Source organism: Macrosteles quadrilineatus, unplaced genomic scaffold (genome assembly GCF_028750875.1).
Source record: "Macrosteles quadrilineatus isolate MER2022 unplaced genomic scaffold, UCM_ALF_1.0 Scaffold_2__2_contigs__length_208266976, whole genome shotgun sequence".
NCBI lineage: Eukaryota > Metazoa > Arthropoda > Insecta > Hemiptera > Cicadellidae > Macrosteles > Macrosteles quadrilineatus.
Window position 1 is genome coordinate 29,254,526 of NW_026542595.1, and position 122,073 is coordinate 29,376,598.

Sequence of the window (122,073 nt, forward strand, 5' to 3'; positions counted from 1 at the left end):
AACTATGATATTGTTTCTCTCTACCACAATCTTTAATACCTTAAATCATAGGTCTAATAACAATAATTATCTTATAATAAGTTCAATTAGTATGCCTAGTCTCTTTCAAACATTCCAACAAGAATAAAACCCTTGATTAAATAGTCTAGTATTGACACAGTAAATCAAATTAAAATGCGATTATTCTACAAAAAACAATCGCATAATTGGGTGCTAATACAAATACATTGACAACAAATACATAACCTCTAATTCGCAAGAGTATGTTTTATCTATGATTAAAGCAATAACAAAACAATATGGCGTCGTCTCAAAAAGAGTAATTTTTTGCCGAAAGAGAGGAAGAAGAAAGTGCAGTCAACCTCCACTCAACAGCTCGATAGGTGTTGAGTAGGGTGCCGTGTTTCCCCCGGACGTGCGTGAGGCGGACAGTGCGTGAGGCGGACAAAACTGGTTCGGGTGGGTAATTGAGCGGACGTCTCCCTGCATCTACCCGGCTCGCGGGGAATATCCCCGTTCCGTTACCGAATCGTCCGAGGAATTATCGCGTTTTGCCTCCCAGCACCCAGTTCTTTCAACCACACCTAAACTACCGAAGCAATATATAGCTCTGATTGTGTAGGTTAATAGCTAAGAGACTATGTTTTATCTATAATTTCTAATAACCCAATTACAGGACCTAACACGTAGGCCTAGTCACCTCTGGTTACTCCCCGTGGACGTCCAAATTTTTAATGTTAACATTTTAGAAGGGTTAGACAAATCTTTAAACTCTAAAATGCTGTGGAATCTTCAATTTAAATTTAAGACTTGAATAGGTCTATGTGTTAATTTAGGATTTGTTGATTTATATGTTCAGGATTTGGCGTTACCGTACTCATCTAAAATGTCGACACGTTTAACACGTGCCGCGGTCATTGCCACAGACCGATCAAGTATACATTTGAATCACACATAGACCGGCTGTCACTTGGATAACAGTACACACAGACCACGGGCAAAACCCTGTAAAACAGTGATCATTTACATTGTAATACGCTACAATTGTGTTTGTGAATAATTTATTCTTGGCTGTTTCTTTGTTTGTACTTTTTATAACCTTACACCTAAACCTTTTTATGTATAAACCTTTTTATACAGAAATTGAGATAGCACGCGTTTTGGCTTTCCTATCGTAATACGCGTTCCATACGATGAAACTAACCGAAACATTTATGATTCTAAGCAGTGTACAGACAAAACTCTAATTTTAGCGATTTTCCCATATAGGGACTAAGCAAAAATTCACCGTAGGTCTCATGGTAAGACACATGTAACACATGGTAAGACTAGACCCGGAACCGATTTACGTGATCGTTTTGAGGATAACTAGAGCAAAAATGATCAGATTTTTATGACATTTTGGCACAAACGTGTAAACCTACGTTTATTCGAACGAGTTTGCTAACCAGTTTTATGGGGTGAAAATTTATTTTCCTACTTTTGACCCCAAAACACAATTTTTTTTAGTTTCTCTCCAAACCATATTGTAGAGCTTAAAAAATAAATAATTTTGTACTCGTATATTGAAGAGTTGTTGTATGCCCAACGGTTTGGAGATAATTTTAAAAACTGTAAATTTAACATTCCCATGTTATTCTTATGGAGGATAAATAAACTGTTGTAGTTTGGTTGTTTATGGATATATTTTAATCAAATTTGGCAATATTGTTTATTTCATACTAAGCTATCAACATAGCTATTAACATTTCAATAAAAATCACACCTCAATATCTTTCCCGTAGCAGCAAACCTAAGTACTCACTAAAATTAATGTTATTTAGAAATAGGAAATAAATCTGACAATTTTGTGGGAATATTTTAGTAAAAATCTAACGAACCGGGTAAATGGAAATTCGCTTAGACTGCAGGCTTGCTGCGGCGGGGGTATTATTTACATAGATTTTTTTGTTCTTGTGTCACTGAATTGTATTCGCAGCATTTGTCAGCAACATCAATTTCTGTGTTTTCAAAATATACTGAACTAATAAGTAAACAATTGAAACATAATTCAAAGATTTGAATATAGTCGAGTAAATCCGTAAGACAACCCTAAGAAATTGCTTTAAATTGTTTAATTGGTTATTTTGACTAAGAATTGTGTGCATTTACTAGTGAAACGGTATAAAGAAACCGGAGTCTCGGAAGTCCAAAATTAAAGATGGCGTAAACGATTTTGGCAAATACTTGTATACTATTCATTCAAAAATTTGTTTTTTATTTATGAGCATTTTTGCTTGAAACAATCATTGTGGGGGGGGGGAGTGTATTTAATTCATCTGCTGTGTGTCTTTATATTTATGTTTTTATAAGATAGTTACGTTTCTAAATTTCAAATATTGTCAAACATCTAGAGTTGTTTACGATCGCATAAACCACTCATTCGTTCTGCTAGGGCAAGTCGGCTTCTTAACAAAGCAGTTGAGACCGTCCTTCTGCGTAAAGAACTAATACGGTCACATAAACTCCCTTTCTATTTGTCTTTAGAATTGCTATCTAGGACCGAGGGTTAAGGGTGGTCTGTGGTCAATATGATTAGTAGGGTCTAGCCTAGAGATTGTCGTGTTCGGCCGAGTAACATTGCTTTCTTTCAGCTTCATAATATTCTTAAATTCACATTTAGTTTACAACCAAATCAGTTTCGATATAGAAATTAATTTATTGTAGTTTCACTATACAGCCCACTGATACAATTTGTTCATATTTACATCAATAAAATCATAGTTCAGTTAAAAGTGTTAGTTTTTATTATTACGAAAATATTGGCGCATCACGCGTGCCGCAGCAATTATTAATTGATCTGAAAATAAAGAACATAAGCTAAAGTTCAACATACCTATTTTATTTACTTAAATAAATATCACTAGTGGCTTGTAAGGACATGAGTCCCTAAAAAGCTGAATAATTGACAAATTATTTTAATATTTAAACAATCTCATAAATATGTTATCAATGTGTCAGAATAGATATCCCCGTACACCATATCTTTTGTGTAAAAAAACATTTTGGTGTTTTGCCTTTGTTTGCTTTTGTTGATGTTATACGGTGTTGTGAGTCATGAAAATATATTTATTATCAATAAATAATTTGAATCACTCCATAAGTTTAACTCTGCTAAAGGCAGCAAACATATAATTCATTCATTTATTTAGAAAAAATAAACATTACATATACTTTTTACATTAAATAATCTGAAATTAGGTCCCTGCGAAGCAGAGCTTCAGTGCAGGGACCGAGTCGCAAACATCTTCCACCATGCCCATAAACCATATACTTAAAATGTTCGTAATGACGAGAAACCTTGCGCAAAACTATCCATTATTTCATAAATTGCCCTTTAAGGTCGTAATTCTTTTCTAAAGGAAACTTTCCATTTACCTAATGTTAAAATACCTCAGCTGTACTTATTTGTTTGTATTACTTTATTCTGTTTTGTTTATTTCAGCCCAACCTAACCAATCAATAATGCTATTAATACTTATGAACTCAAACGGGGCGAAGCCCGTGGGTAACAGCTAGTTATTGAGCGAAGCTCACTTTCCCTCACTTTGTAACTTCTTTGTAAGAGCATCAGAATGTAAAGGCTTGACCAATTGACATGAAATTTGGTCAACAGCTAAAAAATACTGAGCACAATGTTTAGGTAAAAAATATTTGCAAATTTCCTTCTGGATTTTATTTTACGGGTCACGCAATTTTGCTTGTTATTTTAATGTAAGTTGAAAGTAAAATGATATTGGGGTTATGACATATGGGTTTATCTCGTTTCATTTAAATAAGATAAACATATGTTAATTGTTTGTAACGGTTTTGTTTACATTTCAATGTTTACTTTCATCCTAGGTTATATTGGAATGTAACAGTTTATCAATGGAAGTAACAGTTTTGCTATATTTGTTTTGAGCATGCTCAAAGGCCACGTCGTAATATTGGTCGTCGCACCAATAATGCAAATATTGTAAGAGAGTGGCGTCGTGAACAAGAAGAACCAGATGAAGCAGTGGCGGAAGAAGCTGATAATGATAGGCAGTTAGCTAATCAATTCCAACATGAATTAGATGCACTAAAATTTTACACTTGCACTAACTGTCATCGCCAACAACTAACATCAGCTTCAAACCAATCACCGATTTGTTCGCGTTGTCGTTCAAATGCAACTAAATTCACGGCGTTAAATAATATGGATGTGTCAAGTGTCCCGAACGAATTAACTGACCTGACGATTGTAGAACAAATGTTGATTGCACGAGTACATCCCGCTATGCGCATTTACAAAGTACAAGCAAATGGTCAGGCTTTTATCAATTCTTATTCTTAACTAAATAAATGAACTATCAGATAAATTTGTCATTCTTTAGAACTTAAATAATATCGGGCAAACAAATGGTGAATCTGTTGAGTGTTGAAGGGAACATATTGTAGGTTGTTAGCTGCTTTAGCCATTGACAATCTTTAAATAATGGTTCGCTCATTTGTGCGTCTAAAGTGTAATGGCAGACCACCCTAGTTATAAAGAACATTTAACGTTATATCTAGTTTTCTTGTAACTTTATGGAAATTCTGCTATTTTTCCTGACTCCTTGGGGTCAAGACCTTTAATTTAAGACCTCTCCCACGTTTCTGCGACTTACCAGACGTTCACAATTTTAGGGTAAAAATGTTGTCTTACAGAATTATATATAAGGATATTTATGACGGCAACCTTATCCTAACCTACATTAATTTTGTATTTAAAATAACGGCCTTATAGTCTAGTCAAGTGGGTTTTTAAAGGGCTTGAAGTGGAAAGTTCATAGGTAATTGTTTTTTTAAGGCTTACTTTATATTTTTGGAGGTTCTGAACACGAACCTGAAGTTGTCCAACAAAATGTCTTTCGGCAAATAGAAGAAAATTAAAAAATGTGTAAAAATATAAAGGAAAGCAGTCGATTTACTTCATACTGTAATTCAACTACTTAACAAACTACCTATGAGTAAATGTATTGAAAATAGGAAAACTGATTGGTGTGATTAGGTTAGGTCCAGGCTAGAAGGATTTGTTTACCTTGTTATACTAGGTTTTTGAAACAACCCATTCAATCACCCAATACGTGTGCAGGTCGTGGTAGACCAGTTAACGATTTATTAAAAGAATCATTCATAAAAGTTTGCGATTTCATTGAGGAAAATGATGATTGCCAGCATAGTATTCCTAACCTTTTGCAATTGATGAAAAATATGTCAGGCCAGGTGAAATGTTTATGTACCAGGTTTATGAAACGAAGTACTTCAAAACATTATTTTTTAATCACTTAGTGAAAGACTTCTTATTAGACTACGAACATAAAAATAAATCCTCCATAGTTTGTTTAAGAGATAGGGTGGGCAAGATTTTCTCTGAAACTTTGTACTCTTAAAATAAAAGGCATAACGGTGATAAGATTAAGGGAATCGTTTCTACAGCTGCGGCTTTGATAAGATAAGAAATTAAAAACCGAGTGTATGATGACTCGTCTTACCCCAGTGTTGAAAATATTAGGGGGGAAGGGAAAAATTGCAATTCGATGTATGAGTAATTCTTAACTTTAAATCATGATAGTGCAATTATTTCGTTCAAAAATAACATCCAATACAATTATTACGTACATATAAAATTTATTTCATGCTTTTTAAATACACAGGATAGAAATAAATTTTATTAACTGTACATGGGTTTTGTTTCGGTTGTATTTTTAGCAAATCCCTTATATAGGGAATAAGCTATTACCGTAGGTCTCATTGTAAGACCTAGACCCGGGCCCGATTTACTTTTTCGTTTTGAGGCCCTCAGAGGCCGAAAACACCCTCCGCCGTTCAAATTCATAAATAAAATGTAAAATTTAAAATCATATATATATATGAGTCTGTTAGCGACTCAAGCAAAAATGATCCGATTTTGATGAAATTGGGTACAAACGTATCAATTTACGTTTATTCGAACGAGTTTGCGAACCAGCAAGATCGGACTATGGGAATAGGGGTTTATGGGAGTTTTTATGGGGTAAAAGTTGGTTATTCCTTTTTCCCCCTAAAACCCCTTAATATTACAATTTCTTTCCAAACCATTTTGTAGAGCTTAAAAAATAAATATTTTTGTAAATTGGAGCAACGTTGTACGCCTAACGGTTATGGAGATAATTCATAAAAATTAATATTTAAAACCCCCATTTTATTCTTTAAAAAACTGTTGCACTTTGCTTGTTCATAGATATATGTTAAAGAAATTTATTTATTTCATAAAAAGCTATCGATATTTCAATAAAAGAACACTCTTCAATACCTTGGCTGTAGCAGCAAACCTAAGTGTTCATTAAAATAATCTGATCAAGAAATAATTCTGACGATTTTAAGGGAATGTTTTAGTAAATATCGAGCCAGGTAAATTAAAATTTGCGTAGTCGCAGGTTTGCTGCGGTGGGATATGGAGATAATGCAATAGTGTACCTTAAGTAAAAAAAAAACAAAAAAAAAACACTCCATATTACAACAATGATAGTATTGCAACGCCGCGCCAGCCCCACTTAGCTCACTGATTGAGTATGCATACTGCATTACATTGCCTAAATCTCGCAGGATTTTTATTAAAGTAAGTACTATTATACATAATTTTAAAGCTAATGAAAGCAGCTACAACTTTTGTTCCAAACATATTTTCATAAAACGTCAGCGAAAAAAGTTAAGGCGACAAAATTAAAATTATATGTTCAAAAACATATAAATCTTTACATTTTTATACAAATAACTAACAAACGGTAAGAGCTACGACGAAAGTCAACTGAACAGGATTGTAGGAAATTTGATAACAAAGACAATAAAACTAATTGCAATTCAATATTTGTCGTTTAACAATCGAAACAAACGTGATTTACGAAACCCTTACACTTTATATGTTTAGGGGGGCACAGGGGGGAAAGCAAGAGGGGTGGGGGCGGGGACTTTTGGCTGAACACTTGTCTAAATGGTAATAGTCGATGGGCAAAAAAATCAGCCTTTCACTAATTACTTCCGACACAATCCCTTTATTGACTGGGCTATAAAGGCAGCAAACATATACTTGTTTGTGAATAAATACGGTACTGTCAAGGTAGATTTAGTTTCGTGATTAACTTGCATAAAAAAGGATTCCCTGATTTGAATGTTAGACATTGCCTTCGTGAAATATAAAAAGGCAAATAAAGGCAAAGAAGGTGTGTTGAGGTATGCTTAGTTCTTGGCCAAAACAGCTAAATCAAAATAATAGTTTATACTCCTTTTGTAAAAGGTTAAACAAAATTAGTGTGAAGTAAAGGTATCCCATTGGCCAAACCTAACCTGATCAACATAAAAAACTACAATTATTAGCCTAGTGTAAGATTATTAGGTGGTATTCCTCGTAAAGGTGCGACTGACTTGACACCACCAAATAAAGTTTGACACCACCATAAAATAAGTCTAATCATCAGCTGATTCCTAACTCATTTGCGATTGGACTGGTTTCATTACCCAGTTATCGAAACCAATTACGAAAATACTTTTCATCAGCATTTACATGCATTTTTTTGTTTGTTTAAAAAACGTAAAGAAACAGAAACTACATCTAGGTTTTACTGTTATATATGGATGTTATATACTATACCATACTTGCTAGGCTATATTATTTTAACCTTTTTTGCTTGGAACGTAAAGACAGTACCTGTTTCAAATCTCCAAACAATATTGTTTTTCCGCCCATGATTGGAACTTGTCATAGTACTCACTTAGTTAAGAAATTTATTTCCTGATCAAACCTATTTCATCTTTATTCCCAGGTTATTTTGTAAGAGTAGCCGTTGAGGTTATTTCACTTCATACCAAATATTGATATACAATAAATAAAAATTATATTATATACAATTATATACAAAAATTGATATATAAAATAAATCTCGAAATTTAAAATGTTAGTTAATTTACAAAGAAGGTGTAAATTGAATAAATCTAGAACATGTGTTTTGAAATATAAACAAAGCAGAAGTTTTCCATCTTGAATCGTTAATTATTTAGTCAACGTGGTTATTTCATGTTAAACGTTAAAAATACACAAATTTGAAAAGTTTCACAGTAAAATAATTTACTTCAACATTCTATAACCCTAAAAAGTCTTAGTTAATATAGGTAACCTTAACCCTGGTTTTATATAGAATACAGTATGTTGCAGAATTGACTGGCAAATGGAGTAATCCAAATGTCATTTTGCATACTGGCTTGAAGATAAATCACGACCAAAAAAGTTTTGGAATTTCACTACCGTTATTTTTTCCGCCGTTACGGGATCGAGACCTTTAATTTGAGCCCTCTCCGGTCGTTCTACAACTTCCCAGTTGCCCACAATTTTGACGCAAAGAATCGGCTTACGTCATTAATATATAGTTGTGTCATAATTTAAAAAATCCGGTACAGCAGTAAAGCAGTATAAAAAATTCAGGCTAAGAATCATGAAACAGTCTTGTTCCCCGTCCGTGGGGCAGGACTAAAATTGAAGTTTAAATTTTGATTTTAAAATAGCCACCTAAGTAATCATTCTCTAATTGTTATGGAATATGCTCAGGTTCATTGTTAATAAGTATGTGCAATATTTGATATAATACTAAAATTTGAAGGCTTACTTTCAATGTCCTTTATTTTATTGTTATATTTAAAAGTTATTGCTAAAACTAGGCCTAATATTTGTAATTGTAATTTATAACATTATAGATTCCGTGCTTGCAATTATACAGGTAGTAATAACGTTTAGTTTTTGAAATCCGAATAGAATTAATAATAAATAAAAATAACAGTATTTTCTACCACTTGTAGCTACGGGCCACCAGTTCTGGATACGATAATAATAATTCCCTGTGTTGGGAGGGAAACGCCACCGAGCGTCCTTACTCGATATAATGGGGGCGAAAAGCGACGAATTACCCACCCAGCCGTGGCGCGGGGATTTCTGAAGCGTCCGTCCGGGTGAAACACCATTTTGAGGGTGTCCGCGTCAAACACGTCCGGGCTAAACACGGAGCCGTTGAGTAGTTTTGGTTGTATAAGTCCACCGTCAACCGTTTCAAAAATACGAAACGATTGGAAATAGAATGACTCGACACTCAACTCAACAGTCAACCATTTCAAAAATAGGGCCCCTGATGTGTGTGAATCGACCTTTAGGTAACTCAAACCCAAACAGATCAGACCATACCAAATTTCTGGATATAGAAATAGACGAAAACTTAAAATGGGAACACCATATTAATTCACTGCAACAAAAACTATCTACATCAATCTATGCAATGAGAAGGATAACTAACCTAACCGACTTTACTACAGCTAAAATTGCCTACCATGCCCTCATAGAATCACACCTCCGCTTTGGAATTGTTGCCTGGGGCGCAGCAAGTACAGACCTTTTTCAATCAATTTTCATATTACAAAAAGAAGCAATATGAACCCTAAATAATAAGGGAGTATGTTTTATCTATGATAATACCCACTATCAAGAACATTGCAAACCATTTTTTATAAAAAACAAAATTCTCAAATTAACATCCTTATACTTGATTGAAGTGATAACCCAAACAATGAAACTGAATCCCACTAAACGATCAGAAACACATAACTACAACACCAGGGAAAAAAACGATCTGAATCTACCGCAACATAGACTAGAAAAAACAGCAAAAACCCCAACATATAGAGGGATGAAACTTAACAATTTACTACCACATCGTCTAAAAGCTATTACAGACCCGAAAAAATTTGCTAACCAACTGAAAAACTATCTCCTCGAACGACCCTACTACAGTTTGAATGAATTCCTGGATGACCATACTTACTTTTAACAGAAGACAATAAAAAACCAAGCAATAACTAAGAACATAAAGAAAAAGATGACGCCTCCCCCAATCTTGATGACTGCGGAGGAGAAGAACAGCAGTAAGCAGTATGGTAAGCAGTAACAGAACTATTTTTTTCGATTAGTAAACCTTCATACGATTTTTTCATCATCAGAAAGTTTAGTTAGGTTATAACAGTTTTATTTTATAATTAAGTAAAACCATGTTTTATCAATGGTAAAACTTATGACGTCGTGAATCTACAGACCCTTGATGATGTCACGGATGGCTCCCGTGAGCCTGTCCGGAACGCGCCCCCGTGATGCTGATAATTCGATGTTCGATTTCGCCACCATTAATTTCGATGACGATGTGTGATGATGGATGATGGATGAATCATCTCAATCAGCTGATCAGCTACAAGCTAACCGAGACCGAGACTGGCTGAGCCTCGACTCGCTAGCAATTGATAGCAAAAATAGCAAACAAAACAAATAACTAGTCCTCCTGCGTGTGGAGTGGTTGCACTGTACCAACTTATTAGTTGATTATTTAGTTTTAAAATTTATTGTGATTCGTTTTACATTTTGATCCGTTAGTGTTTTTTTTTTTTATATATTAATGTCATTTCATCTTTTGTGATGTGATGTATACAACTCTGAAAACGTTATTACTTACTGACGGATTTTAATGTTGTATTAGATTTAGATTCAAAACAATCAGGTTTGCACATAACGATAACATAACAAGAGACCTTGACTTTGACTGAGTGCTAGGCTACAGTTAAACTGTTGAAGTTAGTGTTATCGCACAGTAGCCTAGGATATATTTCTCATTAAAAAGGACATCTCTAGAACAATATGTCAAAAGCAGAAAACACAGTATCATCTAGCGCCGTTCTTAGTCCGGAGGAGAGATTGAAAAGACAAGTTGCTGACTTTGCTTCTGTTGAGGTTGATCCCAATGTTCCTCCTAAAAGGTAAATAGGCCTAACTTAATTAAGTTATAGTGACCAGGCCCTACCTCTCATAAAAGTTAGTAGAACCTTGATTAACCGAACCGCCAGCCTTTTAACCGCCTTAGACAGATATTTCCAAGTAGGCCTACTGTCTTGACATAAGTCAAATCAAAATCAAATCAAATTGTTTATTGCCAAAACAAATAATACATTGTATAGCAATGTCAAGGGCTGCACTTTACTTGACACTCATTCAATTGTTTTTTTTTCTTTTTCGATTCGATATTTTCATTTGATTGTTTCATTTGATTGTTTCATTCGATATATTGTTTGGTTAAGTGCAGCCATGTCAAGGTAAAAGTTTCAAAACTTTTAGGAACTTAAGTTGATGATCTAAAAATTCATCAACATTGTAGGCCTACTTAACTTAAGTTTATACAGCCAAACTACATTTAACATTGCTACTATGGTGTTCTTGAAAGACTTAGAATTCAGACATTTTATATTACTCGGCAACAAGTTAAAAGCTCTTTTCAAACTCACAAAAATTTACAATTGTAGACTTAAAATTACACTGATTTATTCTGAGAAAAGAGTGCTGCCTGGTGTCGTGTACCTACAGATTCATTTGTAGGGAAATCATCCGGAAGTTATTTCTGATATAGGTATACATTAAACAATCCAATATATACAAAGACACAACAGTTAATATTTTATGTTTCCTAAACAAAGGCTGACAAAGAGTCCTAGAACTAACATTAAGCCGCGTTTACACCGGAGTTTGAAACACGAGTTGCAAACAGAAATTGCAAACATTTTTAAAAACGCACATTTTTAGACGAAACATTTCGCTGTTGCAAACAGTTTTTCAGTGTTTGCAACAGAAATTTTTGTTTCCACTTGAAGTCGGTAAAGATCAAAGGGAGTTGCAAACTCTTTGTTTGCAACACTAGTTTCGGTCACTATGAGCCGTTGAAACACGAAACAGAAACATTTCTCCGCCATCCCCTACGCTGCCACATCCACTCTCACTCACGTGATCACTGCGACCCTGTGTCTCGACTCAGTGTTAAATTATTCGGAAAAATGCTGTTTGACTGTCAATGAATTAACACTAATCTCAAATGACAAGGTCGTCTAATTTAAATATAACAATAACGTCTCATGTGAATTAAAAGGGTTATAATTAAGTCCTTGTAATCTTTAAAAATTAAAAATAATTTTAATTTGATGATTTATACTTAATCACCGATGTTCACCCAGCATCGTCTCGGCCTACGTTGCTTTGACAACACGACACACGCCGCCGCGGCTAAAATAACATCCTCAGAAGGACTGATCCAAGGAACCAGAACGAGGCAAGTCATAATCAAGGTCAAAATTATTTCAAACAATTTCATGAAACATGGAAACAAATCATTAAATAAAAATTGCAAACATTTATTTGAAACTACTGTTTGCAACTGCAGTTTGCAATAAAAGTTTGCAACTTTTTGTTTGAAACTCCGGTGTAAACGCGGCTTTAAGCATCACTCTGACTGCTCTTTTCTGCAAGATTAGGAGTTTTTTTTTATTACTAGCGAGTGACCCCAAACTATAATACAATATTTAAGATAACTCTGAATATGGGCAAAGTACACAGCCTTTAAAACTGCTAACTTACACTAGCAATATATGTTAAGTCTACACTTTTTATGTTAAGTCTTCTTAACATAAAAACACCCCTTGCCACTTTAATACTTAACCCTCCGAGCGTCACTTGTCGAAAAATCGACTCACGACACACTTTGTGTAGTGTCACTTGTCGATTTTTCGACAAACGAACATCGTTTACGGCGAAGGCTCTATGACTGACTGAATCGGATTGAACTGGATCGAGTTAGGTATCGTTCTTTTTGTTAGATTCAGAGCTTTCTCTGGAGGTCTGTCTCTAAGCGCTATTCATTTTAGTTCCGAAAATATTGTAGCAGACTGCTGACATGCGTATTTGTAAACAGCTTTGTTAACCTCGGACCGATGACTGATGTGTTTTAACTTATTACGTTTATCATTGTTTTAGTGTTAAAAATCAAAAGTAGTGATATACGTGGTGCATTATAAGAAGATTTAAAAGTGATTTTGAAGGGCTGGTTGATGATCCTGAAGAAGTAGGTAGGCCTAGTGATATTGATGTAAATTATCAGCCAGATTCCTAGCTATGGTTTAGGCTATGCATTCTTAGCTAAACACTATTTACTGAAATCTGTTTTTTGCCCATAACTTATTTATTTACAAATCTACTTCCTTATATTATTATTTTATTTGTAATCCTCATAAAATTTAGAACAAAGTGGCTATTTTCAAATATTTATAGGCCTTACTTATAATTTATACAATTTCATTGAGCACGAACTAATTTATTTTTTAAATTTTTCAAAATATTTTTTTTTTACCTAAAATTTTTTTTGAAACAAATGTTCCTTATGTTTTATGTATAATATTGAAGCCCATGATTTTCCAAACAAAATGGTATATAGAACAGTAGAATTAACATTGTTTTAAGCTTCTCAGATCCGTTTTAATAAAACCTTGCAAATGCTCCAACAATAGGCGGACATTAAGGCCTAAACTATGGACACTCGGAGGGTTAACCCTCCCAGTGTTACTTGACGAAAATTCGGCAAGCACCACACTTTGTATAGTGTTACTTGCCGATTTTTCGACAAGCAGACATCGTTTACGGCGAAGGCTCTATAACTGACTGAATCGGATTGAACTGGATCGAGTTAGGTATCGTTCTTTCCGTTACATTCTAAGCTGTCTCCAGATGTCTGTCTCTAAGCGCTATTCATTTTAGTTCCGAAAATATTGTAGCAGACAGCTGACGTGCGTGTATTTGTAAACAGCTAGGTTCCCCCGGACCGATGACTGATGTGTTTTATTACGTTTATCATTGTTTTAGTGTTAAAAATCAAAAGTAGTGATATACGTGGTGCATTATAAGAAGATTTAAGTGGTTTTGAAGTGCTGGTTGATGATCCTGAAGAAGTAGGTAGTGATATTGATGTAAATTATCAGCCAGATTCCTAGCTATGGTTAGGCTATGCATTCTTAGCTAAACGCTATGTACTGAAATCAGTTTTTTGCCCATAACTTATTTATTTGCAAATATACTTCCTTATATTATTATATATTTGTAATCCTCATAAAATTTAGAACAAAGTGGCTATTTTCAAATATTTATAGGCCTATAATTTATACAATTTTATTAGGCGCGAACTTATTTTTTTTTTGAAAATTTTTGAAATTATATTTTTTTTACCTAAAAAATTTTTTTTTTGAAAAAATGTTCCTTATGTTTTATATTTAATATTGAAGCCCATGATTTTCCAAACAAAATGGTATATAGAACATTAGAATTAACATTGTTTTAAGCTTCTCAGATCCGTTTTAATAAAACCTTGCAAATGCGCCAAAAATAGGTGGACATTAAGGCCTAAACTATGGACACTTGGAGGGTTAAGCCAGATCAATGTGTGAGTTCCATTTGATGTTTGATTGAACACTTAATCCTAAAAATTTTACTACACATTATAATTAAGTTAGGCTAATAGGCCTACATTTATAACTAAATTCCAGATTCTCAGTTTTATTCTCATTCAGGCACAAAGAATTGGCAGTAGTCCAATCCATTATTATGGAATTGGCCTCAGCATAGGACTGTTGCACTAAGGTAGCATCACTGGAAATTATTTGCAAAGCCAAGTCATCAGCATACATGTAGGCACTTACCGGTACATTATAAACAGTTTTAAATATAAAATGAAACTAACATTAAACTTATGTTACTTAGTTTTTACTTCCATTTCAAAATCATAAACAACACAAAACAAAAACAATTAAGTCAGCTGAAACTATTTAAATTAATATATCTGTTTTAACACAGTAGGTACAAACTCTTCCCCCATGAAATAATTCAAAGGATACTGTAAATCCTATATCTTTCGAAGTTGATTTATGTGCCGTCTCCATAGGATGTCATCAACAGCAACGGAGTACACCACTCTTCCAATTCTTTTCTTTATTTCACCTTTTCTTTCAAACAATTTTGCCATTTTTCACCATTTATCTTACCAAAACATGTTCACCTTCTTTGAACTCTCTTATGGTTGTTCCTTTGAAAGATGTACATCCTTGTTGGGCTGTGCGAAAGGTAGGTTTCAACGTTGACTCTAGTGAAGGTCTCAACACATCTAGGCCTAACGAGTTCCGCAGTTATCTTCCAAACATAAACTCCACTGAACTTTTTGTTGTTGTCGATGTCGGTGTTCGTCGGTGAGATGAAAGAATTTTAAGAAGTTTTTCTTTTAGCAGGTTTCCCTTTGTGTCCACTTATTTTCTTAAGTACCTTTTCACTTCTTGAACATAGCGTTCTGCTTGACCATTGCTCTGCGGATTATAGGGTGCAATGGTTCTGTGAATAATACCATTCTGTTTTAAGTAATTAGGCTACTAAACTCTTCTGATTTAAATATCGAAGCATTGTCACTCACCAATGTACAAGGTAGATATCTTCCAAAAACTCTATTGTTTTCTTTGATGTTGCTTCTGTCATGGGACAGGCTTCGAACCATTTAGAGAATGAATCTACAACCAGTATAACGTATTGATTTGAGACAGTTCCTAAGAAATCAACATGTATTCTTTTCCACGGTGCATTTTCTGGATCCCATGGATGCCACACCAGTGGCGTTGCTTGGTTAAATTCCAGGGAGGGGAGAAGCCTCAAATTTCCCAACTCCTTAACATAGATTTCCCAACTATTTTTATTTCAAGGAATCAATTTCTGTACTATTTTAAAAAATCTACAAATTATTATACTACACTGCAGTCACACTCAATTCAGTATTTATTAACTTGTATTAACAAAACATAGCTAGTTTTACATATATACAAAATTACTCAATTCAAAAAACATCCAAAACTTCTACCAATTCATAATGCAATTTCATGACTTCAAAAAACTTAAATAAGTAGCCTATCGTTTCAAATCCAAAAAAACTTTACAAACCATTGTGGTAGCAGACGTAGCAGTGTAAAATTTTAGGGATATAAAATAAGCCTAGTACAAATTAGTATGGACAAAAATATTTTATTACAAAATAATGAAATTAAAATACTTTTAGAAGCTTATATTAAGATCAACATGTTAACTTTCATAAAACTTACAACTAACTTAGGCCTAAACAAGTTTTTAATTATGAAATATTAATATTAATGTTGTGAATAATATTATTCTAGTCTAGAAAAGAATAAACCTAAAATAAGACTCGTATAAAATAAAAGCGTACAAATTGATTAATAATAAAACATACAATAACAAATTGTAACCTTCATCGGCTTCATCAAACTAGAACAATCAAACTTAGACGTGAAAGTCAAACTTACATAAAATTTTAGGTTATGTTTTGTCCACGTAGATCTGTTTCAGAGTGATTAGTTGATTCATTTGTGTAAATTCTTAATTAGGAATAATAAATAACTTTTGTAGATTTTTTAAATATTTTCAGAAAATAAATATTTCATTTAGGTTATTGAAAAATAAGAGTTTTAACTTAAAGGTAATACCAATACACAAAACCTATTTTTAATGTTATTTTAATCTACGTATTAGCAAGTACCCTACTGTACTCCGGTCAGTTAGCCTGCTCCAAATACTACAAAAAAGGTATAAAATATAGTTTATGTGACTGACATGAAAAATATTTTTGAATTTCTTTTAAACACTAACAAACAACATCATTCAACTGAAGAGCTACATCGCTTGCATTTTCAAAATTCAAACTCGCAGTCTCGCAGACGAATCATTCAGAATCATCAACACAGGACAGGATCAAGGTAGCCAACATACGTCCAATAAGGAACAACATTTTTCGTAAACGAAATTCCAACAAACTATACTGCTAATTGATTATTGATTTCTTAAAATAAGTCATGTTTAGCCATGGTTTAGCCTAGTTTAATCAAAGTTAAATGAAATCAAAGAAACATCAAGTTTATTCGTCTAAGTCAAACAACATTTTTATCTTTGATGGATTTTCGCAAATATTTAAATTTTATTTAGTTTGAAAATATATTTTTTTGGGGTCTCTGACTTCCCAACTGTCCCAACTTGTGGCAAGGAAATTCGTAACTTTTCTCTTTTCCAGATTCCCCCCCCCCCAAGTCGACCCTGTAGCCACACTTTAGCAGGATTCTTCTGATTTCTTTGGCAGGGTGTACAATGTTTTACAAATTGTTCTATATTGAGATCCATGTCTGGCCACCAGACATAACTTCTTGCAAGGGCCTTCATCCTAACAATTCCTGTATGAGAGGAATGTAGATCATTCAACACGTTTTCTCAGAGTGCGTGGTATAATAACTCGATCGCTTCTCATTATACAACCGTCCACTATACTTAATTCATCCAAGTGTTTTTTATACTCCTTATGACTCAATGGTTTGACCTCTTGGTAAGCAATCGTAAATATCTTTCATTACAATGTCCTTCTGAGTTTCCTCTTGAATTTCGTCCAGCTTTACAGGCAATACATAATTGAATTGCCTAATTTGGTATAAACACGCTCTGTTTATGTCATCCATGAAATTTTCATCCTCTTTTCCTTTTATCGGTGCTCTCGAAAGGGCATCAGACGAGGCATTCTCCTCAGAAGTTATATGTTGAACCTCGTAGTCAAAACCTTGCAGGAATATGGAATTTCTTAGAAGTCTTTGTGCAGTCATTTGTGGTAATTCCTTTGCGGGGTTGAAGATAGAAACAAGCGGTTTATTATCTGTTCTTAAAATAAACCTTTTGGAAAACACATATTGAAAAAATTTATTTACACCCCAAAAGATTGCTGTAGCTTCTTTATCGATTTGAGAATATGACCGTTCCGTGAGCGTAAGAGTGCGAGAAGCGAAACATATTGGTCTATACGCAGAGGATACACGTCTGGTAACCGGACGTGGATTAGTCGTCCGGCAGTTACTGTCATAACCTAACTTTAACCAACCAAACTTGCTGATAGTGAAAAAATCGAATGAAGGTTAAATTCTGTTCATAAAATAAAACTATACAGTAATGCCAAAAATTCTAACAAAAGATTTACAGTTAAGAAGAAATGGCATTCAAAGCAAAATCTGTGAAAAGTTAAAGTTACCGATGGGATTCGAACCAGGGACCTCTGGCATATCAGCCTCTATTGCACTCTATCCACTACACTACGAACACCGATGGCTGTACATCATATCATATCGTATATGTATCGTATCGTATTTGTGGTAATGGCGTTCCGGGCCCCCACAACCCGGTGACGTCACTGCTGTACGCCTAATCCACGCCCGGTTACCGGACGCAAATCGCCTGTGAATTTTAAAACATAGTTTTCAAGAAAAGCACTTTTTTAAGATGATTTTATTTTTTTCAAAACTTGATTAGCCTATTTTTTTTTTATTTCATTGACATTTGAAAATTCATAAAATCTCCATGGTATGGTAACGCAATATCTTTGGTGGGTTTTTATAAATCCAGCATCTTTAATGGATAAAAACTGTTAAAAATATTAAATACAGACAAGACAAAAATTAATAGGACTTGACAAAGATGTGTATTTATTTTGATACTGTTTACAAAAAATCATAATAATTGATAAAACATATGTTAGTTAAACTGTATATGAAAGAAGGCAGGCATAGATTAGGCATAGATTATTACATTCTCTCCCCCCCCCTTTTCTTCAACATTGACTCGACTATAAACTCTGGACGTCCAAAACGCATTTGTAAAGTTTTCATTACTGTACTCAAATTTTTACCTGATATAAATAGAGGTTTTACCATTTTAAAGGCATCTCCCTCCAGACAATTTCTTATTCTGTCAAGGTTTTCATGGTCATTAAAAAGGTGTTTAGTCTTATTGTAACAGGAATAGAACATGGGCCATTCGTCTGGTTTCCCGCTGAAGGATGGAAGACGCTGTCGGCAAGAGACAGGTTGGTTGGGGTTAGATAAATTGATAGCTTTTGAAAAGGAGTCTGCTAGTTTATCAATAGCCGTGGACACGATGGATGACGATGTCAAAGGAACTGACGGTTCCTCATTCAGCCACCTATTGACTTTGACATTAGAGTCCTCCTCAACAGTAGCAATATTGAAGCTTACCTTGTCAGGGTCTTCATTATCTTCCAATTCCAAATGACGACTGCCCAAGACTGAGGCGGACTGACTAGGCCTACTTCCCAAGACCGAAGCAGACTCAAGTTCGGTCCTTACTCTCAGCAAACGCTTCTATCGTTCTAATTCTCTTGCTTCAGCTTGACGTAGTCGTTCCATTTCCCTCTCCTCTCTTTGCCTTAGTTGTTGTTGACGCTCCATCTCTTTTTCTTCAAATTCTTTCAGCCGTTGCAACTCCCTTTCTTCGTGTATTTTCTTCTCTAGTCTGTTTATTTCTTCAATTTCTTCCAGTTGTAATTGAAGTAACCGGCGCTTGCTGGAAGTTGAAGATGTGGTTTTTGACTTGGAAGGTGGTTTTAGAGATTGACTATCTCCTTCTATGGGTTCATCATTCTTGTCATTTGCATTTTCTGGGGAATATCTATTTGGAGGGTGTTTCTCTCTCCCTGACTTTCGGATTGACATATTTTTTGACATGATTTATAAGTCGGGTTTCGGCACCAATGTTAAAAATATTAAATACAGACAAGACAAAAATTAATAGGACTTGACAAAGATGTGTATTTATTTTGACACTGTTTACAAAAAATCATAATAATTAATAAAACATATGTTAGTTAAACTGTATATGAAAGAAGGCAGGCATAGATTATTACAAAAACAAAATTCTGTCACGACCATAACGGACATAAAAATGAATATTAAAAATAGTTAATGCTATTTTTATAATATGTTTTGCTGTAAATAGCCTACATTTAGTTTTAGGGCCATTTTGCAATAAGCAGCGGACTAAGCTTTTGGTACGGTAACTTATATTTGGTCTAATAAAAAAAAAATTGAAGAGACAAAAACACTGAAAAGAAGCTTAAAAAATCTATTTACGTTTGTATAACTCTGAACAAACTTTCCCGATACAGTAGAGTCCCGCAAACTCGGCACTCGATAACCCGGCAGTCTGGATAACTCGGCCATCATCTGGCTCAGAAAATTAGTGAATTTTTGAGTCCGAGTTAAACATGGACTCAAGCCAGCTCAAGTCAAATCATTCTCAGCTCGTACAAATGATTTGTTTTACTATATCTGATGACTTAATACTGACTTGTAATATAAATATAAATAAAAGAGGTAGTTAATTAGCTTACCAATTGTATTGTTCTTATTTTTAACCCTAGTTCCCGATAACCCGGCATTTCACAAACTCGGCACCCTTCCAGTCCACATTACGCTGAGTTTGCGGGACTCTACTGTATATGAAAAACCTTTGTTTTTAAAGAGGCGTCCTTCTTATGTGTACCCAAAACATTGGAATATGAAAATTTTTGAATTGTTTATGATCCAAATCATGAACGTTATGGTCAGGGACAAGTGTTACGGTCTGGAATTGGCGATTAACGAGTTTAATATTTTTTGGGACGGGATGTGTTTATTTAGCTTTTCATTCCATTACTCTTATTGAGCGGAGCGAAGCGAAGCGAGCGAAGCTCTTATACTACACTCCTACTTTTGTTTTACAAATACTCCTCCTGAACGGCTGAAGCGATCTGCACCAAATTTAGCACAACCATAGTAACCGACCATGGGAAGGTATAAATCTGAAATGGTACAAATCGGACCACAGGGCTTTTCTCTACGTGAATTCAAACTTTTGGAAATTTAACATGGGCCTTATGGGTTAATTGGTTGCCATGACATTATTTGCGAGACTACAATAAAAAGGTAAACAAGAGTCGCAACATATGTTAGTCAACGAATCATCCAAATAGCATATTACAAATACCGTACAGAGAAAAAGGGAAGAAAAATCGGATTAATATCATTGAGTATAATTTACTACAAAATTAAATACCAATAATTATGGTCGGCGGAATAAGGCTGATGCACCATAATCCAAATAGCCATTCCATTTATGTGAACCAAATCTAGGCCTACATACAATTGAGTTTGGATACTGCAAGTAGACATTCCATTGACGTGAACCAGGCGTACCATTGACATTGGATACTGCAAATAGACACTCCATTTATGTGAATCAAATGAACCACTGCTTTGGATCCTGCAAGTAGACAATTCATTTACAAGAACCAAATGCAACATTGAGTTTGGATACTCCAAGTAAACAATTCGTTTACGTGAACCCGACGTATCATTGACTTTGGATACTGCAAGTAAACAATTCGTATCATTAACTTGGAATACTGCAAATAGACATTCCATTTATGTAAACCGTCAATGCGTACCATTGACTTTGGATAGTGCAAAGAGGCATTTTATTTATCCGAACCAAATGTATCATTGGCATTGCATACTGTAATTAGACATTTACTATATGAGAACCAGATGAAACATAAACTTTGGTTCCTGCAAGTAGACAATTCATTTGCGTGAACCAGACTTATAATTGACTTAGACTTAGAATACTGCAAATAGACATTCCATTTAAGTGAACCAAATATACCATTGACATTGGATCTGCAAGTATCTCATTTGCGAGGAACAGATGTAAAATTGACTTTAGAAAAGTATTGGATTAATATGCTAGCTCCGCTCAATATTGCAAGCATACAACTGCATTGCACACCTAGTTCTTATAATATTCCACAAGACTTGATAAACCATAATTTATTTTTAAACGTAATAGTTTTATATAGCCTATAACTCTATACAATATAAGTGTTTACCTTATATAAGGCAATAAAAATACCTGTAAAAAAATAGTTGTTCAAAATCTATTTTTTTTTTAATTCAATTAATTGTAGGCCTTCTTACCTACCTGTTGTAAGAAAAAATTGTGTTGCAAATAAACTAGCCTAAGTTAAACTGTGCAATTTAAATTAGGCCCTTACTTAATACCGGTATTTAAATTTATTTTCACAACCATAACACAGTACAATTTATAAGACTATTTTGGTCGTGAAAAACCTGTGATGTTCGTGATACCATGGTCGTGAAATCACGTATTATTAGGCTCTTTTCTGGTGGCAACCCTCATCCTCATGTTTAAGGAGGCAAAGTGGAATTCTAGGTTAATGTAGGCTATCAATTAAAATAAAATATCAACAAAAATTAACATCATGTCTACTTCATCAAATGACTACGTATGGTCGTGGAAACATCAAAATTACAAAAACCACAAATTTAAATTTATTTATCTTGTAGGTACTTCTTTTTTTTACTGCAAAACAGCCGACACAACAAAACTAACGCACATCCCGAACCAGTCTTTATAACCAACTGACGCACATAGGCCAGGCTTGCCACTGTCGTGTTCCAAAGTTGCAAATTTGGCATTATGGTCTGGACGTCAAATCGAGGGACGGACTTAAGTATTTTGTAATGGTGGTAGTCATGTCGCAAGGAAAATAAAATTATTATATGCTCCTTTTTTGTAAGTTTAATAACTATTGATGATAAAAATATGGTATCATATATTTTGGCATGAATAATTAGTCTAAAAATAGCGTGAAAGTTGAAAAATGTACCCTAGGAGCACGTGATGGTCGTGAATTTTGAAACTTCAAAAATACAAGAAAAATACTTAGAACTTATTTAAAACAAACAAAAAATGTTTGTAACATGTTGCCCCTGTCCCAAAAATTATTAAAACACATAATAATATACTGCAAATACATTATTACAAAGTAAAAGGCCAGGGACATTAAAACGTAGGCTATGATTTTCACATATGATAGGTACGGTACCTTTTTCTTCAAGATGAATTTCTAAAATGATATGTGATTGCTTTAAATTTAAAATGCATAATCTCCTGAACTGAACTGAACCCTAAATTATACATTTTGACCGCCTTATAACATTTTACATGTGTTCAAATCTTAGTCAATAATTAATTAGTTAAATCGATTACCAGACTACATAAAATTTGCTGTTGAGTGGTGAAATAAAATAAATGGGCTCTAAGTTAAACCAAGTCCAAAACTAATTTAAAGTTAGAACTTGAACTTTTTCAAGTTCTAGATACCTATGTTATACATTTTAACCATTAGGTATGAAAATCGTTGAAACGTTTTTTCAAAGCCTTTACCAAATATAGTTTATTTCAATCAATCATTTCACGGTTACAGATATTACAGATCTGGATTAGAAATGGTGCGAATGGCCAATGTATATTTTGAAGAAGGTCAACTAGAAAATGCTTATATTCTCTACATGAAATTTATGACGTAAGTATACATTTATAGTCCTAAATAAGCCTATATTAACTATTTGTTACAAGGTTAAGTTATTTTTCCTACCACTAAGGAAATTGTCACATTGCCACTCCTGAAAACATTACGCAAAATAGCTCATTTCTGCTTGCTAAATCAGCTGATTTCACAGTTGTCATTTCTATACCAGCCACAGCCACGTAGCTGGTATGTTAACAACTGGTAAGCAAATAACATAACCTAAAACAAACAAAACCTAAATAACATTTGATATCAAAAGTTAATCTTTGTGTTATGAAGAGTTAGTTATGGTGGCAGGAAAAATCTTATGTGTATTACAAGCACAAACAGTCATTGTCGCTCTCGAAATGTATGACCGCACAAAGCTTTTTGAGGGTAATGAGGTACTTTACACTCTTAATACATAAACAGCTATAAACTGCTAAATTGTTATACAGAAAATCCTTGATAAGTTATTTTATAAATTTATATAAAATTTAAATAAACTACATACCCTAAGAGCATTTTATAGCCTATATTTACATCTGTACTGTAAACATTTAAAACCTTTCAAGGTGGTAAATTAAATATATAGGGGCCTATAAAAGTTATTAGTTATTACAATGACAATTTCGATCAGTCAGACGGGTCAACAATTCATTGGAGACTACATTGACTTTCATAAGAATCTCCGACTAGCCAGACCTGTTATAGTGTTGAAAACTTACTTTATTTATTTATTCCTAAAATAGTACCAACTTGTAAGTTAAAATACTATTTAAGAAGTTATTTTTAAATTTGTACAAGGTACCCATGTGATTGTAGAGTTCACTGAAATAAATTAGAACCCCTTAAGTCCAACAGACACCACTCTTCTGACTTTTGACTGACGGATGTCTGCACGTCCAGTGTGGACGGATGATACTCGTGCCTATTTGCAGTTCTCCTTATCACGAGCTACCGAGTAGTCTTGGCTGGTATATCTCGGTGCCACACAGCCACCGATTACATTTTAAAATATAACAAATCATTGCCTTTAGAAAATGGTTATGCATTACAATAGAAAATGTTATGCATGGATATTTTTACAAATTTTAAGCAACAAGTATATTTTTAAACATATATTTTACTTGCTATAATTGTTAAATTTATAACTTAACTTACTCTTCATTCCCAGTCTGTTTGCCACCTCATCTCAGGCTTTTTCCTATGCAACAATAAGAGAGGGGTACATTCGAACACACGTTCATGCTGAATACGAATGCTTGCCAACCGACAGACACCTTGTGCGTTAACTCATTTAACATGCTGGATAGCGATAACTTTGTCGGCACGCAAGCGTCGGGCAAAAAAACCCAAAGCTCCACCAATCAATTTAATATATACTAGCATTCATACCGGTGCTTCGCAACGGGAAGAGAACGCTAAAGAGAATAATTATGTTCCATAGATTTGCTGTATGAAGATAAACTTTTAGTGATCCACTAAAAGTATTAACTGAAGTGGATATAAAAGTATAAAAGTACTCAGTTTCCCAAGCATTATTTTTGGGGAAGTAAACCATACAAACACAATAGATTTTTGTTAACAAATTGGAAAAAAAATCAATAAGAACTATGCACTTAAAAATTAAAACGCCTTATTTCCACAATATACAAATTTATTTATTAAATTAAAAACATAAACATGACTCTGAAAAAATCCTACTTTGACAATTCCCATTTTGTATCACAGCTTTTTGTTGCTGCGTTCAAATTAGCTGTTTGTCATCAATTGAACAATTAATAGTGCTGCACCCTGTTGGTAAACCTTATAACTTTTCAATGCTATTGTACATTACAGAATCAAATTGTTTAGTTGAAACAGCTGTTAAGATTCTTTAATTCCATTTAAATATGAGTACTCATAAGGTTAACATGGGAAACTTCTGAGCCACTGGGGCGGAGCCCTTTTGATGGATCTGCACCAAACTTCACACAAACCATCCTTGAAGAAAGCTTAATAATTCCTGAAAGTTTCATTGCAATCTGTCTAGTGGTTTCGGAGTCCATAACGTTCAAATATATATATATACAAACTTCCTCTTTTATAAATATAGATTTTGATAAAACAGTGTTTAAAGTTTAGCACATTTTTTATTACTTATGTGAAGCATTACACTTGATTATCATTTTCATAATGCTATCTATGTGTGTGTTGTTCCAGATTATTCTTAGAAAAAATCCGAACACATCCCCAGCTGAACACTGTATCTTCAACAGAAAAGGTAGTTAATCAACAGAAGCTGCGAGAAGTGCTGCCCAAAGCAGAGCAGTTGAAACACCAACTCCTCAAGAAATATGAGGAAGAGTATGAGCGATATCTCAGAGATCAGGTTAGTGGCCCAAACTGTTGAAGTTTTATTCAATTTAAAATTTATTTATAGCCTACAAATAGAAATACTTAATAATATACCCTAAAAATTAACCTGGATGTTTCCTCTAATATCAAGGTACAAACTTATAACATGCAAAGGCAAACATTAGAACAATGTATTCAATTGAACAATTTTCTATAAAAATTATTAAAGTTCCCCTTTAATATAAGAGTTTATCTTTAAAAAAGGTTTTAGGAGGCCCTTTTTTACAGATAAACTACAGTATTCATTGTAAAAAAATTCAAAAATTATTGCAGTCTATAGAGTTGTGGCAAACGGTAGGCATGAATAGTTTTTCAAATGATTAATTATTCAAAAAAAATATTTTAACACGAAAATGAATTAAATGAAATGAACCCACGACCTGTTTGCCCCACATATTGGCTTGGACAATCTTGGCATTTAATTTTTTAAACCCCTGTCATTTCAATTTTGTCTCTTGATCAGTCAGTCATTTCGCTGCCTACGAAGCTCTTTGGATAGGCAATTTCGTAGCGAGTGGAAATATTCAACACAAACGTTCTTCTTACGCTCGTCCATTTGTTTGACCTTACCATTGTGGTGTTTGGTTATAAGTTTGTCTACGAGCCCGCTGTTGTAGCCGTTGGATATGGCTATATGCTTAATAATATTGTATTTTTTGTTGTAATTTGTAGGACTTAGAGGGACCGTTAAAAGTCTATGTACCATTGAGTTGAATGCTGTAATTTTTTGTGAGTGTGGATGATATGAGGTCGCATGACGCAGGCGACCTCATATAACTTCCAGGCCACTGCTTTTATAATTTCCTTTCCTGCCGATTTTACTGTTGCGTTCGAGTTTGCTGGGAAAGGTTTGTAATCAGTGAACCAACTCAGATTTGACATAATGTGCCGCGTAGCACCATTGTCGATCCACCACTGGTCGTTTGTGGTCACGATATTCATGTCACTGCACTTCGGTTGTCAGTAACGTCAACTTGTGAGCCCTTCGCTCTCTTCTGATCAGTGTCACTCGTTTTTGAGCTAGTGCAAATGCCGTTAGCACGAGCTGGATACTCAAGCTTGCCGTCAGCTTTCCATTTAGAACACTGGCGAATCCAAACCTTTCCTACCTTTCCTTAAACCTTATTACCTTTCCCCAAACAGTATTTGCACGAAGTGTCACCTTTTGGTTTCATATTCCTCTGACCACCGTTGTTTGTGTCACTAAGAATGTCAATGTCACCAGCTTTTGACGTAGGAGCAACATTACGTTCATGAAGGATCAATGCAGATGAAACATCTTCAAGTTTCTTGTTCTCGTTTGCCTTCATAAGTAAGTAGCTAGACTTGAACAATTCAAAACGCTTCGGAAAAATGTGCAACACCTTTGACACAAACAGGAGCTCAAGAAAATCTTTGATATTCCAAAGAAATACTCGTGAGACAGAAAATCGCGCCGGAATAAATTGTTCTTACCGTGTACATAGTAGACTAGATTTCCCAACACTGTTATGTACATAAAACGATGCTGGGCCCATAACCTCTTGAATTATTCTCCCAAGTGGAGGTGTTTAGGTAAAATCTACGTTATAACAACAATAAAAAACAAATTTAAACTATAAAACAAGAAAATGTATTTCTTATCAATGTGTGCAAGTCATGGAAAAAAAATGGACAACAAAACAGACAGCTGATTATAAATAAACATTCATATCATCTGTAGTGTGACTATTAAAAATAACAAAAGGCAGGCATTTTCAACATTCGTTTTTCGATACAATAAACACAGACGCAAAATCAAGCAGAATTCTGCGTTTGCCTAACATTTAATTGACCTAAACCATAATAATTTGAGTGAGATTGCCTATTGCCGGTCCAACTTCATGCAAAACACTAGAGGCTATTGCAGTTGTAGCACGATCGGAACGATCGCTAACCAAAACAGTAGAGTTAAGGTTCATCCTCATGCTTACCATAGGTCTTTTTTTTAAGTTTAGGTAAAGATCCTTGGTTGCTGTCACTAGAATCGTAAATTTTAGTTTGTGAGCACAGGGATACATTATCATCACCATCCTGTTGTTCAATTTTGGAATCTTAAACTTCGTACTCACATGGCGTCGCCTGGGTCACTGACCCCAAAGTGCCACGCTGAAGTGAATTTGTATTGCTATGCGCGACCGGAAGATCAATTCTGACTTCGTCTGTTGTTTTTGTTAGGTTACAATCTGAATGTGTACAAACAGATTTTCGGTATTACATTTTGATATTTATTTTTACTAGAGGCCATCCAGTGGTCGAAAACTTGACCAAAAACACCTAATGTACCGACTTCTCTGTTTTCAACCCACGCTGTAAATAAAACATGTAATTGGCACTTTTTCCGTTTGTTTTTATTTTTTGTTTATTTTGTCACCAACCCATAAGGCCCGTGTTAATTTTTCTAAATTTTCAATTAATTTTTTTGTGCTTATCTTTAAGCCTATTCTCATTTATTTAATTCACTGTCAATTCGTTTTAGTAAGTTAAGTTTAATACAAGTTTCAAGTTCTAAAATAAGTACTGTGTTTTCATTTTTTACAATTAAAAAACTAACTATATCAATCTTTTGATCGGTTTCAATTTGAACAATGCTTAATAGAAAACCCCCCAAATGACTGCAATGTGGTGTTAAAGGCTTCAATTTACTAGGTAAGTTTAGATTTCTTAAATAGCGAAATGGCAATACATTGACATCTGCCCCACTGTCAAGTTTGAATTTTATTTCTTTGCCTTCTACCAGAAGAGTCATATACTTATTCTTCAGGACACATTCCATGATGGATACCACCACATCTATAACAATTATTAGTTTTGCCTACCTGTCTGTTGTAACTTCCTTGTGATGTGCTATACCCCTACTGCTGCTGATTAAAACGTCGTATTGCACTCATGCCCTGTCCATCTGTTAATTTAGAATTCACGACCGTGTCAACTTCAAAGTTGTTTTGATCTGTTTTACCTTTATTATTGACGAGTCGCACATTTTTTTCTGCAAGTTCAGATGCTTTACAGAAGTTGATTACTTTATCAAAACTTGTATCTTCTCTCAATAGTTTTTCCTGCAACTCTTTATTATTCACTCCTAGAATTATAAGTGCTCTCAAAGTCTCAATATTTCTTCCTGTTCTTCAAACTTGCAACATCTTATTAGATTTCTGAGGTCTGCGTAAAACGAGTCAACATTTTCATGATGTAGTTGTTTCCTTGAAAATAAAAGATGAATGCTCATGGTCATATTTTGTTTTGGTACACAGTGTTTTTCCAATGTCTTCATCACGTTTTCAACAGTTTCAACCACAGACTTATCTTTTATTGAGTTGTACAATTTCAAACCATCTGTCCCCAGTCGATTTTTCAGTCTGGCTAATTGAATTTCCTTACTTTCTTTTGTTGTTTTTGTAGCAATAAAGTAAATGTTGATTTCTTCCTTAACCCTTTCACTGCTATGAAACGATATATCGTTGTTTTAAAAAATCTCTAAGGGATATAGAGAGGGAGGTTATTTTAAAAAAATAGCAAAACGGCCATTGGTGACCTGCATGTTCATAGGATACACTAACAACCACTTAGCTAAAAGATTCGCCCAATCCGATGATTTCGAGGTGTATGTCTAAACCAAGGATTATGAACACCTCACTATGCCCCAGTGGTTGTAGTATATCGCTACAACACACAGGTCACCAATTATTTGTCACACAGGACGGGATTCAAACCCGAGCAGACGAATGCCACTGGCCAAGTGACACACGCCCTAGCCTTCTCGGCTATCTGTGCTTGAAGACTGAGGAGTCAAAAACCGGTATTTAAGCTGACGCCACCGATTGCGAACAGATAGCGTTGTTCAATGCATTACTAGGTAGCAGCACTAGTTAGTCACGGACTATTTAGATGAAATTTTTTAGTTTAAACACAACAGTGATCATAAATGTGTTCCTAAGACTTTGCTGCAAAACATTAGTTTCCCTAAAATGGCCATATTACGATAACCTCATCCAACTAAATAAAGGTTAAATTCAATATTACATTGTAAACTATATGTCTTTTGATTTTATGAGATTTTGGTTTCAAATAATGCTATCAGAACATAAAAATTAATAGGAAAAGTTTTATTAAATGTTTACTACAAATACCGGGATTTATCTTTCTTATTTACTTAGGCTATTGTGTTATTATTCAAAATTAGCCTAATTAATAAAATAGTGACAACATGACAGTTAAAATTCAACAACAGGTAATGGAATTAAAAGGCAAACAAAAAAGTCTTACAAAATATGAATTATTGGCCTAGCACTGAAAGGGTTAAACTGTTTAAATTTGTCTGAAATGTATCCATCTGATAGGTTGAGTGGATCTGGTTTATTGAACTCCATGTTTTAACTTCACTTTCTATTCTTCTATTTCAACTTTACTTTCTATTCTTCAAAATCGACTGCGCCATAATTATTAAACTAAAAGTCATAGTTTTGTATCAACTCTTCTTTATTAAAACCCAAAAGTAAATATTTACAAACACAACATAAACAAATGAACATTAAACATATGTTATTTGTCATTAGGTTATTGGGGTCATTCTATATTTATCTATGTTATAAATCATGAATATAGCATTTCTGGTTCTGACAATAATTAATTCACAGATACGAAATACAGTGCAATGATTTGTGTCAGACAAGTAATTAAAAATAAGGTAACGATTGAGTGATGCTATTGTTTTGTTACACAGGGTTGCCATAGCTTGAGCACTTTTGTCCTTCATATGCCTTATACTTTAACCGTGACTAGGAAGTTTGCAGCACAGTAGCACAGCTATAGATTTACAACTATCTAACTAAAAAACTTCACCATAAAATACTTCTCCACTTAAAGCCATACAGAAATTGTCAACATTTAAACCATGAAATAAGATTATGTAATGTCATTCTCAAAGTCAAATCAAATCTCTTAAACTTAGATAATTTTATCACAAGTGTTTTTCTTCAATTTGAAATCAACTTTGTTAACAAGATGAGTATATCTATTTAAAACTCCTACCACTTTCAAGTAGGTCCGCCCTTTTATTTATCATTAGCCGTTGAACTAAAAGTGAAATATGTCAATTGCATTGACCTTGAGTAACCATGAATGGTCTTCTATTAGATAATTTTGGAAAATATTGAGATGTGTTTCAAGCTGTCATTCACTCTACCTTGTTGATTTTTGATCGGCATAAGTATTTCAGTTCAGGACAGCGGGTCCGCGGAACTCGCTAACCCCATGTTAAACGCCCTATCTTCAAATTTGGTCAATGAGAGGAACTCGCTAACTTAGGTTTCGGAATTGGCTAACTCCGGAACCCGCTAACCTGCTCTAGAGCCGGGTTAGCGAATTCCGTCCTCGTACGGAAGTCGCTAACTCGGTCCCTCGGCGGAACTCGCTAACTCCCTATCAGAAGCCTCGCCCAATGGGAGCCAAGCACGAATATTTTTGGCCAGTGTTGCCGAAAGTGTAGTACCTATATCGTATCGGTACCATAATGTCGTATCCTACGATTAATTAGGAGTAAGAGCAACGTAGTCGATAAAATAAATATATTTAGAAGTATGTTTAACATTATTCTTATGTTTATTAGTGTGGAAATTGCATTATAGTCTTACCATAGACTAACCAACACAAGTAAACTTTACATCCCATTCTAAACTTTGAAGCTCGTTTTTCGTGTCTAGTTCATGTCCAGTGACACTGATCGTTAGTGTCGACAAAATTGTGTTTCTATTATTAACTACATGATTCGTTCTTTACTGTTTGGTTATATAAATAGGGGACGTATTATTAGTTGTGATTAGAACGTTTTATTTGGTTAAACGAGGTTTTAAATGACTGAAAACAAGAAACAATTGTAAACCAAACACGACCTCTAAAGACAGTGCACCGGACAGAACTAACAATAAAACTGTCTTCAGCTGATCCATAAGGATGAGAAATGTAGTAATAAGAGAGTATGTTTCATATGTGGTTTTCTTACTTAAATAGTAGCTTATTGCAAAAATTGGATCTTTTACATGTTATGAAATATCTATTTTCGTAGTCCGCCATTTGTTTCTTTTATTCAAATAAATGCCATTTTGTGAACTTCTGCAAATAAAATTATTGAGTTCGTATTTTATATACTGGGCTTGTAACCTTGAATCATAAATCATGATAAAATTTACACGTTAAACGTCATTACAGAAATACATTGTAGTGGTAATGTATTTGAATTTAAATAAATATTGATCAATACATTATAAAGTGGTAGGCCTAATGTATTCATGGATTGCATTAAAAATTAGTCTATTCATAAATAAAACTTGTAAATTTCTTTTATGGTAGGCTATTAGTGTAGAACCCGGGTCATCCTCTTAATTTGGTTTAATTAATATTAATTTTACGTCTTTCAGTAGGCCTACTTTTTAAAAGTCTGGAGTTTTTATGGTTCTAAATAGACCCAGGCGTTCTTGTTTATTACAATTCTTATGAATGGTGGCCATAGCTAAAATTACTTGGTCTTATCCAAAAACAAAGCTATTGTCTATTGTGTAGCTCAGTACCGGGGAACGGGGAACCAAGCAATAGCTTGGTATAGTTTATTTCGATTGTGAAAGCAATATAATGGAATCCCAACACTCAAATCAGGAAAATCCGTCAATTCGTTGATTAAGAATCGTGAATTAAAATAACCCTGTCACGTTTTATTATGTGAATATTATATCTTCTCCTATTATTTACTAGTGGTGCTTAGGTGTACAATCTAAAAACTGTTTTAAAACATGTAACGTTATTACTAAAAAATTCAACACATTTTAGAATTAGGCAACTATTTACTAGTAGGCCTACAATGGTTTAAGCTTGATACTTGATACTTGAATCCTGCATCTTTGACAGATCTAGTCTGATAGATTGCGTCATAAACTATTAGGCCTAGATGTAGGCCTACAGCCATTCTATAAATTGATATGAAACTTAGCCTGTCATATTTGTACACGTAAGTTGGACGGTTCAACGACGAACATTTAATTTTAAATCTATGAATTAGTTACGAAAGTTACGATGGTTGATGACTGTATTAATTAATGGTTTTGGTTTATTACGACATTACGATTAAATTTGTTTTCCGTGTTTGAGAACTTGCGTGTATTTTTTAGCTTAATTTTGTAGAGGTTTAATTATTTAGTACCAATTAAACTGAATTTTCAATATTTTTTATATTTTGTTATTTTCTTTTATACTGATGGCATTTATATTTAAGATCGGAATCATAAACATTTAACTGGCCATTGTACAGTTAAATTTAAAAAAAAAACATCTCTAACCTGTTTTCCAAGTTCTTTTCCTCCGTATACAAGTCTCCGACTTCATCTCCACCATAATATGACCTCAAGGCATGTACCTTAATCTCCTCTTGCTATGTACGAGTCCTCAAGTCTGTGTAGAGGTTGAAGATGAGTTAAACTCACTTGATATTGAGTAAGGGAGCTGGCCCTGGTGACATTTCTCTATTGGTTCTGATATTCTGCAGTAGCGTTTTAGCTCATCACCTTACTGTATTCTTCAACCTGCTCTTGGCTACCTGCATCTACCCCTCCAATCTCAAGTTGGGTTATATAATGCCTATCTTCAAGACTGGTTCCCCGCTGGTGTAAAGAATTATCGCCCGGTAGTTATACAGTCAACAATTGCCAAGATCAAGACCCTGGTTCTGAAGAGATTGACATTCCATCTGAAGAGTATAATGTGTACTGAACAACATTTATTTATTAAGGGACGTTCGACTACTTCCAACCTACTTGCCTTCCAGGATCACTTTCTCACTGCCTTCACAGATTCTTATGAGGTGGACGCCATACAACCTGACTTCTCAAAGGCTTTTGATCGTGTAAGTCAAACATCTGGTGGCTAAACTTGAAGCTATCGGACTTAGCGGATGCCTCTTGATGTGGTTGAGAAGTTTTCTTCAGGTACGGGTTGTTGGCTGTCTGTCTCAACCTTTCTCCGCTGTCTCCGGAGTGCCTCAGGAATCACTTTTGGGACCAGTTCTATTTTCAATATTTATTATTGACCTGGTACAACATACTCAGGGGTCAAAAGCTCTGCTCTTTGCTGATGATGCAAAATTCTTCAAAACAATGAAAACCCAGAATGATTGCCAAACCCTACAGAACAGTATTGACTTATTGATGAAGTGGTGCAACGATAATGACATGACCTTGAATATTTCGATATGCTCTGTGATGCCCTTTTCCGGGTCTTGTACACCCATAATCTTCCCATACTTATTAGATGGTCAACCCCTCTCTTGTTCTCTCATGATCAAGGACCTTGGCGTCATGCTTTCTCTGAATTTAAACCCTCAAGAACATATTAATTAGATCTGCAAGAGAGCTAATTCTGCCCTATATTTCATTATAATGAACAGCCACAACACGTTCTCTATCAATGCTTTAAGGATCCTAATCATCTATCTAGTCAGGCCTTTACTTTAGTTTTTGTCACCTGTTTGGAACCCTTACCTGCTACAAATCGAGAGTCCTGAGAACGTTTAGAGCTGCTTCATTTGTTTAGTTGGTGTGCTGCTGGGCTTCGACTACTGCACTGTTCCAATCCATGATCTTCAACTTCATTTGAACTTGATGCCACTACATACACGACGTGAAATCAATGACCTACTGTACCTGAGGAAGCTGATTAACTCAGACATTGATGCCCCTGATCTTCTCTGCAATTTGGACTTTCGCACATCTCGTCACCTGCGCCAAACCCATCTGTTCACTAGACGTCAGTACTCGACTCAATACATGTTCCACAGCACTTTTCCTCGCATCCAACTCTTGGCCAATAGTATACCTGATGACATAGACCTCTTCTGCATGATTGGTGAATCTTAAAAAAAAAAAAAATGGTTGTACTGGAAGGCACATTGATTTGTGGTTTCCAAGCTACAAGTTAAATTTTCTATTTTAGTTATTTATTACTATTGTCATTTATTATTATTGTTATTTATTATTATTGCTATTTATTATTATTGCTATTTATTTACTATAGCCTAGACTATACAATTACATTCATTGTTAACTATTTATAAAGATGTATCTATTGTTGGTCTAAATTTTTGTTCAGGTTCTTAGTTTGATGTTAAGTTATTGCTATTGATTTTAGGCAGTCCCATTGCATGTTTGGCTTGACCCTTAGTATATTCATCTGGAAAATGAGTTGTTTAGTATGAAAATTGTAAATTGGTTTGTTTGGACCGTTGGTAGCAAAATAAAAAAAAATATATACAGGGTGAGTTTTAAATGTCCCCCCCCCAAACTTTTTTCTACATTTTTTCAAATATCAATCCCAGACCACTTCCAAACATTGTTGGGTAGTAAATACTTCATTTTGACTAGGTGGTCATTTCCGGCCGCCATCTTGGATCCGCCATCTTGGATGCAAAATATTTTTTTCAAATGTAAAGGTGGGGTTGTGACCCATTATTTCAAACTAGATTTTTACCCTGATTACAATGCCGCAAACAGTTTTTAAAAATCTTGATTCATACCAAAGTTATGAGGACTTTTTAAAACGTTATTTTTAGCCCATTTTAACATTGTGCATTTACAAACTAAGACCATAATCTCAAAATAGTGCTAGATAAAGATAAGTATACACTACCAGTCATTGCCAACCTATTTCCACTTGGTTATGAATGATGTATTTTTTTCGGCCGCCATCTTGGATCCGCCATTTTGAAATGGGATAAATTATTTGAAATATGAAGTGTGTGTTGTGACCCATCATTTCGAACTACTTTTTTAAGCTAAACTCAATGCCGCTATCCATTTTTCGTTATTAAGTTTTATTTATGAAACATTGCAATATTTTTGTTAAAAATATTAATATTTCAAAATCAAAATATAAAAATGAAAAATGGATCATGGAATTGAAGTCAGCTTAAAAAAGTAGTTCGAAATGATGGGTCACAACACACACTTCATATTTCAAATAATTTATCCCATTTCAAAATGGCGGATCCAAGATGGCGGCCGAAAAAAATACATCATTCATAACCAAGTGGAAATAGGTTGGCAATGACTGGTAGTGTATACTTATCTTTATCTAGCACTATTTTGAGATTATGGTCTTAGTTTGTAAATGCACAATGTTAAAATGGGCTAAAAATAAAGTTTTAAAAAGTCCTCATAACTTTGGTATGAATCAAGATTTTTAAAAACTGTTTGCGGCATTGTAATCAGGGTAAAAATCTAGTTTGAAATAATGGGTCACAACCCCACCTTTACATTTGAAAAAAATATTTTGCATCCAAGATGGCGGATCCAAGATAGCGGCCGGAAATGACCACCTAGTCAAAATGAAGTACTTGCTACCCAACAATGTTTGGAAGTGGTCTGGGATTGATATTTGAAAAAATGTAGAAAAAAGTTGGGGGGGGGGACAATTAAAACTCACCCTGTATATATATATATATATATTCATGTCTATCTTTTAATTCATCACTTCAAAAGAGCCATACACTAATCAGCATTCTCTGATCCCTGTATTTTGGTTTGAGAAGAGGTCTAGGTTGCATGAGTGAAACATTTGCTGATAAGATAACCAACAATCTCCCACCTGCCTGTTATCTCTGAGAGCTGTTAAGCAATTAGTAATTTGACACAATAGGTGGTGGGTGGTGCAAGTTTTAGTTATACTGGTGACCTTATGTTTGTCATATCAGTTTAAATTTAATTACTTAAATATTGATTAATTTGTAACATATTAATACAAAATGGCTGGAAATCCACAATTGATGTATTATAGAGTCAATACAGCATTTGGCCATCAGCCTTATTCTGCTGGTGTAAAGACCACTAGAGTAAGTAAGGCATTATAGAAGTTACTTTAAATTCATTCACTAGGTGTGATAACGTATACAGTCAATTTAATCTCTAGGCCTATGTTCTATGTTTTCACTCCAAGTCAAAAAATGATTGAGACTTAAGTTTGAGGCTTATCAACTGTTATATGGTATTGAAAATGTATAGAAATGAATTTGAACAGATGGTGGTTTTTAGGCCTCTGGGGACATCAAAACAAAAAAGTAAATTGGTCCTAGGTCTAGGTCTTATTGTAAGAGACAGTAATAGCTTATAGAGGAAATTTACCAAAAACTACTCTTAATTAGGAGACCTGCTAATGATTAAACTGAAATTGTTAAGTAAAGTTAATTTTACGGTGGACTCAATTAATTTCATTAAGACATCTTGGGACCAGGCACCTTGTGTTGTGGGACCAGGGACCTTTAGATGTTAACAAATATGACTAAATACCTTTGAAAACAACACACTAGTACTTGTAAATGTAGTTTAGTAAACCCAGTGGCATGGCCAGGTTTGGAGCGCCCTGGAGCAGTATTACGTAAGCGCCCCCCCCCCCTTAAACATTGAGCATCACCAAACTATATTAATTTCTCATACAATGGTCTTTTAAGACAATCATGTATTCAATAAGCGCCTAAAACACAACTTGTTTGTGCCATACAAAACTTTTATGTCACAATAAATTACAAAATAGATTTTGACACTTTTTTGTGTCATCTTCAGAAGAAACTTTTTGCCTGTGAGATGAACTATATTTTTCGCCGCACCACACCATACCATTCTTTAAGCTGAATAATGCACAAAACATAAATTTTGTACATTGTTTACTATAATAGGCTAGCCCTCAAAATGGTTTTCTTTAACACATTCGCTGCGGCCTATCAATGGCGGGCGTATCCCCGGTGCGGAAGAGCGTCAAACAAACCCGATTGCCAGGCGATTGGCTTTCAAATTTTGGTCTGAAGAATGCAAATAATGTGTGGTGATGTTCTGCGTTACGAGAGTCGATGTTCAGCAAATGTCATAATTAAGCAGTTTAAATCTTACTTTATTATATTTTTCTAACTTAACTCACACAGTACAAATCTTTATAATTTTTCAGACAAGGCGGGAAGAAGAGAGGCGGAAACAAGTGACAGATAGTGACAGAAGAAAGCGATCGTCTGGAAAAGGTGGAGCAGACATATTGCCGCCTCCCCAACCATCTTTGGTCCTGGAGCCTGTACCACCTTTGCCAGATCAACTTCACTACAACTTGGACCTTCACCCTCATCCTCCAGATACATTGAGACCAAGGTAAGTCCTAGTCCTGGAGCCAGTTTACCTCTTTGTCTTAGACCTTTACTTCCATCTTTTAGGTATACAAGTTTCAACCAGAAAATCATTTGAACTACCGACAGGGTGTCTGACCTAAAGCGAACCAATAGCTAACTTTGTTATTGTGAAAAGTACAGTTAACTTCTTATGGGGCTCTCCCCTTTATTTTCTAAGATATTCTATGGGATGGTTTCAAATTTTTAAAATATGATTCACATTTTCCAAAATGGCACATATCTTTCATATTTTTTATGGAACACCCTGTATTTTATTATTGTTTTAGAATGCAAATGCAATTTTAAAAACGTTATTCTGGAAATCTTTCTTTAAAGCTACTCATTTCGGAGTTACAGTGTGTTGCACTCATAGAACTCTATATATTACAGCTGGATCGTGGGCTGAGCGTTGAGATTTTGAGCCGGCAGACCGATGGCGCCCCCACCACTATACCCTGGTCCACGTCCGTGATGCATTCATAGCAATACAAATTCAACTGAGTGACAAAGCCTTTAATACGTCTCTGATAAAATCTGACATTAAATTTATGAATGACGATTACTTTCTTTTGGTGCTCAGCTAACCTTAAATTTATTAATTTTTAAAGGAATGAAAACGTTTGATTTTATTCAGATTTGCATGGTCTTTTATTAAAACGAGGACAGAAATAAAAGACTATAATTAGATTTGGTAAATATTTTCTTAAATAACCTTTTTTGAAATATAATTTTAATGATACCAATATTGACATGTTTCTAACTAATACACTGTGTCTATAGTCGGGAAAAACGGGAAAGTCTGGAATTATTATTGAATTTCAAAATAGGTCTTGATAAGTCGGGATTTAGTCTTTATTTTGATATCAAAGTCGAGAATTTTCATGATTTTACCACGATTGCGCCAGACAACGATGACGTTTCCGTGACCCCGGGAATTGATGATGATGACTACACGGCTGTGGTAGATAATCATAATTTTGCCGTCATCGTTGGAGTTGATGATAATGTCTACATGACCGTGGGAGATATTCGTGAATTTACCTTGCTCGCGGGAGTTGTTAATAATGTTTCTATGACCATTGGAGACGATGATACCGATTCTGTTGATGCTCAGGATTTTTCCGCGTCCGCGACAGATAGTGATGATGTTTCCGTGACTGGGGAAGATATTCTGGATTTCGTAGTAATCTCAGAAGTCTACCATGATGTCTCCACAACCGCAGATGATCACACTATTACCTCTAGTTTGGCTTGATTGAAAATATCTGGCTGACATACCTAATAAAATTGTATTTTCGTCGTTAGATCTTCATTTACCTTTGATATGGCAGTTATTTACTGTGTCGAGAAGGGTTTAAACCCAAATTGGACGGTTAGAATTTTTCATTGCTGCATTTTTTTTTACATAAAGACAGGGTTAGGTGTAGTACAACCAAATTATTTAGTTGATAAAACTCTAATAACTTGTATCAAGAACCGAGAATCGATACATTTTGGTATAGACACATGACGAATTGTTGAAAAAAAATCTTGTCTTGAAAAATCTGAGAATTAGTCTTGATAGTCTGGAATTAGTCTTGAATTTTAACATGGAAATAAACTAGACATAACATCAGCCTTATCATAATACCCCCGCCGCAGCAAACCTGCAGACTAAGTAAATTTCCATTGCCTGATTTTATTTTTTCTTAAGTTTATTTAAATAACATTAGGTGTAGCAGGTACCTAGGTTTGCTGCTACACAGAGAGTGTAATGACATGTGTTTTTTAGTACAATATTAATATCTCAGTATAAAATAAAGAAAATTTGACAATTTCCATACAAATATATCCATAAACAAGTAAACTACAACAGTTTACTTATTCTTCATAAGAATAACATGGGGATTTAAATTGCCTTTTTTTTAAATTTTCTTCATAACCAATAACCCTACAAAAATATGTCAATTTACTAAATTACTTGTTTTTTAAGCTCTTTAAAATGTTTGTGTTATTGCAGTGTTCCAGGAGTAGACAGGTCCACTAAACCTCACTCCCTCCTCAGTTCGACACTCAGTAACAAACTTGGGCTCCGCACAGTCGTTGTTCCTCACATTCTACATGCAAAGTTCATCATGCTCGCTCAGAAAAAAACGGAGAACAACATTGAAACCTGTGGCATTCTGGCGGGCCGTCTGGTACTTATAAGCTATTTCTCATTTGCACATTACAGATGCAAGTTGATTAAGAATTAACTTTACCAAAAAAGCGTAGTATTCTTCCACGAAACCTTTCACTTAGAATATTACAAGTAGACTTCTCATCCTATTTATAAACAAAGTTTTAAACAAATTTTCAAATAAAAAGATATCTACAAAGAGTAACAAAACACCCTCCACTTAAACTGTACTGAACCAACATTAAAATTTAGCTGATCCATAAGGATTATAAATCTCTAAGAAGTACGTTTAACTATAAATTACACATTGTTATAGATTAGTTATCCTAAAGGATCAGCTGAAGACATTTTTAATATCAGTTCCATCTGTTTCCTGTAGGGGTGTGTTTGTGATTAAGATGTGTTACTTGTTTCTATTATTTCAAAACTAGTTTAACCAAATAAAACTCTGATTACGAACAATAGCTCATTCTCTGGTATTTTAACCAAACATAGAGCACAAATTTAAAAAAAAATTAACCCTAAAATAAGAGAAAATTAATTTTGTTGACAGTTGCGCTCAATGTTATTAATATAACAGGGGTAAAATCAAGCTGGCTGAAAAGTTTAAAAAAATAGTTAGAGCCAACGAAGCAGCAGAAGAGAAGTCTACTCTGAATTTTGACAACAAGAAAATTAATATTGTTGAAACAAACATGAGAATCATGATAGACAAAATGAGAGATGACCGGTCAGTGGGTTTTGCCCACACCATTTCTGGGGATTTTGCAGATCCCAAACATATGTCTGCTGGAGTTGCTGTTACCTTCAGAAATAAATTTGGAAGACCTCAGTCAAATGACTACATTTCTGACAGATTGACTAAACAATGTGATAATGGAGCAACAATCTTCAGTCTGGTGACAAAGGAAGTGTATTGGGGAAAACCATCGAGGCTGGAGTATGACAATGCATTTATACAGCTGACGGAACAATTCAAATCAAGTGGACTTAAGACTCTTGTGTGTTCTCCGATGGGTTGCGTAAGAGACCTAATCCAACCAGACCATTTCATACAAAACCTTGTCGAATTTCAACGTGCGACTCAGGCCACTATCATCGTTGTTTCATATTTTCAAAGGTCTACCAGAATCCTGAGGAATGGACTCTCGCATAGGGACTTCTTTAGAGCACTGGAAAAATCAGTTGAGAAGTGGACTACTACTCCTAAAACAGAGCAGTCATTGTCAGGTGGTTCTTCTACAAGTCAGCAGCCAACACCGGAAGCTGACACTTCAAGTCACCTCCATCAACAGCCTTTCTCAACAAGATCATCCAGCCCTGTTGGTCAACCACAGTCAACTACACCAGACACCTCTATGAGGTCACAGCAGCTATCCTCTCCATCCAGTGTACAACAAAAAAACTTGATGGCAAACCAAATTGTGAGTCCAACTTAGATTTAAAAAAGACGTCTTTCTGTGTTATCTGTAAGAACCATCATATTTCTTTCTTTTCAAATGACTCAGTACACAATACTAATTTTTCATGGCCAGTTTGTAGTGCAGCCAAAACTGATAATAAATTTAATTGGTTAATGCATTTGAATATTGAAGGTGGCATAGTAAACAAAAAGAATGATTTAGAAATAATACTATCTGATTCTAACATTTCAGTGGTTTGCTTGAACGAGCACTGGCTAAAAAATGATAATATTTTAATCTTGAATAGTATTCCTAACTATACTTTAGGACACTTTTATTGCAGGAAGGAAGGAATTCGTGGTGGTTCTTGCATACTATTAAGAGAAAATTTAGTATATAAAGTAAGAAATGATTTATGTGCCTTAAACGAAGATTATGTTTTTGAAATTTCTTGTATTGAAATTGTTACTCTAAATATTATTGTTGTTGCTATTTACAGAACACCTAATGTTGATAACTTTAAACATTTTCTTAGAAAGTTGGTAGGGTTATTAAAACTTCTGGTTAAAGCTACATGTAATAAAAATGTATATATTGCGGCTGACTTTAATGTTGATGTACTGGATACTTCTAGCCACCCACAGAAAAAGTTAGAGTTCATTTCTATTTTGGAGCAATATGGTTTTAAAATAAATTTTTCCTCTCCAACAAGAATTACCAAGTCCACAAAATCCTGTATTGATAATATTTTATCACCAAAAATTAATCATCATCTGTCTGTATCAACAACAATGAATTTAGAATTAGGGATCTCTGATCACAGAGCATTATTTTTAAATATATTTAGTAAAACTGATAAAAATATAATAAATGGTAACAAATGTAAAAAAAGAATTTTCTCAGAAGAAAATACAGCAAAATTTATATATAATGTGAAAGAAACTTTCTGGAATGTATCTGTAAATAATTCTTTTGAAAATAACTGTTTAAATTTCTTTGGCACTTTTCAAAATTTATTTGAAGAGGCATTTCCTATGAAGTTTTATCATACCAAACCGCATAATAAAAAAAAGTCTTGGATAACAACCGGTATTAAAATATCTAGTATTAGAAAAAGGGAACTAAGCAGACTAGTAAAGAAATCAAATGATAATAATTTCATTAATTATGTTAAAAGGTATAAGTTAACTTTCAACAAGGTATGCAATGAAGCTAAAAAATTGTATAATGCTAAATTTATAAAAGAATCATGTAACAAGAGTAAGGCTGCTTGGCTTATCATTAAATCTGAACTTGGTTGTAAAAAAAGTGACTTAAACTTTCCTGATATTAAGGTTAATGACAATCATCTAAAAAATGGCAAGGAAATTTCTGAATTCTTTAATAAAAAATTTAAAAATATCACAAAAGAAATTGGCATAATACCGCATGAAGAGGATGCACTAAAAATGACAAGGCATTCATTGGCAGGAAATCAACCTAACCAATTTGAATTTAGTTTAGTAAGTACAGAAGAAGTTATTAATAATATAAAATCTCTCAAAAGTAAAAAATCTGCGGGCTGGGACGGTATTCCTATCGATCTGATGAAAACTGTCTCTAATTTCATAGCTGAACCTTTATCTATAATTATTAATCAGTCTTTTCAAAAAAAAACTTTTCCAGACCATTTAAAATATGCAGAGCTCAAACCTCTCTTCAAGAAGGGCGAGAGACAAAATCCGGACAATTATCGACCAGTTTCCCTTTTACCATCATTTTCAAAAGTGTTTGAAAAATTAGCATCCAAACAAATCTCAAACTTTCTCGAGAATAACAATATTTTGGCTAATGAACAATTTGGTTTTAGAAAGCGCTTAAACACAATGAAAGCTTTATCAGATTTTATTAGTGAGGTTTCATGGGCTTTGGATGGGTCACAGAGCACAATGGGAGTGTTTTGTGACCTATCCAAGGCATTTGACTGTGTCAACCATGATATACTTTTAAAAAAGCTAAAAATTTATAACTTTTCAAAAGAATCTGTTTTATGGTTGACTTCATACTTGACAAATCGATTTCAAAGAACAGTAATTTTTAAAAATAATGAAAAATCAATATCAGAATGGGAAAAAATTACAGTTGGTGTTCCCCAAGGGTCAATTCTCGGACCTTTACTCTTTATTTTATATATAAATGACTTGCCTAAAAATGTTTCCAACAACCTTGTTTTATATGCCGACGATACAACTGCAGTTGTCAAATCTAAAAATGATTCAGAACTATCTCTCAAAGTTAAACAAGCCCTATGGGAATTGGAACGGTGGTTCAATATTAACGGTTTAAAAATGAATCAAGATAAAACCCAATTGGTAAAGTTTTGTACTGCTCAGGCAAGAGAGTTTAGTGACCAAAATTTATGTGTTCAAGATGATGCAAAATTTCTCGGATTGTACGTAGACTCAAATTTAAATTGGAACAAAAGCATTGAAAATTTGATTAGTAGACTGAATTCGGCATGTTATCAAATGATATGTTTAAGAAACACAATTGACTTAAAAACTCGTTTGATGTTATATTATGCATACTTCTATTCAATTCTTCAGTATGGAATTGAATTCTGGGGCTTTGCATCAAACATTGATTTAATTTTTAAGATACAGAAAAGGTTTTTAAGAATAATGATATTTGCTCCTTGGAGAACATCATGTAAACCTATTTTTAAAGAATTAGGGATAATGACTGTTCCGAGTTTAACCATTTTTAAAACACTTTTGATGGTGGAGGGAAATTTTGAAAAATTATCTAGTGAAAATGTCAAGCATAAGTACGATACTAGGTTTAAATATAATTTTCAATATCCGCGGCACCGTCTTTCATTAGTAGAAAAAACTCCGACATACATGGGCAAAAAGTTTTTTAATAAATTGTCTCAAGAGCTCAAAAACAGAATACAGTCTAAGCATTTCAAGAGCAGCCTTACTAATTTTCTTTTAAGGAAAACATATTATAGTATAGATGAGTTTTTATGTGATCAAGATGTGTAATTATTTGGTATTTTAAATGCAATGTTTAAGTTTATCTATTTTGTCTACAACAATTATTTCTATTTTCATAGCGTTAGTTTATTTTATTCTTTTATAACTCCTTTTTAAAAAACAACAAAACTTTATTTATACATTTCAAACAATTTAACATATGACTATGATTTTCAATCAAATACATCTTTTATCAAGCTAAACATTTTAAAACTAGAATCATCCATTTGGAAAATAAACCAACATTAATATCAAGATCCTCTCATAAAATTACAGCGGACCTACTTTTAACCGGCCGTTTGGATTGTGGACATTTTGAACTTTTAATTCCAAATGAAAGTATAGTCAGCCAAATAAATCGAAAAGATAAAATATGTGATGAGATGATTACTAATAGTAAAACTTCTAAAAGCATTTCCAGAGAAGTGAAATTTAGGACCTCACAATGTACCATTATGTTTAGAGGAAGCAATAAAATCATCCTTAGTCAAGAAGGAACCACTCAAGGAGACCCTTTAGGCATGCTAATGTATGCAATTGGCATATTACCTTTGGTAAAAAAACTAAAAAGCCTAAATTGGAAGCAAAACTGGTACGCTGATGATTCTGCATGTTTCGGTGAAATACTTCAAGTTAGAGAATGGTTTAATGCTTTATGTGCTGAAGGGCCAAAATGGGGGTATTACCCAGAACCCAAGAAAAGTGTATTGATAGTAAAACCTGAATATAAAGAAAAAGCAGAAGAAATTTTCAGAGACCTACAAGTGAAAATTGTAACATCGTACAGGTTTTTAGGGGGTATTATTGGTAGCTCAGAAGAAAAGAAGGAATTCGTGAAAGAAAAAGTAAAAAAATGGGTTGATTGTATAAAGAAATTTGGCATAGCTGCACATAAAAGTCCTCAAGCAGCGTATACTGCCTTTACTAAGTCATTACAAAATGAATGGGCATTTCTCCAAAGAGTAACAGAGGGATTTAGTGAAGAATACGGAGACTTAAAAACTGCCATACATCGCCATTTCACTCCCAACCTTTTCGATCAAGAGATTTCTGAACTTGAACATGACTTGTTCTCTCTCCCTACTCGTTTTGGAGGCTTAAATATTCAGGACCCGACAAAGAACGATGGTATTTCATTTAAAACATCAAAACAATGCACAGAAAAATTAATATTAGCCATTAAAAATGGACAACCATTAAAGATTAATGATCATGTATCAACACTACAAGATGTAAAAAAGAAGAGAAAACTAGAAAAAGACACGTTGGCTAAAGCAAATAATGAACGAATTATGGAATTACTTCCTGAAACTCAAAAGAAGCCAATAATTAGAATTGTAGCAGGGAATACTAGCCAATGGTTAACTGTGACACCATGTGCATCTGATCATACGGATTTGTCCCCGGATCAATTCAGAGATGCTTTGTCAATTCGCTATGGCCGCACACTAAGAAATTTACCAGTACGATGTGATGGTTGTGATCAACCTATGAATCTTACACATGCTTTAAATTGTAAAAAAGGAGGATTGATCAAACATGGGCATGATCAACATCGAGACCACTGTGCTGCGATAGCAAATATGGCCTGGAAAGGGGTTGAAGTCGAGCCTATTATGAGAGAAGCTGACCCTGCAAACAATGTGCCTGCTTTAAAAGCTGATTTTAAAGTTAATGGTATTTGGGAGGCTGAGAGAGTAGCGTTTTTTGATAATCGCATTGTTAATGCTAACGCTCCCTCTTACGCCAACCAAGAATGGGGAACAATATCTCGAAACCATGCTGTTCAGAAACACAATAAATATGACAAAGCAGCCGAAGACATCAGAGGAAGCTTCACACCATTAATATGTTCCACGGAAGGAGTCCCCCACAAAGAATATGAAGCGTTTCAGAGGAGAACAAGCGAAGCCCTGGCTGTAAAATGGAGAAAACCATACTCCCAAATCATCGGATGGTTGAGGATCCAAAGCCAGCTTTCCATCATTCGAGCGGTTTCGCTTAGGCTACGGGGAACTAGACGAAAAATTCGAAGTATTCAATTTGAAGATGGTGCCGCAATTCCCCCATTGCTCTATTGAGCTTTCATTTTATTTTTTAAACATTTATAACTCCTTAGTTTTAAGGTATTTGTATACTGTATTGACAATGTCACCTGTTTTATAGCATTGCTATATTTTGTAAACGTTATGTGACAATAAAGATTTATTTATTTATTTATTTATAAACCTCACATAAAAAAAAAGCTTCATATTTTACAAGGGGATGGGAAGTCAACTTGTGTTAGGTATACTCCGTTCACAAAATGTAGGTGGTTGTGATGGAAGCAATTCCATCCCCTCCACCTTACCCTACCTTGAAACAACAGCATACAGCTGATCTGAGGTTCAGCAAAACTTAAGCATAACCTAAGTTTCTGAGAAAAAATATTAATGAGTTCATAAACTGCTCAAAAGATAGGTTTGCCTGTGTTTTTTAGACTAAATATAGAGCAAATTGACCTACTTAACATTACCACTGTCATGTAAAAACCTGGTAAAATATTAAGCTCTTTATGATCATATTGAATTAATTTGTGAATTTGTATTTCCTGACTATGAGTGAGGTAGAGGAGAAAAAGTCTCAATGCATGACTGCCGACTATTGAGAATAAAAAACACCGGAATATGGGTAGTTTGGTTTGGGAATTATTGGACTACAGACTGAATCCCAATAGTTTGTGTTGTCTGGTGAGTGGTGACACGTGTGATCTTGTTGTAGTTTACGTTGTCTGATGAGTGGTGACACATGTGATGTTGTAGGACCACGACCACCTAGTCATTTCCCACCTGATAGTTCCCAATAGTTTGTGTTGTCTGATGAGTGGTGACACAACATGTGATGTTGTAGGACCACGACCACCTAGTCATTTCCCACCTGATAGTTCCCAATAGTTTGTGTTGTCTGGTGAGTGGTGACACAACATGTGATGTTGTAGGACCACGACCACCTAGTCATTTCCCACCTGATAGTTCCCAATAGTTTGTGTTGTCTGATGAGTGGTGACACAACATGTGATGTTGTAGGACCACGACCACCTAGTCATTTCCCACCTGATAGTTCCCAATAGTTTGTGTTGTCTGATGAGTGGTGACACATGTGATGTTGTAGGACCACGACCACCTAGTCATTTCCCACCTGATAGTTCCCAATAGTTTGTGTTGTCTGATGAGTGGTGACACAACATGTGATGTTGTAGGACCACGACCACCTAGTCATTTCCCACCTGATAGTTCCCAATAGTTTGTGTTGTCTGGTGAGTGGTGACACATGTGATGTTGTAGGACCACGACCACCTAGTCATTTCCCACCTGATAGTTCCCAATAGTTTGTGTTGTCTGATGAGTGGTGACACAACATGTGATGTTGTAGGACCACGACCACCTAGTCATTTCCCACCTGATAGTTCCCAATAGTTTGTGTTGTCTGATGAGTGGTGACACATGTGATGTTGTAGGACCACGACCACCTAGTCATTTCCCACCTGATAGTTCCCAATAGTTTGTGTTGTCTGATGAGTGGTGACACAACATGTGATGTTGTAGGACCACGACCACCTAGTCATTTCCCACCTGATAGTTCCCAATAGTTTGTGTTGTCTGATGAGTGGTGACACAACATGTGATGTTGTAGGACCACGACCACCTAGTCATTTCCCACCTGATAGTTCCCAATAGTTTGTGTTGTCTGGTGAGTGGTGACACATGTGATGTTGTAGGACCACGACCACCTAGTAATTTCCCACCTGATAGTTCCCAATAGTTTGCAAAGTCTGATGAGTGGTGATACAACATGTGATCTTGTTGTAGTTTACGTTGTCTGATGAGTGGTGATACAACATGTGATATGGTTGTAGGACCACGACCACCTAGTCATTTCCCACCTGATAGTTCCCAATAGTTTGCATAGTCTGATGAGTGGTGATATAACATGTGATCTTGTTGTAGTTTACGTTGTCTGATGAGTGGTGATACAACATGTGATATGGTTGTAGGACCACGACCACCTAGTCATTTCCCACCTGATAGTTCCGAAACAACACGGTGGTGCAGACTACTGCAATATGGAAAACGAGGAGGAGATATGTGAATATTCTGATCAAAGGGAGCTGCTCACTCTCGGATGGATCCATGTAAGTGACATTTAGCCAGTACCGCTCGCTATAAGATATCACATTAATTTATATCAACCGTTTATGTACGGTGATTAATTTTGCAGTGAAACTATGCAAGTTAGTTAGATCTTTGACCTATGTGAATGAAGCACATGATACACAAACAAGCAAACTACCTATGTTTACTTATTCTCAATAGGAATAACATTCATGTAAGAAAACCATGAATTTTTATTTATTCACCTTATGAGTAAAAAGTATGGTTGGGAAAAAGTATGGACACCACCTGTTAACTTTTTAACGGGTTACACCAGGAATACCAAACTTTGCACACCCCTATACGGCATAAAAGTGCACTTTTTTGTTTTTTCTATCCGTCCTAAAAATTAAGTTAACCATACTAATGTTCATATTTTCTTTTTTGCTATAATTTTAGAAATAAATGGCTATTTCACATGTTTCATTTAGTTACAATTACTCATAACAACAGGGACACGAAAATATTTTTCATACTTTTAATTTGTAATTATTATCTTTCTAAGTACTTTTTAGCAAATTTCCCTATAGGGAAGTAGCTATTACCGTAGGTCTCATTGTAAGACTTAGGCCCGGGACCGATTTACTTTTTCATTTTGATGTCCCCAGAGGCCAAAAACGCCATTCGTTCCAAATTTTTATACATATATATATATATATATGTATAGATTTATACAGGGTGGGGCAATGAGAACGCCACAATTTGTTTTAGCTGTCACATGTTAATTGTTGCAACAACGAATGATCAGCTGTGCTTAAAACATCAATTAAACTATGCCATTTTAGTAAATATTATGCCCGAGGCTATTAACACTGAGATTTTGATGTGCAAACCTGTTTTTAAAATAGTGGTTCTTGTGCAAAAACCCAGAGATTGTTTGGACCACATTCCATCCTTGGTCAACATGGCACTGTTCCAGATTGGAAAAAAATGGTGAACTGGGTAAAATTATTTAGGATAAACGCTTAAACCTTAACACGTTAGCTGCCGAGGCCTATTTCCAAATTTACGGCGTAATGCCAACTTTTACTGTTATTTATTTTTCGATATTTCTACTTGAATTGTGTTTATATTACACTAATACAACAAGATATACTTTAGAACTGTTAAAATAAATGTTAAAAAAAATGTGACCGATCGGGTCGGCAGCGATTTTTTTTCAACGAATATTTATTGCAAAAAATGGCAAAAAATGGATCGGTCCCACGTTTATACCGGCGTATATTTCGTTTAGAGGTTGGCAGCGCTTCAGCTGTTCCCGCGCAAAGGCTCTTGGTCCATTTTTTCGCTGATCTGCAATGTTCCCGCCATCAGTTTCGCGCCTTTATGTCAGTCTGCTGAGTCTAGGCCTACCTCGAGCTGTTGTTCGTGTTGTGTTTTCTGTCTAAGTTTGGTTCGTTGTATTATGTTAGTTCAATATGGGTGATAATCTAGGCAGTGATGATATAGTAAGAGCAATCGAAGCTCCTTCTAGTGAATTTGACCAAAATATGGATGGTGTAAGTGATGATGGTTGGGGCAGTAATGTAAACAGTGAAATGGACGACACAGACGATGACCCGGATTTCAACCCTACTGATGACTCAGAGGCAGGCAGTGGCATCGATGACAATAAGGTTGGTTTCATAGAAAGTATGAATGGTACGGATGAAATGATTGATTCTCTTAGTGAAAATATGACTGTAGTGAGTGAAAGTGATGATGTAAATATAGAAATGGAAGATTACACTATTAACTTAGGAGAAAAATTTAAATGTTTGAAAACAAAGGACGAAAAGTTAAAGATGAAAAAAGATTAACTTGATAAATGGCAGCCGTTTGAAGGCAAACATAAAAACATTGTTTTTGAAGGAGCATCGAGGTTTGCTTTCGGCCTGCCCCAAAATGCAAAACCAGAAGAATATTTTTATGCTTTTTTAACAGATGATTTAATAGAAATGATGGTAGATGAAACTAATCGTAATGCTGATCAAGTTATAAGTACACTGCGATTGAATCGTAGTAGCAGACTCCGTAAATGGCGGCCTACCTATCCAAATGAGATGAAAAAATTTCTCGGCCTTTTACTATGGATGGGTGCCAATGCCACGGCTGACAGACTATTGGTCGAAAAACTTATTGTATAAGAATGTTGATGCTGGTAAGGTAATGAGCAGAATTCGTTTCCAATTGCTTTTGAGATTCTGACATTTTAACGACAATCTGAACATGGAGCGAGATGGACGACTAGGTAAAATATCTCCTCTGATCAAAATCCTGAACAAATCCTTCAAGACTAACAAAACTCCTGGCGAAGATGTGGTTATCGATGAGAGTATGATCCCTTTCAGAGGAAGACTTCTATTTCGCCAATACCTTCCAAATAAAACCCACAAGTACGGCATTAAGGTATTTAAAATATGCGACACTGCTGGCTACACGTACAAGATGAAAGTTTACATGGGTGCTGGGACAGGAACTGAAGATAACCTGACATTAGCAGCATCAGTTGTAATGGACCTCATGAGAGATTATTTGGACCGAGGGCATACACTGTATGTTGATAATTTTTACACCTCCGTTGATCTTGCCCACATGCTTCTAGCAAGGAATACTCACCTTGTTGGAAGTGTTATCAGCAACAGGGCCTGGTTCCCTCATAAAAAAACCATTGGCACTAATTCCGATGACCCCTTGAAGAAGGGTGAAATGAGATGTCTTGAGTACCCAAGTGGTATCGTTTACACAAATCAAATGGTTTGATAAGAGGGAAGTGAGAATGATGTCAACCAAACATCCTCCTGACTATGTTGATACAGGGAAAAAAACCAGGCAGGGCAAACCCATTCTCAAACCTCTTGTCATCGTCGAGTACAACAAGGCGAAGATGGGGATTGATGTCAGTGATCAGATGTCGTCGTACAGCACAGCCATTAGAAAATCTATGCGATGGTACCATAAGGTCGCAGAAGAGTTCCTACTGGGTACAGCGGTCGTCAATGCGTGGCTCACCTACAAGGATGCAGCCGGCGTCAACTCTCAGAGTAAGAATAAGCATCTCTACTCCATTACGACCTTCAGGGAAAAGATTGTGTACGCACTACTAGGGTTGCAAGATGGACAAATCGAGCCAGTGAAACATGTTGGACATAACCACTTGTCTGAAACAGTGATATTTGTAGGCGAGGGTAAGAACAAAAGGAGAGCCCGGAAGAATTGTAAAGTATGCTATGCAAGAGCTTCACGAACTGGAAACCGAAAAATAACAAAGAACCTCAAGAAGATCACTACATTTTGTGAATCGTGTCCTGGGAAACCATTTCTTTGTAAAGATTGTTTCAAGAACTTACATAAATAGGCAAGGTCCTTGTGAACTCTGGTAGTTATTCTGTACGATTGTATTTTTCACATTTAGTGCTTTGTTTTCTCCCATGTACGTGACTTGAAATGTTATTTGAAATGTAAATGTTAGCTGTCATTTCAACAAAAATTACGTAATTTCTTTCATTTCAAATATGTAGTTTTAGCATAACCATATAACGTGTTGTGAAATTAAAAACTATCTTGTCAATATACGGTTTAATCTTTATTACATTCCTAACAAGTTTATTACCATTAGATTCAAGTTTTAATAATATTTCAGCACTAACAATAATGTTAAGGTTTAAAAAAAAATGTGCCGACCCGATCGGTCGGCAAAATATGGCCTATTGGTAGTCGATGTATAAGTAAAATAAAAAAATTTTGTGACAAAAATTAACGTCCTATAACATTATTAGTATTGTTTTCTCAGATTAGAACTATTTAAAAAGTTCCCCACAACCACTGATGAAAGTCACGGATCAATTTACTTAAGTCATGTAAAATCCTGCTGCCGACCCGATTGGGTCGGCTGATGTTTCTACCAAGATGAGCTACGCCGACCCGATCGGGTCAGCGTGGCAGCTAACGTGTTAAAAATAATCGGTGGGTGCTGCCAAACTTATACACCAGCGAATGTTGAAAGAGTGCGAGTCGCAGTAACTCAAAAGTCCAAAGAGATTTGCCAGGAAGCTGTTGTTGTTGAAAGCTTTACGTTGGCTCCTTTTTTTGGAAGGGGGGTTTCTAATAAGCTACTTGAAGTTCGAGGTTTTTCAAAGTCACCCCACAGATTTGCTAAAACCGAAGCTAAGAATTGTCCAAAAACTAAAGTTATTCCTGAAGAAATGCTGGAGGAGTATTTGATGGAGTTTTCAAGTGCCTAATGTCAAGTAGGACAAGGACGTCACTTGCAGGATTTCCTTATCAAGAAATGGAAAAATGACTTTGTTAAGTTAAAATGGCAAAAGATAAGCTGTGTTTTGATGTGCTATTTATATCCATAGGATGAATATTATTGAGTTTGTACTGCTTATAAATTGGGGCGCTTTCATTGCCCCACCCTGTATATATATATACAGGGTGTCCCTCGAGAGGTGTCTCAAATCGATTACTGGAAAACGGCTTAACGTACAAGGATGAAATAAAACTATTTCCAACTAAATCGACCCCAAGGAATAACGTAAAAATATTTTTAACTTTTTTCAAATACAGGGTGTGCCAAAAACTGAGGGTCACTAGTTCGAATCTCGGAATTTTCAAATGTAAACATATGTCATGTTATACATCATTTTAAAGGTATTTGATAGACAAACATTTTGGCGAAAACCAAAATTAGTTATCTTTTTCCGTTTCAAAATGGCGGCAGTTTTTTTGAAAGAAATCTATATTTTTTTAATACTCTGTATTTCCTATACCAATGCATTTAGCACTTCTCCGGTTGCATTTTCTTACTCGTTATGAAATTAGCTTTACTGTGATATGCGGTTTTTTGAAATAATAAAAATTCCAAAAAAATTTATTTTTGAAAATTTACAAATGCTCATTGTTCAAAATTTTCAAATAGCAACATATGTCAAGTGGCACATCATTTTATAGGTTTTTCAATTCCTAACAACTTTGTAATTTACACTTACTTCGTATCTCTTTTAGTTTTTGTGTAAATAACAAAAAACCTAATTTTCCTATATCAAATGCATGTTATTTGGGTTTGACACTAAAGGCTTCATTTCATTTAGTGTTGAACCATGTCAAACCCAAATAACATGCATTTGATATAGGAAAATTAGGTTATTTGTTATTTACACAAAAACTAAAAGAGATACGAAGTAAGTGTAAATTACAAAGTTGTTAGGAATTGAAAAACCTATAAAATGATGTGCCACTTGACATATGTTGCTATTTGAAAATTTTGAACAATGAGCATTTGCAAATTTTCTAAAATAAATTTTTTTGGAATTTTTATTATTTCAAAAAACCGTTACTTGTTGCATATCACAGTAAAGCTAATTTCATAACGAGTAAGAAAATGCAACCGGAGAAGTGCTAAATGCATTGGTATAGGAAATACAGAGTATTAAAAAAATATAGATTTCTTTCAAAAAAACTGCCGCCATTTTGAAACGGAATAAGATAATTAATTTCTGTTTTCACCAAAATGTTTGTCTATTTAATACCTTTAAAATGATGTATAACATGACACATGTTTACATTTGAAAATTCCGAGATTCGAACAAGTGACCCTCAGTTTTTGGCACACCCTGTATTTGAAAAAAGTTAAAAATATTTTTACGTTTTTCCTCGGGGTTGATTTAGTGGGTAATAATTTTATTTCATCCCTGTACGTTAAGCCGTTATCCCGTAATCAATTTGAGACACCTCTCGTGGGACACCCTGTATATGTGTGTCCGTGAAAACGATAACTTGAGTAATTTTTATCCGATTTTGATGAAATTTGGTTTGAAGGTGTAAGGCGGGATAAACTTGAATGAGTTCGCGATCCAGCATGATCGGACCATGGGAACAGGGTTTTATGGGGTAAAAATTGGTTTTTCTCACTTTTGACCCTCAAAACACAAAATTTCCCAATTTTTCTCTAAACCTTCTTAAAGAGCTTCAAAAAACAAACAATTCAGTATATCAAAGTGTTTTTGTACGGTTATTGGTTACGGAGAAAACTAAAAAAATGGTAAATTTAAAATTCCTATGTTATTCTTATGGAGAATATTGTAAAATGTTGTAGTTTGCTTGTTTATCGTTATCTTTTGATCAAACTTCGCAAATATATTCATTTTATACTAAGCAATAATTATTTTACTTAAAACACACACTTTATTAGTTTCCTTTTAGCAGCAAACCTAGCTACTCGTTCAACCTAATGTTATTTAAATAGATCAATTGAAAATCAATTCAGCCAAATGGAAATTCGCTTAGACGGCAGGTTTGCTGCGGCGGGGGTATTTTATGATAGAATGGTAATAAAAATCCCATTATTTATGCTGAATTATAATGTACATGTATTTAGCTGCACAGAAATATATAACAAGGTACCTATAGTTATTTTGCAAAGTATATTTGTTAGGTATTTTTAAAACATTGCTGCAAAATGCCTGAAAATCGGCGTACACCACAAAAAAAAATGACCGACACCAGGAGGGTTTACCTGATTGGATTTTCACTCAAATATCTTAAAGTTGTCGGATTTATTCTCTACTAGTTGTTCTGCCCAGGGAAGAGAACGCAAAGAAGATATGGTGATTCGTCACCACCTTGTCCAATGCAAATAGCTTGTTCTTGATGTAAATTCATTTTATCAATATCCATGTCACAAGGAAAGATACTCTACAGATGCATTTTGTGTTGGAACACAAGCCGGGAAGGCGGCAATGCCCGAACAGAAATGCTTCAGCTTTTGTGGGTGTATTGTTATTGTTTTTGTTATTATGTATGGAAATTTTCCGCAGACGACTTGTCCAGCTAACCAAAAATAGTTAGCGGCCAAACAAATATAATGCTAGTACTGTGTGTGATTTTCATTTTATAGGTTATTGCGGATCATTTCTATGTTCAAATAATACCTATAACAGGGTTGGTACGGTCAGGGAAAACCTGGAAATGTCAGGGAATTTTGTTGGTCTGGAAAAGTCAGGGAATTTTGGAAAAAATCTGGAATTTCTCTTGAAAGACTACGTTTTTTACAGATATGCTACATTTTGCATCTACGTCTCAATACTTGGTCAAAAACATCGAAGTTTGACGAAAACATCGATGTAACAAAAACATCAGGAACCTACCATCGATATAAAAAACATCGAACATCAACAGACATTCTATCATCACCCTCTGATTACTGGCTTTAATTGAACCATAGATAAAACATACTCCCTTAGTAGATTTGTCATCCTTATGGAACAGCTGAAGCCAATTTTAATGTTAGTTCTGTACGTCCAACTGTAGAGGTTGTGTTTTATTTTCAATTTGTTTCTTGTTATTTCAGTAATTTAAAACCTCATTTAACCAAATAAAAAGACATAATTTATAAACAATAACTCATCCCCTTGTTCTATAACCAAATAGTACAAATCATGAAAATAAACCCTAAAATAATAGACACAAAATTTTGTCTACTCCAGCAATCAGTGTGGACGTACATGAACTAGACACGAAAAACAAGCTTCAAAATTTACAATGGGATGATGAGTCTACTTGTGTTGCTTAGTCTATGATTGAACGCACCGAGCTCCCAGTGTTTCTACACGACCAAAAGAATATAATCCCGGTCACTGGGTTAAGACATCCTGTTTAATCCCTTAAGATTTTTGATGTTAAATTCTGAGTGTTAAATTAGGCATATTGTGTTTAAATAGTTGTTTTAACATTGCTATTATATTTTGTTAAGGTAATTTTTTCGATTGGGGTTAGTTTTTCACTAAAATAAAGCATAGTAAATAAAAACGGACGTCATAGCCAAAACTCCTCTTTTATCCACCATCCCCTTCAAATCCTGCTCATGCTCTAAAAATCCTGTTTTCGGGATAATAATCCCACGTATGGAAACACGGCTAGTACCGCGATGCGCGGAAGGATAGGCCTACATTCATCGTTTCAATTTCAATACGATACAGAATACAATTCCTCATTGAATTTATACCAATACTGATTCAACCTTTAATAAACTTAAAAAAACTGCACGTGTAGGAGTTTATACAAAAAAAATTATTCTGTTAGTTGAAACATTTAATAGTTTAGTTTGGTACTACTTTTTGTCTCCGGTACAAGCATGGTAGTTATTTTTCCAATATCACATGTTTCTTCCGATATAAGCCGATGATATCGCAAGCAAAATATCGATATATATCAGTATCAGAAGCACCGTATCGTCTATCTGCTAGTGTCAAGTCAAGTCCAAGTAGAACATAAAGTGTGAGGTTAAGTTAGTTGGTACTCTTAATTTTCCAGATTCCAGATGTTTAATTCTTTTCTTATTGGTTTTATGAGTAAACTATTTAGGCCTACATTTTTTTTAATAATTATTGATTCTGACTATTCGATATCGTCTTACGGTATACCTGGAAAAAGTATAATATCAGTCTGGAAAACCTGGAAAAGTCAGGGAATTTCATTTTCCAAAATCAGTACCAACCCTGTATAATCATTATTTAAAGTATTAATTAAAAAAAATCACAAATTACTCACTATTATTACTTTACTTTTAACAGAAACATTTCTACAAACTTAATTATTGTTTTCCAAGTGGAAATAAAAAATATATATTTTTAGGCCTAAAACGACTTCCGATAACATGGGGGCTCGGATAACAAGGGCTCAGATAATCGAGAGTGTACAGTAGCTGTTACTGTATAATCATTCTATATTTTAAGTGTAGGCCTATATTTTTCCTGTGTCATTGCATTGGAAACCTTATTTTTTAAGGCGGATGTGTTTATTTTATTAATAAATTCTTTTCTTCTCCAACATCAATTGCTGTGTTTTAAAAATATATAACGGTAATACTAAACTAATAAGTACCATAAACAATTGAAACATTATTCAAAGGTTTGAACACTATCCCTTATAAGAAAAACTTACTGACACTTATATTGATGCAATAAAGAAATCCACTAGTTAACCGCCTGTGCTCCGCCACGGGAATATTTTCAGTGATAAAAGACATAATAAAATTATCAAATGCTGTTTATTTTTGTATTTAATTTAGGGGCTGCGTAATTTTTTAATATAAAATAGAACTGATGGCTGGCCTGTATAAACGATTTATGTTAAGGTAATCAAATTGATATATTAGTGTTACCAAATAAATGTTGAATATTAATTTGAGTTTGAGTCATTTGAAAGATAAATAGTGTGCAAACTGTGCAATGCTAAAACCTAATAATTTACTTATTCTATGGAGATAATTTGTTCATTCATGTATATACATTCGTTGTTTTTTTTTTCTTTACATTCGATGTGTGAAAATAGTCACTTAAATCACGCATCAGTTGGTCACATATCTTTGAGTCATTCTGTGAGCAAGAACTGGGTTTTTGTCATATATGCTATATAAAGTTAGGCACACTTTGGTTTAGGGATGGACAGGTCCCGAAATTTCGGAAAATTTTCAGGAAAAAAATATTCTTGATTTTCGGGATGGGATTATATTTGACTTGGGAATTTTTCGGGACGGGATTTGGTCCGATCGTCAGCAATTTTGCCGCTTCGCGAGTGACGATGACACCACTATCGCGAGAGATGTTCACGATAGTTCCGCGAACGCAGGAGGCGAAGTCATTTTGACAATCGCCCCGTGACCGCGGAGTCATACCGACGAGACCGCGAGTAATACCGACGATCGCTCCGTGACCGTTGAGTCATATCGACGTTCGCGCCGTGACTGCGGAGTCATACCAACAATCTCCCCGTGGCCGTGGAGTCATACCGACGTTCGCGGCGTGACCACGGATTCATACCGATGATCTCCCCGTAACCGTGGAGTCATACCGACGATCACCTCGTGACCGCGGTCATTTTGACGATCGCACCGTGAACACGAGTCATTTCGACCACGAGTCACAAGTTTCATTCAATTCTAATAGGTACCTGTAAATTGTTACCAGTTTTTATAGATCAGTGCCACAAACGGCAAAATTTTTTTTTTCTTTGTCTTTTTTGGTCCATTTTTGTTGTTTTTTCCCGTCCATCCCTACTTTGGTTCAATGTTACAGGCATTAACGGTCCAATCTGATGGTAAAAAGAGTCCCGAATCTTAGAATTATATTGACTACCAGAATGATGTTGATTCATCTAAGTGAGACTTATAAACTCTCCATTGCAAATGAAGAGTTGTATTGCCTTACATTATCCAAATAGTTTTTTGAAAGTGTTTTTGTTTCTTTTCAATGTTTGATACTTAACACTTAATTGATAGTCGAGGTAGCCCCGTTGATAAGATTTTCTTTGAACTCAGAATGTTAATTATGAGCTAATTTTACCTTCCCCTTATGACAACATAACGAGAATATATTTGTGTATCTGTTAGTATGTTCTGACTCTAAATTCATAGATTTGCAGTAGTGACAAATCAAATTTAACGACCCCAATTCAAAATAGTCTGTGTTTTTTGTAGGGACTTCCATAGCACATTTAACACCATCACTGCTATTTACTTTTTTAGTTTGATGGTTTTCCACTTTTTTTTGTTCTGGTTGTCTTTTTATGGTTAATGACTTTTTACCTTTTCTTTTATTTTTGTACTATTCACACCCTGGGGTTTATGATAAAATAGTATAACGCTGTAAATGACCCAAAACAACATTGCCATTAACACGTTCACTACCGAGCGACGCACATTTGCGTCGGTCCGGTCACTCCTACAGACCAAATGAATGATCATGACATTGCTTACAGACCAAGTGATATAGGAATAACATTGCCGACAGACCAAAAGAGAAATATAATTTAAATGGACTAATTGACTTCATATTAACCTTTAGTGAATTAGTAAGCAATAAATATTGTTTTTATTTATCGTTTTGAGCAAATTTTAAAACGCCGCATATACAGTCTATTTAACGAAATCCAGTTAAAAAGATTACATTTTCGTTTCAATAGACCAGGCGACGCACGTAAGCTTCGTTGTAAATTTGGTTGTTTCAAGCTTTTACACAAACAAATAAAGAAACTCCACTAAACACTAGCCAAAACTGCTAAGGTTATAACGTTTACATCTGTTTCTATGATGTCGCGGAATACACAATGTAAACAACAATGTTGCCAACTGTTGTGTGACGTAACCAATCGTCATATCCACAGACCAAGCGATGCACATTTGCGGCAGATATCCCTCTAGACCGATACGATAAAATCAGGTGTTTAAAATAGACCGTTGCTAAGAAATACGCTGATTAATAACATTGAACACCGACGCAACTGTGCGTCGTTAGTCTATTTCAATGTGACCAGCTGACGCAAATATGTGTCAGTGGTCTATTGTGAGAAACGAGTCGACGCACAATTGCGTCGCTGGTCTATGCGAACGTAAATTCCATATAATTGTGGTAGCGAACGTGTTTAACATCAAGTCACACACGTCTTCTCCAGAACCGAAATCGTAAGTCACAGTTTCTCAAGCAACTTCCCTGTGTAGATATTCATGTTTTAAGAAAGTAAGCGGACAGCTGATTTTGCGGCCCTAGGGATGTAAAAACCTGCTCGGTCTCCAAATAACGAGGACAGCTGGTATGGCCAGCAAAATGTAACTTTCAGCCACCAATAAACGTATGTGAAACAGCTTAAAACATCATAGTGTGGTGGAAAATATTATATCTAATTTCTTTGGATCAGCTGTCTGAAATTTTGAAATAAGTTCTTCTGGTTTACATTGAAATGGCAAAGCATATTTAAACACTGTGTTGTGATTGTTCTCATTACAACCATGGAGACCAATCAATATTTACTTAATAAAATCCTCATCTCAGAACAGTATTTTATTTCAATGAACCAAACCACAAAGAGTCAATAGTTATTTTATTATTGCAATTCTATTATTTTTCACAGCTTTTTGTTGCGAGTTGGTTAAAATTAGATGTTGTCATAAATGCAAAAAAAAAAAAATAACAGTACTGCACCCTGTTGGTAAACCTTATAACTTTTTAATGCTATTTAATATCATAGAACCAACTTATTTTTTGAAACAGCCGACAAAATTCAAATATAATTACTCATAAGGTTTACATGGGAAACTCCAGAGCCACTGGGGCGGAGCCCGAAGGGATTTTTGAGATAAGAATATATAATCTGGAATGTGAGCTATCATCACACCAAATTTCAGCCCGATCCAACCAGTATTTTTCACGTTTACTTACATACTTACATACATACATCCATACATCCAAACTTTCTCTTTTAATACTTTTTCAATGAAATGGCGACCATACATTTATAATATTAGTAGGATTTGAATTTGGGTTGGTGTTATATCACAATGAAAAACAGCGAGAAAGACTGGACAATTTGATATACTAAATAGAAAATTGTATTAACACTGTGCTGCATTTCTTGAGCAACCATTGAGCCCATGTGCAAACTAGGGAAACATAGGAAAGTCCTATAACTCCACCAAGTAGAAGTAATAGAAATAATGATTTTTTTAAATTTATAATTGATATTATGGACAACCTACTGCGGCTGTGAGTGGTAAGCATTTGTAGAAAACACTAAAAAACAAGATATGCTTTTGAAAAATTTTAAGATATTTACAAGAAATGTTGATGTCGAACTGTTATGTACAGTGAGTATTTCCATAATCTTTGAGTCAACTCTTTTTAAAGTCATCGAAAATTATGACTGTTATTCGTTTTAAAATAATGCCTGTAATCCTTATTAAAAATACGTGAAGGTGATTTCTATGAAACACTACTCCTCCGTTAATAATGGATGGATTTTTACAAACGATGTTTCAAAATTAGCCTAAGTAGTTTTAGTGTAGACGCCCCCTTTCTCCAATTCCTGTAATTAAAGTCCCCGGGCTTTGCCCCACAAGCCATCAAAATCCCAATGTATTTCTTATGAAGAAACGATTTTGTTTACTTAGACGAATAGTTTGTGTTAATTACAGCTGTTCATAGTAAACACTTTTTTTTATTGTACACACAAGAGCGTTCGTTTTCAGAGTGAATTCGTTTCCAGTTTCGATAACTGGAGTGGAGTGATTGATTACATTATCTTTGAGTTTACTCTTTTAAGTCATTGGAAATTATGACTGCTATTTGTTTTGAATGCCTGTAATACTTTGCAATTGCCCGAATTCGAGCAACAGGTACTCTAGTATTATTTATTTGAGAGCAATAATTGTTTTCCAGACACACCCCACCCAGTCAGCCTTTCTGTCCAGTGTAGATCTTCACACACACTTCAGTTACCAGCTGATGATGCCAGAGGCCATAGCGATTGTGTGTGCTCCTAGATATCAAGAGTGAGTATTACTAACCGAGCACTAGTTTGATGCAGTTTATCCTTTTGGTCGATTTTGTAAATCACATTGAGGTACTACTGACACATGATCCATTTCTTCAGGGTTTTCTCAGGACTCTTGACAATTATGTAAAAATGTAATGCAAAATCCCTATTTCTGATCATCCAATCTCTATTTCTGAGTTAATTTCCCAAAACTAATACCATAGGTGATTCTTACTATAAAACAAATTACCTAAGCCAGATTTAAGTCTTTTTATCCTGTTTTACTTTTCTATAAACATAAACCTTGTAAAACTCTGTAGTGAAATATTTACTATGATTAACCAACCCATTTTATATCCTTGTCGTCTGCATCACAAACATATAGGAAATGGACAGGGGATTCTACTGCTTATGTTTGTTTTTTTTTTTACTAGAATCTATTTCCTTTTTCTTAATCGTTTCATTTCTGTAATGCACTGATTACTTTTAAGTTTGACTACAGTTAGACAATTGTGAAATCCGAGTTTATGTTAACACTAACAAACTGGCTATTTATTATACAATTGTCAAAGTGGAACAAATTGTAAGGGATCAGTGATCAATTGAACTCTGGCTTCATTGAGCTATCAGAGGTTAAAGGATGTATCGTCATATTGAAAAATTGTACCAGACAGTAGACATTGTAACATGAAATGTGCATCTTAGGAATAACACGTCTGTTGTATCTTCAGGGAATTACACATCTTACTAGCCACTCATTCTAGTTCTGATCCTACTGGATATATTTGTTCTTGTAAATTTAACTCTATTCTTGAATACATATATAAGCTATATCGTTTATTGCAGAGTGAAAGTGTTCTGTTTAACGCCTTATCATGGTCTGGAGTTCATTAAGAACTGTCGGCAACCTGGATTCCACCCCCACCCTAATGAACCACCGCTCTTTATGGTAAGTTTGCCATTATTATTATTTCTAATCACAATATATGTAGATTAGTGTTACTTTCAAAAAGGTGCAAATATTTTTGGTATTAGTGAAAACCAAAGCGTGGCCCATCACCAAACGGAAATGAGAGGTTCTACTGTTGCCAGCTTAGTCTAGGTTCTAGTATATCTTAATTTTTGCATATGAGCTTCTTACATACATCAATTAGCCCAACTAAGGCAGGTCATGACTGACATTTATTTATTGTAGGTAGCGGAACACTACAGGATGGACAGCTCTGCCGCTTTGGAAGTTGTTGATCTCAGGAGATAGTAGAACTGAACAGCTGACTGCACATTCCTCGCACCAAAGATTGCTTTTAACACACTGACTGAGCGATTATGTTGCTATATTTGTATAAATATTCGTATTATTTATTTTGTAAAATTAATATCATTATATAAATGCTTTATAAAGAGTCTCCTACTTTTTATTCCTTAACCAGTCAGTTATTCTTTGAATAGTTTTATATACTGTTTTTTTTTACTACAAACTTTCAGATATTATCTAAGATGGTGAGATCTCACAACAATAATGTGTTAAATTTTTATCAGGTAACATTTTTTCAGCTATCAAATTGTTTGATTTTTGATGATATCAGTAGAATGAATCTTAAGAAACAAACAGTAGTATATTGCATCTATAGTGCCTAAAGTAGCTCTTTTCGACACAAGCTTAAGTTTAATCAAATCAAATCAAATCAAAATTTTCTTTATTCATTATGTACACATAGAGTACAGAATGGCGTCAACAAGTACTATTATAAACTAGTAAGTACAAGTATATATAATACAATAATAAATTAAAAATTGTAATCACTGTAAGAAATCAAATTAACCGTTACAGAGAACATATGCTCAAAAAAATTCATTAAAACTGTACAAAGGTTTAACAATTAATAAATTACTTCAATTTATTTTTGAAGGACCCGAAATCAGTTATACATTTTATGTTTTCTGGTAATGAATTATAAAATTTGATGCCTGAATATGTTGCCTTCTTCTCATAAAACGTTAGCTTATGTCTATTAAAACAAAAATTATTCTTATTCCTAGTTTCGTATCTGTGGTTAGAACCTAGCATACAAAGACTATTTTGATTTTTTTTAAATCCACAGAATCAGATCATAGATTAATTGGTTGTAAACTGTCATTATTCCTAAATTTGAAAAATGTTCTCTGGCTGACTCAAACCACTTAAGTTTCATTATTATTCTTATTGCTTTTTTTAATACAAGTATCATGTTTAAATTTTAATAAGATGTGTTACCACAAACCGACAAACCAAAATAGACATGAGAGTGCACAAAAGCAAAATAAACTGCTCTAAGGGTTTTAATATCACAAAATGGTGATAATTTTCTAAGGGTGAAAAGACCTGTTGACATTTTTTACAAACTAGAGATACATGAGTGTTCCAGCTAAGAAGTCTATCAACAGTTAAACCAAGGAATTTTGTTTCCTTAATTTCATCTATAAAGGAATCATTAAGACAAACATTCTTTACCACAGGCCCACTTTTCCTATTTGAAGCGGAAAAATTAATATATTTCGTTTTCTGTTTATTTATTAAAAGGTTTAGATCAGCTTAATGTTGTTGGATTGCATTAAGTTTTATAAAAAAAGATATTTCTATATCATTTGCATGATGGTATCCGGATAGTTTTATATTTACATCATCTGCATATAAAGTGATTTTACTTTGATCACTGAAATTAGCTAAGCTATTGATGTAGCAGAAAAAGAATAAAGGTCCCAATATAGATCCTTGTGGTACACCATATGTCAACAGACTGTTACTGGAACGGCAAGATATAAGTTGATTAAACTTGTTTACGTATTTCAGTTCAACAAAAGTAAGAAGTTCGATTACAGTACATAAATAAGATTTGATCCAATCATAAGCTTTATTTTTTATTCCAAAATTTGAAAGAATACTTATAATTTGGTATGACAAACACTATCAAATGCCTTGCTGAGGTCGATGAAAATTCCTACGGTTTGCTCGCCTTTATCTATAGAATCAATGGATGATTCTATGAAATCTGTACTTGCACTTATGACAGATTTGTTTTGTCTAAAGCCATGTTGCTCATTGGAAATAATCTCGTGAGACTCCAAGTATTTTGTCAATTGCTGTGCAACCACTCTCTCATACAATTTGAAAAAGGATGACAGTAAAGATAGCGGCCTGTAGTTAGAAGCAATTTGTGCATCACCAGATTTAAAAAGTGGGGTGTTTTTTGAGACTTTTAGTTTGTTGATAGGAAAAATGCCAGAAATGAAAGACGAGTTAATTACATGTGTTTATTTTTAATGATTATTTAAGAGACATTAAAATTTAATGTTATTTTTATTTTGGTGTTTAATGGTTTCTTTAGATAAACAGAGGCAAGTTTTATTATAGGCAAAGGTATGTCGTCATATCCAGCAGAGTATTTATTGTCAAATGATCTTAGTACACTCTCAAAGTCCTCTTCAGTAATAGCTTCAAAAATACTTAGTTTGCTGTTGACCGCTCACATGGTAATGACCGGGAAGAAGCAGGGATTGAAAATTGATGAGGGCCAAAAGTGGTCCATAAAACTGGCTCGGCCATGACAATATTTATACAAATACAAAGTATGAAATAGGTTCTAAATAGTGGCATAGATTTTTTGATCGAATTCAATCATGGCCGCTCAAGTGACATGCTACATTTTAGCCAAAAACTTTAAAACATATATTACTTGGGTTATAGAGGGGGTACACATTTGTTAATTGGAGGTACAAAATAATTGCATAGGTCTTGATTTGATTCGATCATGGCCGGGCCAGTGACATGGTCGTCAAAAAATTGATCTTTAAAAAAAATCTGTAAATTTTGGAATTGTGTAACTTGTAGTTAAAAATATAATTCAACATATGACATAGGGCCTATGCAAATTTTTAAAACTATGTTTTTTTATCAGAACTATTTTCATTATGAAAATTAGCAGACAAATTATCTTTTGAATATTTAACGAGATAATATCTTAACTGTTTTAGTACCTATGAACAGTATTCTGGCCATTTTGCTACAGTCCAGTTATGCAAATTATGCCAAGACATAGGAGGGTTTTAAGCATGTCTTCATAGTGTAACCTGTTTTTAGTTAGGTGGACCCTTCCTAAATTTTAACCCACCAGCCAAAACTTTTACAGCATTCATCACTCATTTTAGAATAACTAATAGACATATTAACTTCTTGGCATGTTCCTATGGATTCAGTATTCTTGGTTTGTAATCTTCTTAGTTGTTACCATCTGGCTGAATAAATCCAGGTACCTTAATTTCTAGACATCTCACAGTGGTAATATTACTATATGTGAGGATATACCATTTCATCATTTGAGCACAAATTGATTGCATGATAAATTTAGGCACTGAACAAAAAATAAGTCATTTTTGTACAAATTTAGTTTTAGTTTACTTAAATCTCAAGTATAATACAAAACAGTCAAGAGTGATAACACAAATACTATTTATTTAAAGAATATTCTATAGCTTATCACAGAACCATCAGTTCATTACTCATTAATTCACAACTTCTGCAAAATGTTGGTCTCTTAAAAAAATTAGTTTCAGTTGAATACTTACAACTACAACTCATCTTGTAATATAGTGTTCTTTCTCTGTTATAGGGTAGGAAATAGATACAAACAGACTTTTATTTTTTTATCAGTGGTAAGTAAAAATATTTATTCCTATAAGTTATTAAGTTGCCTAATATTTACAAGTCGTTTACATTAAATATCACAAGTTAGGTAAGTTCCACACCTAGGTTGGTGAGAGGCGGTGCTATGTGATCTGTATCTGTGCTCTTTCAAACGTATGCATGTCAGCTACTTCGTCAAAGTCGTCTTCATTGATCAAAACATCTCTGCCAAACCTCCTCCTGCAACATTGCCAGGGTTTAAAAAAATATTAAACAGGTTTCATCTCAAGGTTGCTACATAGACGTGTTTCAGAAAAAAAATAGGAAAGTAAATATTCACATCACACCACTGATAAGTCAGTATGAAATACTGTTGAAAATATCAACAAGTTGATTTTATCAAAACAAGAATATTCATTGGTAAACATTAAACAAATATTTAAAAAAATCTAGTGATGAAGTTGGAAGAGTTTGTTTAGGAGGGTTCATCTATTCAAACCATTTTATAAATATTCAACACTTAATATAAAAACAAAAGAATCATAATAAAACAGGTTATTGGTAGCATGGACTTGAGATAAGCATTTTTCATGCATGGGATGTTGTAGGGTATTTAACATTTTCTTTAATAATTAAAGAACCAAATGAAAATCCTCAACATGCCTGCGGCTTAGTATGGAGGAAAGTGTTGTATTGAGTTAGTAATATTATTTGGTTTCGGCGTTTCGTCATGTAAATTTGTGTTTGTTAACACAACTTATCTTAATCAACCGATTATAATCTGACTAGTTTTAGCTGTAAAACTCTTGTATATAAATTAGTTATATCATAGAATAGATAGAGAGCGTCAGCAGTGCTACGGTTAATATATGTTCCAGCACCCACCGCTAGGATCGCCATGTAGTTACGGCGTACGCGCTACACGTAACTACATGGCGCTCCCAGCGGTGTGCGGCAGAACCTATGGTAACCGCAGCACGGCTGACAGTCTATATTTAATTCTTTTTGTCTATGGTTATACTGTCTATGGTCACTGCAGAACGTGTGTGTGTGTGTTCGATAGCACGATAACTTGAGTAAAAATTATCCGAATCAGATTAAATAAATTACAAAGCGTGATTGGACTGTAAAACATTTTGTTTCTTATTTTTGACTACCAAAACATAAAATTACCCAATTCTCTCAAAACCATTTTGTATAGCTCAAAAGAAACAAATAATTTAGTAGTGTTTTTGTACGATTAATGGCTATGGCTACAGAGAATATTTAAAAAAACCATAATTTCCATGTTATTTGTATATGGAGAAGAAGCAAACTGTTTGCCTTGTTAAAGGGTATATTTTGGCAAATTTATTTAAGATATTAAAATTTTACTAATAACCCCACTTTAATACCTCCCCTGTATCAGCAAACTTTTAAGTACTTGTTAACATAATTTTATTTAAATAGGGGATAAATCTGACACGTTTAACAAAGTAATAATCCAAAGATAAAGTAAAGTGATAATCCAATGAGAATGGAGTCTGCAGGTTTGCGCCGGCGGGGGTATTTTTATATTTAAAAACCATTTTACAAAAAAATACCAAGTAATTCTTGATTATCCAGGAATCCTAGGACCACACTTCATCTTCATTATACCTTGTCAATTTAGCTTGATAAGTTGTGATAAATTTAAACTCACATTGCAATTCTCTTCCAGAGAAGTAGGCCTACTGCTCCAAGGCACGCAATGGCTACTGTGGTGAGGAGGAGTGTCATGATGGTCTTCCCTGGCTCAATGATCCCGTTGTGCTCAGGCTGGTTATTAGCCAAAACTGATGATGACACTGCCATCATCTTAGATGTGCTCTCCAGCATAGACTCTCTTGGTTTTACTTTAGTCTCGTTCATTGATTTTGGTCCATTCTTGTCCATAGTAGGGCTAACAGAGACTTGGCTTTTGGGGTCTGCATTGTTCTCATTCACATTCTTCACAGGGTGCAGTTCATCTACGTCCTGTCCACCTTTGTATTTGCTTTGCAGCATATCCTCCTGTTCGGAATGTGCTTTTTCACTTTTAGGTTCCTCAGTTGTTTGTCGATTAGTAATATTCTCTAACATACTCTTTTGTAAAATCTTCACATCAGTGACATTCAAATTACTTTCCTCATGGTGTTTGGTTTCAGAATTTACATTAACATCACTAACAATAGCTGGGTTTGCTAATTCCTTTTCCTGCTTTTTAGGAAATATTCTCGGAGGTAGATTACTCTTTTTTGGATTATCTCCATACAATATTGGAGTTGAAACATCGGTTTCTTTACTTGGGAATTCTATTTTAGGTTGAGTACCAACTAGGATCGGTATAGAATCTGTTTTTGGCGGAGAATCCTGTTTGGCTGTTGCGTCTGGTGTTGGTTGGATTTCTGAAAAAATAAAAAAAACTTAAGTTACATTTTATGATTTGTCTGTAAGCTTTATGAAATTTTTCAATAAGATTTCTTCATGAAGCTATTTTATAAAAAAATATTAGTATTACCTATATCACAAGTCTGCAAACGTAACAAAACTTACAGAAGAAATGGTTTTGTTTGTACCTTTCATTTATTATAAGTTAGAAAATGTATTCTTGTACTTCAGTAATATCAAATTTGTCTCTTTTGTTGGTAGGAGATTGTTTTTTATTACACAATTAGGGTTATGCTGTATTAAGTTAACCCTTCCCAGATGGCCTTTTGAATATATACAGACAGTAAAATTATTTGATTTAAATAGAAACTTTGAAAAATCTTTTTATATGAATAATTTATAGAATGTTTAAAAATAGTTGACTCATGCAACACTTTTGTCCAAAATAATTTGCTTATACAAATTATATTTTATTTCTTACTTTTTAAAGATTGATATAGATTTTTTTTATTTCTTATTTTTCTAGACAAACATTCCTACTACCGGTAGTACATCAGTTAAAGACATCATTGAATAAGAGGGCGTTTTTACAAAAATAATTATGTTATAGAGAGAGTGTCCCGTAAGTAAACAGCCAAACTCCGGGAAATGGTTCTATGGGTCAAAATAAAGAGAAAATGAAGAATAAAAGTTTTTCCAAAATCGCTTTGTTAACCAGATATCCGCCATTTTGTATTTTGTACATACACATTTTTATTTTAGGATTTTTTCAACCGATCTTTATAAAACTTGGTATGTAGGTTAAGGTAGAAGAGCCCCATGTTAGAAAAACGAATCATCTTGATTCAACTTAAAATTTCAAAATGGCGGCCATTTTAATTTGTTAAACTTAAATTAGCCTACTCAAAAACAGCTAATTTTATGAAAAAATGCCGAGAATACTTTCAGCCCCACTTTACAACTAAAAATCGTAATTCGATCTATTTGAACTTGGTATTGTTTGATAGGGAATTAAAAATGCTAAATGAAAGTATTCTTGGCATTTTCTCATAAAATTAGCCGTTTTTGAGTAATTTAAGTTTAAAAAATTAAAATGGCCACCATTTTGAAATTTTAAGTTGAATCAAGATGGTTCTTTTTTCTAACATGGGGCTCTTCTACTTTAACCTACATACCAAGTTTTATAAAGATCGGTTGAAAAAACCTAAAATAAAAATGTGTATGTACAAAATGGCGGATATCTGGTTAACGAAGCGATTTTTGAAAAATTGTTATTCTACATTTTCTCTTTGTTTTGACCCATAGAACCATTTCCCGGAGTTTGACTGTCTACTTAAGGGACACCCTGTATAGACAATCAACTATAATAATAATTGTCGTAATAATCAGCAGATATCAGCCCACCGTCCGCGGAGCCCAAAATGCTAGCAGATGAATGCGCCTATAGTCCGAGAAGGGTTAAGACACTTTCTGTAGTTAAGATTTCTAGAATAAAGCGCTTAAACCCTGAAATCAAATTGAACCAAATTGTCATCACGATAAAAAATACCCAACAAAGGTAAATTGGCAGAAAAATCTGTTTCTAAAACTATATTGAATTTGAAATACAAATATACTTTGATGTTGTTAATAACAAAGAAAGTCAACAGTTCTTTTATGTAGGTAACTATTCTGATTTAAGAATGGAATAAATTTATTTATCTGTGTTGGGAACATAGTTTAAACAAGGAAACATGTTTCTAAAAGATTCATAGCAGGCAAGTATAGTACAAAAGAACCTTATACAGTTATGTCCACTAAAATGTTATAATGTTTAAGCGCCCCCTGGTTAGTAGATCAGTGCCAGATGCAAAATTAGCTACTCTGGCATCCTAAGTTCCTAATTAGACAAACATTTGATCACCATACTGTGCAACATAAAAATAAACCACAAACACAAACATTTATTTTGGAAATAAATTATTGCATTCTAGTGCATAATTATTCAATAAATTTATTAGCCAATTTCCCATAAACGGAATAAACTATTACTATTACAGTAGGTCTCATGGTAATACCTAGACCCAGGACTAATTTGTTTTATGCACCTAGAGGTCAAAAACACCACCTGTTAGAATTCAAATATCATTAATAACCCTTTTTGAAAGCATTTTTATTTCAAACAACTAGTTTTGACAATTAATTATGTCTTAGTCGTAGTCAAGGTTTTTGTAAATATTAATTTCATTTCTTTGAAATTGACTATATTTTATGATTGTTTTTAACATAACTGCAGGATTTATATATAAATAGTATGTTTGATTTGTGGTGTTCATGGTGTTAAGTAAATTTCAAGGTTTTTTGTGGTTTTTGTATGTTAAAATCTTCTTTTACCTTTAATTTTGGTTTATCTTTTCCATATTCAAGAGAATTTGTAAATTTTATGTATGTTTTAGCAAATTTCCCATATAAGGAATACGCTATTACCTTAGGTCTCATGGTAAAGACCTAGACCCGGGACCTTTTTTATTTTGATGTCCCCAAATCCAAAATCACCATCTGTTGAAATGTATATATTTTTCAAAATCAAAGAAAAAGTACGTTCTTATACATAATTTTAAAGGTTCGGCAATCTTAATGAAAAAGAAAACTATTCCATTTTAAAAGTTATTAATTGGACAAGGTTTTGGTAATATCTTTGACTATTGGATACTAGAGACACTCTCTACAGGCCAGTGTAGCATAGAAAAACTTAGGCCTACATAAAAATTATATTAGATTTCTCTCAAAAATCACAAATTCAAACTTCCATTGCAGAATAAGGGCTTATACAAATGTATTATCTCAATGACTCTGTACCACTATGAAAATGACAATAAATTTGAAATAAAAACAACATTTAGTGCATTTATAGCTATTTTTTATCTAAGCAAATACATTTTTTTTAATCTTAATTTGCCTGTTATTCCCTACCTGTGAGGGAATATTTAAACCTAAATTAGTGCTATTTTGTCACCAATACTTAGTAGTTTAACGCATACATTTTTTTACACTAACTTCGTTCCACCCTGTACATTTATTTATATACATATATATGTCCGTTAGCATGGTAACTCGACTACTCGAGCACAAATCATCCGATTTTGATGACATTTCATACAAACGTTTAAACCTAGCCTACATTTATTCAAACGAGTTCGTGACCCAGCATGATCGGACCATGGGAACGGGGTTTTATTAGGTAAAGAAAGGTTTTTATAATTTTTCACCCTCAAAACATAAACACTTCGTTCCACCCTGTACATTTATTTATATACATATATATGTCCGTTAGCATGGTAACTCGACTACTCGAGCACAAATCATCCGATTTTGATGACATTTCATACAAACGTTTAAACCTAGCCTACATTTATTCAAACGAGTTCGTGACCCAGCATGATCGGACCATGGGAACGGGGTTTTATTAGGTAAAGAAAGGTTTTTATAATTTTTCACCCTCAAAACATAAAGTTTCCAAATTTTTTTTAAACCATTTTGAAGAGTTTAAAAAAACAAATAATTTAGTATCTTGAAGGGTTTTTGTACGATTACAGTAGAACCCCGGTAAACCGAAATAAAGTAGGGAGAGCCGTTTCAGATAACAAATTTTTTGGTAAACCTATCATATGCTAAAAATAGCCAAAGTATCACCACAGTGTGTAGGAAAAATAAATTTAAGAGAATGTCTATACAATTCAGTGTTTTGTTTCAGCTACAAAAATGTTACAATGGGATAGAAAATACTTTAAACCTGACAACCGAAGTTATTAAAGCATTTTACAGCCCTATATTATTTTATAGAACCATTTCGGTTATCCCGGTTTTCGGTTAACCTGAATTCGGTTAACAGTGGTTATACTGTATTGGCTTCAGAGAAAATTCAAAAAATTGTAAATTTAAATTTATAATTCCCATGTTATTCTTAGTATTGTAGGGAATAAGCAAATTATTATAGCTTACTTGATTATGGATATATTTTGCTCAATTATGGCAAATTTATTCATTTTGTACTAAGCTATTTATATTTCACTGAAATAAACTTTATTACCCTGTAACAGCAAACCTAGTTAAATTTAATGTTATTTAAATAGATATCTGAAAACAAAATCAGGCAAATGGACATTTGCTTAGTTTGCAGGTTTGCTGAGGCAGGGGTATTTGAATCAAATATGTGAATAAGAGAGAGAGAATATACAGATCACACAGCCAGACATCAATGTAGACTTCATTAGATCTTCTTGTCAAATTATAAATATTGTCAACCCTATTTTGAACATGTAATTAAATGAAATATACGTAACTAAGAAATAATTTTTCCTTGTTGTTATCCATAAAAACACTTGAATCTCAATCTCAATGTCATAGTTAATCTTAAGAGCCAATAGGTTTAAAATATTAGATTGACTTATATATTTAGAAATAAGTATATAAGCCCCCTTCTAACTCTTGAGTTTCCATACATATTTCCATTATTATATGAACAATTACTAATCAGTTTTATAATATCGATGGTTTTATAAAACAAATGGAACAAAACTCACTTTGTCATTTCCTTGTAACGACATCAATGTACAATATCTTATGTGAACTATCGTATCTCTGTCTTCACTATGATAGGCCTAGTGTGATTTATTTATTAAATTAATTTATTAGATACAAAAATATATATCAGTCTCAAAAATTATGAGTTATTAGTCAGTTTTCTTTAGTAAGTGGCAGTTATAAGAAAGTGCTGGCCAGCCTGTACAGTTTTAATCCGGTTATCATTTTTATTCCATTTTAATTATTTTGCCAAAATGACATAAGTTTGAATTATTGTGACTATTACTCTTTTAAAGAATCTATTGACATACCACAATGTATTGATACATTGATGATGTGGTTGCATACTAATGACCTGACAAAGTTCCAAGAAACAAAACTAGTCATCATATGAACAACTGTGGTTAGATAAGGTAATTATTTTATTTTGTCATTAAATATGAGACAGGGCAGGTTGTAGCAATTTGTTGTAAAAATTTGTTAAGAGTGTTTTGCTTCCTAAGTCAATGCTAAATCTAGTTCACATAAATGAGCTTACAGTATCCAAAGTCAATGCTTCGTCAGTTTATCGTAAATGATATCTCTAATTCTACTTGCATTATCTAAAGTCAATGGGATATCTGGTTCACATAAATGAGAAATCTACTTACAATGTCCAAATCAATTGTCTATTTGGTTCACATAAATGAAATGTCATTGGAATGTCTATCTGATTCATAATTGGAATGTCTGCGGATACTTGAAGTATATCCCAAGTCAAGGATATAGTTGGTTCACAAAAATTGAACCATCTATATCCTTGTGAACAGTGACTTTAGATACCTATTTGGAGTATCTAAAGTCACTGGTGAATTAACCTGATTCCGGCAACCTTAATTGATTAATCATTGTGTAACTCAACTAAATTAATCCGATAGTTCTTCCCTTTTGTTCTGAATTTAAATGTGCTAGTTTAGATGATTCATTGACTACCTAACATACGTTACGACTCTTTTGTTACGTTTTTATTTTTACCTTGCAAATAATGTCATAGTGACCAATAAACCCATAATGCCCATGTTAAATTTCTAAAAATGTAAATTCACGTAGAAAAAAGCCCTTTAGTCCGATTTGTACCATTTGAAATTTATACCTTCCCATAGTTGGTTACTATGACTGCTAAATTTCATGCAGGTTGCTTCAGTCGTTCACGAGGAGTATGAGGAAAACAAAAGCAGGAGTGTAGTATAAGAGCTTCGCTTGCTCCGCTCAATTATTCATACACAAACACTGTCTCAATTTAAAATTGCCGGTAAAAAAACTTGATGGTGAGGGTCAACTACAAACTAAAATAACGTCTAGATAACTCCGCTCAATCATGTGTATGCTGATGCAACTGCGAACACTACCTAGTATACAGGGTGAACAACTTAACTGTGCCACCATTTGTATCTCAGAAACTATTAGATTTTGAGAAAACATTAAATGGGGAACTTACATTTTTTTATAACATTAAAAAAATATTCTTAAGGGGACCCTTATAATTTATGGTGTTTTTAGAATGTCGATATAATTTTAAAACTGTTATTCATTAAATTTTTTCTCTAAAGCTACTCATTTAGTTGAGCTACAGCGTGTTACATTCTGGAAAAAGCGGCTTCCTAAACGAGTAAGTTTAAAAAGATATTCAAAGAATGAGTTGGTCTTAAAATTGCATCTTAATTCTAAAAACATCATAAAATACATTTAAAATGTCAATTTCTCTTTTAAAATTCCAAAGTTAGTCGCCATTATCGACGGCCATTTTTGAAAAAAGTCTATCTAAATTTATAAAAAGATTGAAAATAAATGTATAGAATTGAAAAACAAAACAATACTGGAGTTAGAGGTGGCCGTGAGTAGAAACTATACAGGGTGTTCAAAAAAGGTGGGGACATAATTTACGTAGTCATTTCTGATTCCTTGGGTCAAAATAAAGAGAAAATCTAGACTAACATGTTTTCCAAAATTGCTTCGTTAACCAGATATACGCCATTTTGTATTTTTTACATAAACATTTTTATCTTTGAATTTTTCAACCGATCTTTATGAAACTCGGTATGCATGTTAAGGTAAAGGAGACTTATGTTAGAAAAAAAAATCATCTTGATTGTACCTAAAATTTCAAAATGGCAGCCATTAAAATTGTTTAAACTTAAATAACAAAGAAATGGCTGATGTTATGGAAAAATGTCAAGTACACTTTTATTTAGCATTTTTAATTCCTTATCAAATGATACCAAGTTCAAAAAAATCGAATAAGAAATAGCTGAAATATTACGATTTTTAGTTGTAAAATGGGGCAAACCTGACAGCTTAGCCTTATTCTACCCCATTTTACAATTATTTATTATTTTATACTACCGGACTTGAACAGCTTTAAACAGCAAATCAAAAAAATACTCTTGGCCAAGGGTTACTACAGTGTTCGAGATTGTGTCGCTGATGGGTTTAGTTAGTTAGTTTTTTGTTGAAAGAAGTATAATTGGTATAGTTTTATTGAAGCACCATTGTCTATTGTTAATTTTAATTTTAGTTCTAAGCTATTAATTGACATGACCAATGCAAATTTTGTATTTGTTATTTTGGTTCAATAAATGAGTTATGAGTTATCCTAGGTGTCTACTTTATCTATGGTAACTACTTTAAGATGGTGAACTAGTTGTTATTAAAAAAAACCACCCGACCGTCCTAATCCCTCAGCCGCCACGAATCTTTGCGGAAGGTATAAGAATCGTGCAATACAATAATCTGAAATGTTACCCTACGTCGAGGCTTTGTTTGACGAGATTTAAAATGTTTTATATGCTGCAAGTAGTAACAATATAATGTTCATTATTTAAATATTATCGTGCCTCGCTGGAACTGAAAGCTAGTTTACATATGTACAAATGTACAGTATTACACCGACATCGATAACGGGAAGTTCAATTAGGTAATTGACATCACGGTCTTTCCCAACACACTGCAACATATTATTCCTACGACTGCATGGGAAACGATCACATAACCATTATACCTGTAAACAGTACGCAAAATAGCTCATTGCTGATCTAGGCTTTGTTCGCTAATCAGCTGATTTCACAGTTGTCGTTTCTACACCAACCACAGCCGCGAATCCGTTAGATGGTAGCGCAAGTACAATTGGTAAGCAAATAACATAACCTAAAAAAACGTTAACTTTTATTTGTATTTATTTATTTTTTGTTCACTTTACAACCTGTTCAATTAATATAATGAACAATAAGTAAATATTATAAAATACAACAAGTAACGTTAGGACATAGACAATAATAGAATCGTGGGTTATTAAAAATAACTGCTAATCACTGTCAGCAACAATAATTATTTTTAAATGAAAAATTAACATAAATGACATTTTTATATACAGCTATAAAATTTAATCTGTGTGTTATGATGAGTTAAAATTATGGTTGTAGGAAAAATCTTAAAGCCGCTCTTAAAATGTATGGCCGCAATCAGCTGTAGCTTTGAGCGGCCATCTACACAGTTCTTGAGCGGCAAGGACTAGCCACAGTTGTGATTAGTATACGTGAGCAAGAGCATAAGACAACAAACCAAGCAAGGAGAGGCCGAAAAACGTACTTGATCAGCTGTTGCGGCCGCGGGAAGGCGGGAATTTCACTCCTGCCTCTTTCTACGTTGGTAGCATTCGAAGAGGAAACAGCTGTAGGACATCGAGTTGAGAGCCACGATAAATTTAACGTTGGTACAGTTCCAGTTCCGATTGTTTTTCTTCTCGCTAGCCAGAGACTGGGATAACTAAAATGCCTGTATTAGGTATAAAATTAGAATTTTTAAAATACCGTAATGTGATCCATAAAAGCGGAAATAAACTGAAATCAAATTGAATAGTTTTATCGAGACATTTCTTTGGACAAAAAGGGTTACTATATTTAAAATTGTTCCCATTTAACTGGATCACAACCTGTAAATCACGCTTAGTGTACATTTGGAATCATAGTAGTGTTCTCTTTATGGCAAAGGTCGCTGCATCGCATATGGAAAGTACACGTTCCCTCCGATGTAAACAACTGGAAAATATGAGAACATTAGTGTATTCTTGATATCAAGGAGCTTGAACCAATTTTAACTTGCCTTTTGTACGCCAAAAATATTTATAATTTATCCATTTACCAAATCGTCCGAAATATTGCCATTGGCATTAATCCTCACAATAAGGAAATCTGCTAACAAGGATGTCACGCGTGGTCACACTACAAAATGCGAACCTTTAGCAAAATGTACAGAAGACACTAAAACAAACACTTACTTGTAAAATAAATGGTATTACCAATCTGAAATACTTTCTCCCATTAGCTTGTCAACAACCTTTATCCAAGCGGTGGGAGTAACCATGATATTTTACAGGGAAAATAGCAAAAATTGCAATTTTATAACTTTTTAACCGTATTGTTACAGCAATGGGGGGGGGTTGCACTATTTTGTTTGGAATTACTATATAAGGACCAGAACACATTAATTTGAATCAAAACCGGCTATTTCCCTAAAATCTGACTTTTTGTTTTTCTGTGGGGTTTTAAGGGGAAATAACATAATTTCCAACTACTTTTAAACCATAATGTTTACAGAAATGGGATTTGTACAATTTTGTTCAAAGTTTAAAGGACCATAACATACTACAATAATAAAACTGGGGGTTTTCTAAAATCCTATTTTCCTTTATTTTATGGGGAAATTACCATTAAAAATCAATTTTTTTTTTATTAAAAAATCGCCTGGAAATACTATGGATTAGTGACAACATAGGTACCAAATTTCATCAAAATCAGACTACAGGTGTGGTCTGTAGCACTATCTCTTCAAAAACCACATTTTTGATTCAGGGGGGCCCAAAACGGATATATCCACTCAAACTCGATTTTTTTGCGAAAACAATACTTTCTCTATATATTCATGGTATAGGGGGAGAAAGTGAAAATTTTTGAGTTTGACAAACAAAAAACTGCACCATATACATTAACTTAAACTCACAAAAATATCTCTAAATTAAAACAGTAAACCTTGTAGTTTTGATACAGTTCAGTTTTAGAGCCTAGTCGAAATTATGAGCTCGTAGAACCCACTTTGCACGATATCAAGGTCAAGTTTCTAAAGTTGGCCTGAATCTGCTACAGCTACAGTATACTGGTGACCTAGACTGGATGACAAGACAGCTCTGTAATCTGAGGATCAGCTGATGCAATATTTTTTTGTCGGACATCAGCAAAACTTTCACGCTTCGCAATGTTGGAACGTAGTCCTTATGCAACAACAACTTTACAATTCTCAGTATTTTGGTTTCATAAACAATGTCATTAACTTCAACAAAACGTGACAAAACTTTCCTATATTTCAGGATTCAAACAATTAAATTTTGGAATTGAACAGTTGATGTCATGATTCATCCTAATATGGCGAAAGAGTTGATAGTTCAAGCGTTTTGATTCGTTATACTAGTTTTATCCCGTCCGGTACTTTCGTATTAATACGGAGGCCACTCTTGAAGACGCTGCAGCGGTTGTGTTAGGTTGGGTTATCATAAATGTATTATGACTCATCTGGTGTCGTTCGATTTAAGTCGTAATAATTACGGTTAGGCAAAAGTTAGGAACGCGTTTATTTTTGCTTGTTTTGCATTGAATTGAGCTATTTGTCTTTTATTCCTGAGATTGCTAATGTTACGTAACCATTTACTCCTACATTATTGTTGAAGTGTAGGAGGCGGCAATAACCTCACGCAGCTGTTCGACGTCGGACCGCTACAGCTGCAGACGACGACAATCAGCTGTGAAACCTCAACCATAGCAACCTTGACCTTCCAACCACATCCATAGCGTTGAGGCCGTTGTCAAGAACTTAAACACTTTTCACCAATACTATTATAGTACAAGTTGAGCTAAACAAGATAATAGATTTACCTTATTTTCTTACACGGTTAGACAATTTGAAAAATAAATCCGATACTGTATTCCTATATGAGCAATGTTTGCTTGTATGCATGTATGCTAGCTTGCTTGTACATATAAATCGAAAACGGCTTCAACGATTTCCTTCGTTGTAAATAATCTATTTCTGGTCTACAAACGTGATTAACGGCAGCGACAGCCACTACTACTACTGTAGTGCTACTAGTAGTACTTCCTGATGTACTACTAGTACATCAGGAACATTCGTATTTATAGCTATATAGCTCATTTAAAAGTTTGACAATTAAACATTGGCCTTATGGGATGCCAAGTAACTACGTTGGTTGATCAAAAATACTAGGAAAAAATAAACAAATGACTTGTAACATGTGATTATAACAAACCATCCACAGTATACTAGCAAATTGCAATATACAATACAAAGGGGAAACATCAGTTGTTGTCACTATTGAGCAAAGATTATACTGAAGCAATGAATACACAAACTATATAGTATTCATATAATGAATATTAAATACTTAGCCGTCTAGACTACAAACAAAACTGACTATTGTTTGTTTAATGAGTGCAGAAAACAACTATGTCTGAAGATCTGTTGGTTAAGAAGTTCTACTTTTCGTAGAATATAGTCAACCGCTATCTTATTAATTTAGTCAAATACTGTATGCCAAATCATTAACCACTTTAGTCATAAATTAAATCAAGTACTAAAAAGGTTAGGGAATTTACCTAAAATATTATCGTGATTGGTATAATGAGGTGTTGATTTTGAATTAACGTTTACGTACATAATTCATGGGATATTTGTTTTGATAACCTGTGAACGGGGTTTTTAATAAACCAAGAAGTTTAAAACTAAAAGGATGTCAAGCTGCGAAGCAACTCACTGAGATATTATTCGCTATCGTTAACTGCTTGAAAAAGACTAATAGAATAAAATAGTTCTGCTTGATTGCATACATGAATATGCATAAAACACGGGTACCTAACTTTAAGTATTCCAACCATTTGCTTGGACCAACGAGAAGTAGGACAGCGAAAACGCGTCAACGCGAGGCGAATCAGTGAGGTGTTTTCTACGTGACCAACTCAAGGCCAACCAACATTGGTTCAATAATCGGCAGCTAGAGTTGACGTAGAGAGACGTTTCAGCTCAGAGTTGATAATTAAAGTGTCTTTCTCAGAGGACAGAGAGGACAACCTCCTAGAACACCGCACTCCCCAGTAAGCTTACTGCCTACCAATAATTCGCTGCAGCTAGATTCACAGTGAAGATCCCCGGTGGAGGCATGATGACGAGGTTCACACCTGCACCTGAGAAAGATGGTGTGGTGGTTACGTGTGCAAACCTCAAACAATGATCATTGTTCGAAAATAACATACAGTAATCATGAGTAACGACTACTTGGTTGGAAATAACATGAGTAATAAACACATTTTTTCGAGATGATTGACACTAGACAGATAGCGTGGTTCCTGCTATTCGCAAATCAGTCATCAGATTTTGCATCGGTTGACAAACGTTGCAGAGATACAGGAACAGGACTACGGTTGTTTCCGTTATCACTAAAGGGCAATTTCAATACAAAACCCATCAAAGGTCTATTAGCAGGGTCATTAGTTAATTGAAAACGTTTTGTTTTCAAATATAGAACTAGGGTTATTAATAGCTGAGCTGCATTAGTTATTCTTTATCACTATCCCAATCGAATATAAAATACTGCAGAATTAAAAACCACACCTCCTTCATGCTGGAGTCATTCTATGCTACTGACTCTTCAACACTATACAATAACAATTATAACAGTTTCTGCAACCATAGATATTATAAGAGTAGAGATTAATCTATGCTGCAACCTACGAGAATCTACAGTTGTACAGACTTCTCCATTTTACCATACGCTGTACGGTAAATAAAACATGTAGGCCTAAATTTCTTCCATTTGTTTTGATTTTCTGTTTAGATTTTTTTTGTTATTTCGTCACCAGTATGGCAACCCATTAGACCCATGTAAATTTTTTCATAGTTTTAAATTAATTTTTGTGCTTATTTTTGAGTCTATTTTAATTTATAAAGAGCTTCTGCTAATTTACAGGAAAATATCTTTCTAACGGTATGCGTAGATTTTCTCAACGATGCATACGAGCTGAGAAAAAAGCTTTTAAAGAAACATGCTTGCCTATATATAGATTTTATAGATACACTTTTGTGAAAACTACAAATATTTAAAAAGACCACGTATTAAGGGCATCATACAAGAACAATATTAATTATACAATATATTGCACAATCTGATTGAAAAGACCATAAATTTGTGCAACCCACAGTCGAGTTGAAGTCTTCAATGTTGGTTCAGTTTCAGGGCTGTAACATGTTTAAGTTTAGTTATCGTGTGTGATTTGGATGCTACGGTGGTCGCATTGCTGATGAAGCTGAAGAAGAGGACATGGATGAAGGAGTCGAGGAGTGGTTGAAAATGGGTGACTACCTATGAAAGACTGCTGAATGAGCTTCGAATAAGTGAACCAAGTGAATTTTTAAAAACTTTCCCAGATAAGACGCAGAATGGTTTGGTAAGTTATTATGATTGATTGAGCCTCATAACAAAGTCTGTACAAGAGCAGATGTACAGGCAGACTGGCAGGATATTGCGCAATACTCTACTACTCATACACGATTCAACATTTTAGTGAAATCCAATCAGGCAGATGGAAATTCGCTTAGTCTGCAGGTTTGCTGCGGCGGGGGTATTTTTATAGTTTATTTAGGCAAATAATTAAGATTGATGGTAGTTTTTTTAACACCACTAAAAACGTCAAAAATGCAGTAATCGAGGAACTTTTTTATTTTCTGAAACAATCATTGTTGAAGGAATACAATGTGCGTCGACATTATAAAACAAAACATTAAGATAGGCCATGTAAGAGCAGAAAAAGTGTTATCACTGAAAAAAGGAAGTTTTGCACTTAAACTCTTCTTTTCAGATTACAAGAGATTACACTTTTTATTAGTCAGATTGCTTAAAATGTCGACTTTGCAAGTATAATTTTTCAACAATTTCCGGGGGAGATTTTTCAACAATCGCGGTAACCGCGTCCGATCGCGGTAAAATCTGAACGACTCATATGGCCACGAAAATAGTAGTAGTGCGTAAACATCTTGCGCAAGCGCGGAGACATCACCTTCGATTATGACGAAAATCGTATCTTCCGAATTTTGCGGGGACACGATCTTCAACTCCCACGGTCGCGATAAAATTCTAGACATGTTCCGCGATCGCGGATGAATTGCACAACTTCTCGGTTATCGGCTAGATAGTGCATATTATTTGCGGTCAAAACGTCTCCCGTGATCGCGGCAAAACAGATTATTGGTGAAATAAATTTATCAAGAAAAAAAAAATTGATGCCCCAAGTGAGGTCCCCCTCCTAGGCCGAGGCCCCCGGCAACCGCCTTGTCCGCCGTTAGGGAAATACGGCCTTAAGGTCGTTCGTTCTGTACTGAGTTAGCACTATCACGCTTATCAGATAAGTCAACGGGACAGGTTAAATAAGAGCATAGTAGCTTCAAAGTTGTAGATAAACATCCACTTACACAACAAGCTTCCAAGAATGCACTTTTTCGAGTGTTTTTTTTTTTATTGAATTTAAGCACTATATCGTTAAGAATTTATATTTATACATGAGGTGATAACCTAAGGTTATTTATATTATTCTCTGTGTGTTATTTTGTGTTTTATTTACATATTGATAAAGAGAGAGACGTGCTACAAACTATAGTAATGGTCACAGTTTATATTATTCTCTGTGTGTTGTTTTGTGTTTTATTTACATATTGATAAAGAGAGAGAGACCAGAGACGTACTACAAACTATAGTAATGGTCACAAAATGGCCGCGTCTTCGTCCTCGTCGATGACCTTTGGCTTTCGAGATCCTGCTTCGTCAATCTGGAGCACAGATATGTACACGATGACAAAACCAACTTTGCAACCATAAGGGCCAAGTGGACCGGAACCACTCAAAATAAACAGTAAAATATATTTTTAAAATACTTTATAGGTTATTTGGTTGATATTATTCAATAAACTGCGACATAAATTAATTTTGCAAGAGGACACGATAGCATACACTTGACCAAAAAGTTACAAACTAAAACCAAACATTTCGTATATAACTTTAATTGTTTCAAACTTACAGTGAATTTAATGCATTCTTTGCATAAAACCACGGAAATTTGTACAGTATATGTGATCTCAATCGGTAGATAAAAAAGTAAAATCAGTTCTTAGTCTAATACTAACTTCTTATTACAGTATTGTATTATTTTACTCAGTAACAAATTTCCTCCGAGGATATTTCCAACAATCGCCCAACCAAAAAAGGTGGCCTGGGGGCGAGCCAAAGGCGAGTTATTTTTTTCCTACAGTCACCCGACAAAGTGGGCTTCCTTGCACTGATTATAGTACAGAAAGCTGCTAATTGCTGCATTTACACTTTGGTGCACACTTTTTACTTTGTCATACAGTTTTTACTTTGTCGCACACCAATATTCCAACCAAACAACACAAAACAGCGTGATTTTATTATGCAAGTAATCCGTGTACGCTTGGAAATTGGTTGGCAACACTTAAGGGCACTCCGATTCCCATTTAAACTCAATGGTAGCTATAATACACATTAATAAAGTTTAATAAGGACTAGAGATCTAATTTTTGTTTCTAGTGTAAATTTGTCCTTGTTTTTGTTCCTTATGCAAGGGTTTTAAAAAATAACAAGGATTTGCCGAGAATTTTTATTTTTTTTTAATATATAAAAATTGTTTTAAAAATATTTATTTGAATATTTTTTATTATTGTTATTTTTAGAGGTAATTTTAAAGTCTTGTGTAAGGAACTAGATATTGTTACTATAAACATGTGGTAAAAATTTGGTTGAGATATGTGTAATAGTTTTTGAGTAAAGTGTAATATAAGTTAAAAATTAACAATTTTCGGGGGACGGCCGAAATGCCAGGCAACTAAGCGTAGTACATGTAAAAAGGAACTCGTTCCTCCAAGTAATGTGAAGTGAATCATTTTAATTTTTTTACAGATGGAAATGTTTGTTTCCATACCTTATGTATTATATCGTTAGAAAGAGGATTTAATTTAGAATAATAATCATCAATAAAAAAATAAATTTAAAAATTTAAAATTTCAGGTCAGAGTGCCCTTAAGATAAACTCGTAACAAATATTAAAATGTATATGATATCTGACGAAATATACGCCCATACCTGACGTATAAAATTGTTTCTCATAACAGGTCATGTCATGCGTAAAATGTGAATGACTCTAGAGTTTCAATCTCAACCTCATAAATATAAAGAGGAGCTCTGGTTAATCATCAATATGCATGCAGCATTATTCAAACACAAAACATCCCAACCTCTAAATTGCTTCCGCATGATAATTCTAATGGTAGGTCAACCTTGTTAGAAAAATATTTAGTATTGACTACTACACGTAGCCTAGGTACAATATTTACGTCACTTTTCGTCCGGTCCGGTTCCCGCTTTTTACTAATAAGCGGAGTAACTATGGTAGAAGATATTTAAGGTTTTACCTAGGGTATTATCTTTAGTTCAAGATCATTGCCGATTGAATAATTAAGCATGATGAGAATGATTAAGTTTATGTAGATTTCTTCATAAGAATCCCCATGTGAGCCAATAGACGAAAAAGCGCAACATCTGGATGTGCAGTAGCATGTATAGGTTAGATATAGTCGGACCCAATTCCAGGGGTGGGATGTGTTGTGGGTTAGAAACTGTCGGTATTTCCTACCCACCTTGACACCCACTGCTGCCGTTACTTTCACGACGTCCGACTATATAGTGACGTGCACAGAATGAGAATGCGATAGCGGCTACGTGCTACAGATCACGGTATTGTGCTTCTATAAGGTCCAGTTTACAACAAAATAGAGACAGAAAAATCTAGCTTGGAAATGGGAAAAATAATTTGTCACAAACAAAATATTGTAAGTGGCATAAATAAAAGCATAAAACACATTTTTCAAAGATAGTCAGTCACAAATATATTTTTGTGACTTCCTCGCGAATTACTAAACACTTACAATTTACAGTAGTGTCACAGTAGATGAAAGCTATTCATCATAACTATGTACTAGTAAGACCACGAGCTACCCAAAATACGTCAATGTATGTCCACCAGACACATCCTCATTACTCCTTGATACATATACATTTCAAGCCAGATTGATATTGAGCTCAGCAACACAGTACAGTACCGGTACTACAGTCCGGTAGGAGGTCAATGAGCTACCCAAAAGTACGTCAATGATGTATGTTCACCTGTCACATCTTCCTCACTCCTTGATATCATATACATTTCAAGTCAGACTGATATTGAGCTCAGCAACACAGTACAGCACCGGTACTAGGAGGTCAATGAGCTACCCAAAAGTACGTCAATGATGTATGTTCACCTGTCACATCTTCCTCACTCCTTGATATCATATACATTTCAAGTCAGACTGATATTGAGCTCAGCAACACAGTAAAGTACCGATACTAGGAGGACAATGAGCTACCCAAAAGTACGTCAATGATGTATTTTAACCTGTCACATCTTCCTCACTCCTTGATATCATATACATTTCAAGTCAGATTGATATTGAGCTCAGCAACACAGTACAGCACCGGCACTAGGAGGACAATGAGCTAACCAAAAGTACGTCAATGATGTATGTTCACCTGTCACATCTTCCTCACTCCTTGATATCATATACATTTCAAGTCAGATTGATATTGAGCTCAGCAAGACAGGACAGCACCAGCACCGGCACTAGGAGGACAATGATCTACCCAAAGTACGTCAATGTATGTCCACCAGTCACATCTTCCTTACTCCTTGATATCATATACATTTCAAGTCAGATTGATATTGAGCTCAGCAACACAGTACAGTACCGGTACTAGGAGGACAATGAGCTACCCAAAAGTACGTCAATGATGTATTTTAACCTGTCACATCTTCCTCACTCCTTGATATCATATACATTTCAAGTCAGATTGATATTGAGCTCAGCAACACAGTACAGCACCGGCACTAGGAGGACAATGAGCTACCCAAAAGTACGTCAATGATGTATGTTCACCTGTCACATCTTCCTCACTCCTTGATATCATATACATTTCAAGTCAGATTGATATTGAGCTCAGCAACACAGTACACAGTATACAGTAACACAGTATTGGTACTAGGAGGTCAATGAGCTACCCAAAAGTACGTCAATGATGATTGTCCACCAGTCACATCTTCCTTACTCCTTGATATCATATACATTTCAAGTCAGATTGATATTGAGCTCAGCAAGACAGGACAGCACCAGCACCGGCACTAGGAGGACAATGATCTACCCAAAGTACGTCAATGTATGTCCACCAGTCACATCTTCCTTACTCCTTGATATCATATACATTTCAAGTCAGATTGATATTGAGCTCAGCAACACAGTACAGTACCGGTACTAGGAGGACAATGAGCTACCCAAAAGTACGTCAATGATGTATTTTAACCTGTCACATCTTCCTCACTCCTTGATATCATATACATTTCAAGTCAAGTTAATGTTTGAGTGCTCCAAAATAAAGCAACGATAACATAGTTAATTTGTCGTCTAGAGCTTTTCTGTTGACCCTAATTTGAATTTTCACTCAAACATTATTTTGTGACACTTGAAGTGCTCTACAATGGATGTTCAAAAGCCAATGACCAAGAAGGAAGTGTGTTTGCTGCAAATTACAATGGACTGAATTGAATGAGGGCTCAAGTGACAATCAATCATTGGCGTCTGATGTCAACGAGATGGTCAAGGTCACATAAAACAGGTACTGTAAGCCTGTTTCACACATACCCGGCTATCGGGTGTTGTTTAACCGGAAATTGGGCGAAGAAGAAAGGGACCGTTCATATATGGACGGCATGTGTTATGGTCGGTTTAAAGGCCTGTTTCACATCCACCCGGCTGTCGGGTGCCAGGTATCGTTTAACCGGCAATGGGGTGAAGAAGTGTATGGGACCATTCACATATGCACGGCATGTGTCGTGGTCGGTTAATCACTTGCCCGGCTGCCAGGTGCTAGTCGAGGGATGCCGGGTGTCCCCTTATACATCGACGGTGCCCCCATCGGTAGTGCCCCCTCGGCGAAGGTCGGCTGCCGGTGTCGGGAGCGCGGCAGTGGTCCGAAAGTCAGTGCTCCGAAAGGCACTGGTCCGAAAGAAATTACATGGTCAGGCACTGCTTCGAACGGCATAAGTTCGAAAGGCACTGGTTCGAAAGTCACAACTCCGAAAGTCACTAGTCAGAAACATTTTGTGCATCCAGGCACTGGTCCGAAACAATATGTGCATCCAGGCACTGCTCCGAAAGTTATAACACCGAAAGTCACTAGTCAGAAAAGAATGCAAGGGTCAGGCACTGGTCCGAAAGAATGTGCGTGGTCAGGCACTGCTTCGAAACGTGGTTCCCCCTCGCAGCGAATGGGCGGAGCTATACAGGTGTGGAGTGGGAGCAGCCTCCCGTCCCCCCTACCTCTTGACATGCCCCTACTTTTTGGCGCGGTGACGACAGTGTCGGTTAGTCACTTCTCATTCTCACTTCACTCAATCATTCTACGCTACCACCAGGACCAGGACCAGGGGCAGTTGACATCGGGGATACTCCCCAGGATATATTTTCAATCGCAAATGTTTTTAGTGAAGGAATTATTCTAATGCAAATTAATTTGCAGAGTAATGCAAATTTGTTATGCAACCTCTATAGAACTTAAGATATGTTGCCAAATAAATATCATGAAATGCCCATGCATAAATATCCAATCATAAATTTGCTATAGTAAGTGATTATATATCTCTTAAGTTTATATTGTTGTAAAAAATCTTACTAATATTATAAAAATGTGAAAGTTTGTGTGTTTGTTTGTTTATTTGTTTGTTTGTTTGTTTGAAGTTCAATCAAGCATTAACCACTGGATTGATTGGGCTGAAATATGGCATGATAATAGCTCACATTCCCGATTAACATATAGGCATATTCTTATCTCAAAAATCCTTTCGGGCTCCGCCCCATATTGGCTCTGTAGTTCCCCATGTTAACCTTATGAGTATTCATATTTAAAGGGAATTACAGATTTTATTCAGCTGTTTCAACTAAAAAAGTTGGTTCTATGATATGCAAAAGCATTAAAATGTATAAGATTTACCAACAGGGTGCAGCACTATTATTATTTTTAATTTTTTTATGAAAACAGCAAATTTTTACCAAGTAGCAACAAAAAACCGTGAACGAAAAGCTTGAGTATAAATGCAATAAGCATTTTATATTAATATGCCGACCCCGTACGAAGGACGGGTACTCTGCAAGTATATAATATATTTGCAATTAGTAGCATACTAATGCATTTTATGTTAATTTTGCTGAATACACGACCTATGATTTATTATTACAATCTAAACAGAAAAAGGTGACACAACTGGATGTTTCTGAAAGTTTCCTGAATTTTGTTTTCTTGATCTTTTTATTGACGTCTGTATCTTTAGTTCTAAGGGTTTGCCCTGTAGAACCACCACAAAAATAATATGTTAACACATAACAACATGTTTAATCTCCGAATAAAAATCCCACAACATAAAATCGGTAGAAGGTTTACTAATCGAAAAAAACAGTTCTGTTCTAAAATAAAATCATTATAAATTATTATAAATTAAACTGTCTTATAACCTAACCAAACTTGCTGATAAAGGAAAAATCTAATGAAGGTTTACTAATAGAAAAATCATTCTGTTCATAAAATAAAATTATAAATACCTTAAATTCCAACAAAAGATGTACAGTTAAGATTCTAAGCTAAATCTTCGATAAAAAGTTTATAGACTATAGTGTGATTCGAACCGGCAACTATAATATCATCAGCCAGGTACGGTACCCACTACGCCACCGAAGCTCATAGCCAAGCTCCATATCGTTGCGGTAACGGTGTTCCCCCAAGAAAGAGACTGATGTCACACCCATACAGCACACTTTCTCCTCAGGACATCCCACGGATATTGTGACAGGATATGCAAGATATCCCATAGTAGTCCTATGGTCAACCTGGGATATCCCAGGATATCCGCAGGAATGCGTAATGTCCCCGCCCGGGGATGCTCGATCGATACTCCCAAAAGATTATAGTGCTGCACCCTGTTGGTAAACCTTATAACTTTTTAATGCTATTGCATGTCATAGAACCAACTTATTAGTTAAGTGCAGAGAGCACACTGTGCTCTCTGGTTAAGTGGCAAAGTAGCATAGTAGTAAGTGGCTCTCTTCAAGCCACTTACTACTGATCCAGGCAGTGCTGCTACCTTTGGGTGTTTCAGGGAACTACGTCCAATCTCGGGGTAACGTAGTACAATCACCGCTGCTCTTTTATTATTCATCAGATTGAAATATTTGAATGCCAATTGCGTTCGCTACGGTGCCGCACCGGCACACATTTCACCTGCATGTCCCTTAGTAGATTTATGCTTTTGATTCGGCTGTAGATAATTATTAAAAGAAATGATTAAGAGAACTGTCCCCGGTTGGGTATCGTAAATGCAAATGCAATTATCTGCTTGCAATATTGAGTGGGCAAGCATTTTAATCCATTCCAAAGTCAATGCTATGCTACATCTGTGCAGGATCATAAGTCAAGTGTTAAATGTAGGGGTCTGACTTACGGGAAGTATAAGTGAGGCAACGATGGCGTCATAGTTTAGTTCAAAATTCCTCCGTGAACAGTGTTGTAGTAGAGAACACAGCACGTAATTTTTACTTTACTATTAGTTAATTATAAAATTAAGAAAAATTATAAAATTAATCTTACAATTTTTTAATTATGAAATTAAACCGTCATAACTTAACCAAACCAACCAAACTTGCTGATATGAAAACTACTTTTGATAAAAAAGTTGGTGCTGCCAGCGGTATTCGAACCCGGTACCTGCAGATTTTACAGCCCGACATGCTATCCAATACACCACCGAGGCCGATGGATGGATTCCGTATCTTTCCGGTAATGGTGTTCCCATTACCGCGTATCCCGTATTAAAAATACTGGTGGACAGTACGAAAATGTACAATAGATTATGATTAATGACAATACTGTCGGTATGACACTTAAATGCTTACCTACAAGTCCACCCAACACTTCCAAGAGGGTCGTGGCATTACTACGTAAATAAAATCCATTTTCTTTGTTTGAAGTTCATTGTTGGTGATGGTGAGTTAATGTTGTTCAAAGGTTTATTGCGGACATTTTCCATCACGAATGTAAAAAACAATACACAACGTTTCGGGATCTGGAATCTGATCCCGTCTTCAGGTGAAAAAAAAACACATTACAACTAACAATACACAAACGCCCAACCTAAGTTGGAAACACTACAGAGGGTAGTAGTAAAAAAAAAAACAACTTAGTAACTGTTCTGTACAAAGAAATAATATCATGTGGATCACGTTCCCTTTTTATATATGGTGTATTACATGCACTTGTTGTCAGTTAGCGTCCATAATCGACGGCAGTACAAAGGGGTTTGAGAAGATATCAAACATATTCCCGTATTAAAATTACTGGCGGACAGAACGACAATGTACTATATATTATAATTAATTACTATACTGTTGCTATGACACTTAAATGGCCGGACAAGTCAACCCAACACTTCGACTTTCTAGATGGTGGCGTGTTGCCGGGGTAGCATCTTGACGTCAGCCCCTTACTATTAGAAGAGAGAGAGTGTCAAATTTTGTTCTATCTTCTCAGTTTTCTAATTATAATTCACTTTATTAATTTACTTTACGCGTTTACTTTAACATTCGAATTTTGTTATTGTCTGAGGACTTTTTTTTGTCCTAACAACTATTTATGTTTTACATATGTTAAGGGAGTTGAATTTTGATTGAATAGGCCTACCTACATGTTAAAATGTATTTAGATGTGTTTACTTCATTTTCTTGTAGCAGTAGCAATCGCTTTACTCATTGAAACTAGCATCCAATTAAGTTTCATTTGAGGATTCAAAGTAGCCTATAATGAATTAAACTTAATTAACTTAAATATTTATTTTGGCATTTGGTTAGGTATTATGCTATAGTGTCTCTCATTTGCTATCTTATGTTTCCAGTTATTACTTATTAGTCTTTAAAGGAATTAAACGTAGGCGACCAACCGAAATAAAAAGACTTATTCATCATCAATATTATTCATACTGTGTTGTATAATCTAATTCCTACGGGAATAAATGAAATGCTAAGTTCCTTCCTATAGGTAACGTAACTGTAAGTTTTCTTTTCAAGCAGGAGCATTAAACTATAATGTATTGTTATCTTAAAAAACAAACGAACGAGATCTAATAAATAGTAATCAATACCAACACTTGGATATAATTTTAGCAAGTTTCCCAAAAGAGAATAAGTTATTACCGTAGCATTCTAATAATAGGATATTGCTAATCTTAGGTAAGTTGGTGTTTTTGGATAGGCCACATTGATTTCAATTAAGAAGATGCTAAAAAAAATAATAGCAATGTTAACATCAGACGGAATGAGCTATACAACTGGCATAATTAAATTTAGATAATACTATATGGATAGGAAAACTAACAGTACCTAATTAAAATAAGGGGTATGTTTACGAAAAATCGACTTACTTGTTATTATTGTGTCTGAACATGTAAAATATCATTTATTTCCACATAGCTTTCTGCATTTAACTATAACGTTTTTTTTTCAAAATTACTGTAAAACTGTTGCCTAAATATAGGTAGATTGAAATTCACTATTTATTTTTCCAGAAAACACTAGGCCTACCAGGAGATTTTTTAAAAGGATAAATATATACTGAAGAAGATTAAAGGATTAGTTTGGCTTACATAGGATTCTTTAACTTTTAATAATTGGTCTGCAAATAGTTTATAATTAATTACATAACATCATTAAACGACTAATCTAGTTCTATCAGTGTTCAAAGGAGGCTCTGGATTGGAAGAAATCGCTCCGATGTTTCGTTCCGATTTCAATTCCGCTGTCCCGATTCCAGATTCTTTGCTCTGTGTTCCAGGCAGACGACACAAGGCGTTATATTCGGACCTCGGCTATATTCGTTATGGTTCGGAAGCGCTCGGGATGGCGTGGTGGTGCTGGGTTATTCCTCCAGAGAAGGTCTCGTCAATGACCGTGGCATTCTGACTCCGCCCACCACTGACACACCCCTCCTTCCCCTACAACGGGTCTCCGCCTTCGGTTCTTGCTCCTCCCTCAACCAATGTTGGAGCCCAGGCGTTACTCCGAAAGGCAGTGGTCAGAAAAGAATGCATTGCTAAGGCACTGGTTCGAAACAATCTGCACGCTCAGGCACTGCTCCGAAAGACAGTGGTCCGAGAGGCAGTGGTTCGAAAATAATACAAAGATGAGGCACTGGTCCGACAGATTTAGCATGGTCAGGCACTGCTCCGAAAGGCAGTACTCAGAAAGGCAGTAGTCCGAAAATGATTTTCGAACCAGTGCCTTTCGGAGCACTGCCTTTCGGACCACTGCATGGATCTCCCGGTGTCGGGCAAATGAGCCGGCTGGAGCAGTGAGTGTAGCGACCCAATGTGACTGTTCACATACAACCGGCACCTGTCGTCTGTCGTCTGCACCAGCACCACGTTTACTTTTTATTTCAGTTGTTTGTAGTTTTGTGTATTACTTTTAGTTATTTGTTTGCAAAAATTTGTTTATGTTGGAAAACCCACTTAAAGCCAACTAGGCCTACGCTACTGACAAGTATTTACTGAGTATGCCTAGTAGGTATTTAATGAGTTATTATTAGGTTATCCTATTTTTAATGTAGCCTTAACTTGATAATGCTAACTGTGTAGGTTTATGTTTATCTATAAACACTTGGTCAATTGAATATATTATTCTTATTCTTTAGGTTTGCTGCTACAAGGAAGGTAATTTTGTGTTTTCGTAAAATTTAAAAAAAAACTTAGTGTGAGATAAGTGAATTACCGAAATTTGATAAAATATATCCATAAAGAGGCAATAGTACAACTCAATTTACCTATTCTCCTAAGAACAAAATGGGAATTTGTAAAAGTTTTTTGGAAGTATACAACGACGCTTCAATTTACTTAATTCCAAGTTTTTAAGCTCTAATAAATAGTTTAGAAAGAAATTGCAACATTTTATGTTTTTATGATAAAATTGGTAACCCGTCATTACAAATCCTGTTCCCATCGGCCGATCATGCTGGTTCGCGAACTCGTTCGTGGGACTCCCTTTTTTGTTAGCATTTTTCAAGGATGGTTTGTGTGAAGTTTGGTGCAGATCCGTCAAAAGGGCTCCACCCCAGTGGATCTGGAGTTTCCCCTGTTAATCTAATGAGTAGGCCTACTCATATTTAAATGGAAATTAAAGAATCTTATCAGCTGTTTCAACTAAACAATTTGATTCTGTGAATAGCATTAAAAGGTTACAAAATGTGCCAGCACTAGCAGCACTATTAATTATGTTGCTAGCTTACCAGATCAAAAAGTCTTAAATTTCCTATAAAGGCCATAAAGGTTAAATTTTGTTTCTAAAAGGCGTATGTGTAACTATTTTATCAACAGATGTAAAGATCAAAATGTTTCTATTTCGTGTTATCTTCCCGTTGCAAAGCACGGGTACAACAGCTAGTCTAGATATAAACTTGGAACGAAGGTCTATCAACATGTATTCTACATGTATGTACAATTTGGTAACGGTTAAAAATATTTATCTATTTTATTAACAAAGAACGCCGTAAATAGCTAATTTCATTTTGTTGACCCGGGTCGATCGCAAAAAAAATTACTTAGAATTAAGTTATATAGGTCTACATGTAACTTGGAACGAAGGTTCATCAACATGTATTCTACTAAAATTTGATAACAATAAAAATATATTTACGTATTTTATCATCAAAAATCGCCGTAAATAGCCTAGCTTATTTTATCTTGTTGACTTGGCCCATTATATACTATAATGGGAGTATGGGGAAATTAATGATCTCGTGAGTACCAATACTGTACCAATAAATTACACTATGAAATTAATATAAAATAGTAAGAATAAGTATTTTTACCTATCGATGTTCCATGACAGATGATCGTACACAAACACCATACATAAATAATGCACCTCATCTTAGTCACACAGTCAATGTTTACTATGCTTTGTTTGCTAGGAAATGTTTATTGACTTTGAGAAGTCTTGTCTTACACTATAAGACAAGAAAGTGAGGGAGAACCAAACAATTAAATAAACGTAAATAAAAAAACATGAGATTGCACTGCACAGAACCATACAGAATTAAAAGTTTGAGGAGTCCGCGGGTAGTAATAGAGATCAATGGTCCGCGACCGCTTCAACCGTCTGTCAACCGAGATATACACACACTGACTGAAAGAGAAAGACTAGGGATGTTCGATATTTTGATATCGGTGACAGAGTCACCGATACCTGCTTGTCATTGAAATATCGGTGACAAGAGGCTCGAAAATACAGTGACTGGAATATCGGTGACAGCGGCAAGTCGCTCCTCGACGATGGCGCGGCGGCTTGGAGGGAGGGGCGAGTCAGCAGACTGTTCTCTCTGACGATATCAGAATCTGTTACAAAATCACCTGTGACGAGGTGCCCGCGTATTCACGTATCAACCAATCCCTGCATAACCAACCACCTCACATGAGTCACATCCGACACTAGACAATACACAATATTTTCGGACAACAACGCCAACCAACATTATTCAAACTCAACGTATTCTAAATGCTTTCATATGCCAATATTAACCTCAACTAGGCCTATTATGTCTATTAGTATCTATGGACCGCCTATATATATTTTTAATTTTAATTATTATCAAACCAAAGTTTATTAGATTTCAATACTACGATATATTTTATTTCACAAAGTGTAGGCAAACAAGTAGATGTTCCTTTAAACCCCCAAAGCAAAGGTACTGGTACCTAATTGACCAAAATATTTAAAATTCAGTGACAAACAGCTGATTCTAAATCGTCAAGGGACGTATCGCCACAACATCGATAGTAAATGCCCCAGTGACAAACCAGTGCGGTCTTAAAAGCTGTCACCGATATTTCAGTCACCGATATTTTCCCCCGATATTTCTTTGTCACTGGAACGAAGTCACCGATATTTTTAAATCACGGTATCTAACATCACTAAGAAAGACTGAAGACTGAATGGCAGAACAGAACACAGAACGAAACCTTTTCTGCTATGCTGCCGCTGGCTGCGGGGAGGGGAGACATACACGAGCCGAGACACTAACACTTCCCAGTTCCCTTCCCACCACCACACCACCACACCACCACAACCAAACCAACCACTCTCACTCACTCACTCTACTCAGAGACTCACGCCGTGTGTGTGCTGTGTGATTTGATTGTGATTGTGAAACACAATGGAGGGGGCAGCAGGTCTAACAACCAAACAGGCGCTCGCTTCCCTACTTTACTCCCTTTTCCCAATCTTGTTGTTATAAAACCAAAACCCACTCTTGATATCAGCTGTTTGTTGTAAGTACGGTACTTTCATAATATTATTATAGTTTAATAGGCTATAAACATTACGAATATACATGTCATACAATCTGGTTTATTTTTAACAGTTTTAACTTAGGTATCAACAGGACTCGATCTGTAATCATAAAATCACAACACCCAGCTGTCCTGCTTGATCATTTAAGTTGTTATTAAATGGTCCTGACGAATGAAACAGCTAGTCTTAAGGCCGGGACCACACTCATCTTATCTCGCTGATTTTTTTCCACGGGCGTTACCCGTGGGTTTGAGAGATACATTACGGTATATGGGGCAGGCCACATTGGTGGCGTCTCTGGTATCTATCTCATATGATGTAGACCATACGAGATAAAACCAAACAACACAAAACAGCGACAAAATGATGGTAACAACCATCCATCTGTCACAGAACATTCATCTGTTGTGTGATGAATGGTCTGTTGTTTTGTTTATGGTAACAGATGATAATGATGAACAGATCATTCTGAAGGCTGATGTTGAGCCTCTACTCCAGGACGGAACCTAACCAACCTAACCAAACTTGGCGATAATGAAAATCGAATGAGATGATAATTAATTAATCGTATTATTGATATTTTCAGTGAATAAATAAAAATAAAAAATAAAAAATAAAAAAATATAAAGTCAGTCACCCAGTTAGGGGTACCCAGTGAACCCAAAGTCATCCCGTCACTGTTGGATCACCCAATCAAAAGACTCTATTCGCCCTATGCGGAACTCCGATTGAAATAAAACTATGCTCGGCGCTAACCCCCCCCCCCCTCCCCACAACTCATGGTAATAGGTAAACCCGCAACACCCGACCCAACCAAAACCAAACCACCCTGCCCGAAAACCACAATCCAAGAACTATCTATTCTATATAATTCATTTTTTAAAATCTTTGTACAACTAAATCTAAGAGTTCTACTGGACCGACTTTATTAATTAATGGGTCGTTTGAAAGCTTAATTCGTGTAGATTTGCAAATAATTATGAAAGTTAGTTTTTGTTATGATTCATTGTGAAAATTAAAAAAAAGTGTTTTCCATAAGAAAAACATTAAAACCGGTGTTTTTCACACTTTTTATTTGGGTGAGACTTTTGGCTGTCTTTTTTAGTGTTTCCAAGAAGTGTATGGCATCAATTATAGTCGAAAATTTTATTCTCTTTCAGAATATCACCTTCCACTTAAGTCAATTTCCTCACCATTTAAAAGTTATTCGCAAAAAAGCTAAGCAACCTCCGAATTTATAGTAATGAGAAAATAATGAGTTAGGGATATTTTTGTTAAACTTTGTACAACTAAATCTAGACTTCTACTGGACCGATTTTGTTAATTAATGTGCCATTGGAAAGCCCAACTCATGTAGATTTGCAAATAATTATAAAAGAGTGATTTTATGAAATCTTTGTGGTAAAAAAGTTAAAATAACAAAAATACCTACATTAAAAACTGTTTTTTTTTTTCAAGTTTCTATTTGTAGCCAGCTTTTGGCTGCCTTTATTAAGCATTTTCAAGAAATACATAGGCCTAGTAGTTATTTGTAGTAAATTTGATTCTCTTTCAGAATATAACATCCACTTTGGTCAATTTTCCCTTCATTTAAAAGTTATTGGCAATAAGCTAAGTGAACTCCAAATTTATAGTGGTGAGAAAATACTGAATTATATATATTTTTGTTAAGCTTTGTACAACTAAATCTAGACTTCTACCGGACCGATTTTGTTACTTAATTGGTCGTTGGAAAGCCTAATTCGTGTGGATTTGCAAATAATTATGAAAGTTTGTTTTATTACATATTTGAGGTAAAAAATAAAAATAAACAATAATACATTAAAAACACCTTTTTTCAAGTTTATATTTCCAAGTTTATATTTGTAGCCAACTTTAGGCTGCCTTTATTGAGTATTTTCCAGAAATACATAATAGTAATTTGTAGGAAATTTTATTCTCTATCGGAATATCACCTTCCACTTTGGTCGATTTCCTCACCATTTCAAAGTTATTTGCAAAAACGTTAAAGCAACCTCCCAATTTATAGTGGTGAGAAAATACTGAATTAAATATGTTGATGTTAAACTTTGTACATTTAAATCTACAGTTCTACTGAACCAATTTAATTAACTAATAGGTCATTGGAAAGCCTAATTTGGGTTGTTCGTGATTTAGCAGTGTGCTTTAGGTACGTCCAATCTTAATAATCAATAACTCAAATTGAAGCTGGTATTTCACTGAAGGTTCTTAGGTCAAAACAAATAGAATAACGTAATAATTATAATTGAGTAAAGGTATATCTAAAACTAAATTCCATATCCAAGATATAATTAAATTTATGTTTTCTGATTGAGCGATACAGTATATCTTCAACTTAACTGATTCCCACACAACACAAGAATATCCTTGGAATGTCCTGGGGATATCCCAGTAAGATATGGGGGATATACTCTGTATATCCCGCAATGTCCTCAGGATATCCTGGGGAACTCCCTGGGATATCCCTATGTCCGCCCAAATCCTGATCCCTGGGATATCCCACCAGGATATTCCTGGGATATCAAACCAGGATATTCCTGGGATATCCCACCAGGATATTATACATAAAAACACAAAATAATAAATATTTAGTCTGAAAAGCACTTTTTCCTACTGTCACCCGACAATGGTGGCTTCCTTGTACTGTTAATTAAATAGCTCATAAAATCAAGTTTTGGGAAAAATAGAAACAAAAATATTTTTGCCCAGACAAGATTTGAACCGGGTACCTTTGACTTACGAAATTCTTACCTTACCTCCTGAGCTATTTGTGATTGTTGATGACTAGTTGTCAAGCGGTTAATGAGGAGCCGACAGCTGAAATGGTCGCAATACTTAAATATTTTTGATACTATGATTCTGTTTAGGCATCAAGTTGTTAAATTGTTTTTCTGGGAGTTGTAGAGGATACTGTAATAAGAATAAAGATTATAATTGTTATATGATTAATTAAATTCTTAAATTAAATTCTCCTTAAATTTTCTACCAATTAATTTTCTCAAATAAGTTAGAATTTAAATTAAAAAGAAAATATTTGCATTATTATTATTATTGTAAGTAGGTGTTATTATTATTATTATAAAATGGTACTAATTTAGAGTTTGGTAGTTATTATGCCCCACGGGGATATCCTACGGATCTCCAAAGGATGCCCTATGGATATGATCGGAAAACATGATTAATTTTTATAAATCATTCGTAAACGTTATTAGGTATTTTAATTCAAAATAGTATTGGATTCCTTTTTAATAAAGTTTCTCAAGCACTGTTTGTCACTTGAAAAAATACACCCATTACTATAAAATATGTTTTAATTGAGGTAGAATACCGAGAATATCCATAGGAAGTCCCCAGGATATCCTCAAAATGCATTCGTTTGTGTTGGATATGTGCAATATCTTAGAGAGATCCTAGGGACATTCTCAAATCCTGGGATCTATGTGGGATATGTGGGAACTGGTCATAATCCTGTGCTGTGTGGGAAAGCTGTATTCGGTAGCATATTTTGAGAAGTACTTGAGCTATTAGTGGATTTTACAAATAAATTAAGAAAAAAGGATATTGTGGATATTCTAGGGATATGCCAAAGATATTCCTGTCCCTCAATCAAAAACACCAAAAAAATTTATTTAATTATTGTAACGGGAATATGCCAGGAATGTCCCAGGGATATTCCTATATCCTATGGGATATTGGAATATCCCAGGAATGTCCCAGGTATATTCCTATATCTCATGGGATATTGGGACGTTTTGGGAACTCTGTGGGATATCCTGAGGATATTATGTGCTATTTGGGTTTAAACTATCAAAATCTCAAGTGAAAGCCTTTGAAGTATTTTAAGACCAAGACATATGAAATAACTTAAAATAAAATTTGAGTTACGTATCATTGATTGCAGATAAGTACTAAAACGATTATATTATTATTGTTGATTCGTGATTCGGCAGTGTGCTGTAGGTAGGATCATTAAGATCGGAATCTTAATACTGTAATCAATAGCTGAAATGAAAGCTGGTATTTCACTAAAGGTTTTTAGACCAAAACATATAGGGTAATGTAATTAGAACTGCTGGAATACAGGTTTAATTGAAGTAAAAATAAAAAAATAAAAAATTTATATTTTTTGTTGAGTAATACCATCAATAAATAATAAATTAATAATGATGCTTGATGACAAATATGTGCGTGCATAGCTTTATTTCACAAACATATTATTTTACTAGAGACCGTTGTATTTAACCACAACGGGCATTGTTGCTAGTCCTCAATAAAAACAAATACCACTCAACCCAACCAAAACCGGCAGTAGTGGCAGAATAGCGCTTCGTTATTACACACTCTCTAGTTATTTACACGTCTCTGCTACTGCTGCTATCCTTTCCTTGGCTGAAGAGAACTAAGTCCTAAAACACCCTCAGTCCAGTAGGGTTTCAGCTCTCTGGATTGGAACGTCACGGGGAAGAACGAAACGATCGCCGGTGGGTATATGCTGGTCTCTAGCAGTCACTGCTGCAAGCGAAGATAGCCGGGCTGCGGGCGGGAGCCAAACTACTCGCACAAACTATCACTGTCTGCCACGGCGATGAATTCTTACATGATTCATTATAAATAATTTATATTATGGTACAGTACCTATTTTTTCTTCATAACCATTATCATAGATAAAACATACTCCCTTATTATCATAGATAAAACATATTTCGGGGGGGAAAACAAAGAAGAAATAGAAATTCAAAATAGACTAAATCTGGCAAACAGATGTTACTACGCTTGCAACAGACTGATGTCCTCTAAGTTACTGTCAAAAAAACACCAAAGTTAGAATTTATAAGACAATAATAAGCCCAGTATTATTATACGGAGCTGAAACATGGAAACCAAATAAAAAAGAAGAAAAGAAGTTAATCACATTCGAAAATAAGATTTTAAGAAAAATCTATGGACCAATTTATGAAGGTGGTGAATGGAGGAAGAGACACAACAGAGAACTGAGAGAACTCTACAGAGATCCAGATGTGGTGTGTGAATTTAAGTGTAGAAGAGTTATATGGGCTGGACATGTTTTACGAAGAGAGGAGCAAAATAAGTTAAAATTAGTTTTACTAAGAAATCCCGAAGGAAGACGACCGAGAGGAAGGCCAAAACAAAAATGGTGGAGCCAAGTAAAGAAAGACATGGAGCAACTAGGAGCAACTGAGGAGGATGCAGAGGATAGAGCAACATGGAGAGGCTTTGTTGGTGCGGCCAAATATCTTCTTAGATATGCATGGCCCTGAGAGTAAGAGTAAGAGTAAGTAACCATTATTTCGGAGGGGGTCCAGGATGGGTTGGCCAGGAAATTGGCTATACTAAAACAGCAGTGTATGGATATTCAAGCTGTGTAATTTTACGAACAGTCTAAGGTTCACTGAGTAGTCTTTAATTCAAAACTAGGCCTACCATTATAATGGTAATTAATGGAAAACTAATATTGTTGTAAAAAGTTTAACTCGTTTGCTTAATAAATACAAATATTATCCAATGAAATTTATCTTTTTGTACTCACTTACATCACCCACTCTGATATTCAAGGTTCTAAAGATAAAAAATGTTAATTGTCATTTTCTGTAGATAAAGAAATAGATGTTTATTCAGCCAAAGATAATTTACAAATGCATTTTAAATTCACTTACACTAAAGACCTATTATAGACCCATCTGTGTCTGAGCATGAGACCTTGTTATTTGTGATGTTTTTATCAGGTACCGGTACTGGATAAAGAATATACAGTGTACACAAACTTAAGAGCTGATTTGTCAAAGAATCACATACAGTATTTAATATACAGGGTTAGTAAAAAGTGTGGAGACCCCCTGTTATTTTTTAACGGCCCATACTAGAAAAACTAAACTCGGCACACCTTTATGGCATGTTATGAAGTACTTTTTGGACATAACCGCTACTTGGTGTACATCCCCAAAATGGGGGAAACTAAAAAATCCTCCATTTTGGGGATGTACACCAAGTGGCGGTTATGCCTAAAAAGTACTTTATAACATGCCATAAAGGTGTGCCGAGTTTAGTTTTTCTATTATGGGCCGTTAAAAAAATAACAGGGGGTCTCCACACTTTTTACTAACCCTGTAGAATAGGAGGTATGGAATAGGTGTTGGAATCAGTGGTCCATTTTGCCTTTTGATATTTTTAAATTTGTTATTGTTCTGGATCAGTTGCTTTGCACATTGTGATAATTATGTAGATTCAGATTATTAAAAGAATTGCAGTATTGTATCAGTAAAATATTTATTTCTTGTAGTTTTTAGTAATAGTAGGGAAAACACAATTTTCATAACATCCAAGTTTATTTCCTACAATAGGCATAAAACTAAAACAATAATAAATGTAATATACTGTTATAATGTTTCTTAAAAATAATGAAAATTAAGTTCAGTACCGGTACCAAAATACTTGATATGGGTCTTGTATGTCAACAGTGCATCATGTCTCTTCACATGAAAATTGGGATGTATTAAATTATCTTATCAAAATTTCGAGTAGGTCTACAATGTAGCATCAACAGCTGATAAAAAACCAATGCTGGTAAGCAAACCATTGAGTTCATTAATATGCTTACGGACCATACCAAACATGAAAAAAAGTTAAGTTAAAATAATCAAAATTATAGAAGAAAGGAGTAGACAACTACTCTAATCCACCCATTTAATCTATGATAAAATTTAGACTTTGATTTTTCATAATAAAAAAGCCTGTCTTCTTATCGTGAATGTTGGTTTTGATTAGTTAGTAGTCCTGATACCAAGTGCCTCTAAACTGCCTTCATTTGAAAAATTAATTTGCAGATTCATTTAGCAGGTTCTTAAATACTACTGGAAAATGGAGAGAGACATTTTTCAAGAAATAAACAAAGACATATTTCAAGAGATTATAGTTTCTTTAGAGGAAGATGTACCAGTTACTCTCAGTGTAAGTTTTTTCTGGATATTCCATTCATTTTAGTATGTACCTCTCTATGAAATCTTTGATAATTTTCTATACCTTTGGTGTGCAGCTTGTATTTTTATTTTTTAAAATTTCAAATTATAATGGTGACTGTTTATTTCCTAAATCTTCCTTTTGTAGATGATAAATTTGCTAAAGGGTTTTATGGATGAAGACAGTACCAAGGAGACGGAGTTGAAGGTGTTTTGTCCTGGAGGTGACCAGAGCTGTGGTGTCTATGTTGTGATGCTCACTTACCTGAATAAGGTAAACATTTACATGCTACCAATGTTACTATTATATGAGCAATTTTTGCCTGTATGCATGTATGCTCGTTTGCTTGCTTGCACAAGAATCTCGAAAACGGCTAAGACGATTTCCTTAAAATGTTGTAAATAATTTATTTCTGGCCTAAAAACGTGATTGACGATAGCCAATACGTCAAGAAAATTCATATTTTGCTACACAACTCATTTGTAAAATTAAAAAAATTATTGGTCTTCTGGGTTGCCAAGTAACTATGTTGGTTGAACAAAATAACTAGGAAATGTAAGCACAAAGCGGCACACGGAAGATTTCTCAGGTGCCGTTTGACGTCACTATAACTGCTGATGTCACTTTGAGGGAACACCAATACCGCAACGATACGGATTGAGCCATCGGCCTCGGTGGTGTAGTGGATAGCGTGACGGGCTGATAATCCGAATGTTCCGGGTTCGAATCCCGCTGGTAGCATTAACTTTTTGTCATCAATTTTTTACATATCAGCAAGTTTGGTGGTTTGGTTAGGTTATGACAGTTTAATTTTATAATTAAAAAATTATAAAATTGAATTTGAGGCATTTATAATTTTATTTTATGAACAAAACTATTTTTCAGATTAGTAAATCTTCTTTTGATTTTTCCATTATCAGCACGTTTGGTTAGTTTGGTTAGGTTATGACGGTTTAATTTAATAATAGAAAAATAATAAAATTGTCTGTTTCTTCAGACGCAGCAGTTAGTGACGTCAGCAGTTAGTGATGTCAAACGGCACCTGATAAATCTTCCGTGTGCCCCACCGATGTAAGCAAACGACTTGTAACAAGTGTTTTTTAACAAGCCATCTACAGTATACTAGCAAATTACAATATAAAGCACAAAGAGAAAAAAATCAGTTGTTACTATTGAGTAAAGATTACCCTTAAGATTACTCAATCTAGGGGAAATAGTTTTGATCAAATACTGATTATTACTTGGCTCTCTCCAACCAAAACTTAATCCCCGAAGTACAGAGGCAATTGTTAGTAAACTTTGGTTTAACAGTAAAATAAATACTTAATAATATGCTTATTTTATGTAAATTAGAATTTAAACATAAATTTTCTCTCTGCTGTTTTAATTTAAACAAACTGTCAAAACAATGTTTAAGCAATTAGTCCAGGCGCACACAGGCGATTTTGAGTCGCGCAACAGTTGCCCGACTAAAATGTTCAACATGGTTTTAAATTGGAGTGCGCACACCATGGAAACAGTCTAGGGACAGTCGCACAACTGTTGCAACCGATGTTCCCGGACCCAATTTGCCAGCGACTGCTCTGCGACTGAATTGTTGCGGGACTGTCGCTCCAGGTTTGGTATCCATTGAAACAAGTGTAGATGCGCACACGTGCAACTAAATTGTCGCTGTGTTACTCAGTCACACCCCAGGAGTTCAACTAAGTATCTTCTCCTTCTGTTACTTCTGAAGAAAAGGAGGCAAAGGAAGAGAAAAATATACGTTCATCCAATGCTTAGTGCAAGAGAATCGAAAGGGTTATATTACACCCTTTTTGATGAGCTCTGTGCGGACAATACAACCGCACCAAACACGGTTTTGATATGGATTGGTTTAAAAATAATTGAATATTTTTCAATTATTTTCGTTTGTCACAATCCAGTTTCTTCGAGTAGTTAGGTCTCATAAAGGATTATATAACTGGAACTGATACTGCAATGAGGAGATGTATTACACCCGAGGAGATGTACTACACCCGAAGATGTATTACACCTCAATTTCACATGTTTGTTGCTATACATATGTTGCTACAGCACAGTTCCAAATACAAGGGTGTTTTTCGATTTCACTAATAAAGTCTTCAGTGTTCAACTTTGTGTCGGCCAACTTCTGACACTTTTTCATGAACTCTTCTTGCTTTTTATTTGCTTCTTTCTTTTGTTCGCCTTTTGGAGGTTCTTCGTTTTTCTTCATATCTTCGCGTATCCCTTCGACTGAATCAGATATAGACATTTTATCAACTGAAGTGAACAATAACAACACAACAGAACGCAACACAACAGTGTGCAAGTACCCCCGTGATATGAACTGACCGAGTGGCGACGTGATACTGGCGACCTAGTGTAATAAGCTCCATATGCTACAACGCAGCGTCGCCAATATGGGTAGCCAGTGGCTACCGCAGTGGCGACAGGGCTCGGTAGCCAGTCGGTCGCCAAAGCGTGGCTGCGTCGCTGGCTACCCTCGTGTAATAACATCCATAAGAATCAATGACCCTTGACAAGCTGAGTAGCCAGTTTGGTCGCTGGCGACGTCGCCAGGCTACCTCGTCTAATAGGGGCCTAAGAGGTAACCAGTTCGAATCCCACTGGTGACACTAACTTTCTGTCAAAGATTTTGCTTAGAATGCGCTTACTTCTTAACTGTACACATCTTTTGTTAGAATTTGAGGCATTTAAAGTTTTATTTTGAATTAGTTTTCGACTTACAAACCTTCATGAAATTTAATTTTTTGCCACACGAATGACAGGTATGATTTTCAGCAGAACCTTCACTTCTAGTACCTATGTATTTACTGGAACCACAGAAATAACATTTCCAAGAAGTGGCTGATAACAAGTTTCCTCTGTATTATTTAACGAGTGGTTACTTTTGACAGATTCTGGTTCTCAAGTTGTAGAATGTTGTATGCAATTTAATTGAGAATGTTGCTTGGTATAAGAATCTGATTGATACTGACCCAATTCCAAAACTCAAGCTTTCTCAAAAGCCTCATTCAAAGTTAATGTTTTATTTTCTTAAAGTCTTTGTCGGATAACAGGGGAAATCAAACCTCCGATAAATGCATCACAAATATATAGTTATTTTTATTATGTTCAGCAGAAACTTTTGTGAAAAATTACAAGGTTAACTTAAATCTTTTAAAGCTTGGAAATATTGGTCAACAGATTTCCCCCTGACTTCTTTAAATGAGTTGCTAGAAGATGTCTGGAATAAATCTCATTTTTAGGACGGATATAGAGTTCTTTTAAAATAGCTATAGAGCTTCATCAAATGTTGTAGCTCAAGAGATGTGTTTGTAGATAGATGGACTAACAAGTAAACGTAGTTTTAATTTTTCATTTGTTGCATGAGAATCACATTCCTCTAGGAAGTTGGTAAAAGTGTGGTACCATTGCAGCCATTGTTCTTCTGCACGATCATTTTCTGGCTCTACATCAAATCTGTCAGGCTTGAGGAGATTGTCCATGACTTGTAAAAAGAGTTTATTAAATTGAAGTGCAAATAAAACTCATTATAAGGCCGGCCACACACAGAACCGACCGGGGTGGAGCACGACAGGGCATTTTGCCCCAGGGCGTCTTGTGCGACGGGAATTGCACGGACGCTTACGGGGTGCCACACACTGAACCGGGCGGGGCTGGGCATTTTGCCCCAGGGCGTCTTGTGCGACGGGAACTGCACGGGCGCTTATAGGGCGCCACACACAGGACCGGGCGAGGCAGGACACGTCGAAAAGACGACCCGAGCGCCCGCAGAGCAAAATGCGAAGCTCTCCAAAATTATGCCCAGAGGCAAGTCGATGCCGTGCAGAACTTTCTGCGCATGCGCGGTAACGTAATCTAATTCCCTCACTGGCTGATTTTGATATGGATTGGTTTAAAACTGATACAATTTACATAAATGACTGTAACATTTTATACGACTATACAGTGCTATTACTACAGTGTTCTTTTTCTTGGTATTGATACTGAGGAAAGAGAGGACCAACCAATATTACCCTCTATATCCTCTAAATCCTTATACCTTATGGGTGTCAGAAACCGCTCCTCTGGAGATATGACTGTTTGAATTTTTTGTTTCTGCTCCCAAGTATAAGATTGAATTTAAAAATTGGCTAAATCGTCTTGAGGCTCAGGAATACAAATTCCTATAGGCTACTTTTCAGGTTTATGGGGGATACATTTTTTACTTGGTGTGCCCTGCCTCGTTCTGTGTGTGACAGCAGCACGACAGGGCAAGTCAGGCGTCTCGTCGTGCCCCGCCCCGCCCAGTTCTGTGTGTGACCGGCCTTAGAAATACAAAATGTAAATAATAAACAAAGAACAACTAATAGACAACAAAGAAATTCATAATTTAAATAAGGTGTAGTGACAGTTCATATGTTGTAAAATATTACCACCCTGTTTATTTTATTATACTATACTATTACTCCAGAAAAAAGGTTTATACAAACCCTAGTTGAAGAACAATAAAAAAATTATGTTAAAGTGACAAAAGAAAATGAGTTTCTATTTATTAATGTGTTTTTTCAGTGCAAATACAAGATGATAAAGATGTACAGCAGGGAAGACACAATGTCGATATTGGAAGAATCACTGATCACAACAAGAAGATTGGACTGGTCTAATGCTGACATATTTATAGAAGGACTTTATTATAAAATGTTACCTGTTCTGGAGACAGTGTTCCTAGCCAAAAATGTTTCCTCAATAAACAAACAGAAGTATATATTCATGTCCTTGCCTTCTGAAGCACATGATATGGTCCGTAAAGAGTAAGTATCCAAGATGACACCTTCTTTTGTTGACATTTTTGTGGCACTAACAGCAGTGCAAGTGATATTTGAAACAAAAATTATTATGAAACTCCAGCTGTTGTCAGAAATTAAAAGTGAGAAGAAGAACATGTTAATTGTAAACAGTCAATAATTTTGCTAATTTAACAGTTTGCTTCAAACATTTACTGACTTGGTTGAAATGAAATATTTACTATTTGAATTTGGGTTGGCGAAAATATTACAATGGAAAAAAACGAGAGAGCCTGGATTAATTGATATTCTAAAAAGAAAACTGAATTAACACTGTGCTGCATTTCTTAGTAATCATTGAAAGAGCAGATTTGCAAACTATGGAACATAGGAAAGTCATAGAACACCACCAAGGAGAAGAAATAGAAATAATGTTTATTTTTTATTTTTTGAATTTATAATCGTTATTATGGACAGCCTAATGCGGGTATGAGTAAGGCTATTTGTAGACAACACTAAAAAAGATCAGCTTTTGAAAAATGATAAGATACCGGTATTTACAAGAAATGTTGATTATATCGATCTGTTATATACATTTTGAGTATTTCCATAATCTTTGAGTCAAATCTTTTAAAGTCATAAGAAATCATTGATGTTATTCGTTTTATAATAAAGCCTGTAATACTTAGCAATTGCTCGAATTCGAGCAACAGGGACACTAGTATAAGATTAATGAATAGAAAATAAAAAAGAGAATAGTAGGGCAGGTACCTTTCATTATTGATAACTATCTGGAAGTTATTTTTCCTACACCCGGTATACTAAACACTTTTAAACCTAAGCCCGAGTATAGCTCAGGGCGTTAGTTCATTGAATCTCACCTGCGAAAGTTAGTGTGCTTATAGAGGCACTTGTCGCATTGCTCGACGGCATAGACAAAAAGAATTAAATATAGGCCGTCAGCTATGACGGTGTAAAAAATGCAAAAAACCTATTTTTACCCCATAAAACCCCCGTCGTGAACTCGTTCCAATAAATGTAGGTTTACACGTTTATACCAAATTTCATCAAAATCGGATCATTTTTGCTCGAGTTATAGTGCTAAACGGACACATATATCTCTATATATATATATATATATATATACACGGCCGCGCCCGGGAAGCCAGTCACATAAAATATACACTGGAAGTCAGTCAGTTGCACCCCCCAATATATTTTAAGACTATGATATATATATAATATATGTTGGTAAATATCTTAAGCCTAGACATATCTGAACGTATATATCTCTTTTTTTCTTAAAAATACTAAAATATAATTACGTAAAAAATGCTATGCTAATGCAGTCACCACCGCATTTGCATGGGAAAGCCAGTCACGTAAAATTTGTGCTGCTAAGCCAGTCACTATATATTTTACCGCATACCACTGGAATCCAGTCACTGAAAATCCACCCGGGTATCCCGTCACTTCAGTCACTTTCACCCCTGCGCTTCTACTTTGTGATATTTATTTGTTTTACAAGCTTGAAAATCCGCACCTCAAACAAATGGATTATGCTTCAGGCATTGAGCACTCTCATAACCCATCTTTCGCACTTCATTTTAATTAGTTGTCTTCCAGATTACTTAACAATTACTATTCTACAGATTAAATACCTAAATGTCAATGTAATCTTTGGTCGTCTTAATAGTCGTCCTGGCAACTGTGGATACAAATATGTACCGTACTAATTCGCAAGCGTAAGGTGGGAAGTTATTGCTTTATAGTCGCACAATTAGGCCTATTGTTGAGTCCTTGGAGGCAAGCGGCCATCTTGGATGATTTAAAAAAGCTGCAAAATTTATCGTCCAAAAATATTTTTCAAACACCAAAGTGTTTATAATTTAAATAGCTAGTATACTGTGGGATTAGAAATGTTCTTTGTAGTTTTGAATTATTCTCCAAGGGAGTCCATAAAATAAGTTAACGGTCACGGTCATCTTGGAAAAAGGCCAACTAATACGAAAACAATATCCTGTGTTGCGCGGGCCGTAGCACACAAATAGTTTTCCCGCCTCAAACAATCAAAGGCGTGTGGAACAAGGCAAAATTCTTGTCTCTTTTGTGGCGAGAGGTAGGGGCGAGCCTAACGGGTTCCATTGATGGGCTACCCGGCTACCGACCGACCTGGGGTAGCGACTAGCGAGCCAGTGGATGGTTAAAAGTTCTGCCGGTTATTTCCATCTTATTGCTGGTTCTCGAGCTTTTTGAGCTCGTTGTACAGTGAAATATTACTTCCCTATTTTATATAGCCACAATCAAAGCGATTTTTACAAGAAAGAATGAAGATATAGACTCAGTGATGTGTGGTTACTTAATTAAATCATGTTCCTTGATTGTTTACCCTTTTGTAAGAGCCAATAATCAATCAACTTATATTTCTTTATTTTTCGATTTATTATCTATATCAGTTCAAGAGGTAGCCCTGTACCTGGTTAACAAATATACCGATTACATTTAACGTGTTTTCTTTGAGTTACGCCCCATGGGATTCCAAAGTTTCACAATGTTTACATTTTTGAAGAATGTAGATAACAGAATGTTTAACGAAGTCAGCTTTAAATGCTGTCAATAAAGTTCTTTGATTTTGCGGTCCAAAAGGTAGAAACGATTCGATTTGTGAAACTTTTAACTTTTGCTACGGGCCTGTTAATTGGAGATTGTGACATTCTTAATTTAAGGAAGTAAACGTATTAACATGGCGTGTTTGGAGTGGGATTTGAAATATGTGACGTGTATCAAACTTTTTCTCTTCAAAATCCTCTCCGATGTAAAACACAGGTACGGCAGCTAGGTTTATTAGAATTCAAAAGTTTTTTAATTGTCCTCCAATGTTTAGAAATTATTTTTCGATCAAGTTGTTTAATGAATAAATAATTGTTTTGCCAAATTATGTGTCGAAAACAGGAACTAAAAATAGATCAGGAAATAGATATTTTAGTTCAGAAAACAAAGCCAATCAAATAGGCCTACGTACTTTTTAAATAAAAACACTGGTCAGATGGTTTTTAACTTTGCTGTTTATTTACTTCAATAAATTTCTAATAAAAATCACCACAGGTACTAATCTATATAAATAAAATTAGAGTTTTGTCTGTACATTGCTCAGAATCATCAACTTTTAGATTATTTTTACGTTTTAAACATTCAAGAATCCGAAAAAAGTTTCATCTCAATTCCGTTATTATCTGAATCATCAATTATTATCTCAATTCCGTTGTTGTCTATCTTCCGTCTGTCACGGTCCAAAGGCCATTTTACGCGGCCTTCTCCTGAAAACGAGAGTACCTATCAAGATCCTCGAATCATTTTAATGTATTCACTGGATTGGCGAAAGTGTCTTTAGCTATTAAAATATGGCCTCGCTACTTTGTAAAAAAAACTTACGGACGTTTAAAACCCAATTTTGTGCGATTTTTGTCAAGTTTTCTCACAATGTTTAACACATAATCATCATATGAAATAGCGAACAGCTGTTCGGATCAAGATTATTTTTCTCTAGCTGTCACTGATATGTTTAAATTGAATATTGTTTACAAATACCGCAATCATTTCAGATCAAGTTTCAAAAGCAAATCCAAACCAAGTTGGATTAAAACCGTTTTTCCTTACATAACGGATTTAATTAATCGCAAGTGCAATAATGTGTAGGGTAACCGTAAATGAAAATAGAGCTTCTTTGTGTATAGAATTTCTATCGAGTTTTGGGTTTATAACCGGGGAAAAGACTTTGACTCAGTGTTCTATATGCCTGGGAAACTTACATTTTTTACATAAGCGTTACCAATAGCTTACATATAAGGTTTCAACTCGTTGACGGCACTTCAATGGTGGTTGTGTAAAGTGTTTAGAGACAACTGCAGTGGGTGATTGTAACAGAGGTTTACGGATTATGCTCAAATCGTATTTCTAATGTGTCTTCTCAACGCTATGTGCTGCTCGCTGGACCATACGTCCAACAGACCAATTATCCATCTCTTGGGTTCGTAGGCTTAAACAATTATTCATAAGTTGGTAGCGCATATAACTCAGTGTTCCGTACGGACAGGCCAAGAGCACCTTTGATAGTGAAATTTCCAACCTGAATGTTTAATGGCGAGGTTGAGGTATAGTATTTTAACTATATATCGTTTGGTTAGTTAGGTAAGGTTAACCTAACCTAACTAACCAAACGATATATGGAATTAAACAATCGAATAATCAATATTACTAATTTAGTTGTTTGTGCCAACAGATATGGAAGTGTACCCCTCATAGATCTATTACGCATTTTTTTTTTACTTGAAACTGTCAGATACTGTATTTGTTTGTATATAATAGTTTGGCTAGCATATCTGAAAATATGCAAACCAATAGTTTTTCTTTATTTAGGAAGGTTTCAACTGACCACTAGAGGATCCCCGTGCGTAGAACGGGCACACAGCTAGTAATTAATATTTAATTAATACATCTTATCTTACTAATATTATAAATGTGAAAGTTTGTGTGTTTGTTTGTTTGTTTGAAGTTCAATCACGCATTAACTACTGGCACAGAAGATATACTGTTTTTAATTTATAAATAATTTGTCATATTGTGCGAATCTTGGTGATTTGCTTTTTTCTGCTGTTTAGGTGCAGTGGTAGAACATTGTTATGGATATGGTAGATGTTTTATACTATATTATACCGTAAATTAAAGAAACGACATGACGAGTGTCGTTGTCAATAATGTCGTCTGATTCTGACTGATGTCAGATGTTACACTGAATCGGTCACAGGGATAATAATTAGTTGTAACCTACCACTAGCTTACCTAACTAAGTTTGAGTGTTGCTATTTGCAGTGTGGGATGATTGCACTGGACAGTTTAGCTATCTATTTCAGAAAAATAAAGTTTAAAATAAATCAAATTCTAGGATCTGTTCTTAAGTTGTGGCCGTTTTGAGATGGATGCTTTCATAGTTCAGTTTAGCCTAGCCTGAACAACTGGATTAGTAGCTTGACTTAGTGGTTCATCCATGTTTAGTTTATAAACACTAATCAATGCCTAATCTAGATTATAGGTGCCTTATTCTACTCTGTTTTAAAACTAATATACATAGGCATAAGCTTTAATTTTTGTATTAAATACTGGGTGCATCATTAAGGTAACTCCGTTAGGTTGCTTTTTATAAATAAATAATTTCATAAATCACTGATACCCTATATCATCTAAGTGTGCTCAGTACATAATGACACTCTCTCAAAAAAGTACTAATCCTAACCCAAAAAAATATAGATAGGTAGCTTTAGGCCTACAGAGGATGAGTGTTTATATTTATATCACTTATATTATATGTCTGTGGTTAGGTTTTGGTTATGTTTGCCTTAAGATGGCTATAAGCTTAGGACTAGATATCAAATAAACTCCCAATTAACTTATAATGCAGCCTAGCCCTAATTTGTCAGTGTCAATGTCAATGAAATAGTGCAATATCAAGGACAACCAAACTTGGATATACAACCATGTTTATACCTAAGGTTCCTTTATGGTACTCACCAACAAGGATCAGCCGTAATTATTTTCAGTCAGAAAGTGTCCTGAGTTTCCAGAAAATTGTAACTTATTACATTTTAAAAATTGAGGGCAAATTAAACGTTTCGGTTCTCCAAGTTCTTGCAGTGACTAATACTTCAAAGGAAGGAAGGTGGGAAGATTTTCATACTACTAATAGCCTTCTTTGAATTCAGCGTGAAAAATACTGGGTAATTTCTATAGTTTCGGCCATTTAGGGGAACCAAACAAATTTTTAAAAAACTCTTCTATCTCATCATTTCAGTAAACTATGATATTATTATTTGAATAGAAGTTAAATGTCAAGAAAAAAAATACCGCAAATTATTATTTTTGGGATAGCATTACATTGACCAAGGAATACTCTCAATGTGTAAAGTTTCCCGAACAAAGCTCGGTCCCCAGCTACTTGTCAAACAACGCAATAATGTACGTTATTTCATAAAATTTGTACCTGAGAAATGTAAAAATGGAAAATGCATTTCTCGTAAGTGTAAGCAAATCTTAAAATGATAGGATTTGTAATGATACGATCTTAAAACGAGCAATTCAGTAGTCTTATTCAAAACACCAAACACCCGCCACTGGATCAAAATATGCCCGCACGGCGCAATCCGGCACGGTGGGAGGCCCCTCTCGTACAATTTAAATTACGTACATAAGCCAAAAATAAAAAAATATGGTTTAGAACATTTCACTTTTTGTATACAGAATCCACTGTTTTTAAACTAACCTGACCAAAAAATAAAATAAAGTAGTAGCCGACAAAAAAAGTTCCGTGGAAATTTGCTATGTCACGTTTCATAAAACATAAAAAATAATCGACTTTATTTGAATATTTAAAATGAAAAGTACCGGGGGACCGAGCCGTGGCTCAGTATTTCGATTGTAAAAGCAATATAAAGTAAACTCGTGTTTTCTTTATAACTAATTTCGGCTTTTATTGTTTAAGTTTCAGTGGAATTTCAATTTACTATGATGTAACTTTAAATGGACAATGCAACACATTACTTTATTTTAATCTTACACATTTCTGTTATTGTAAATAAATTATAGAAATTTAAAAAAAATAAAAGTAGTATTTTTTTAAATACGTTCTTAATGAATGAATTAATATGCGATCACAGGTTAATACAGTAGCAATCAACTACACAGCATTAAAACAGCACAGTGTATGTAAGGGGTGTGATTTATTTCTTGGTACTAAATTAAGTCATTCTTCAAGTATAAGTAAAACTTCAGCATGGGCATACTCTCTAACATAATATCATATGATGGATTAGCTGAAGGCAGATAAGTCCGATTCAAGCTTATTGCTTACTATAAAGATTGTTGTAATACAATTAACTTTAACTAGTGGTCGTCCAGTGGTCGAAAACTCGACCAAAAATATGTAATGTACAGGTTCCAAATGATTTAGGCCTAAAACTTTTTTTCCCAGTGTGAGTAACTAAGGACTTCTGGATAATTTAAATATGATATTTATATGTTTCTTACTCAGGAACAATGCCGTTTCGGGACACTATATAAATGGACGTTAACGTGATTATAAATTTGCATTTTACATAGTCAAAATACAATAGGTATTGCGCAAACGTGATATGTGAAGTCATTAACCTTGGTTTACTAATAAAAACTACACCGTATGCTTACTCAAACAAAACAAAACTTGCTTACTGTACAGCAATAAATCACGTAAAGAACAAAACAAAATGAAAATGTAGACTAGAAGACTACTGATACCGTAGTCATCCTAGGCTACTACTACATGATGTTTCAGAACAGAAGTATGGGGATAAAAATAACTCATAAAACACCATAAAATCATAGTACTGTACTTAAGTCTTTCTGGTAATAATAACAATGATAAAAATAAGATAAAGATAAAAATGACACCTCTTATTATTTCTCTTTGTTCTATTCTTTCTTTGGTTTCTCTACATCCACAAGTTGTCATGGTTACTAATCACCCAACGACCCAACCACAAAATATTGTAGTGTTGTGACAGCAGACAGAAGCAGACGATTGTCAGTATGTCAGTGTCAGTGCAAGATTGTCAGTGTGTAGGTGCGAGCGTATAGGTTGACCTTGACGATACTGATCGATATTTCTCCGTTTTGCTTCCATCTTATTTTTGTTAAATGATCTGTAATATTTCAATAATTGGGAACCTACTGCACATAAAAATTACCGTAAATAGTTAAATATATCGTTCATATCGAAATATTAGACTGAAAAACACAGTTAATAAAACATTTTCTTGGGATTTGTGAGGTTATATAATATATAGGCATCATGATGATGCGACTCCAGTTAAGCGAGGTTCTACTGTATTTGCAAGTTAAAGTTACAAATAGAAAACCCATTATGGTTTGTATTCAATGACCGATGTATTATACAAAATAAATTATAACTTATTTTGATATTAATCAGCAGCATTTATTACAGACTGCACTACTTATTGGCATATATAAATATCCCAGTTACTATTAGTAAAAAAAAAATAAAACACAAAATTGTGTGGCCATTCAATTTTTATAAACACAGTGTTAAACATTTGACTCTGCAGAATACGGGATGGTAAAGAGTGTTTGGTTTCAAGAAAATAAAATAAAAAATAGTTTAACCTGCTTTACTATTTATTTTGAAAAATAATAGATAGGAAACCATAAGGATAGGTATGGGATTGAACTGAAATAATTGCAGGAAAACTTAAATCGTAAAGTCCACAATCTGTACATTGTTAGAGAGCGAGAGAGAGAGAGAGAGAGAGAGAGAGAGAGAGAGATTTGATAAGGAATCTGAAAAGTAAACAAATAATCGTTTCTGGCGTTCGTTATATTGTACCCCCCTCCCCCCCCGTATTTGCACTCGTTGCTTCCTTATCATTCATCCGTCCCAAAATATAATTCCTGTAATAGTTTGTTTGTAAAATTGAAATTATTATAAAAATATTTTATCTTTCGAGTGTAGTTTCATGGTTATTCTTATCAGATAGAATAATATCGTTGTCATATGTAATAGTTACTCCTTCGCGTTACGCAATTGCGTAAAAAACAGTTCCAGTATCTCGGACAAGATTCACGTATATTTCTCGAGATAAAGAAAATCCGTATAGTTCCCGGTCCGTGGAAACACTGTAAATACTAGGATAAAAAATATTGTATAAAGGAGAAGTTGACTAAAATTTCAACTGAAGGTAAAAAAAATCAAAAATAACTTAAAATATGAGATGATGAACGGGTAGGATCAAGATTCAACCAATTATAATTAATTAATATTCGACGATCCTTATTAGAGGTGCATCATATTTATTTGGAGTATGAACATGTTTAAACATTAACACGTAGTTAATCACTATCCCAACACAAATAGTAACAAGGAGTAAACGAAGGTTACAGACCGCTGGGTGTTACCGCTACAAAGTAGGGTAGGGTGCCGTACTTGGCTACACTACTCCACGATAGAACACACGATGAGACAGTCTCCGCATTGGTATTGCAGTTACGCTTATCGACACAGGCAGCAGCACCGGTTTGCTGTTTTCATACGTATAAAGTGCACGGGAAGCCATACCTGACTGGCTTATGGGAGAGCTGACTGGCTTTCGGGCGGGTGACTGCCACACCGAGTAAATTACCAGCGCACTGACTGCCAAACCGGGTGGGCACAAAAGTATATATATATATATATATATATATATATAAACATAAATATATAAATATATAAATATATATATATGAATTTGAACGGATGGTGTTTTTGGCCTCTAGGGACCTCAAAACAAAAAAAAATCGGTCCCACGTCCAGGTCTTACCAAGAGTACTACGGTAATAGCTTATTCCCTATATGGGAAATTCGCTAAAAGAAACAAAAAAAACTAAGAAAGGAAAGGAATGAAAACTTGCTCATGAAGGGGAGAGGAAAGGTTAGAGCGAATCCAATGATCCCTATTGCTGAGGGTGGTATGGGGAAGGTAGTCGTGCTGTTAGGCTTTTGGACACATAATGTGTCTGGAAACCTATTGCGGCTATGAGTAAGGCTATTTGTAGAAACCACTATTTACAATAAATGTTGATGATGTCGATCTGTTATGTACATCTTGAGTATTACCATAATCTTTGAGTCGAATATTTTAAATTCATCAGAAATTATGACTGTTATTCGTTTTAAAATAACGCCTGTAATACTTAGCAATTGCTCGAATTCGAGTAACAGGTACACTAGTTTAAATAGATTTAATTTGTGACACCTATGTCTTAAATCGTGTGTACACTCCAAAAAGGCTCCTCACCTCTTACAGGCATAATTTGTGAACAGAACATCGCCATTTGCAGCTCTGTTAACTGGCGTGTACCCTTTGCTGTCTAATTTTTTTATTTTATTATATTGAAACTCCCTCCGCATGCAGGGTAAGGCTATTAATATAGTTTTTGACTGTAAGAAACATATTGGCTGCATACATTCATTAATGCCAGATGACTGAAGTTTTTGGCCCATATTCAATGAGTTAGGGTAAAGTGCAGAAATGGGTTAGAGTTAAAAATGTCCATTTCGGAAAGAATTGTGTTTTTGGAGGGTACCCAGACTTTTTGCAGAAGGTCACAAAGGAGAAAGAATTTCACGGCAATTTTTAAACTCCCTAACCCGTTTTTACACTTTATCCTCACAGATACGCATTAGGCCACAAGCTTCAGTCATCTGGCTATGAATATCAGCATCGAATATGTTTCTTGTGGTTAAAAATCGTATCACTAACCGTATCTCGCATGCGTCAATGGGAGATTAAATAATTTTGAAACACACAGCAAAGCATACACCAGCTGCAAATGGCACCATACTGTTCCCCAATAATGAAAGTAAGCGGCAATTGTGTTGAAATCGTGAAAGTTAGTGAGTTCTTAGACAATTCTGAGCATACCCACACCGGAAAAATGTACAAGTACCTCACTGAACGTACTATCTAGCATAATAAAACTTGACCAGTGACATTATTTTGTACATTATAAATGTGGTGCAGGTCTCTAAGCCTGAGATGTTAAGGGTGCACTTTACCTCAGCTCGGGCTTCAGTAGCTATGTTTCACCATTGGACAGCGCTGCGAGAAACGCTTGCAGACGTTTCCAAGATTACTGTTTTAGAATTAACAAATAACGATAGCTACGCACTCGAAACGGCTTATAGTAGTACAAAGACCAATCTATAGTTCTGCGTTTTTCAAATGTTCAAAACACGTTTGTTTAATAAGTTAATGCTAGTTGAAAAGACCCTTTTTTCTTGTACTACAACTCAATTTAAAATAATTGAAATATAGAAACAAAGAACTATAGAAAATTTCATCCTCTTTAACATGAGACCTTAACTTTGATTCTACCTTCAATGTAGCAGGTGAAAACAGAAATCTTGCAAACCCTTGCATTCGGTTGCGCGTCAGGGGTAAAGCATGATTGCACAGTAATCTGACATTTGTTGCTTACAGAGTGATCATCCCCGAAGGGTTTGTGATCCGATCACTGACCAGTGAAGATGCCGAGCTGATAGACAACACCTGGGCCTATCACAGTGATATAACCTACGACTACATCCATCACTCTATTGTTCATTTTGGTGGCTTGGGATTGGCTCACAAACACAACAATCACCTGGTCAGCTGGGCTGTAGGAGTTTGGAACACTATAGGAATAGTTCACACATTGGCTGACTACCGCCACAGAAGTTACGCTCAACTTGTCATCAGAGCCTTGGCAAAACAACTGATTAGAAAAAATGTACAACCCATCTGTTTGATCAAATTTGCTAACACCCCATCTTTACAGCTCTTCAAAAAACTAGGATTTAATGAAGTCGGATTGTATTACTGTACAGAACTATCCCGATTACCCGAGGTTGTTAAGACCGAGACTACCTCGGTTACCGAGAACCTTGGATAACACGGATGACGCATGGTTTTGAGGATAAAGGTTACGGTACCAATACTTGGGGTAGAATAAGGCTAGTCAGGTTTGCCCCATTTTCCAACTAAAAGTCATATTTCAGCTATTTCTTATTCAATCTTTTTGAACTTGGTATCTTTGGAAAGGGAATTGAAATTGCTTGATAAAAGTGTTCTTGTCATTTTTTTCATAACATCAGCCATTTTTTTGTAATTTAAGTTTAAAAATTTAAAGTGGCCGCTATTTTCAAAATAAACGTTGGAAAAAAATAATTGTTTATTGGATTTAGACATTTATCTTCTACATTTAAACTTATTCTTTAGACATTTAAGCTCCATACCAAATTTTAACTTGATACATTAATCCATTATGGAAATAGAAATTTTTAAGTGAGATAAACAAAATGGGTGATAGCGGCTAAACGAAGTTAAAAAAATTAGTTATAGAAAAAATTAACTGAACATTTTCGATGCAAGGGAAAGCTTTCGCACTGTCCAACACCGAACAGCTGCATTTGAGAAACTTCCTTCTCAAGTAGGTGTCAGGCTCTTTAACTGTATTAAAAGTCTGGAAAGCTCGCGTCAATTCAAAATTAAACTGAAGCGTGACTTGAAAAATCAGGCTTTCTATTTGGTTGATGAGTACACTGCGCACTGTTGGAGTTAAGGGCACAGTATTATATTCCCCAGGGGTCAAGAGTTAAATGTTTTAAGGCTTTCCTGATAAATGTACAATGTTTTGTTGTTTTCCTCCGTTTCTTTTACGTATTGATTTATTTGTTAAAAGTTAACTTTTATTTAAAGTGTAATTTGATAAAAAAAGTCTATGTATCCTACTTCAATGTAAATATTAGTATAATTATGCTACACAATGTAAAAATTGTCAAGAGCAATAAATAAATAAATTTTACCATTTATGCCTAAAAGAACCTCATTTAAAGCTTTTTATTTTGCTAAATATGAGATCAATCAATCAATCAATAAATCTTTATTCAATACATACAACAAGTGTACATGAATGTGTCATCAACCTAAAACTACTACACATGATTTCACCTACTTCCCTACTTGCTTAGTCATACAGTTTTTTTTGTTACAGTGTTCAAAACTTTCTAAACTATAAAATTCGCTATAAATTAAAAACCCCTTGAGTTTATTTTTGAATTTATTTACGCTACTTTCGTTTCTAATACTGCTGGGGAGGGAATGCATGAATTTGATTCCAATATAATTAGGACTTTCCTTAAATTTTTCTTTTTTATAATTTTTAGTTATGAAATTTAGTTTGTTTCTAGTGTTATAATTATGTATGTCTTTCTGTCTTTGAAGTTCTGATTCATGATTTTTAACATACATTATCGTCTTATAAATATAGAGACTGAAAACGGTAAAGAACTCTAATTCTTTAAAATGATTTTTACAGGATTCGTTTATATCGAGATTAAGGATACACCTAATGGCTTCTTTTTGTAAATGTAAAATTTTGTTTAAATTGAATTTACTTGTTCCTCCATAAATTTCTATACCGTAAGAAATATGTGAGTGAATAGTAGCAAAGTAAACCTTTCTTAAGATTTCTCTGTTGTACAATGGATATAAGCGTCTAATAGCAAAAATACTTGAGGTGATTTTATTACACAAGTTGTCAACATGTGAGGTCCAATTAACTGTGCTATTTAAGGTGAGGCCTAAAAATTTAGTTTCATAAACAAAATTATTGTTAAACAGTTCTTTTCTAGATTTTTTAGATTCAAACTCAATGAACGTTGTTTTATTTTCATTTAGTAAAAGATTTTTTTCATTCAAGTAATCTTTAATTATTGTGAGTGAATCATGAGTTTTATTTATAAGAAGCTCCATATTCTTATCATAAATCGACATACTTATGTCATCTGCATACAAGCACAGAGTATTATTTTCTACATGTTCAAATAAATGTTTTGGCATCCCTCCCAAGTAGCACAAGAACAAGAATGGGCCCAACACTGATCCTTGTGGCACTGAGTATTTTACTGTCCTAACCTCAGATTTAATATGGTACATTTTATTCCCACTTAAATGAACAATGTTAACAAACTGTTGGCGTCCCTCCAGATAAGATTCAATCCAGCTTAACTCTTTGCCACCAATTCCATACATTTTAAGTTTATTTAGTAACTTTAAATGGTGCACGCTGTCAAATGCCTTGGACATATCCAAAAAGGCACCAATTACTTTGTTGTCCTCATCCAACTTTTCCAACACATTTTCAATATAAGATATAAGTGCTGTAGTGGTGGATTTGTTTTTTCTATAACCATGCTGCTCTTTATCTAATAAGTTATTAATTTCAAAATAATCCACTAGCTGAAAAAGAAAGCATTTTTCAAATAATTTTGAAAGAGCTGGTTGAATTGCCAATGGTCGATAGTTATTTGGATCTTTTTTGTCTCATTTTTTATATACCGGGATAATTTTTGAAATTTTCAGCTTATCAGGATAAACACCTGTTATAAGTGAAGCATTAATGACGTGTAAAAGTGGCTTTAATAAAACAGATTTAGATTCTTTTATTATTCTAATCGGAATTTCATCATAACCTGATGACCATTTAGGTTTTAATTGGTCTATTATGGATATTAAAATTGGTTCATCAATTGTTTTGCACTTAAACTTAGTGTTTGA

The 122,073-nt window shown here is 34.7% G+C and overlaps 3 protein-coding genes across 5 annotated transcripts; 2 read left to right on the forward strand and 1 right to left on the reverse strand.

Annotated features, from left to right (window-relative positions):
* The first annotated feature begins 9,978 nt into the window (after positions 1-9,978).
* On the forward strand, positions 9,979-63,268 carry LOC128985770 (STAM-binding protein-like). 2 transcript variants are annotated; one of them, XM_054405628.1, is made up of 9 exons: positions 9,979-9,996; positions 23,118-23,216; positions 25,407-25,575; positions 37,596-37,789; positions 39,806-39,983; positions 48,418-48,555; positions 61,768-61,880; positions 62,711-62,813; positions 63,060-63,268. In XM_054405628.1, the coding sequence occupies exons 2-9, from the start codon at positions 23,140-23,142 to the stop codon at positions 63,120-63,122; spliced, it is 1,035 nt and encodes a 344-aa protein (XP_054261603.1). In that variant the 5' UTR covers positions 9,979-9,996; positions 23,118-23,139; the 3' UTR covers positions 63,123-63,268. The 2 variants fall into 2 exon arrangements, with proteins under 2 accessions (XP_054261603.1, XP_054261602.1); XM_054405627.1 differs by lacking the exon at positions 9,979-9,996 and adding an exon at positions 10,388-10,863.
* A 217-nt stretch (positions 63,269-63,485) lies between these two features.
* Positions 63,486-94,953, reverse strand: LOC128987294 (uncharacterized). Its single transcript, XM_054408064.1, has 3 exons — positions 94,627-94,953; positions 68,206-68,929; positions 63,486-66,764 (listed from the first exon to the last, which is right to left on the reverse strand). Exons 1-3 carry the CDS (start codon positions 94,685-94,687, stop codon positions 66,668-66,670), a joined length of 882 nt encoding a protein of 293 aa, XP_054264039.1. The 5' UTR covers positions 94,688-94,953; the 3' UTR covers positions 63,486-66,667.
* An 844-nt stretch (positions 94,954-95,797) lies between these two features.
* On the forward strand, positions 95,798-120,263 carry LOC128986334 (uncharacterized). Of its 2 annotated transcripts, none has more exons than XM_054406658.1 (5): positions 95,798-96,085; positions 102,971-103,094; positions 103,251-103,376; positions 107,682-107,923; positions 118,957-120,263. In XM_054406658.1, the coding sequence occupies exons 2-5, from the start codon at positions 103,005-103,007 to the stop codon at positions 119,405-119,407; spliced, it is 909 nt and encodes a 302-aa protein (XP_054262633.1). In that variant the 5' UTR covers positions 95,798-96,085; positions 102,971-103,004; the 3' UTR covers positions 119,408-120,263. The 2 variants fall into 2 exon arrangements, with proteins under 2 accessions (XP_054262633.1, XP_054262634.1); XM_054406659.1 differs by having other exon boundaries at positions 96,077-96,085; positions 102,981-103,094.
* Positions 120,264-122,073: the final 1,810 nt, after the last annotated feature.

What these genes read in the sequence shown, in the direction of transcription:
- LOC128987294 (XM_054408064.1), bottom strand. Translation starts at nt 94,687, where the DNA reads ATGAGGTGCATTATTTATGTATGGTGTTTGTGTACGATCATCTGTCAT. An exon ending in CTGTCATGGAACATCGATAG is followed by an intron (nt 68,930 to 94,626) that starts GTAAAAATACTT and finishes TTATTTTTTCAG; the next exon opens with AAATCCAACCAACACCAGAC. An exon ending in CTCTGGAAGAGAATTGCAAT is followed by an intron (nt 66,765 to 68,205) that starts GTGAGTTTAAAT and finishes GCAATGTTGCAG; the next exon opens with GAGGAGGTTTGGCAGAGATG.
- LOC128986334 (XM_054406658.1), top strand. Translation starts at nt 103,005, where the DNA reads ATGGAGAGAGACATTTTTCAAGAAATAAACAAAGACATATTTCAAGAG. An exon ending in TGCTCACTTACCTGAATAAG is followed by an intron (nt 103,377 to 107,681) that starts GTAAACATTTAC and finishes GTGTTTTTTCAG; the next exon opens with TGCAAATACAAGATGATAAA. An exon ending in CATGATATGGTCCGTAAAGA is followed by an intron (nt 107,924 to 118,956) that starts GTAAGTATCCAA and finishes TGTTGCTTACAG; the next exon opens with AGTGATCATCCCCGAAGGGT.
- LOC128985770 (XM_054405627.1), top strand. Translation starts at nt 10,745, where the DNA reads ATGTCAAAAGCAGAAAACACAGTATCATCTAGCGCCGTTCTTAGTCCG. An exon ending in CTCTACATGAAATTTATGAC is followed by an intron (nt 23,217 to 25,406) that starts GTAAGTATACAT and finishes GTGTTGTTCCAG; the next exon opens with ATTATTCTTAGAAAAAATCC. An exon ending in ATGAACCACCGCTCTTTATG is followed by an intron (nt 62,814 to 63,059) that starts GTAAGTTTGCCA and finishes TATTTATTGTAG; the next exon opens with GTAGCGGAACACTACAGGAT.